Source organism: Carcharhinus amblyrhynchos, unplaced genomic scaffold (genome assembly GCF_965287045.1).
Source record: "Carcharhinus amblyrhynchos unplaced genomic scaffold, sCarAmb.v2.hapA scaffold_48, whole genome shotgun sequence".
NCBI lineage: Eukaryota > Metazoa > Chordata > Chondrichthyes > Carcharhiniformes > Carcharhinidae > Carcharhinus > Carcharhinus amblyrhynchos.
In genome coordinates this window covers 1,056,527-1,200,705 of record NW_027649789.1, presented here as the reverse complement: position 1 = coordinate 1,200,705, position 144,179 = coordinate 1,056,527, and the positions used below count along the sequence as shown (strand labels likewise).

General features: G+C 46.5%; 1 protein-coding gene and 1 pseudogene across 4 annotated transcripts; both read left to right on the top strand.

Annotated features, from left to right (window-relative positions):
• Positions 1-15,294: 15,294 nt before the first annotated feature.
• LOC145337406 (putative G-protein coupled receptor 139) lies at positions 15,295-18,857 on the top strand (annotated as a pseudogene).
• Positions 18,858-29,296: 10,439 nt separating this feature from the next.
• On the top strand, positions 29,297-127,067 carry LOC145337430 (NACHT, LRR and PYD domains-containing protein 3-like). Of its 4 annotated transcripts, XM_080182202.1 has the most exons (13): positions 29,297-29,458; positions 35,306-35,470; positions 45,238-45,333; positions 50,068-50,234; positions 63,076-63,247; positions 63,351-63,416; positions 70,714-72,451; positions 79,210-79,296; positions 88,920-89,090; positions 98,646-98,816; positions 112,581-112,751; positions 124,922-125,089; positions 126,447-127,067. In XM_080182202.1, the coding sequence occupies exons 3-13, from the start codon at positions 45,270-45,272 to the stop codon at positions 126,532-126,534; spliced, it is 3,063 nt and encodes a 1,020-aa protein (XP_080038328.1). In that variant the 5' UTR covers positions 29,297-29,458; positions 35,306-35,470; positions 45,238-45,269; the 3' UTR covers positions 126,535-127,067. The 4 variants fall into 4 exon arrangements, with proteins under 4 accessions (XP_080038328.1, XP_080038329.1, XP_080038330.1 ...); XM_080182203.1 differs by lacking the exon at positions 35,306-35,470; XM_080182204.1 differs by lacking the exon at positions 63,351-63,416.
• Positions 127,068-144,179: the final 17,112 nt, after the last annotated feature.

The window sequence follows — 144,179 nt, the reverse complement described above, 5'->3', positions numbered from 1 at the left end:
CACCACTTACTGCCTCTTCCAAGTCATTTATAGACACTATAAGGACCCCACCCACCACACACCCTCCCCCCCCAGCCCCCACCCGCACCCCGCCGACCCCCACCCCCGGACACTCTCCCATCCACCGTCATCCCTCGGGGAAAGAGGTACAAAAGTCTGAGGTCACGTCCCGACCGACTCAAGAACGGCTCCTTCCCCGCGTTCGATGTCCTACGTTCAAGGGTCACTCTGGGTCACCCCACGGCACGGAGCCATTCAAGATGGCGGCTCACCGCCAAGGTCAAGGGGAGGTGTGGGGGGTGGGGCGTTGGGGGAAGATGGCTCGATTCTCTCGCTCGCCTGGAGACGGTTCTGGGCTCTGCAGAATCAGCTCAGGACGTTGGACCCAACAAGGAGTGACCTTGTGTGTGTGTGTGACTTTGTGTGTGTGTGTGTGTGTATATATGTGTGTCTGTGTAACTGTGTGTGTGTGTGTGTGTGTGTATGTGTGTGTAAGACTGTGTGTGTGTCTGTGTGTGTGTCTGTGTCTGTGTGTGTGTCTGTGTGTGTGTGTCTGTGTGTGTGTGTGTCTGTGTGTGTGTGTGTCTGTGTGTGTGTGTCTGTGTGTGTCTGTGTGACTGTGTGTGTGTGTCTGTGTGTGTGTGTGTGTGTGTGTGTGTGTCTGTGTGTGTGTCTGTGTCTGTGTGTGTGTGTGTCTGGGTCACCGTCCATAGAGCACTCCAGCACAAACAGGCCCTTCGGCCCACAAGTTGCGCCGATCACATCAACACCTACCAATCTATAGACCTATCTATAACCCCCAATCCCATTAAATCCCATATACTCATCCAGAAGTCTTTTAAAAGATCCCAGCGAGTTAGCCTCCACCACCACTGACGGCAGCCGATTCCATTCACTCACCACCCTCTGAGTGAAAAGCTTACCCCTAACATCACTTCTGTACTTGCCTCCCCGCACCTTAAATCTGTGTCCTCTCGTAGCGACCATTTCAATCCGGGGAAATAGCCTCTGAGAATCCACCCTATCTATTCCTCTCAACATTTTATAAACTTCTATCAGGTCGCCTCTCAACCTTCGTCTCTCCAGGGAAAAGAGTCCCAGCTCACTCAACCTAACTTCATAAGGCATGCCTCCCAGTCCAGGCAACATCCTTGTAAATCTCCTCTGCACCCTCTCAATAGCTTCTACGTCTTTCTTATAGTGAGGCGACCAGAACTGCGCACAGTACTCCAAGTGAGGTCTGACAAGGGTCTTATAAAGTTGCAGCATTACCTCCCGACTCCTAAACTCAATCCCTCGATTAATGAAGGTCAGTACACCATACGCCTTCTTGACCACATCCTCCACCTGCGAGGCCGATTTAAGAGTCCTGTGGACCCGGACCCCAAGACCCTTCTGCTCTTCAATACTGCTAAGACTCCTGCCCTTGATAGTGTACTCATTCATCCCATTGGTCCTGCCAAAATGGACCACTACACGTTTATCCGCGTTGAAGTCCATCTGCCACTTCTCCGCCCAGTCTTGCATCCTATTTATGTCCTGCTGCAACTTCTGACATCCTTCCAGACCATCCACAACACCACCGACCTGCGTGTCATCGGCGAACTTACTAACCTATCCCTCCACTTCCTCATCCAGGACATTTATGAAAATGACAAACAGCAAGGGTCCTAGAACAGCTCCCTGGGGCACTCCACTGGTGACCGACCTCCATGCAGAAAAAGACCCATCCACAACCACTCTCTGCCTTCTGCACGCAAGCCAGTTCTGGATCCACAAGGCCAATGCCCCTTGGATCCCATGCCCTCTCACCTTCTCAAGAAGTCTTGCATGGGGGCCCTTATCAAACACCTTGCTGAAGTCCATGTAAACCACATCCACCGTTCTTCCTTCGTCAATGTGTTCAGTCACATTTTCGAAGAACTCGACTAGGTTCGTAAGGCACGACCTGCCCTTGACAAAACCATGACTATTCCTGATCATGTCAATCCTCTCCAAATGCTCAGAAATCTTGTCCCTCAGAAGCCTCTCCATCAGCTTACCAACCACTGAGGTCAGACTCACCGGTCGGTAATTTCCCGGGCTATCCCTGTTCCCTTTCTTGAAAATAGGAACCACATCCGCAATCCTCCAATCCTCCGGAACCTCTCCTGTCTCCATTGACGACGCAAAGATCATCGCCAGGGGCTCTGCAATCACTTCCCTCGCCTCCCACAGTAACCTGGGGTACATCCCATCTGGTCCCGGCGACTTATCCATCTTGATAGAATTCAAAAGTTCTAACACATCCTCCACCTTAATATCCACATACTCAATCTTTTCCATCTGCTGCAAATCTGTAGCAAAATCTCCCAGATCAGTTTCCACCGTGAATACTGAGGCAAAGTACTCATTAAGCACCTCTGCCATTTCTTCCTGTTCCGCACAGACCTTTCCCCCTTCACCTTTTATAGGTCCTATCCCTTCTCTTCTCATCCTTTTACATTTCACATATTTATAGAAGGCCTTGGGATTCTCCTTAATCTTACCCGCCAAGGCCTTCTCATGACCCCTTCTGGCTCTCCTCATTTCCCTTTTAAGCTCCTTTCTACAATCCTTATACTCCTCAAGATCCTTACCATCTCCAAGCTCCCTGAACCTTTTATACACCTTCCTTTTCCTCCTGACCAGGTTCACCACAGCCGTGGTGCACCACGGTTCCCGCGACCTACCAAAACCTCCTTGTCTCATCGGAACATTGTCGTGCAGAGCTCCAGACAAACATTCCTTGAATATCCGCCACCTTCCTTCGGTACTTTTCCCCAAGAACGCCTCCTTCCAGTTTATTTGTCCAATTATCTGCCTGATGTCATCATATTTCCCCTTACTCCAGACAAACACCTTCCTAGCCTGCCTGATCCTATCTCATTCCAATGCTATCGTGAAGGAGATAGAATTATGATCTCCATCCCCGAGATGCTCTCCTACCGAGAGATCCGTCACCCGTCCTGGTTCATTCGCCAGTACCAGGTCAAGTACAGCCTCTCCTCTCGTAGGCTTATCCACGTGCTGTGTCAGGAAACCTTCCTGAACACACCTAACAAACCCCTCCCCATCCAAACCCCTTACCCTTGGGATATTCCAGTCGATGTTTGGGAAATTGAAGTCCCCCATCACGTCAACTCTGTCATTACTCCATCTCTCTCGAGGATCTGTTTCCCTATCTGCACCTCAACTTCCCTGTCACTATTGGGCAGCCTATAGAATACACCCAGCAAAGTTATCGACCCTTTGCTGTTCATAACTCCCACCCACAGAGACTCTGTAGACAGTCCCTCCACAGCATCCTCCTTCTCTGCAGCCATGACACTGTCCCTGATCAACAGTGCCACTCCACCACCTCTTTTGCCTCCCTCCCTGTCCTTCCTGAAGCATCTGAAACCTGGCACCTGAAGTACCCAGTCCTGTCCCTGAGACATCCAAGTCTCCGTAATGGCCCCCACATCACATTCCCAAGCAGCAATCCACGCCCTAAGCTCATCTACCTTATTCACTACACTCCTGGCGTTAAAATAGACACACCTCAACCCCTCAGTCTGGACATTTCCCTTCTCCACCCCCTGTCTAACCTCCCTCTCATACTGCCTGCAGTCCTCCCCTACCTGGGAGCTAACCTCCTCGGTCCCAGTCTCCCCATCACTATTCCCTCCCCCCATCCCTTCTAGTTTAAAGCCCCCCACCACAGTAGCCCTAGCCAGTCTTCCCACCAAGATATTGGTCCCCCTGGGATTCAAGTGCCACCTGTCTTTACTGTACAGGTCACACCTGCCCCTAAAGAGGTCCCAGTGATCCAGGAACCCGGAATCCCTGCCCCCCCTGCTCCAGTCCCTCAGCCACGCATTCACCCTCCACCTCATTCCATTCCTGCCCTCATTCTCCCGTGGCACAGGCAGCAATCCTGAGATTACTACCTTCGCTTCCCTCTTCCTCAGCTGCCTACCCAGTTCCCTATAGTCCCTTTTCATGACTGCCTCCCTCTTCTTGCCTACGTCAGTAGTACCTATATGCACTACAACCTCCAGTTCCTCACCCTCCCCTTTCAGGATGTCTGGGACACGCCCAGAGACATCCTGGATCCCAGCCCCAGGGAGACAAACCACCATCCGCGACTCACGCCTACGTCCGCACAAACGCCTGTCCGCCCCCCCCCCCCCCCCCCCCCCCACCTCACTGTGGAGTCCCCTATTAATACTACCTTTCTGCTCTCTTTTTTCAGTTTTTTGACATACCGGCTCAGCTCCAGAGAGCTGGCCACTGCTGCCTCCCTCGGATGAGCTGTCCCCCCCCCCCCCACCACCCCAGTAGTACTCAGGCAGGAGTACTTATTTTGAAGGGGGGACATCCACCGGCGTGCTCTCCACCACCTGAGCTTTCCCCTTCCTCATGATTACCCACATGCCTTCTTCCCGTTGCCCTGGTGTGACCACTTGCTGATAGCTCCCGTCAATTATCCCCTCGTTCTCTCTCTAATGAGCCGAGGGTCCTCGAGCTGCCTTCGCAGCTCCTTAACCTGGTTCCGTAGGGACTGGAACTCCACACACCGAGCACAGGTGTGGGTGTCTGGTGGACCAGGAGCTTCCAAGACCTCCCACATGTTGCACTGACAACAACACACTGCCTCACACCCATACTTGCCCCTTTTCAGTAACCCAGAGGAAAAAGTAAAAAAAAAACTGATACCTTAGCTTGCCTCAGCCTGATCTCTGTGGCCCTGTGAGCCAAAGCCCTTACAGCACACTCCAAAACAAAAACAAACTTCCCTGCTCTCAGTCAGAGCCCCTCTCTCTCTCTCTTTTTGAGGTTAGAGGAGGGGGGAGGGTGGGACACTCTACCTATGTAGAGTACCGGGATTCCTCACCGCTCTAATTTATAGTAAGGTTAAAAAAAAAACTCTACCCGAGTGCCTTAGCAACTGCTTCCCGATTTTACAGATTCATCTGTCGATACTGAACTGTTTGCCTCTGGTGAGTTCAGTGGGGGAAGGTTCGGAAGATAAGGGATGGCAGATGCGGGAAGGGGAGGGCTGGAGACGGAAAAGAGAGTGGAGGAGGGCGGCGGGGGGGGTGGGGTGGAGACTGGCCAGTCGCTGACTCTGCAGTCACTAACTCAATGGAAAGTTCCAGATCTGGGCAGTGCGGAGGGGACACAAGAGAGAGAGAGGGTGAAAAGCGGCGGGATCTGTGCAGAGAGAGCAATTGCAAAGCACCAAGCCCAGCGGACACCCGTCTCCTCCAAGAACAGCTCCGATTGCCCACGGACGCCCAGACACAGTCTTAACATGGGGTGAGAACCCCGGGCAAGGGGAGATTTACTCTGTATCTAACCCCGTGCTGTACCTGTCCTGGGAGTGTTTGATGGGGGACAGTGTAGAGGGAGCTTTACACTGTATCAAACCCTGTGCTGTACCTGTCCTGGGAGTGTTTGATGGGGGGACAGTGTAGAGGGAGATTTGCACTCGTGTTAACCCCGTGCTGTACCTGTCCTGGGAGTGTTTGATGAGGGACAGTGTAGAGGGAGCTTTACTCTGTATCTGACCCCGTGCTGTACCTGTCCTGGGAGTGTTTGATGGGGACAGCAGAGAGGGAGCTTTACTCTGTATCTAACCCCGTGCTGTACCTGTCCTGGGAGTGTTTGATGGGACAGTATTCCTTCTTCGCAAAGACATCGTTTATTTGGGAATAGATATTTTCTGTGTTTTATTCCTGCAGGATTTTCCGGTTCCGTTTGATGTTGCTCTGTTTGATTGGAGCATTATCACACCTCAATCCATGTGTGGGTGAGTGGCACTGTGGGAGGGTCAGTGCTGAGGGAGCGCCGCACTGCGGTAGGGTCATTGCTGAGGGAGCACCGCACTGTGGGAGGGTCAGTGCTGAGGGAGCGCCGCACTGTGGGAGGGTCGTTGCTGAGGGAGCACTGCACTGTGGGAGCGTCAGTGCTGAAGGAGCGGCCCGCTGTGGGAGGGTTGTTCCTGAGGTGGCTCTGCACTGTGGGAGGGTCAGTGATGAGGGAGCGCCACACTGTGGGAGGGTCGGTGCTGAGGCAGCGCCATACTATGGGAGGGTCAGTGCTGAGGGAGCGCCGCACTGTGGGAGGGTCAGTGCTGAGGGAGCGCCGCACTGCGGGAGGGTCAGTGCTGAGGGAGCGCCGCACTGTGGGAGGGTCAGTGCTGAGGGAGCACCGCACTGTGGGAGGGTCAGTGCTGAGGGAGCGCCGCACTGTGGGAGGGTCGTTGCTGAGGGAGCACTGCACTGTGGGAGCGTCAGTGCTGAGGGAGCGCCGCACTGTGGGAGGGTCAGTGCTGAGGGAGCGCCGCACTGTGGGGGTTCAGTGCTGAGGGAGCGCCGCACTGTGGGAGGGTCGTTGCTGAGGGAGCACTGCACTGTGGGAGCGTCAGTGCTGAGGGAGCGGCCCGCTGTGGGAGGGTTGTTCCTGAGGGGACTCTGCACTGTGGGAGGGTCGGTGCTGAGGGAGCGCTGCACTGTGGGAGGGTCAGTGCTGAGGGAGTACCGCACTATGGAAGGGTGAGTGCTGAGTGGGTGATGGGCTCTGCGGGGGAGTGTGGGGGGGATACCGGGAGATATATCAGTTTGCCGTGCTGCACTCTAACCCCTGTTGTGCTGTCGAGGTGTTTATGTCTGTACGATCGAAGGGAAATGGAGAAACACTGACCTTGATTTCGAAATCCCTGCATGCGAGCCAGGTACAGAATCATATTTACTCTGTCTGCCTTCCATCAGGGACCCCTGTTACACAGGGAGACTCTCTCTGTCTCTGCGTGTCTCTCTGTCTCTCTCTCTGTCTCTCTCTCTCTCTCCAACTCTATCTCTCTCTCTGTGTCTCTCTCTATCTCTGTTTCTGTCTCCGTCTCTCTCTCTCTCTGTCTCTCTCTCTCTATCTCTCCGTCTGTCTGTCTCTCTCTCTCCCCCTCTCTCTCTGTCTGTCTCTCTCTCTCTGTCACTCTCTCTCTCTGTGTCTCTCTCTCTCTCTGTGTGTCTCTCTCTCTCTCTGTTTCTCTGTCTCTGTCTCTGTCTCTCTCTCTCTCTGTCTCTGTCTCTGTCTCTCTCTCTCTCTGTTTCTCTCTGTGTCTCTCTCTCTCTCTCTCTCTCTCTCTCTCTGTCTCTCTCTCTCTCTGTCTCTCTCGGTGAGGGATCAGTCTGATGTTCTCTCCCTCTCTCTCTCTCTCTCTAGTTCTCTGTGGCCGTCCCGTGGTCCATTTGGAGACCCACCAGCGGGTGGTGGGGGGCCGGATGGTGGTGAACGGAGCCTCTCCTTGGAGCATGCTGCTGCGGGGGGCCGATGGGGAGATCATCGACGGGGCACTGATTGCCCACCAGTGGATGCTGACCAGCGCCCACGCCTTCCAGGGAGAGGGGCGCTCGGAGGCAGAGATCAAGGCCAATTTCCATGCCTACGTGGGCATCGAGGATGCCCGGGAAATGGACAGCGCCCACGAGGTCCACATCGACAAGATCTTCACCCACCCAAAAACCAAGGATGCCATGGTCTACAGCGACGACCTGGCCCTGGTCAAACTCAAGGAGAACATCACCTACTCCAATCATATCATGCCCATCTGCCTGCCCGCGCACGACCTGGCTGCCCCGGGCAAGGTGGGCCACCTGGCGGGCTGGGGGATGGGCGTGGAGCTGAAGCCCGCCACCCACCTGCTGTACGTGAAGCTGGGGATGGCCAACGCCAGCCAGTGGCTGCACCAGCTGGCCCAGAAGCAGCCCGGCCTCTTCGCCGAGGACGCCCCTGACCTGTTCTGCACCCAGCGCTCGGCGCTGGAGGAGAACGTGTGCCGGGGGGACCGGGGCACCCCCTTCGTGGTGGAGGAGGGGGGCATGGAGTACGCCGCCGGCATCCTCTCCTACGACGAGGCCTGTCGGGCCTACACATACGCCGTTTACACCAATATCTCCAACCACCTCGACTGGCTCAAGGAGATCATGGCCAACCATTGAGTTTGCGGCTAAAAATCAGAGCTGGGGGTGTGGGGGTGTGGGGAGGGGGGGTGTGGGGGTGGGGTGGGCACTTCCCTGGCCCCCACTCCCGGTTCCCCAATCACACCCCCCCACCAAAACCTCCAATCCTTCCATTCCCAAGAGCCCCCTTTATCCAAACCCCACCCAACCCAATCTCTGGCCCACACTGTACGGGACTGGCTAACTCGCGAAACTCTCAGTAGCCCCCCCACCCCCACCACCGACGCCCTCACTTGTCTCCCCCAACCACCCCCCCCCCACCAAACCACCTTCTTCCCTTCTCCCTCCCAAGAAACTGTGGGGGACCCCCCCCCCCACGCCGCCGACTTCCAATCACTCACCCCCTTCCGAATCCCCGTCCCTCCCAAGAAAGCGTGGGCACCCCCCCTCCCCACCCACTTCCTACTCCCCTCTCCCTCCCGGGAAAAACCCTGCGGGGAGGGGGGAGGGGGAGGACACCCCCTCGCCCAGAAACCGGTGCGTCCGAGTGGTTTTCCATCGGGGCTGGGGAATTCTGGCCGTGTCCTCCAGACCTGACGGAGGGGGGGAAGGTAGCGGGGTGGAGGGGGGTGTGGGGGAAGTGCCAGACCCCGAGGGAATGTGGTGTTGGGAGCTTGCCGCCTGGTAGGGAAGGGGAGGGGAGGGTTGTGGGGTTGGAGAGATGACGGTAACGAGAGGCGGGGTCGGGGGCTGGGGTGGGGGACACAGAGTGGACAAGCGGATGGGCAGAGAGTTGTCCGTTTGTGATCGGTGCTGACTCCAACTTCCAGCAAAATTTTCAATAAAAATCCTTGTTGCAAAATATTCCGTCTCTCTCTTTCTCTCTGGCGATGACTAGGTGGGGAGTTGTGGGGGGGGGGGTAGGATTAGTAAGTTTGACACAGAGAGAGATGGGCCGAGTGGCCAGCAGCGAGGTTAAACACTGAAACCTTCTCCATTGAGCCGCTGACATTGACACGGCAATGAAGTGCGGGTTACACAGGAAATAGCTTCCCACTGTTGACTCTATCGATACCCTTCATAATCTTATACACCTCCATTAGATCCCCCCTCAGTCGCCGTCTTTCAAGGGAAAACAGCCCCAATTTGCCCAATCTCTCCTCATAACCCAGTCCTTCCACACCAGGGCAACATCCTGGTAAACCTCCTCTGCACTCTCTCCAGAGTCTCCACGTCCTTCCGGTAGTAAGGCCACCAGAACTGGACGCAGGACTCCAAATGCGGTCTAACCAACGTTCTGTACAACTGCGACATTAGACTCCAGCTCTTATATTCTATCCCCCTTCCTATAAAGGCTAACATCCCATAGGCTTTCTTCACCACCTTCTCCACTTGTACTGCCACCTTCAAAGACTTGTGCACTTGCACCCCCAGGTTCTGGGCTCTGCGGAGTCAGCTCAGGACGTTGGACCCAACAAGGAGTGACCTTGTGTGTGTGTGTATGTGTGTGTGTGTCTGTGTGTGTCTGGGTCGCCGTCCAGCTCCCGATTTTACAGATTCATCTGTCGATACTGAACTGTTTGCCTCTGGTGAGTTCAGTGGGGGAAGGTTCGGGAGATAAGGGATGGCAGATGCGGGAAGGGGAGGGCTGCAGACGGGAAAGAGCGTGGAGGAGGGCGGAGGGGGGTGGGGTGGAGACTGGCCAGTCACTGACTCTGCAGTCACTAACTCAATGGAAAGTTCCAGATCTGGGCAGTGGGGAGGGGACACAAGAGAGAGAGAGGGTGAAAAGCAGCGGGATCTGCGCAGAGAGAGCAATTGCAAAGCACCGAGCCCAGCAGACACCCGTCTCCTCCAAGAACAGCTCCCATTGCCCGCGGACGCCCAGGCACAGTCTCAACATGGGGTGAGAACCCCGGGCAAGGGGAGATTTACTCTGTATCTAACCCCGTGCTGTACCTGTCCTGGGAGTGTTTGATGGGGGGACAGTGTAGAGGGAGATTTACTCTGTATCTAACCCCGTGCTATACCTGTCCTGGGAGTGTTTGATGGGGGACAGTGTAGAGGGAGCTTTATTCTGTATCTAACCCCGTGCTGTACCTGTCCTGGGAGTGTTTGATGGGGGACAGTGTAGAGGGAGCTTTACTCTGTATCTAACCCTGTGCTGTCCCTCTCCTGGGAGTGTTTGATGGGGGGGACAGTGTAGAGAGCTTTACTCTGTATCTAACCCCGTGCTGTACCTGTCCTGGGAGTGTTTGATGGGGGGACAGTGTAGAGGGAGATTTACACTCTAGTTAACCCCGTGCTGTACCTGTCGTGGGAGTGTTTGATGGGGGGACAGTGCAGAGGGAGCTTTACTCTGTATCTAACCCCATGCTGTACCTATCCTGGGAGTGTTTGATGGGGGGACAGTGTAGAGGGAGCTTTACTCTGTATCTAACCCCATGCTAGACCTGTCCTGGGAGTGTTTGATGGGGGGACAGTGTAGAGGGAGCTTTACTCTGTATCTAACCCCGTTCTGTACCTGTCCTAGGAGTGTTTGATGGGACAGTGTTCCTTCTTCGCAAAGACATTGTTTATTTGGGAATAGATATTTTCTGTGTTTTATTCCTGCAGGATTTTCCGGTTCTGTTTGATGTTGCTCTGTTTGGTTGGAGCATTATCACACCTCAATCCATGTGTGGGTGAGTGGCACTGTGGGAGGGTCAGTGCTGAGGGAGCGCCGCACTGTGGCAGTTTGTCTCCAGGATTTGGTCATACCTGGCACAGGTTCTCACAATGTTTTATTTCAATCTTTGGTTTTAAACAGCTTTTCACGTTCAGCCCAGGGGGCACCATGACGGTGAGTGTTTTTGCAATATTTATTGCTCTGGGCTCTATGGAGATCCTGTTGTGCATCTGAATAAGGGTGGTTTATATTGGATTGGCAGTGCTGAGGGAGCACCACACTGTGGGAGGGTCAGTGCTGAGGGAGTGCCGCACTGTGGGACGGTCAGTGCTGAGGGAGCGCCGCACTGTGGGAGGGTCAGTGCTGAGGGAGCACCGCACTGTGGGAGGGTCAGTGCTGAGGGAGCACCGCACTGTGGGAGGGTCAGTGCTGAGGGAGCGCCGCACTGTGGGAGGGTCAGTGCTGAGGGAGCGCCGCACTGTGGGAGGGTCAGTGCTGAGGGAGCGCCGCACTGTGGGAGGGTCAGTGCTGAGGGAGCGCCGCACTGTGGGACGGTCAGTGCTGAGGGAGCGCCGCACTGTGGGAGGGTCAGTGCTGAGGGAGCGCCGCACTGTGGGAGGGTCAGTGCTGAGGGAGCACTGCACTGTGGGAGGGTCAGTGCTGAGGGAGCGCCGCACTGTGGGAGGGTCAGTGCCGAGGGAGTGTCACACTGTGGGAAGGTCGGTGCTGAGGGAGCTGACCAATCACCTGCTGCACCTGCAGAATGGGTTTTTGTGTCCCTCTGTACCATAGCATGCTGCAGCTTTTCGCCTTTTAAATAATAATCCCTCCTACTATTATTTCTGCCAAAGTGGATAACCTCACAGTTGCTAACATTATACTCCATCCGCCAGGTCCTCGTCCACTTGCTCAGCCTATCCAGATCTCTCTGCAGACTTTCCACACCCTCCGCACAATTTGCTTTTCCACTTATCTTCGTGTCATCAGCAACTTTCGTTACCCTACACTCAGCCCCCTCCTCCAGATCATCTAAATTAATGGTAAATAGCTGAGGCCCCAGCACCGATCCCTGTGGCACTCCACTAGTCACCAAGCGCCAACCAGAATAGCACCCATTGATACCAACTCTCTGCTTCCTATTAGACAGCCAATCCTCTATCCACGCTAACACCTTACCCCCAACTCCTTGCCCCTAACCTTCTGTAACAACCTTTTGTGAGGCACCTTATCAAACGCCTTTTGGAAATCGGAAAACACCACATCCACCGGTTCCCCTCTGTCTACCGCACTAGTCACATCCTCATAGAAATCCAATAAATTCATCAAACATGACTTCCCGTTAATGAATCCGTGCTGTGTCTGCTCGATCAAACCATTCCTTTCTAGGTACCTCGCTATTTCTTCTTTGATGACAGATTCTAACATTTTTCCAACTACAGACGTTAAACTAACCGGCCTATAATTCCCTGCATTTTGTCTGCTACCTTTTTTGAACAGTCAAATAATCATTGGCAGATTATCCAGTGATACTCTGTTAAAACAGTATTTTTAGGGTAAATATAGGGTGTCAGATCATAGGGAAAATGAAGTCTATCAAATCCTTAACCAAAAGTCAAAGGCTTCTGGATAGGTCAAAGTGTTCATCAGGCGACTGAGACCCCACATGCCATCAGCATGGTTACATTTTCCTTGTCATATCGCGGAATATTAAGAGCAAGAAAAAATCATTGCCTGCACTCTGCTTATTGGGTGTCATATTCTGTGCTGATATCATAGACTTAATTTCACAAAGAGAGACACTTTATATTCATTCCTGAAGAGAATTACATGCCTTGATGTTGAAGTTTGTCCATAGGGAAGAAAATAAAATATTTTAACTCCTCATTGTCCGAAAGTAATAATTCCACCGAAGCCAGTTTTCCATCACCAATACCCTCTATTTACACAGTGAATGGGTTTCTGCATTTGCAGCTCCAGTTTACTATTCAAATCGCAGAATCCAACACTGTGAGGCTCTTGCAGAGACAGCAGTTATTAAACTGCTGCTGCTCCATCCCTATTGGGGAGTCCCTGCTTGCTCAGTAGGGGAACCCGTACACCAAGGGGCCCACACGGAGAACTATGACCATTCCTCATATCCACACTGGACATCATAACACCACCATATCATCAGCATATTCTTGGAAAGCAGCAAATGCTGCTTCATGTTTCTAAAACAAAAGCTAGAACGACTGAAAGAACTAAACGACAGTCAGTCAATCTCAGTGATGGAATAATTTGAACAAACATATAAGAAACATTGAGAACATCGGAGCAGAACAAAAATGCAAGAAGCTACTTAAGAGGGAAATCAGGAGGACTGAAAGAAGACATGAGGTTGCTTTGGCAGACTGAGTGAAGGAAAATCCAAAGAGTTTCTATAGGTATGTTAGGAACAAAAGGATAGTGAGGGATAAAATTGGTCCTCTTGAAGACCAGAGTGATAGACTGTGTATGGAATCAAAAGAGATGGGGGAGATACTAAATGGGATTTTTCGTAGCCGTATTTACTGAGGAAACGGGCGTGGGGTCTACGAAAATAGGGCAAACAGGTAGGGAGGTCATACAAACTTTACAGATTAAAGAGGAGGAGGTGCTGGCTGTCATGAGGCAAATCAGAGTGGATAAATCCCCCGGACCGCACAGGGTATTGCCACGGACCCTGAGGGAGGCTCGTGTTGAACTTGCAGGGGCCCTGGCAGACATATTTAAAATGTCAGTATTCACGGGGGGAGGTGCCGGATGATTGGAGGGTGGCTCATGTTGTTCCGTTCTTTAAAAAAGAATCCAAAAGAAATCGGGGAAATTACAGACCAGTAAGTTTGACATCAGTGGTTGGCAATTTATTGGAGTTAAGGGATAGGATATACAAATATTTGGATAGACAGGGACAGGTTGACGAAGGTCGAGCCGTTGATGTCATCTATATGGATTTCAGTAAGGCGTTTGACAAAGTCCCTCATGGTAGGTTGGTACAGAAGATTAAAGCTCATGGGATACAAGGCCAGGTATCTAGATGGGTAGAGAACTGGCTTGCAAAGAGGAGACAGAGAGTAGTAGTGGAGGGGTCCTTTTCTAGCTGGAGGTCTGTCACTAGTGGTGTGCCGCAGGGCTCAGTACTGGGACCTCTTCTCTTTGTAGTGTATATAAATGATTTGGAAGAGGGAGTAGGTGGTGTGATCAGCAAATTTGCTGATGACACCAAGATGGCTGGATTGGTGGGCAGTGAGGAGCAGTGTCTGGCAATACAGTGGGATATTGATAGGCTGGTATATTGGGCAGATACATGGCAAATGGAGTTTAATCCGGATAAATGTGAGGTGATGCATTTTGGCCAGAATAATGTAGGGGGGAGTTATATGATAAAGGGTAAGCCCGTAAGGAGTATAGAATCGCAGCGAGACCTGGGGGTGCAAGTGCACAAGTCTTTGAAGGTGGCAGTGCAAGTGGAGAGTGTGGTGAAGAAAGCCTATGGTATGTTAGCCTTTATAGGAAGGGGTATAGAATATAAGAGCCGGAGTCTAATGTTGCAGTTGTACAGAATGTTGGTTAGGCTGCATTTGGAGTACTGCGTCCAGTTCTGGTCGCCTTACTACCGGAAGGACGTGGAGACTCTGGAGAGAGTGCAGAGGAGGTTTACCAGGATGTTGCCTGGTATGGAAGGACTGGGGTATGAGGAAAGATTGAAGAAATTGGGGCTCTTTTCCCTTGAAAGACGCTGACTGAGGGGGGATCTAATAAAGGTATATAAGATTATGAAGGGTATAGATAGGGTAAACAGAGGTAAGCTATTTCCTATGATAGAGACACGTAGGACAAGGGGCCATGGACTTAAGGTGAGGGGGGAGCGGTACAACACAGATATTAGAGGGAGGTTTTTCACACAGAGGGTAGTGGGGGTATGGAATGCTCTGCCAAGTAAGGTGGTGGAGGCAAACACACTAGAGTCCTTTAAGAGTAACTTAGACAGGCACATGACTGAGTTGAAGATGGGTGGATATAGGAGATTGTTTTAAATAAGGGTCATTAGCATTGGGGCGTCCCTGGTAATGTAAATGGGTATACTATGATAATAATGTTTTTTCTCTTTTCATTCACAGGTTTTAAGTCGGTCCACCTCGTGTCCAATGAGGGGCATACACGCGATGGGTCGTACTGGGGCTGCTCTTGGTTGTTCGAGATTGGCCTAGTGCTTCATGTCGTTAGTGTGTGCCTAAACTGGACCAGATACTGGGCAAGACGACAGCTCAGTGACTATCACTGATTGCTGTGCAGACACATGGATTTCGGCCAGTGTCTGTGGGAGTTTGTGCATTCTCCCCGTGCTTGCGTGGGTTTTCTCCGGGTGCTCCGGTTTCCTCCCACACCCCAAAGATGTGCTATTAGGCTGATTGGCAGGAATAAATTGTCCCTAAATCAGTTTCCCTCAATCTGGATGGCCATAAAACATTAGACAGGGGTCATGGGTGGAGAGGTGGACTGGTGGTGTTGAGATGGCGGCGCGGGCTCGTTGGGGCGAAGGGCCTGTTTCCCGGGCTGATTTTGTTCTTTGTTCTTTGTATACAGAAAAAAAAATCTGGACATTTCTATGATTTATAGCAAACTGAGCCAACAAAATCAGACATGAACTTGTTCCTGATCGATCCAGGAGAACAGGAAGGTGAGGATAAAGGAATGGGGAACATCTCTTGCCTAAAGTATCAGGCAAGTAGCCTTATTAAAACACCAGTTCCTGATACTTTGACAACAGTCTGACATTATACAATCCGGGCAGTGCTGATTCTTCTGAACAGAAAAGACAGCTCAGATGCTTGGTTTGGATGTTTATTATTTCTGGAGAAAATCGATGCTGGTTTAAATGATTAATGGCACCGTTCTATGGAGGGCCCATTCTGACTGGTTTGTTTCCGAGTAGTTTGGGACCCTGTGTTTCGATCCAAATGAAGCTCCCAAAGCTTTGTTCTGGTGAAATGAGGTCACCATTTATTAGTCTACTCTGCAAGTCTATTAATGATTATTCCCATGATTGTGTGCAGATATTGTGTTGCATTATCCCTCTCAATTCTATCAACTTCTTTTTTCTTTCAAATTGTCTTTCTACTTGCTGATTACATTTTTTACCTAACTGATGAAGACCAGTGATCCCAGTGCTGATCCTTGCATCATTCACTGACTACAGTCTCCAAATCTTTTAAATCCCTGCACTTTGGTTTCTGTTTTGGAACCGGGCTGTGTTCCATTCTGCTGACAGTAGCCTCACTGCACAGGATCTGATTTTAGACATGCTTTGTTGTAACTTACCGAATCATTAAGAAAATCAGCATTGTGGGCATCAATTTTGAAACACCAATTCCTGATAACTTCTAACGTAATTTCATAAAGCATAGCCTTGTTTTTATGGGCACTGTTAGTACTCTGTGTTTACTCTGCGTTTGGATGCATTGTTCTTCTTAATACTGACCTTGTGTTGACGGGTTCTATAGTTACCTTCATTACTTTCTCTCTTCCAGTAACAGTAACGTGCATTTCAAGCAATCGATGAAGATAAAACATTTTGGATCGATAACACTGTCTGTGTTGTCACTCCCCATTGTTTATATTAAGTTATTTGGATGCATTCCATCCAAACCAAAGGTTTACCTTCTCCTTAATTTAATAAATGTTTGGTGAAAACACGCTACTATCTGAATTCTCATATTGCTATTTGACAATATAATGCCATCGATCTGGATGATTTTCCTTTCTATATGTTCTGAATCCTCACCCACTGCTTCAGCCTGCCTGGAGTGTCCTGTCAAATGGGTTTGTCCTGTGAACAGAGCTATGCCCCAGGAGAAAGAAAAATAATTTTCTCAGTGTCAGTCTATCTAACAGATCCTGAATAGAGTGCCCCCATATCCAGTTGTGTGGGACTTGTCTGACCGACAACAGGGGAACTGCCTTGAAGGCAGCGTATCCCCACAATCTCCCACTCAGACATTGAAAGAAGACAATGTTTCGTTTTGTTTTGTTGATTACTGATTCTCTTTGGAATTGGTTTCATGCTCACCAGTGCTGATATGGGAATATAAATATTTGCAATTTCATCACATTCTGTTCTGATATTCTGCTGTAAAGTGTGTACGGGTGTAAACTTTCACATTCAGATTCCCCTACTGAAAAATCCGGAACCAGCACAAACTGTGCTGTAGTTGTGCAGAAGACATGTATTTATGAACCTTGTGATTAACATGATGCATGTTCCAATTCTTTATTGGTTCATAATACATTATGCTGCTAGCTGTGCTGCCTTTAGGCAGGAGGTGTACCCCATTCTTTTATCCTCAGCTTCCTGGTCTCCTGGATGATTATAAGAGTGTCAGGCTGTAACATGTAGTACCAGATATCGATCAATCTGCTCATCACGTTAGCTTCACCAGCCAATGAGATCATGACTCATAGTGAAAATAAATCACTCCACTTTTCCACATTGCCCCTATAACCAATGTTTTCATGAAAAAACTCTGTCTCTGCATTGAACATACTTAATCCTATCTCTACAACAATGTGGAAAATAATTCCTGAGTTTGACTAGTCTCTGAGAAAATAAATTCTGCATTTCTGTGTTTTAACCTGGCCACATCTTATTCCAAGATTGTATCCCTCAATTCCTAGACTATCTCATAAGTGGGAACACTTGTCGTTCATCTATCTTGTCCAGCTCTCTGTGAATCGCATTCATCTCCACAGGGTTCCCTCTCATTCTTCTAAAATCCAACGGATGCAGTTTCAACCATCTCATCTTTTCCTCGTGTGAATTTCTCCCCATATATGGAATCAATCTATTCAAATGATTATCCCCGACACCATGATACACTTCCTCAGAAACTGGGACCCAAACTGTTCACATTCTTGTCATTGTGATCGAACTGGAATCTAGCAATAACTCATTTTTTTTACACAATTATTTTGGAAATAAAGTTCAGTTGCCCTCCACAATTATCAGTTGAATGTACATGCTGGCTTTTAGTGACTTACACACAAGGACACCCCACACCTCACCAAAAGCATTGAATTAACAATCAGCCTACTCCTGTCAGCTTGATCTCCACAGCTATATTAACCCTTTAGTTGGTTTAGAATGGATGTTCATTGGGTCGTGGTTGAGATTTTCACAAAATAAATGCCGACTGAGGCCTAATTCATCAAATGTTTGGCCCAATACAGCTTTCCTTAGTGCCTGATTGTATTATCAATAATACTGTGTATTATTTCCCTGTCTCTGTCTTACAGCTAATTTAATGGGCATTCTGGTTTTGTCCCGAAGAAATTGTGGTCTCTCCATTTGTACAACTCGTTACCTCCTCACAATGGCAACAGCAGATCTACTCGTCATTATCATTGTGGTCATACTGACCATCATCAATGAATATTATTTTCCTGGAAGCTTCCTGTACATCACACCTGTGTGTAGTGTTAAGACTGTCCTCATGGCTGCAACCACAGAATGTTCTGTTTGGTTCACCATCATGTTTTCTTTCGATCGATTTGTGGCCATTCGTTTCCAGAAGTTGAAAACAAAATACTGCACCGGGAAAACTGCAGATGTGGTTCTTGTAACAACTGGCATTCTGTTCCTTTTAAAAAATATCCCCTTCTACTTTAAAGAGGAACCTATATTCATATATAAAAATGTACCATGGGGCTGTCAAACAAAGGTAAGCTCTTTTACTGATCCTGTTTGGGTTAGATTTCAATGGTTTGATAAGATTGTAACTCCATTGCTCCCGTTTGGTTTAATTCTATTGATTAATGCTCTGACTGTCTGACATATTATAATAACAAGCAGAGTCTGTAAGGTACTGAAGGCTCAGCGCCCGGATGGAAATAACAGCGATCCAGAGATGGAGAACAGAAGGAAATCTATGATTTTACTCTTCACAATATCCGGCACATTCATTCTTCTGTGGACTGTCAATGTCATACAATTTGTATGTGTTAAGATAATAGGATTATTTTCCATCAGTGATTCTGCATATACATTACAAGCTATAGGAGGTACGATGCTTAGCCTAAATTGCTGCACAAACACATTTATTTATGTGGTCACTCTTTCCCAGTTTAGAGAACAAATGTATTCGATGTTGACATATCCTCTCAAAGCAATTCCGCAGAGACTCAGCGGATTAAGGAAGTGTTCCCAATGATAGGTAGTTGAATCAGTGGATGTGTATTTTTGTATGTTCACCACCATCCGCTGTCCCCAAACACAGGCTTCTTCCCTTCAATATGTTAACCTTCAGTCATTCAGATAAGTTCATTCAGTGTGCACTGCCAGCTCAGCACACAATGGAGCATGGCGACGTGATCTGCTGTTGTATTAGTCAATTCTATACTCGAAGCAGATCAGTGGCCACATTCACAGATCATTGACAGATGAGTTTGTCCAACGTGTCAGAGACACGGAAGAAATGCAGCATGAGGCCATTGATTTGGAGTTCACTATGACACACAATCTTTGTGACTTAGTTGGAAGCTTTTCTCATTTAGTCAATTGATAAGAAATCCTGTGTTTGATCCCCACCAGGGCAGTGAATAAGTAAAGTGGGAGGAAGGGTTACCAAACAGTTGAAGTCAGTTGTGAACCCCAGAATTCTCCTTTGTTGTGATCAGTCAGAACCTGGAGTCAGGTAAATGTGCCCGATGTGATTCCAGTGTGTGGCCACAATAATGAATGGTAATACACGCCAACAACTTCCAGGGAAAGGGGGTAAGGCAGCAGCGTATAGGCGTGACCATGAAAGGGTCTGTAATCACATAAGATTAAAAATCACACAAGCTGCTGTGGGAGAAACCATGACTGAAGCACACATAGATCCGTCTCAAGGACCATATTGTTCCCAGTTACAAGAGAGGCATTAATCACCCGGTCTGAACACAAAACTACTGGAATGGTGTGCAGCTGCAGCCCATGTGTGTCCATTACTACAAGAGGAGCAATGGAAATGGGAGGAACACTGTAGGTCGCTGTCCAATTAGTCAGATATGATGTTCTCCAGTCCCAGCCTCGTGTTTGTCACCGGCGGGAGGTTTTCCAGTAGCAGCATCCTCCGATCTCCCACGGTCACTGGGAATTCCTATGGGTAACTCCTCACTCTGTGGGGAAAGATCACTGCCGGGAGTGTGTTGACGGTAGGACTGGAGGATCCCACTGTCACAAACGATTGGAGAATCCCGGTGAGAGTTCTTGTTTACTGAAGATATTGGGATTGAATATCCAGGTTCACGGTGCTGCTGGAGGAGACCAGTGGGAGATATCAGCGGGAGGAGGAGGGGGGCGGTAGTGGGATTCAGGACCAGCACCAGGGTGATCGCCAGTCTCTGGGGGCAATCCTTCCTCATACAATCAGCCCTGTGCCAGGAATTGATGTGGGAATGATTATAATGTTGGAATCACTGTTCCAATATCATTAGCGAGTCTAGGACGGTCTTCTCCGGGCTTGCTAGTGTAGCCCCTCATCCCAGACACCCCCTCCACCCCTCCCAGTCCCCGGCTGGGAGAGAGTCCCATCAACAGGGACCGTGTGTGATCACCATGAGAGTGGACACAGAGGCCATTGAGGTCAGGGTGTGCCGCTCAGACAGCGCCTGGCCTGCCCTGCCAACCTGACAACCAGGCATTGCCAACCTGGCACACTGGCACTTCCCCCAGGCACAATGTTACTGCCCGCCAGGCACCAACCACTCGAGGGGTGGGGGAGAGGGGGCTGGGGGGGGGTGGAAGTAAGGTGCTGTGGCCTACTGTGTGAATGGCCTAGTGAGGGGCCAGTTGGTGATGCTGGGGGGAGGTGCTGCGTTCTCTCCAATTAGTTCGGTGGGAGAGAGAGGGAGGGGGGGACCCCCGGTGTATATTTGGTGGATTGTGTGTACTGCGGGGGATTGGGGTTGGCCACGGTGGGGGGAGGGATGGGGGTAAACCAGCAATTGGGAGTGGGGGATGCCTCTTATCTGTGGAGCACGTTTGGGGAATAATCGGCAGGATAACATGTGGGACACTGAAGGTGGGGGCTAAGGCGTATGTGTGGATCTCCACACTGACAGATCCTTGTATATAAATTGGGAGGCTCTCCTAATGGACAGGGGGGGACACTCCTAATGGACAGGGGGGGACACTCCTAATGGACAGGGGGGGACACTCCTAATGGACAGGGGGGGACACTCCTAATGGACAGGGGGGGGACACTCCTAATGGACAGGGGGGACTCCTAATGGACAGGGGGGACACTCCTAATGGACAGGGGGGGACACTCCTAATGGACAGGGGGGGGACACTCCTAATGGACAGGGGGGGACACTCCTAATGGACAGGGGGACACTCCTAATGGACAGGGGGGGACACTCCTAATGGACAGGGGGGGGACACTCCTAATGGACAGGGGGGGACACTCCTAATGGACAGGGGGGGACACTCCTAATGGACAGGGGGGACTCCTAATGGACAGGGGGGGCACTCCTAATGGACAGGGGGGGGACACTCCTAATGGACAGGGGGGGACACTCCTAATGGACAGGGGGGGGCACTCCTAATGGACAGGGGGGGGCACTCCTAATGGACAGGGGGGGACACTCCTAATGGACAGGGGGGGACACTCCTAATGGACAGGGGGGGACACTCCTAATGGACAGGGGGGGCACTCCTAATGGACAGGGGGGGGACACTCCTAATGGACAGGGGGGGACACTCCTAATGGACAGGGGGGACACTCCTAATGGACAGGGGGGGACACTCCTAATGGACAGGGGGGGACACTCCTAATGGACAGGGGGGACACTCCTAATGGACAGGGGGGGACACTCCTAATGGACAGGGGGGGACACTCCTAATGGACAGGGGGGGACACTCCTAATGGACGGGGGGGGGGACACTCCTAATGGACAGGGGGGACACTCCTAATGGACAGGGGGCACTCCTAATGGACAGGGGGGGACACTCCTAATGGACAGGGGGGACACTCCTAATGGACAGGGGGGGACACTCCTAATGGACAGGGGGGGACACTCCTAATGGACAGGGGGCACTCCTAATGGACAGGGGGGGACACTCCTAATGGACAGGGGGGACACTCCTAATGGACAGGGGGGGACACTCCTAATGGACAGGGGGGGACACTCCTAATGGACAGAGGGGAACACTCCTAATGGACAGGGGGGGACACTCCTAATGGACAGGGGGGGACACTCCTAATGGACAGGGCGACACTCCTAATGGACAGGGGGGACACTCCTAATGGACAGGGGGACACTCCTAATTGACAGGGGACATTCCTAATTGACAGGGGCACTCATATTTGACAGGGGGTCACGTCTGAATGACAGGGGGCACTCCTGAATGACGGAGCACTCCTAATTGACATCGGCATCCTAGTTGAGATGTGGGCACTCGTAACAGTAACAGTTGCTGCTCCAAATCCAAATAGGGGGCACCCCAATTGAGATAGTAAGCTCCATTAGTAGTGATAGGGAATGCTCCATATTGACAATTCATATTGAGGAAAGGGACACTCCTAATTGAGACAGCCACCACACCTAATGGGAGCACTCCAAATCTAGAACTGGGGCACTCCAATTTGAGATAGGGGGCACTCTAAATTGAGATGGAGGAGACTCCCAATCTGGATAGGGGTACACCAAGTCCAGATAAGGTACATTCCAAATCGGGATAGGGCACTTCATACGGGTACTCCAAACTGAGGTAGGGTACAAGAGACCCCCCTACTCAATTAGGAGTGCACCCTGTCATTTAGGAGTGCCTGTGGCAATTTTTAGCATCCCCTGTCAATTAAGAGCACCCCCCCCGTCTCGATTTGCAAATGTCTGAAATACATTATCAAAATGCATTTTGATAATGTATATAAATAAAGTTCCACTATCACCTAACCAGGTAGAAAAAATCACCCGGAAAGATCCGGTTATGAGGCAGATGGTGGAGCTTGTCCTGAGAGGGTGGACGGGTAGACAGCACCCAGAGTTATGGTGATAAGTGTACAGAAGCTGGGTGTTGACAGTGTTGTTGGATGTTTATTCTGGGCTCTGGGAGCCCCATTCCCCTATAATTAAGAGGGAAGGTGCTGGAACGGGAGCACCAAGAGCACCCAGGGGTGCTGCCAATGGAAGAAATAACAAGAAGCTGCTTGAGGTGCTACCCAAATGGAAGAGAAAGTGGGACGGTGCGAATGTTGCCTCTGGGGACAGAGGGCACTGCCCTTGGGGACAGAGAGTGCTGCCCTTGGGGACAGAGGGCACTGCCCTTGGGGACAGAGAGTGCTGCCCTTGGGGGCAGAGGGCACTGCCCTTGGGGACAGAGAGTGCTGCCCTTGGGGACAGAGGGCACTGCCCTTGGGGACAGAGAGTGCTGCCCTTGGGGACAGAGAGTGCTGCCCTTGGGGACAGAGGGCACTGCCCTTGGGGACAGAGAGCGCTGCCCTTGGGGACAGAGGGCACTGCCCTTGGGGACAGAGAGGGCTGCCCTTGGGGACAGAGAGTGCTGCCCTTGGGGACAGAGGGCACTGCCCTTGGGGACAGAGGGCACTGCCCTTGGGGACAGAGAGTGCTGCCCTTGGGGACAGAGGGCACTGCCCTTGGGGACAGAGAATGCTGCCCTTGGGGACAGAGGGCACTGCCCTTGGGGACAGAGGGCACTGCCCTTGGGGACAGAGAGCGCTGCCCTTGGGGACAGAGGGCACTGCCCTTGGGGACAGAGAGCGCTGCCCTTGGGGACAGAGGGCACTGCCCTTGGGGACAGAGGGCACTGCCCTTGGGGACAGAGAGTGCTGCCCTTGGGGACAGAGGGCACTGCCCTTGGGGACAGAGGGCGCTGCCCTTGGGGACAGAGAGTGCTGCCCTTGGGGACAGAGGGCACTGCCCTTGGGGACAGAGAGTGCTGCCCTTGGGGACAGAGGGCACTGCCATGGGGACAGAGAGTGCTGCCCTTGGGGACAGAGAGTGCTGCCCTTGGGGACAGAGGGCACTGCCCTTGGGGACAGAGGGTGCTGCCCTTGGGGACAGAGAGTGCTGCCCTTGGGGACAGAGGGCACTGCCCTTGGGGACAGAGGGCGCTGCCCTTGGGGACAGAGGGTGCTGCCCTTGCCACCTCTTCCAGGCTGGGATTATCCAATCTGCAGCGAGAAACTGCTTCATCACCATGTGCCCGAGTGAACCCACACTGGCTGTCAATCATTCTGCTGGAGTGGGTTCCTCTTGGCTGTGTTCATCTGATAGATTGTGCAATTAATCAATAGGGCATTTGACAAGGTACCACATGCTAGGTTGTTGCATAAAGTTAAATCTCACGGGATCCAGGGTGATGTAATTAAATGGATAAAAAACTGACTTGATGACAGAAGCCAGAGAGTGGTTGTAGAGGGTTGTTTTTCAAACTGGAAGTCTGTGACCAGTGGTGTGCCTCAGGGATTCATGCTGGGCCCACTGTGATTTGCCATTTACATTCATGATTTGGATGAGAACATAGGATGCATGGTTAGTAAATTTGCAGATAACACAAAGATTGGTGGCATAGTGGACAGTGAAGAAAGTTATCTTGGATTGGAACGGGATCTAGATCAACTGGGCCAGTGGGATGACAAATGACAGATGGAGTCTAATTTAGACAAATGCCAGTTAGATGCATTTTGGTAGACTGAACCAGGGCAGGACTTATTCAGTTAATGGTAGGGCACTGGGGAGAGTTACAGAACAAAGAGATCCTGGGGTACATGTTCACAACTCCTTGAACGTGGAGTCACAGGTGGACAGAGTGGTGAAGAAGGCATTCGGCATGTTTGGTTTCATTGGTCAAAACATTGAATACTGGAGTTGGGACGTCTTGTTGAAGTTATACAATATTTTGGTAAGGCCACACTTGGTCACCCTATTATAGAGAGGATATTATTAAACTAGAAAGATTTACTAGGATGATATCGGGAGTTGATGGATTGAGTTAGAAGGAGAGACTGGGACTTTTTTTTCTCTCTGGAGTGTAGGAAGCTATAGAGGTCAATAAAATAATGAGGGACACAGATCAGCTAGATAGTCAATATATGTTCCCAAAGGTTGGGGAGTCTAAAATTAGGGGGTGTAGATTTAATGTGAGAGGGAAGAGATATAAAAGTGTCCAGAGGGACATTTTTTTCCCCACCCAGGCTGGAGAGATCCTGGAACAAGCTGCCAGAGGCAGTAGTAGTATAGGTGGGTACAATTTTATATTTTAGAAAACATTTAGTTACATGGCTACAATGAGAATCGAGGGATGTGGGCTAAATATGGGATTAACTTTGGGGTTTATAAAAAGGGGCAGCATGGACAAGTTGGGCTGAAGGATCTGTTTCCGGGCTGGAAGCCTCTATGACACAATGAATGATGACGCACAGAGGTCCCGCCTACTCAGTGACGTTCGGGACGCGGCCGTTAAACGGTTTCCGCGCGCGGCTGGAGGGGGCGGGGGAAGTTCTGACATCACTGCCCACGCACAGCACGTGTCCTGGATCTGGCCAATAGGCGAAATTCAGCAGCCCCCGCCTCTAGGCGCCGTGCCGCATCTAACTGCGCATGTGAGACTTTCCCAGTGGCGGGAAGACCGACTATTTGAAAAACGGTAATGAATGAAATGAGGAAAAAGTCTCAACTTTAACGGCGCCGCCTCTTGCTGGCTGGGATTGTCCCCAATGCAGCGGATCCATGGCGAGTCGCTGCTTCATCACAATCTGTCCGGGTCTACCCACACTGCCTGTCAATCACTCTGCTGGAGCGGCTTCCTATTGACTGTGTTCGTTTGACGGACAGCAGAATACACCAATGAGAGTGCAGTGAGGTCCGGCCTACTGAGTGAAACCGGGGCGCGGACGTTAAACAGTTTCTGCGCGCGGCTGGAGAGGGAGTCTGACGTGTATCCCGCTCATTACACGTCACCGGGATCTGACCAATCGGCGAGCCCGAAACCAGCGGCCGCCGCCAGGAGTGCGCGTGCGCGGATTTCACTCCGAGAGTGTGTTCGCAGGCGCAGTGCCATTTGTCAGTGCGCGGATTTGTGAATAACGGTAAGGAATTAACGGCCCAGAAAAAGTTTCAACATTCAGCTTCAGGATTAAAATGGTGATTTACTGTGTAAATACAGCGTGTCTCTGTATAATATTAACAGAGCCGGGGGGATGGTCAGTTACACTGTGAGGCGGCACGGTGGGGGCTCAGTGGTTGGTGCTGCGCTCTCACAGCGTCAGGGAGGCCCCGGCTTCAATTGGCGGCCTTGGGCTCAGTGTCTGTGTGGAGTCTGTACATTGTCCCCGTGTCTGCGGGGGGAGCCTTTCCTCACACTCTCCAAACATCAGCAGCATAGGGAGACTGGGCAGGATCAGGGGGATAGGATCTGTCTGGATGGACTGAATGGCCTTCTGTACTGCAGCAATTGGATGATTCTGTGTTTCATAGAAAGATCCCAGTTATTACAATCCAGGCCTTGTAGGATCAGCAGCATAAGGACACTGGCCATAATAAAAACAAATTACTGCGGAGGCTGGAATCTGAAACCAGAACAGGAAATGCTGGAAAATCCCTGGCAGCGTCTGTAAGGTGGGAGAAGGGCTTAACGGTCGAGCTGAGATGCCTCTGTGTCAAAGCTAAAACAGTAAGATGTCTCTCAACACCAGGTTACAGCCCAACAGGTTTATTTGGCAGCACGAGCTTTCGGAGTGTGGCTCCTTCTTCAGGTGAGCGGGAGATGTGTTCACAAACAGGGTGTATATAGGCACAGACTCCATTTACGAGATAATGGTGGGTCTTTCCAAGTGTTAAAGGTGCAGACAGTGAGAGTGGAGAGAGGGCTGAGCACAGCTTACTGAGATGTGTATCGTCTCCAGACGGCAGATGAGATACCTAAAGAAGGAGCGACACTCCAAAAGCTTGTGCTGCCAAATAAACCTGTTGGACTGTAACCTGGTGTTATGAGACTTTTTATTGTGCCCACCCCAGTCCAACACCGGCATCTCCACATCAAAACTAAAAGACATAGAAAGTGGGAGATGTCTATACTGCAGGGGAAGGGAATGAAAGATCATAGTTACAAAACCAAGAGGAAAGGGCTGCCGATGGCCATCCACAGAGAGAGTAAAGAGTGTGAATGGCCAAACGGCAGAGAAGCTGAAAGCAGAGGATAAGCCGTGACAGATGAAGATGTGGGAGCAAAGGGGGGAGGGAATAGGTAGGGCAGAGTAAATTAAGAACAGTGATTGGCTGTACTAAATTGCTCCTTAGGTTGGATGATTACGTGGATATGACCTGGATGGGATTGTGTTCAGTAGAGACTTGATGGACCAAATGGCCGCCTCGTGCACTGTGGTGATTGTATGATTCTATATTTCATAGATCTCAGTGATTACAAGCTAGGCCTTGTATGTTTAAACACTGTACAGCACCATCTAAATTATTACAATCTAGTGTTTGTATGAGTGAACACAGTAACAGATCTCTGTTTCAGTCTGGGCCCTGTATGACCATTTGCAGAACAAACAAAACTAAATTGCTTTTAAGTTGCCGCACATTCAGCAAATGTAAAAAAACTGACTGAGAGCTTGATTGAAAACAAGGTTATGTGCACAACTACAGTGCAACACATGTATTGTCACAACAGCCCCAAATCCCAAACTCTATCTTTAGAGAGAGAGAGAACCCACAGTTTATGCCTCATGGAAGTCCCCTCCCCACTCTTTTGCCCGTCTGGGCTTCCACTGCGTAACTTTCACCTCCCTGACTTTGCAAGTGTTGGCTCATTGTCTGTGTGGAGTCTGCACGTTCTCCAAAGATGAGCAGGATAGGTGCATTGGCCATGCTAAGTTGCTCCTCAGTGTCAGGGGGATTAGCAGGGTAAACATGGGGATAGGGTCTAGGTGGGATTGTGGTCGGTGTAGGACCAAATAGCCGCCTCCTGCAATGCTGGAATTGTATGATTCTATTTTTCATGGAAAGATCCCTGTTATTACAATCCAGACCTTGTGTGTGTAAACACTGTGCTATACCATCTAAGTGACTACAATCAAGCGCTTGTTTGAGTAAACAGAGCACCAGATCTCTCTCCATTATTTCAGTCTGGGCCCTGTACGAGTATTTAACAAGGTGATGTAGAATAGGACGGTGCATCACGGTAAAGCTCATGGAATTGGAGGAAGTGTGTTAGCACGGATTGAAAACTGTCACACAGAAATCAGAGTTGGAATAAATGTCTCCTTTTCAGACTGGAAAGGTATAACTAGTGCAGCACCGAAGGGGTCAGTTCTTGGCTGACAATTGTTTTGTGACCTGGCAGAAGGAACAGAATGTAAGGTTTCCAAATTTCATTCTGGCTAAGATGGAGTCAGCGCGATGACAGTGTGGAACCCGGGGAGGATGGAGTCAGCGCGATCAGACAGTGTGGAACCCGGGGAGGATGGAGTCAGCGCGATCAGACAGTGTGGAACCCGGGGAGGATGGAGTCAGCGCGATCAGACAGTGTGGAACCCGGGGAGGATGGAGTCAGCGCGATCAGACAGTGTGGAACCCGGGGAGGATGGAGTCAGCGAGATCAGACAGTGTGGAACCCGGGGAGGATGGAGTCAGCGCGATCAGACAGTGTGGAACCCGGGGAGGATGGAGTCAGCGCGATCAGACAGTGTGGAACCCGGGGAGGATGGAGTCAGCGCGATCAGACAGTGTGGAACCCGGGGAGGATGGAGTCAGCGCGATCAGACAGTGTGGAACCCGGGGAGGATGGAGTCAGCGCGATCAGACAGTGTGGAACCCGGGGAGGATGGAGTCAGCGCGATCAGACAGTGTGGAACCCGGGGAGGATGGAGTCAGCGCGATCAGACAGTGTGGAACCCGGGGAGGATGGAGTCAGCGCGATCAGACAGTGTGGAACCCGGGGAGGATGGAGTCAGCGAGATCAGACAGCGTGTAACCCGGGGAGGATGGAGTCAGTGAGATCAGACAGTGTGGAACCCGGGGAGGATGGAGTCAGCGCGATAAGACAGTGTGGAACCCGGGGAGGATGGAGTCAGCGAGATCAGACAGTGTGGAACCCGGGGAGGATGGAGTCAGCGAGATCAGACAGTGTGGAACCCGGGGAGGATGGAGTCAGCGCGATCAGACAGTGTGGAACCCGGGGAGGATGGAGTCAGCGCGATCAGACAGTGTGGAACCCGGGGAGGATGGAGTCAGCGAGATCAGACAGTGTGGAACCCGGGGAGGATGGAGTCAGCGAGATCAGACAGTGTGGAACCCGGGGAGGATGGAGTCAGCGAGATCAGACAGTGTGGAACCCGGGGAGGATGGAGTCAGCGAGATCAGACAGTGTGGAACCCGGGGAGGATGGAGTCAGCGAGATCAGACAGTGTGGAACCCGGGGAGGATGGAGTCAGCGAGATCAGACAGTGTAACACGAGAGGGATGGAGCCTATGAGATCAGATAGTTTGTGAACTTGGTTAGTATGTCGAATGGTAATACTGTAATTGAACCATTTCCAACACTCCTGCTTCCCCTTCAGCGTCGTTTGATGTCCAGTATGTGGGCTAAATTGTCATTTTGACACTGGCAGTATTTGACTCTCTTTCTGTCTTGGCATAATCAGATCTCCATGGAAACGCTGGATTAATTGAGAAAATCCACAGTTGCAATTGAGCAGAGATTGTGGCCTGCAAGAGGTGATCCAGCACAGTATTGTGAGAGCTCCAGCCAGAGAGAACCCTTCACATTCAAACAGCTTCCATATATTTTCTGGAGAGGAAGGTAAGAGGAAGTTCCATTTACTCTGGTCCTGTAGCAAGTACAAAAAGATTATAATGTGAGGTGGGAAATGCTGAGTGAGACATGGAGAGTCTGAGCACAATTATCCAGTGTAAGGCTGTGTGATGTACAATGAAGTTGGAGCAGTTTGTGTCTCAGGAAACACCGGGCCTGAATTTCACAAACCCCCTAAAGTGTCACGTTTTGATACTTCAAACGTGCAATATTGGAATTGTAGTTTCGTTGTTAAACAGAAAACTGGTTTGACTGTTCTGGGTTAATCTTCCTCTTAACTGAACTGAAGGTGTGATGGTGGTTTTGTTATTTCCGTTTTCAGTTATTTTTGCTGAGCAGGGTCCTCTGTTGCCAGGGTAACAATCTGATCTCAGTATCAGAGGCAGAGCTGTGAACACCAACCGGTGGAGAGAATCTGGTTGGGTGGGGGGGCCAGGCGAAGGGGATTAGTACGTGTGAGGCAGATTCTGGAGATTGACAGAGGCAATCAGATATGTTAATCAGAAAGGAGAGAGGGGCCAGGGCGAACCGACACTGAGACAGACAGTGGTAAGGGAGAAGAGGAAAAACAGTGAGCTGGAGAGAGACACGTTACTGCAGACACGGGGAAATAGAAATGCAGATATGAAGTGAGGAAGCAGCAATGATAAAAAACAGGCAGCCAGTGGTGGGGGCAATTTGTGTATATTAGAGAGGGCATTAGTAGTGTCGTGAGAGATGAGCCTTAGTTCTTGAAGATGAAAGTGTAAAATCAGTTGGGTGACCCTGAGTAACAGCCAGGGACAGAAACCATTGGAGTGAATTATTTGTGCTCCCAATTTCCTTCCAACAAGCGCACGGGTGAAGACATCCTATTGGCAAACCAAATAAATCAGCTAAACTGAGGGACAAAATAAAAGCAGAGGCCCCTTAAAAAGACGGGAGTCGCCCCAAACAGAATGAAGCAAAATGTAAAGAAAACTTAAAACATCAAATCAAAATGTGATTAAAGGGATTGATAATGGATGCCAGCCCCTGCTCCCTCTCCAGGGACACCCTGCCGTGTATGTAGCTGCAGTAGAGAGACAGAGTCGGGTGGGATTATCCTCTTGGTTGTCCTCTGCCTGGATCTGCTTATGGTAAATCTATCCAGGCCCAGGAACAGGTTCACAAGGAGGTCCCTCTGCCTTCCCCACTCCCACCCCCCTGAACCAGGTGTCTGTAAATCAGGAATGTGGGACTGAAGTGCAAACAGAGCATCAATGAAAGTTATTTGGGGTAACCAAAAGGGAGTGCAGCCTAAGACATTGAATGTAGACGTGGCCTACGAACTCCAAAAGGTCACAAGAAGGGCAGGTTTCTTGTGAGCCGGTGAATCAGTACAATTTTCTGTTGCACGGTGCTGCTGTGTGCACCAGCTTCCACCCCAGGTTCCCAATGTATTGGAAGAGGATCCTTTTGGAGGGGGATCTCCACTGGGAACCTCCACCGCCATACAGTAACAAGGCGTACCTCAATGTAAAGAGCAGGTACTCTGAGACGGGCTCCCATCACACAGTGGCGCCTCCTCACAGAAACCACCAATGAGGAGTGTTCACAGAGTGAGGTCCCTGCCCACTCGGTGACATGGTGTGAAGGGGCCGTTAAACTGTTTCTGTGCACGGTGGGGGGGGGAGGGTGTCAGCCGTCTGATGTCACGTGACTGGGATTTGAAAATGGGCGGGCCTGAAACCAGCGGCTGTCGCCCCGAGAGCGCGGACTTCACTCCGGGAGGGTGCGCGCAGGCACAGTGCCATTTGTCAGTGCGGGGATTTGTGGGTTTGTGAATAACGGTAAGGAATTAACGGCCGAGAAAAAGTTTCAACTTCAACATTCAGGATTAAAATGGTGATTTACTGTGTAAATACAGCGTGTCTCTGTATAATATTAACAGAGCCGGGGGGATGGTCAGTTACACTGTGAGGCGGCACGGTGGGGGCTCAGTGGTTGGTGCTGCGCTCTCACAGTGTCAGGGAGGTCCCGGCTTCAATTGGCGGCCTTGGGCTCAGTGTCTGTGTGGAGTCTGTACATTGTCCCCGTGTCTGCGGGGGGAGTCTTTCCTCACACTCTCCAAACATCAGCAGCATAGGGACACTGGGCAGGATCAGTTACTGCTCAGTGTCAGGGGGAGGGTAAACACTGGGATAGGGTGTGGCTGGGATTGTGGTCAGTACAGACTGGATGGACCAAATAGCCTCCTCCTGCACTGCAGCAATTGGATGATTCTCTGTTTCATAGAAAGATCCCAGTTATTACAATCCAGGCCTTGTATCTGTAAACATCATCTAAATTTTATGAGTAAAGACCGCAACCTGAGTTATGTCAGTCTGGGCCCAGTATGAACATTTGCAGAACAGGAAACTAAATTACTTTTACAGCTGCACATTCGGCAAATGGAACGAAACTGACTGAGAGCTTGATTAAGTACGAGGATATGTGCACTTTCATAGTGCAACACGTGTATTGTCACAGCAGCCCCAAATCCCAAACTCTATCTCTAAAGACAGAAGGAGAGACGGACTGACACCCACAATGTCTATGCCTCATGGAAATCCCCTCCCCACCATCCTGCCCTTTCTGGGCTTCAGTTGTGCAAATTTCTCCTGGCCTTTGTCCGCAGTCTGGACACACCCTGACTTGCCTTGTTGCTGTCTGTCGGCTATGGTCCCCAGTAGATGGCCATTCATGCGTGAGTCCTCCCCCTTTATCATCAGGAGCGAGGGTGGAGGGTTTTGCATTCAGCAACAGCGTATAATCACAGGTTGAATTGGTTCATAGACCAAAAATACACCTGTAACTTTTGCAACTTCGGGGAGTCGATAGACAACATATCTGTGAGTTGTCAAAGGCTAACTTCATTTTTAGTTTCCTGAGAAATCTGTAACTTTATTTTTTGATGGGACTTCCACTCCAAGCGCCGATCTTTGGGCACCCGTTATGGAGGGGGACGGGAAAGGAGGAGAAGCTTCTCATGTGCCTGTTCCTGGGCTTGGCCAAGCTGGCCATTAATCGGTCCGAGCTGAGTGGGCCATCCGTCCCGACTGTTTACCCGTCTACTGCCAGGTGAAAGGGAGCGTGCGATCTCTGCTGGCAACATAGAGATTTTCCTTACGTGGGGGCATTGCAGGAATTGGACTATGTTTTTAACCCCTTTTATCACTTTTTTTTAAGTTTACTTTGAGATTCAGTTCATTTTTATGATGCGGTATTTTAACTGATGCCTCAATTTGTTGATTTGGTTTATTTGGTTAAGATGTTGACTGTAAGATGTAAAATGTCACTGGCATCTCAATCTCTGAACCTTTCCCTCTGATGCCAACAGTCAGTCACATTGCAGAGTTGCCCCTCAACCATTTTAGCAAAGAGCAGAGGGCTTTCCTGTTGCTGCTCCCCTGGGAAGGGTGAGTGATGGAGGGAGAAGGGACGGGTTTGGGGTTGGGGGAAGAACAAGGGGGAGGTTGAGATGGAGTGAGAGGTGGAGGGAGAATGAATTGTAGTTTGGAGTGTTTAGACAAAAACATTTGTACAAATTTACAGTTTTTGAAATTTGTAATAATTTTGAGCAAACTAAGCTGTGGATGTTCAGTGAATTGTCAGTCTGGTAGATTGTGTTCAGTAACAGATGAACAATAATCTCATTGAGTGAAAGTACAAACATTCAGGAGTGTTCAGTTAACTCCTGTTCCTGTCAGTTTGTAAATACCTGGTGTGGTTCCTTGATGGGTGAGGTTCCTCAATTAACTCCTGCTGATGTTGGAACAGAGTCTGATGGATGAAAAGTAATCTTGTCCCACACGTGGATCAAAACAGTGGAGAATAGGAAAAGTGACTGGGGAAGATTGAAGTGACAGGGAGAGAGAGTCAGTCACAAGGTGTTTGGAAGAAAGGAAAGAACTCTCTCTCCCTGAACCATTTTCTTTATGGTTTTAATCCTCTCTCCCTCTGTTTCCATGCTGTGTTTCTTTTGCTCTGTTTTTCTCTCCAATATTTCCTGGATTTAATTCAGTGTCCAATGAGAATTATTAGATCTGAGCCTCATTGGATAAGGGAGAATGATTGACATCTGGATCCACCAATGAGGAGATGGAAAGCATCGAATCTCCGGTCTTAGTGACGCAGAATGTCACAGCCGGCAATGTGCATGTACCAGCCTGTTCACTGTGTGTGAGAGAGAACAGTGTTAGAATAGAAACAGCATCAACACTGACTATATCGGGGGGATTCTACACTGAATAGACACAGCGTTATAATACTGGGTATATCTGGGATTGTACACTGAATAGACAACATTATAACAGAGTATATCTGGGTGATTCTACACTGAATAAACACAGCATTATAACACTGGGTATATCTGGGTGATTCTACACTGAATAGAGACAGCATTATAACACTGGGTATATCTGGGTGATGCTAGTCTGAATACAGCCAGCATTACAACACTGAGTATATCTGGGTGATTCTAGTCTGAATACAGAACATATCATTGAATCATAGAATTCCTGCATTGCAGAAGGAGGCCATTCGGCCCATTGAGTCTGCACTGAGCACAATTCCATTAGGCCCTATTACCTGTGACCCCACATATTTACCTTGCTAATCTCCCTAACACTAGGGTCAATTTAGGATGGCTGACTAACCTAACCCGCACGTCTTTGGACTGTGCGAAGATATCGGAGCACCCGGAGGAAACCCACGCAGACACGGGGAGAATGTACACACTCAAAACAGACAGTGACCCAAGGCTGGTAATTGAACCCAGGTCCCTGGCGCTGAGAGGTAGCAGTGCTACCCATTGTGCCACCGTGCTGCCCATAGACCTGGGTGATCAAGCCTGAATACAGAGACAGCATTAGAACAGTGTATCTGGGTGATTCTAGGCTGAATAGAGAAAATTAACCAGACGGTCAACACTCTCTCCACTCACATTGCCCGTACCTTTAAGACTTGATTACCTGTAAAGTATTGCATTCCAACCGTAATTTTGTAAATTGAGTTTGTGTCTTTATATGTCCTGTTTGTGAACAGAACTCCCACTTACCTGACAAAGGAGCAGCGCTCTGAAAGCTATTGGTTTTTGCTACCAAATAAACCTGTTGGACTTTAACCTGGTGTGTCAGACTTTTACTGTGTTTACATCATGACTACTATCGATGTCTCACACGCCAGGGACCCGGGTTCAATTCTGTCCTAGGGTCACTGTCTATGTGAGGTTTGCACATTCTCTCCGTACCTGTAAAGGAATTAAGGGTTATGGTGAGTGGGTAGGTGAGTGGAGACAAGTCCATGAGAAGATCACCCATGATATTATTGAAGGCGGAGTAGACTTGAAAGGCCAGATGGCCTACTCCTGCTCCTAGTTCTTATGTCTGTGTGGGTTTCCTCCTACAGTCCAAAGGTGTGCGGGTTAGATTGATTGGTCATGCTAAATTGATTAGCAGAGTAAATATGTGGGGTTACCGGAATAGGGTCTGGGCAGGATTGTCAGTGTAGAGTCGATCGGCCAAATGAGCCACTTCTTCACTCTCGGGATTCTATGAAACCCCAGATTGAAAATTAGGATAGTCTGCTGAGACATTTTGTAACCTTTATTAATGTGTCCAATGAAAATACATTAATTCAAACATTTCCAACATTCCTATTGAAATTCCCTGTTTGCTTCACTGGATGGACTGTCCCAGGATTGAGGAAATTGTCATTCTAATTGAAACATTCCCAACAATCTTTCGGTCTGGTTTATGGGCTGACCTAGGAGTGAGAGTGTCATTCTTGTTCACCTGGCACTATTTCTCACTTTTTTTCCTCTCCTTTAATCAGATCTCCGGTGAATGCTAGATTAGTTTAGAAAATCCACAGCTGGAAGTAAGCAGGGAGTGTGGACTGCGGGACTGTAAGAGGTGAACCAGCACAGGATTGTGAGAGTGCCAACCAGAGAGAGACCTTGAGATTGAAAGAACTTCCATATATTTTCTGGAGAGGAAGGTGAGAGAAAGTTGCATTTATTGTGGCCCTGTAGACAGTACACAAAGGTAATCAGGTGAAATCAGAAATGCTAAGTGAGAGATATGGAGGGTCTGAGCACTGAGTCCAATTATCTAGGATAAAGTGTTATTTACTGTCAAGCGGATTAGTTTTTGTCTCCTTAAACTTTAATTTAATAAAACCGCAGTGTTTGGTCTTGTTATATCAGTTGCACCATCTTGAAATCACAGCTTCAGAGTTAATTTGAAAGAAACAGTTTGTCTGTTTTGGGTTAATCTTTCTCTTAACTGAGAGTGTGATGGTGGTCTTGTTATTTCCATTTTCAGTAATATTTGCTGACGGATTTCCTCTGTTGCCAGGGTAACAATCTGACTGATCTCAGTATGAGAGGCAGAGGTATGGACACATACATAGAGAGGAATTGGATGGGTGGGGGCCAGGCAGGGGAATCACCATATGAGGGGTGGGATTTTGGAGAAAGACAAAAGCAATCAGATATGCAAGGCAGCAGGAGAGGGAGACCAGGGCAAACAGACAGGAGTGAAGGAGAAAAGGAAAAGCATAGAGCTGGAGAGAGACTAATGCAGACAGGCAGGGAAGTTTGAAACTGAGATGGCAAGTGACAAATCAGCAAGGCTAAACATGGGGCAATAATCTTAATTAAAGAGGGCATTAGTCATATAGTCAGAGATGACCTTTAGTTCTCGAAGGTCAAAGTATAAAATCAGTTGGGCGAACCTAAGAAACAGCCGGGGGCAAAAACCATTGGTGTGAAGTGTTTGTGGGTCACCAAGCAGCAGACGGAATGTGAATTTCAGGTATATCAGGAAGTTTGAGGTGTGTTTAAGAAGGGTAATGTATCTACATACAGACTCAGTGAAACCTAATTAGTACTAATGTGTGGAGAATGAATTATTTGAAAGAATACTGAGCCATTCCCAGAAAGGAGTGTGTTCTAATAATGGCTAATGGATTGTGTCGGATCTAAGGAAACAGCACATACAGTTGATCTGGATTTATGGTTTAGGAGTAGGTTGAGTATCCAAACAGGAATGTCTTTCATCCACTCCAAAAGCAGAGTCCATTGGCATTCTTTGCCTCAGCAGTATTTTCTCCTTTTGGTTGGCATAGAAACGTAGAACAGTACAGCACAGTAGAGGTCCGTCAGCCCTCGATGTTATCTCAAGCTATGTCAAAACCCAAGGTCAAGCTACCCCACTCCCTATCATTCTGCCACATTAGTACAGAAAAGGATAGCAAGAGTTTTTATAAATATATAAAAAGGAAGAGGCTGGCTAGGGTGAACGTTGGTCCTTTAGAGGATGAGAAAGGGGACCTAGTGGTAGGGGATGGGGATATGGCTAAGGTCTTGAATAACTTTTTTGTTTCTGTCTTCACGGAGGAGGATGTGAATAATTTGCCGGGTGTTAGCGGTGGAAAGGTGGTAGGACTGGAGGGTCTTAATGACATTACTGTTACTAGAGAGGCGGTGCTCGACAGACTGGAGGGGCTGATTGTGGACAAGTCCCCAGGACCGGATGGAATGCAGCCGAGGGTTCTGAAAGAAATGGCGGAGATGATAGTGGATGCCTTGGTGGTTATTTTCCAGACGTCGCTGGATTCCGGGGAAGTGCCGGAAGATTAGAAAACGGCTAATGTTATGCCATTGTTTAAGAAGGGTGCCAGGCAAAAGGCGGGGAATTATAGGCCGGTTAGTTTAACGTCTGTGGTAGGTAAAATGTTAGAATCTGTCATTAAGGAGGAAATTGCAAGGCATCTTGAGGGGAATTGTTTGATAGAGCAGACGCAGCACGGTTTCATTAAGGGGAAGTCGTGTCTGACAAATTTACTGGAGTTCTATGAGGATGTGTCTAGGGCAGTGGATAGAGGAGAGCCGGTGGATGTGGTCTTTCTGGATTTTCAGAAGGCGTTTGACAAAGTACCTCAAGAGGTTATTGCAGAAGGTTGGGGGACATGGAGTTGGGGGTAGGGTGTTAGCGTGGATAGAGGATTGGTTGTCAAATAGGAGGCAGAGAGTGGGGGTCAACGGGTGCTATTCAGATTGGCGGATGGTGACTAGTGGAGTGCTCCACGGGTCGGTGCTGAGGCCTCAGCTTTTTACCATTTATATAGATGATCTGGAGGAGGGAACCGAGTGTAGGGTGTCGAAATTTGCTGATGACACCAAGATTGGGGGAATGGCAAATTGTGCGGAGGGTGTGGAGAGTCTGCAGAAGGATCTAGATAGGCTGGGCGAATGGGCCAGGAAATGGCAAATGGAATTTAATGTTGGCAAGTGCGAGGTGGTCCACTTTGGTAGGAAGGATTATTACTTACGTGGTGAAAAACTGCAGCAGGCGATGGTGCAGAGGGACCTCGGGGTCCTTGTGCATGAGTCGCAAAAACCCAGCTTGCAGGTGCAGCAGGTGGTCAGGAAGGCGAATGGGATGCTGGCCTTCATAGTGAGGGGGATTGAATATAAAAGTAGGGAGGTCTTGCTGCAGCTGTATAGGGCATTGGTGAGGCCGCAGCTGGAGTACTGTGTGCAGTTTTGGGCGCCGCACCTGCGCAAAGATATTTTGGCCTTGGAGTGCAGAGGAGGTTCACTAAGCTGATACCGGAGTTGAGGGGGTTGAGCTATGAGGAGAGGCTGAATAAACTAGGCTTGTACTCGTTAGAGTTTAGAAGAATGAGGGGAGATCTCATTGAGACGTATAAGATGATGAATGGGATGGATAGGATAGAGGTGGAGAGACTGTTCCCACTCAAAAAAGACGGTAAGACTAGGGGGCACAGCCTCAAGATAAAGGGGGGGTGGTTTAGAACAGTTGAGGAGGAACTTCTTCACTCAAAGGGTGGTGAATCTCTGGAATTCTCTGCCCATTGAAGTGGTGGAGGCTGCCTCGCTAAATATTTTTAAGATGCGGGTTGATAGGTTTTTGATGAGAGGGGATTAAGGGTTATGGGGAGAGGGCGGGAATGTGGAACTGAGCTATGACAGATCAGCCATGATCTTATTGAATGGTGGGGCAGGCTCGAAGGGCTGGATGGCCTACTCCTGCTCCTATTTCTTATGTAAAACTACATGTGTCTGTGTTTACATTGTCCTTCCCTGCCAGCCTTGTGCACGATGTTCTACTGGTTAGATGACAGTGTGAGAGCCCAGTGCTGTATTCTCACTGAGGCTATGGCAGGAATGCACTTGGATTCACTGAAAAGACTCATCAGTGGCTTTTGGTCTGTGCACATGGTGAATGAAAGACCATAAAGATACTGATGGAAATGTTTCACAGTGAAATTGATGGCTACACCTTCCTTGTCTAACTGAGACTGTACCTTGTCAGCTTCTGTCAGCATATGAGATGTGAATCCAATGTCCTCCTTCAGATGAGGGAGTATTACCCCAACACCATAGGATGAGACATTGCAGGGTAGTGAGTTCCTGTCTTGTTCAGCGATTGAGCAGATTAACTAATTGCAGCAGAGCCTTCATATCCTTGAAAACTTTCTTTTATACTGACCCCCCATGTTCATTTGGTTTCTTTGTGAAGTAGTATATACAGTGGTCCCAACACTGCTGTAAGGCCTGGCAAAAACTTCCTGTAATAGTGAACCAAACCCAAAATTGACCTGAACTCAGACACATTCTTGAACTTTTTTTTCCAACACCATTTAATTCCCATGCTGTGCTGTAGATGCAATGCTGCCTCTGAAGACTAACACTTGATTCAGGGTTGCTGAGGTGCTTCTCCTCAGTTTTCCCTGTAATTAGATGTCATAAAAATGAACTCCTCCAGGAGGAAAACCTTGCCACAGATTATCCATTGTTCCCAGCACAGTTTGAAAACAAACTCCAGGTAATCATGTGTACGCATAGTATCATTTTTAATAACAGGGATATTTGATGCTCCCCAACTGAATGGATTCATCGAGTGGCTGCAAAGACTGGAATCAAACTCCTCCTCCTCCACTTTACCATTCATCCCAGTTCTACTGAATTTTACTGAGTCAGCCATGTCCTATAGATAAGGCTCCTTCCCTTTTACCACAAGGACATGTGTTCTTTTCTATTGTATGTAATGCCCATTTCTAACACCTGAAACAATGATATGGGCTCTCCAGCGTACATCTGAAGTTTGATCACTGACTGAGTAAGGATTGGTGCCTTGTCAGGATCCCAAGTTATCTTGCTGGTCCTTTCACTGATTACAGAGTCAGACGCTCCCATGTCCACCACAATTTTGGTTTATTTTCCACCGACCTCCACTATTGCATAGAATGTAGAACATTACAGCACAGTCCAGGCCCTTCAGCCCTCGATATTGCATCAACCTGTGAAACCAATCTAAAGCCCTATTAACCTACCCTATTCCAATATCATCCATAGATAGGTTTAAACATGTTGTAAGAGTGCTTCAAGAGCAAAGAAAAATACAACACAAGAACAAGCCCTTCAACCCTCCAAGCCTGTGCCGATTATGATGCACTAACTGAACTAAAAAGCCCTTCTGCCTCACTCGGTCTGTATCCCTCTATTTATTCCCTATTCATGTACCCATCCAGATGCCCCTTAAGTGTTACGAATGTGCCTGCATCAACCATCTCCTTAGGCAGCATATTCCAGGCACCAACCATTCTGTGTGGATAAACTTCCCCTGCACATTTCTCTTAAAGTTACCCCCTCACATTGAAGCCTTTTATTGACACTTGCACATTGGGAAACAGTTTCTAATTATGCACCATATCTATACATCTCAATTTTCCAAACCTCTATCAGGTCTCCACTCAGCCTCCGCCTGCCAGTGAAAGCAATTCTCGTTTATTCAACCTCTCACCATAGCCAACACCCTTGAGACCAGGCAACATCCTGGTGAACCTTATTTCCGCTTTCTAAAGCTTCCATATTCTTCTGGTCTTGTGATGACCAGAACTGCGTGCCATATTTCAAATGCAGCCTAACCAAGGTTTTATTTGCCAATGCTTTTGCTCAATGCCCTGGGCAAATGGCTTAATCACCATGGCCACCCGTGTTGCCACCTTTTAGGGAACTGTGGACCTGCACACCCAGATCCTTGTGTCTTAATGTTCCAAAAGGTTCTGCCATTTACAGTACAATTCACACGTAAACTTGGTCCTCTAAAATGCACCACCTCTCATTTGTCCAGATTAATTTTAATTTGCCATTTCTGTGCCCAAGTCTATCTATATCCTGTTATAAACTCAGCACTATCACCCTCTCCACCAGTCTTCATGTCACCCGCAAACTTAGTAATCAAGACATCCACGTTTTCCTACAAACAAAATAGGTCCCATCACTGGCCTCTGCAGAACACTATCACCTACAGATCAACATTTTGAAGAAAAAATACCCTTGCTCTGCTGCTTTCTGGGACAAATTTTCCCGTTCCGCCCACCATGGGAATCAAAGCCGAGGAGGGGTGGATCATGGAAAGGAACGTTGATCTTGGGTTGGATTTTACTGTCCATATAAACAACGTAATAACATAACATAAGAAATAGGAGCAGGAGTAGGCCATCTAGCCCTTCGAGCCTGCCCCGCCATTCAATAAGATCATGGCTGATCTGTCGTGGCTCAGTTCCACATTCCCGCCCCCTCTCCATAACCCTTAATCCCCTCTCTTATCAAAAACCCATCAACCCGCGTCTTAAAAATATTTAGCGAGGCAGCCTCCACCACTTCAACGGGCAGAGAATTCCAGAGATTCACCACCCTTTGAGTGAAGAAGTTCTTCCTCAACTCCGTTCTAAACCGCACCCCCCTTTATCTTGAGGCTGTGCCCCATAGTCCTACTGTCCTCTGAGCGGGAAGAGTCTCTCCACCTCTATCCTATCCATCCCATTCATCATCTTATATGTCTCAACGAGATCTCCCCTCATTCTTCTAAACTCTAACGAGTACAAGCCTAGTTTATTCAGCCTCTCCTCATAGTTCAACCCCCTCAACTCCGGTATCAGCCTCCACAGCCCTTCCCTCATCAATTATCTTTGTCACTTCTTCGAAAACCTCGATCAATTTGGTGAGACATGACTTTCCCCTTACAAACCGTGCTGCCTGACACAAGTTCGTCAACTTCTTCCAAATGTGCACGTATCCTGTCTTTCAGTATTTTCAGCAAATGTTTCACCACCACAGATATTAGCCTCACAAACCTTTGATTTCCTGGAATATGCCTTTCTTTCTGAAACAAGGGATCAACAATGGCTATTCTCCAGCCCTCTGGAATCTCGCCTGTGGTTAGAGAGGATGTGAAGATTTTTTTTACTCTCCTATTTCTTTCCTCCCACAGTAAACTGGGGTCGATCCCATCTGGCCGTGGGGACTTGTCTACCTTAGTGCAATTTAGGAGAGCTGCCTCTTCCTCCTTCGATATATTGACATTCCTTCGAGTGGCCTCACCATTCTTCATGCACAACTCCTTGATGAATACAGATACAAAGTACTCATTAAGGATCTCACTGCCTTCCTTTGGTCCACACAACTTCTCTCCATTGCCCATGAGTGGGCCTATTCTTTCTTGGGCTACCCTCTTGCTCCGAATACAGGCATAAAAGACCTGGGATTCTCCTTCACCCTGTTTGCTGAAAACATTTTATGGCCCCTTTTTAGCTCCCCTAATTCGGCCTTAAAGTTCCTTCCTTTTTTCTCTATACTCCTCAGGGGCTTTGTCAGTTTTTTAGTTGCTGAGACCTATTGTATGTTTTCTTTTTGACTAAGCTTACAATTTTCCTGGTCATCCATAGTTTCTGAATTCTGGTATTTCTTTCCTTCATTTTTCCGGTTCAGGCATGCCCTGCATTTCAATCAATTGGCCTTTAAAAGCTTCCCACATGAGAGAGGTGGATTTGTCTTCAAAGAGCTGCTCCCAATCCACATTCCCCTGTTCCTGTCTAATTTGGATGTATTTGGCCCTTGTCCAATTGAACCGAGGGTCACTCTTGTCCTTATCTATTACTATCTGAAGTCTTTTGGAATTATATGGAATCCTTTGCTCCTGTATCTTCTTTGAGCTTTCCCGGTGACGTGCAGCTGACTGATGCTTTTTTCAAGTTTGAATTCCTTTGCTCCACCTTCGACTTGCTCTTAGCATCTTTGCAGTTCTTCGATAAATGCCCACTTTTTTTTTGCAGTGATGACAAACAGCATCAAAACATTTGCAATGATTCACATGGTGTGTCCCTCAACACCTGACACATTCCATTGCTTTCACCTTTCTCCTTGCTGCCTCTTTCTTTCGTTGATGCAGTGCCGCCTCCTGCTCACCACCATTGGTCTCCTGGATATCTTTTACATTGCAGCCATTTCCACGCATTGAAAGTCACTGTGGCTTCACCCCATAACTGATGCCGACTCGGTGTGCGTGAGGACGGGTCATTGGGGTTGATGAGGAATAAATCCGGATCTGTTCAGATGACCAGAGCCTCACTGGAATGATATTGTAAATTTAGTGTTAAATTGAAGAGACCCATAAGGGAGAATGAATTTGTGCTTTGGGATTTTTTCTACAAAATCAGACACACTGGAAATATGAGTTGTTGTATGAGATTAAGAATGAAATTAGGTAGCTGCATTTTACATTGTTGGTTTTAAACCTTGGTTGTAAATTATTGCTGTTGAATAACTGAGTTCTCAATTGAAGGAAATAAATGTCTGAATCACTTTTCCGTTTCCATATTGGAGAAAGGAGAGGACATCAGCTGAGTTTGATTAGGGGGTACAGGTATAGGGACACAGACACTGACACATCCACACGAGTGGAGAATATGGAGCATTTGTAAAGCATCTTTAACATAACAAAACATCCCAAGACACTCAACAAGAGGAAAATTCAGTGGGAAAACAAAGACATAAAACTTTGGAAGGAGCAGCTGGGCAGGTGATTAATTTTAGTCAGATTGTTAATCTTTTTAAGGTGAATCTGAGAAGAGGGAAAAGTAAAGCAGCCGAGTGTCTTCGGGAGGGAATTCCAGAGCTCCGGAGTTGGCCTGAATTATGGACAAATTATCTTAAAGATACACAACTTGTCAGATTGGGCAAGGAAGAGATGTCGCTGGCTTCTGGGGCTGCTGTTTGCTACATGAATAGGAAGAGAGGGGCCATGGAGAGATTGAAAAGCTAGCTTAAGCATTTTAAAATTGAGGTGTTGTCAGGCTGTGAGACAGTGTGAGTTGGTGAACACAGGTGAATGAACTGCGATGTGCTGTGAGTTAGTTTAGATTTTGCGAGCAGAGTTTCAGAGTGGTGAGAACATGGAGCTGGATACCAGCAGTTTGCATGTTGAACCTGCTGCCAGGTTACTGAGGGGCAGCATGTTGATGAGAAATAGAAGAGGGCCAATGATAGTGATAATAGTGTGGGGGTGGCAAGAGAAAGCAATGTCACTGATTCTCTGGATGGAAAGTAATAGATAAGAATTGAACCGAGTGCCTTTGCATTTCCACTCAGCTGCACAAGAGGCAGGAGTTGGAGAAGGATGACATGGTCAGCACATTAAAGGTTACAGACGGGTGAATGAAGATACTTCACTGACTTTTGTCAGAGTCGGATAGGATAGTATTTGTGATTTTTAACAGCAGTGACAGGGTACAAACTTGACTGTGTGGAGCTTCTGCAAAAATGGCCCTGGATTTGGGAGGGAACAACACGTTCAGTGATTTTGGAGAGAACATAAGAACATAAGAAATAGGAGCAGGAGTAGGCCATCTGGCCCTTCGAGCCTGCCCCACCATTCAGTAAGATCATGGCTGATCTGTCGTGGCTCAGTTCCACATTCCTGCCCTCTCCCCATAACTCTTAATCCCCTTGCTTATCAAAAACCCATCAACCCGCGTCTTAAAAATATTTAGTGAGGCAGCCTCCACCACTTCAACGGGCAGAGAATTCCAGAGATTCACCACCCTTTGAGTGAAGAAGCTCTTCCTCAACTCTGTTCTAAACCGCCCCCCCTTTATCTTGAGGCTGTGCCCCCTAGTCCTACTGTCCTTTGAGCGGGAAGAGTCTCTCCACCTCTATCCTATCCATCCCATTCGTCATCTTATACGTCTCAATGAGATCTCCCCTCATTCTTCTAAACTCCAACAAGTACAAGCCTAGTTTATTCAGCCTCTCCTCATAGCTCAACCCCCTCAACTCCGGCATCAGACTAGTAAACTTCTTCTGCACTCCCTCCAAGGCCAAAATATCCTTGCGTAAGTACGGCGCCCAAAACTGCACACAGTACTCCAGCTGCGGCCTCACCAATGCCCTGTACAGTTGCAGCAAGACCTCACTACTTTTATATTCAATCCCCTTCGCTATGAAGGCCAGCATCCCATTCGCCTTCCTGACCACCTGCTGCACCTGCAAGCTGGGTTTTTGCGACTCATGCACAAGGACCCCGAGGTCCCTCTGCACCGTCGCCTGCTGCAGTTTTTCTCCACATAAGTAATAATCCTTCCTTCCATTATTCCTACCAAAGTGGACCATCTCGCACTTGCCAACATTAAATTCCATTTGCCAGTTCCTGGCCCATTCGAGGGAAATGGAAACTGGGAATGGGGCAGAGGATTGCAAGGGTGAAGGGTGGATTTTTCAAGAGACCTGATGAGGCTGACTGGTATTTTGTGAAACAGCTGCCACTAATATCGCGGCAACATGTGTAATTGTAATATTCTGAAATATATCTTACATCACAGTGAAGATCTTAACGCTCTGCTTCTGATTTTCATATTTAAACCTGACCCTGACACTGATATTATCCTTATTACAGAGTCTCAGAATCAGGGAACGTCTGTCAATATCATGGCTGAAGGTTCAAACAGGGGAGAATGTTCAACATCTCCAAAAAGAATGAGATTGGACACAGGTAGGATCACAAAAAAATACAGATATAATTTCTGTCTTGTCTGCTGCTCTCACAGGAAGAGGGAACAGGACAGGGACTGAGTAGAAAGTGGGAGTGAGGCACCATCTAGAGCGGGTTTATCCAAAGTTCAGCCCAGGGGCCGGGTGTGATTTGTGAATCTCCTCTGTGTCCCCGGAGGCAGTTTTCAAATTGTTGTCAAACAGCTGAGTTCAAATTCAAGATTGTGCTTGGAGCTGTTCCTCTAATCAGAGGGTATTTCTCTCTGCCGTTGGTGCTGATTGACTGACTAGTGAGTGTGAATGGGAGAAACTATCCATGATTGGTGACACAGTGAACAGCGTGCTGAAGGCTGGTGTGAAAAAGAAGCAAAGGTATCTCTGGGTGGGGAAACTGCAGTGAGGCTGGAGCCTGGTGGGAGGGAACAGGCCTGGCAGGGCCGGGGTGGGTGAAGTCTTGGCAGGTCAGTAGGGTAAAATCCAATCAGGGTCAGAGACAGAACGTTTGTCATTCTCATGAAACTAGTGACTAAAGGGATGTGTGAATGAATGAGGGTGTGTGGGAGGGGATGTTAGGAGAAAGTGTGACTGTATATCTGTGTGGGGTGGAGAGAGTGAGAGAGAAAATTTAGACAGTGTATGTATCTCACTCATCCCCACCCACTCCACATCACTGTCGAGGGCACTGTCTCAGAGGGGAGGAGAGTGGGTGCCATGACTTCCACGTCTATAAGTGAGTTTCATGTTTGTAAAAGGGAGAAAATCTGTGGTGGGTGTCAGCGTCTATGTCTCATTTGTGTTGCTCTGTGTCACTGGGGGTGGGGGGTAGCTCTGCCTCCTTGGCAAGGAATGGGGTCACACTGTCTCAGTGTGGGGAGGGCTCTCTGTGTCTCAGTGGGGTGGGCGTCTGTCTTTTTTTTTTAACATTGGGATGCCAGTATTTTGAGAGCTGGTTCTCTAGGAGCCGTCTCCTGTTTTGTTTTATTAATTGTCAAAAAATCTGACATGAAAATCTGCCAATGCTGCTGGCGTCTACATCCCACTTTTCCAGCTGAGTTAACAGACAAAAATAATCATGACCTTTCACCCATTATCTCTCCAGGATTCGGCCTCTTGAGTGATTAAAAATGCATATCTGACCCTCGAGTTGTAAAGGTGAACAAGCCTGATCTAGAGTGAGATCACATTTACAGGTGGAGGGAGTCCCGACATCCTCAAACTGTCCAGTCGACAACTGGGCATTGTAAGGTTGACAAAGGGTGAAACAAGCAGAGTGTTCCTGAGTAACAGTGTGAGACGTGGGCCACAGAAATAGGAGTGATAGTGGTTGGAGATTCTGTTGTCAGGGGAATAGACAGATTCTTCTACAGCACTGGCACATCACGAATGGTAAGTTACCCCCTCGTACCAGAGGAAAGAATATCCTGGAACTGGTGGGATCTTCTTTGAGAAGGAGGAAAGACCAAAAAAGATCCATGTTTTGAAGTAGTGACACAGATGGAAAGACGTTCATAGAGGAGCTGTTAAAACTGAAGCACTGGAATGAAAAACAAAGCATGAGTTAGTGATATCGGTATTATTCTGTGTTGGGTCAGGTCAGGAGGGAAATAAGAGGCTGGGTCAATGTGAAACTGCAAGGCTGGAACAGGAGTGGGGTTTCTCATTCTCGGCTTCAGAAGGAAGGGCCCCAGCGTCTGTACCATGAACCCATCAAGGACAATGGAAAGATAAGTGGAAAAGGGAGAACAAACAATTCATACGAACATCTGAAATAGGAGCAGGAGGCCATTTGGCCCCTTCATCACTTCTGCTGTTCAATGGGATCATCACTGATCTATTTGTGTTTCAAAATCAACAGCCCTGTGAGAAAACATCTAATTTTTACTGCAGTGAACAGTGTCATTCCCCCTCACTATATTCTTTTGGAACAAAGTGCCCAACTATTTCTCTCTCTGCCTGATGCTGCATAGTGTCTTCAGTTCAGCTTCCGGATCAGTAATCCTGATACGAATTTCCTCCAGCTGCTTATACTTTTCCTGACAAATACATCAGCAAATCGCCTTGTAATCCAAAAGCTCCCACATTTCCACAGCTGCAACATAGCACCAGTGGTGCCGTTGCTACTAAGGTTATTTACTTAAATTGATTGCTCATTTATTTAACTCAGAATAATTCCTATATATACCACACCTCTCTCCCATGCACTGAAATCCCACTTGAAGCTAACTTGCTGCTCTTGGTCACCGTCTTACTCTGGTGTAGTTATGTATCCTTTACACCCCTTTTACACAATACAAAATTAGTGTAGATACTGTTACCTGGAAAGAACAGCAACGAGTGAAAAAATATTTCGACAGCATGAAATGAAACTTGCAAGTGATATTAAATCAAGAGTTTTTTTTGGTTACATTTGGGAACAGATGGTGGTCAGTAATAACAGACCCTGTGAAAACTGATAGTGATATTGTCAGTGAAAATCTGGAAATGGGGATATGTCAAATTTGCATCAGAATTTACAGTAAATTAGAGAACAATATGCCAGACATCTCCAGGAATCTAATGTTGAATCAGAGATAAGGTTCATTCCAGCGTTTTAAACAAAGTCAGTGAGGCATTTTTCTCAGATTCATTAGAGGTTTGAGCCTTGTTGGTAAAACCAGTATTTATTACTCATCTTATCTTTCCTTGAAAGGTGGTGATGAGCTGCTGCTGACTTAAACCTCTGCAGTCCCTGTGGTGCAGTTACACCCACAGTATATAAGGGAGGGAGTCCCGGGATTTTGATGGAAAAGAGTGGGACATAATTCTAAGTCAGGATAGGGAGGAGGAGAACTTTGATGTGGTCATGTTCCCATACCTATGCCACCCTGCTGGTGGATAGAGGTCACGGGCTTGGAAGGTGCTTTAGTGGTTGCCAATCAAACATGTTGTTTTGTCATTAATAATGTTGAGTTTATTGCATGTGAATGGAGCTGGTTTCTTCTGGGCAAGAGATGAATATTCCATCACTTTACTGATTGCGCATTTTAAACAGTGAACAGGCTTTGGGGAATTGGGAAATGAGAAATATCTGCTGCAGAATTCCCAGCCTCTTACCTGCCCTTATAGCCACAGAATTTATATTGTTTGTCAAGTTCAGTTTTGTCTCAATGGTAACCCAGGGAATATGGTCAGTGGAAGAGTCAGTGATGGTAATTTTGTTGAATGCCATGGGGAGATGATTAGATTCTCTGCTGTTGGCAATGCTCATTGTGTGGCAGTTGTGTGATGTTAATGTTACCTGCCACATAACTGTCCATGCCTGGATACAGTCTTGTTCCTGTTGTATAGGAACAGATAGCCCAATTGAACAGCACCTCACTCCCATAGCCACCAATGCATAAGAACATAAGAAATAGGAGCAGGAGTAGGCTATCTAGCCCTTCGAGCCTGCCCCACCATTCAGTAAGATCATGGCTGATCTGAAGTGGATCAGTTCCACTTTCCCACTTTCTCCCCATAATCCTTAATTCCCTTGCCTACCAAAAACCTATCTACCTGTGACTTAAATATATTTAACGAGGTAGCCTCCACCACTTCAATGGGCAGAGAATTCCAGAGATTCACTACCTTCTGAGAGAAGTTCCTCCTCAACTCTGTTCTAAACTGATGCCCCCTTCCTTCCTTCCTCTTCCTTTCCCTCCTCCCCCCCCACTTCCTTCCTTTTCCTTTCCCTTCTTCCCCCCCCCTTCCTTTTCCTTTCCCTTCTTCCCCCCCCCTTCCTTCCTTCTCCTTTCCCTCCTCCCCCCCTTCTTTCCTTCCTTCTCCTTTCCCTCCTCCCCCCTTCCTTCCTTCTCCTTTCCCTCCTCCCCCCTTCCTTCCTTCTCCTTTCCCTCCTCCCCCCCTTCCTTCCTTCTCCTTTCCCTCCTCCCCCCCTTCCTTCCTTCTCCTTTCCCTCCTCCCCCCTTCCTTCCTTCTCCTTTCCCTCCCCCCCCCCCCCCTCCAAGCACCCATTTATTCCAACTCTTTACTCCTATTAGAGCCAATCCTCAATCCATGCTAACACTTTACCCCCAACTCGGTGTACCCTAATCTTCTGCAGCAACCTTTTGTGAGGCACCTTATCACACACCTTCTGGAAATCTAAAAACACCACATCCACTGGTTCCCCTCTGTCAACCGCACTAGTCACATCCTCAAAAATCCAGTAAATTCGTCACACAAGACTTCCCCTTCTTGAATCCATGGTGTGTCTGCTTGATCGAACCATTCCCTTCCAGTGCAATATATCCAATGTATGCACAGTGATAGTAATATGCATCATTTACAGGAGGAACTGCGGCAACCCACTAAAGCTCCTTCAACATTTCCCAATCCACAAGCTCTGTCACCCTTGAGGGACAAGGGCAGCAGATATATGGGAAGGCCGCTATCTGCAAATTTCCCTCCGCTGGCAATTTAGGAAAGAAAACAAATTTAGGCCTTACCAGCAACTCCCACATCCAGTGAACAATTAAAAAAAATGTTGGTTTTATATTTGGAATTGATAGCCTCTTTTAACAATGGATCTTCATGGATTTGGGGCTAAGTTTGTTACAGGGGTAAGGTCAGATATACTTTCACTGAATGTTTCTGTGTTCCCAGAAGGTGTTTGATAATACGGTTCACAGGGGGCTTCAGTTGCTTCTTGTAAAGTGAAGTGTAACAACATGGATAGAAACTCATTGACAAGTTTATTTTTCTCCATTTGTGTTCACAGGTCCAAACTCCACAATCCCTGAGTTCCTGACAAACTGTGATGAATATCAACTGTTCAAATTGACAAAATTCTACCAGGACAGACTAGAGCAGGCGATGGAAGGAGGAGTGGATGGAGTCAGCTTATTGTTAAGCAAGGAGAGGATTTTCACTGGACAAGAACTTCAGGTAAGTAAGTGAGAGGAACACAGAATGAATTATTTCAATCAGTGCAAAACTTTCAGGATATATTGACAAATGATGGTAAAAGAGCAGGTTCTGTCCAGATAATCTTCGAGTATACAAGGAATCACAAGCTGCACTGATAATGGAGTTATTGACAAATAATATTCCTCTCTAAGTCTACACCAGACCCAGGTATGAGGAGAGGGAAACCTCAGATTTTGGGAATTTTGGGAGCTGGAGATCCTTCTGGATACTCCACAGCTCGGCTGCACACGCCCCGCCCGGGGACAGCAGCTCGGCTGCGCTCACCCCAAAGCTTATTGGGAGATTACTGGATGTACAAACTGAAGATCTGGTCTCAAAATCCAGAAATCCACTCCCCTTTAAGCATTTTAACTCTTATAACCCCAACTAACTAAGTACTAGGAAAAATCCTGTCATCTGTTGTAAAGTCATTGATACTCTCCAGAGCCCTTAGCTTTCCAGAAAAATTAGCTCCCAACATTAGCATTTACATACATTGAACTAAAAAAACTTTAAATGTTATGGGGTAATCATAGTGTTCACATGTAATCAATATAGGAAAATCACAAAACATATTACTTGTAAAATCTCACATTCAAATGCTTATATCATAAACGGTGAATATGTTTCAATGCATCCCTCTTTGAAACAAAATCCATACAGACTTTTTCCATTATCCTTTATTTGTCAAAATTAAACTTATTTACCTCTTTTAGAATTTAAGCAACTTCCTATTTACATGTTGGTTATTTTGTGCACTCAATTTATTCTATCAATTAAATGTCAGAAACTGTAACACTTAAGCGTAACTAACTTGAAAGTTAATAGTGAGAAAATCTGAGCCAAACGCTCCAAGTCTCAGTTATTATCACTAGGTTGTGGTGAACAACAGGTAAAGATGCTGTTAACACATATCTGCACACCATAGAGAAATAGCCTAAAGTCAGGTAGACTGAATATAGTCAGGCACATTGCCAAACCACATTATGGGAACAACTGTGGTTTTAGTCACAAACAGAATATAAAATTCACTGATGCTAACAGAACTATGGTCAAGGACAGTGAAGAAACTACCTACTGTGTAGGGATAACACCAGACGTGCAGTGTGAAGTAAGGCACGTACACCACATCTTGTAGGATTGTGTAAGGTCCAGATTGAGAGAGAAATGGTAAACAAGGTGTGTTGTTTCTGCAACTGAGTATATTTTCTAACTACAGGGGGGATGACGGTCCCTGAGATAGTAGGGACATCAGCAATTAAGTTGGCAGAAGACTGAATACAGCTGGTCTGAACTGGATTTGTGAACAGTTCTTGATAAGACGGATGAGTTCCCATGAGAACTAATCAAGTAAGGATATTGAAACAACCCTACAATATGCACTCTTGCAATAACAGGAAAAGATGGTTAGAGGGGAGCAGCGGGGCTTGGGACATGAGCCAACATACAGCACAACCTGTAACTAGGGGTACCTTAAGCCAATAGGGGAATGACAACACAAATGAGACAGGGACCACCAATTAGGGGAGAACAATGTATTGTGTAATTGATTAACATGCTTGTAGAAATAGTATAAAACCCCTGCTTAAACTCGATGTAAGGTGTGCCTAATTTTTTGGACACCCGGTCTTGCAAGAACGTTAAAAAAATCTTGCTACTTTGGAACTTGACTCGACTAAATTGTTTGACTGCGTTTCTCAGTTGTGATAAACAATCTTGCTCGTCTTGAAGCTGCTGGGTTTGTTATTCATGGGCCATCTATTTAAAACAAAAGATAGATTTGGCTTGGAGCCAAATGAATTAATTTGGTCTCAAAAACTCACATTAAAAAAAAGTAAATTTTACAACTTCCAATGTATATAATTTTGAATTGCCAAATTAGGAACAGAAGATGGTGAAATCTCTGCCAATTAAAAATACATAAGAAATAAAATATTCTGTTGTGGTGATGTCACAGTTTCTTCAAGACAAAGGAAAGAGCACGTGGTTCCCTCCAAGGTTTAAATCCTTTCTTAACAAAATTCAAACTCAGGATTATTCAAAATTCAAATTGGTTATTTCAAACTTAAATTTATGTTCTTTGATTTTGAAATGTCAATTTACTTTCCAAAAACTGTGTTCAAAGTAACATCCCACATATATACATATCATTATGTATTTATACTCTACCTTTTAAGCACAATCGTGGCCATTGATTATACTCAAAAGGCTAAGAAAATTCCAGAAATTTATTTTAATTTAATCCAACCCAATTTCCAATTTGTATTTAAACTCTATCAAACCCACTGTCGTAAAATCACAATTGGGGAGAGCATTAAAACATTAAACAAACAAAACAAAAGCATCAAAACAACCACTTTACCAACACACACACACACACACACACACACACACACACACACACACACACACAGAAGCTTCCAGCATGCATTCCACATTATCTTTCATTCAAATTCAACATTTTAAATTAGGATGAAAATAAAACATTGAAAGAATATAAAGAAAATAGATTAAGACAGTCATTTTCTTTCTTCCAAACTGTAATTAAGCTCAAACAGAAGTAAATTCAAGAAATCTCGTACTTAAATTTTAACAGTTGTAACACTTACTCAGCCCCTTTGAAGTTAAATCAAAGTGTAAGGCATTGCATTTATTGTCCAAACTAAATACTCCACAAAACAGACTTTTCACAACACCTGCTCTTAGTCTAATGCAACAATCACTTACATTTGACAAGCAACCAGACCACATCAACACACAAATACCAAACTACTCAAATTATTAGCTTAACCTTAAATTTTCCCTGATCAATTTCCCATCTTGCCAGTCAATTTATAATATTTCCCTAGTCAGCTTAGAGACCATAATTCCTTTCTCTCAAAATTCTGTTACCCACACTGCACACTCCCTCCTCAAAATAAAGGACCACTTGGGCTTCTTTGTGATGTTAGTGAGGTGTAAGCTCCTTACCCCACATGGTCTGTTTTAATGGGGTTCATAGGCATAACATTTCCTAATAACGCAAGACTATCCATTGATGGGGATGGTTAAGTCTGCATTCAGAACTATATAGAGTGCTGAGATTCTTTAAAACATTCATCCCCTCCCAGTCAACAATATCTCCTGGTAATTTCATGCCTTCCTTGCAACTAATAGTCACAGAATTTATCAGACCAGGGACAAATTCTAAACTCGCTGTGGGATCAAGTGCCTCTGGAAGAAGTGGGGGGTCCCCAGTCAATGCCACAACCCAATCCATAAACACCATCTCCCTCACAGTCAACTGTCCCAAACACAGACAACATCCTTATCTGCATTGACAACTGAGACTTTAATTGATTAATCTCCTGCTGGAACTTGGAGTAATCAGAACTTGGATTCTTTTCACTAACTTGATATACTTTAAACTGACTCAGACAATATACTTTCCTGTTTTGTTCCTGCTTTCTAATTTTCATGATGTGGAGATGCCAGCATTGGACTGGGGTAAGAACATAAGAAATAGGAGCAGGAGCAGGCCATCTAGCCCTTCGAGCCTGCCCCGCCATTCAATAAGATCATGGCTGATCTGTCGTGGCTCAGTTCCACATTCCCACCCTCTCCCCATAACCCTTAATCCCCTCTCTTATCAAAAACCCATCAACCTGCGTCTTAAAAATATTTAGCGAGGCAGCCTCCACCATTTCAACGGGCAGAGAATTCCAGAGATTCACCACCCTTTGAGTGAAGAAGTTCCTCCTCAACTCCATTCTAAACCACCCCCCCTTTATCTTGAGGCTGTGCCCCCTAGTCCTACTGTCCTTTGAGCGGGAAGAGTCTCTCCACCTCTATCCTATCCATCCCATTCTTCATCATATATGTCTCAATGAGATCTCCCCTCATTCTTCTAAACTCTAACGAGTACAAGCCTAGTTTATTCAGCCTCTCCTCATAGTTCAACCCCCTCAACTCCGGCATCAGCCTAGTAAACCTCTGCACTCCCTCCAAGGCCAAAATATCCTTGCGTAAGTAAACACAGTAAAAACTCTGACAACACGAGGTTTAAGTCCAATTGATTTATTTGATAGTAAACTCAATAGCTTTCAAGGTTTCCCTCTTCAGGTAAATGGAGTGTTCTGGCCTCAGACAGAGATTCACATTCTAATCAGTATTCTGTAAACTGCCTGTGCTTTATATGCTCTGTCTGAGGCCAATACTCTCCATTCACCTGAAGAAGAGGGAAATCTCGAAAGCTAGTGAGTTTACTATCAAATAAATCGGTTGGACTTAAACCTGGTGTTGTCAGACTTTTTGCTGTATCTAATTTTCCACAAAAGGACTTATTTTCTTCTCTTAACTTCTCAATTAACTCTCTCAATTTCTGACTCTTAACTTAATTTTCTGACTTCTCACTCTGTAACGCTTCTAAACTAATAATCACAAAAACTTTACTCAGTTTCAACAAACATTTTCCTTTATCTCTGTTTCTCTCATTAAAACATCTGACTCATGGATCCCAGATCCAAAAACTCGCTGTGGTACTCCACCCATTTCTCTAGGCATAGTCCCAGGAGAACAAGTGACTAAAGGTGTAGGGCCTGCTAATTTACCGATCGGTCCCTCTAAGTCAGTTGGTATCATGGGTATGAACACTCCTCTCTACTCCAGAGTTAGGTTTGAACCCTGCCTCATGGTCAACAATAGAGTTCACTCTCCCCCTTGACTGGCCTTACTTCAAAATCTGCCCTAGGGATCCCAGTCCCATCTCAGTATTGGCACAAGATTCTGCCCATAGGGGCCACTTTTTCTTCTTAATATATTCCCTAATTTTTTCCCATATGGGACACTTCTCAGTCTCTGTACTATTTCCTGCCATTCTATATTTAACGAGAAGGGGGTAGGGAGTCGATCGGACAGTGGGTACAGCTTTACGCTATGTTCCGGTCCTAATCCCACTGGGTTCTAATACAAACCTACAGAGTTTACCCTGTGCTCCTTGTTAGTAACAATACATGCACAATAAACAATTTCCTGAAAGCAGTTATTTGTCCAATAAGGACACCTGTCAGCTCTGAGTTTTAAATAACCATTCAATATAAATTCTGCAGAGTTTGATATCAGAGCAACAAAGTTACTTCTTATTGATGCCCCATGTTGGGCACCACTTGCCTGCTGCTCAGTCTGTTTTAATCCTTATACAGTGGACAAATAACTACAAGTAGACGTCTTATTAGTACAACCAATAATTATTTAAACCCACACAATCTATAATCACACCTGACCAACAATAAGTTATCTTACACAAAATACTAGAATTCAAGTCCAATACAAGACCTTGACTTAACTTTGCGTGACTGGCAAGTACGCAAACAGATATTGGCCTTTATCTGTGCACTGGTCTCAGTAGTTGTCTGGTCTAGCATTCTGGCTCTGGTCTTTCTTCCTTCTCGGGTGTGGTGACTGTCTTTGTGCTGGTTGTCACTGGTGATATTCAGCATTGTTGTAGCTCATTTGTGGGGTCAGAGAGAGAGATTCCTGGTTGTGCAGCACCCTTTATATCCCATTTGGTTTCCCACCCCTTTTTGGCCATTGCCAATCAATTGATCAGGACTTAATTCCCCTGATTGATAAGAGTCCAATCAGGTGCTACCACACTGATCTCTGGGTGTGTCCCCAGTGGCCATGTCTGTAGGTACATAGGTCATAAACCTCCCTCCTAAATAAGTGTTCACAAAGCCCTTATGTCTGGCACGCAACTCAGTGTGACCAGAAAGTCTGTTTCATCCTGGAGATGAAACAAGCCAGTGTGACTGTAAAGCCCCTTTCATCCTGGAGATGACCCCTATCCTGTTTATTCACTCATCAGGGTTGCAGCCTGTTTGTCTCTATCTTTAAACTGCAGCCTGTTAGTTTAGTTTCTTGCCCAATTGTCCCAGAGTGCTTTACAAAACTCCATTTTAGCTGGCCCATTTGGCTACAACCCCCTTGGTTACCCCTTCAAAAAAACTCTATCAAATTTGAGAGACATGATTTTCCACTCACACAAAACCATGCTGACTGTCCCCTATTGGTCATTGCATCTCTAATTACCTGTAGATCCTGTCTCTCAAAATACCTTACAACAACTTACCCACTACAAATTGAGGGTCACTGGCCTGTAGTTCCCAGACTTTTCTCTGCAGCCCTTAAGAACATCAGAAATAGGAGCAGGAGTAGGCCATCTAGCCCCTCGAGCCTGCCCTGCCCTTCAATAAGATCATGGCTGGTCTGATAGTGGTTCAGTTCCACTTACCCACCTGCTTCCCATAACCCTTAATTCCCTTATTGGTCAGAAATCAATCTATCTGTGACTAAAACACATTTAATGAGGTAGCCTCCACTGCTTCAATGGGCAGAGAATTCCAGAGATTCACCACCCTCTGGGAAAAGAAGTTCCTCCTCAACTCTGTTCTAAATTGACTCCCCCTTATTTTGAGGCTGTGCCCTCTAGTTCTTGTTTCCTTTCAAAGTGGAAATAATCTCTCTGCTTCTACCCTGTCTAGCCTCTTTATCTTGTATGTCTCGATAAGATCTTTGAGATCTTCTTAAACAAAGGCACAACATTTGCCACCCTTCAATCTTCAGACATCTTACCTGTGAGTTTAGCTGAGGAAACCTGCTGCCCTGACTCAAGCTGGCCTGTATGTGGATCCAGACACATACAAATGTGTTTGACTACTCTGAAATGGACATTGTCCTCTAAAATGGTCTAGAAAAAGAGGCAAAGCAGCTTAATTTCTCCAATAAAGGATGTGTTGACAGCACGATTACTGACTGAACTATCCAGGCTGGACTTGTGGCAGATTCACTTGTTTATGACTGTGTTGGTAAGACTCAGCGCACAGTCTGTGTTAGAGATGAAGAACCCTCTTTAAACTGAGGAGTGGGTGTGGTGTTGTGCGATGCTATGTCCCTGTGAAATGTGATAGATTATCAGGTACAGCATTGCTGATCACCTCAATCTATTCGATAGTAACATCACACATCCATCACTTCACCATTATAATCAAACCAGAGGCCTAACCCTGGCTCAATGAGTTGTGTAGACGAGTGTTATGACGGCCATAAAGGACACGGGAGATGGTCATTAAATCTCCTGTCAGCTTTTTGAAGTACAAACTTCCTGTTTGAGCAGTATCTTTAGCCGGACTGCTGGTTCTGGGATACAGGCTTGCTGTAAGTCGTGATTGCTGCTCTTCCTTCTGATTTTCAATAAACGGTTTCTGGTGATGGGAAAGTGGATTTGGAGGCTTACTGCATTGGCGATGAGGACTCACCTCTGCGGACGACTACATTCATCAAGTAGCTTCTTCAGTAATGAAAAGGAAATATGTATGTTTTTGTGAAACCTGAGCCCTATGATGAGTGTACAGAGAGCATGCATTACTAATTTCATGTTAGCAACATTGAAGGAGATGAAAAACAAATGTAATATTGTTGAGAGCGTGCGAGGCCCTGACATTCAGTATGATTTAAAAAGTTTGACCTTGCTGCGTGTCCCTGACTTAAACTATTGATGAACTAGTAGACCGAGGGAAAAACCTCCATGACCCGAATCCCTCTGTTATACTCCAGAGATACCACTTCAACGTGGCTGAGAAACCTGTAGGGAACCTGTCACCCAATTCCTGTCTGGATGATGAAAATTAGCAGAACATTTGTGAAATCTTGCTGCCTCGAGATGAATTGTGGTGATATAGATTGGTCTGCAGCATCAATAACCTAACTAGACCAAAAGAAGCTGTTGGTATAACTCAGTTGGATTTACAACAAATAATTCCAATAACGTAATGTCAGAATAAAGTAGACGAGGGGCTCAGGAACTACAAGGGGCGTCAGGCAGCAAAGTCATCCAACTGGGGAGAATGTCATTGTGTAAACAGTCTTTAATAGAGAGGGCTTGTGTAAACCAGGTGTTAAAGAACCCTTTGTGAGATCGGAACTTTAAAAGACCATCAACGAAAGGCAGTGATGACCCTAAGAGTGTTGGGGACCATATGCCAGAGAGTTGCGGATGCCAGACAATAAATTATTACAAGTACTGCCAAAGGGTACAGCCGAGGTGAAATTTTAGGAATAGACAAAACGTGTGCTGCCTAGTGAAGAAACCATGGCCAATACCTGACCGTACCATGCTGCTATTCCTTCTTACAGAGTCAGAGATATACAAGGGAATCACATCACCACAACAAAGGCTGCCCTCATCATTATAGAATTACTGGGAAATGGCTAACCCCAAAGAACAAAAACAGGAATAGGCCTTTCGACTCTCCAAGCCTGCCAATTATGCTGTCCGATTGAACTAAAACCCCCTACCCTTCCGGGGACCATATCCCCCCATTCCCATCCAATTCATGTATTTGTCAAGATGTCACTTAAAGTGACTATCTTATCTGCTTCCACTACCTCCCCCGACAGTGAGTTCCAGGCACCCACCACTCTCTGTGTAAAAAAAAATCAGCCACATACATCTCCTTTAAACTTTGCCCCTCACCCCTTAAACAGGCGCTCCCCCTAGTAATTGACTCTTCCACTCTGGGAAAACAGCTTCTGACGATCCACTCTGTCCATGCCTTTCATAATCTTGTAGACTTCTATCAGGTCTCCCCTCAACGTCTGTCGTTCCAGTGAGAACAAACCAAGTTCCTCCAACCTCTCCTCATAGCTATTACCCTCCATACTAGGCAACATCCTGTTTTTTCTCTCTGTAGCCTCTCCAAAGCCTCCACATCCTTCTGGTAGTGTGGCGACCAGAATTGAACACTATATTCCAAGTGCGGCCTAACTAAGGTTCTATAAAGCTGCAACATGGCTTGTCAATTTTAAAACTCAGTGGCCCAGCCAACGAAGGCAAGCCTGCCTTCTTGACTACCTTCTCCACCTGCATTGCCACTTTCAGTGACCTGTGTATCTATACACCCAGATCTCTTTGCCTATTAATACTGTTAAGGGTTCTGCCATTTACTGTATATTTCCTTTCTGTATTAGACCTTCAAAATGAATTACCTCACACTTGTCCCGATTAAACTCTGCCACCTCTCCACCCAAGTCTCCAACCAATCTATATCCTGCTGTATCCTTTAATTGTTCTCATCGCTTTCAGCAAATCCAACAACCTTTATGTCATCCACATATTTACTAATCAAACCAAATCATTTAGCAACGTCCCAGCACTGATCCCGGAGGAACACCACTTGTCACAGCCCTCAGAAATGCACTACTGCTACTCTCTGTCTTCTTTGACCGAGCCAGTTTTGTATCCACCTTACCAGTTCACCTCTGATCCCATGCGACTTCACCTTCTGCACCAGTCTGCCATGGGAAACCTTGCCAAAGGCCTTACTGAAGTCCATGTAAACAACATCCACTGCCCTACCCTCACCAATCATCTTCGTCACTTCCTCGAAAAACTCCATCAAGTTAGTGAGATACGACCTCTGCTTCACAAAACCCACAAGCCTGTCTCCTTTACCAGCATTGCATCAGGCCGTGATGACACTAAATCATTTGCAGAGTTTTCCAGTCTCCACAAGGCAGATTAGAGGCTGGACATAGAAAGAGCAATCTACAGTATTTGATTCTACATGGAGGATTCCAATGGTGACCCTGTGAAGAAATGTAACCTTACCTAGCTAAGAAAGACTAACAGTGGGATGGGATCATTGAGAGTCTCAAGTGTTGTTCCGTCCCCAGGGTGACACCCAATATTAATGGAACTACATAATGGCCACCTTGGGGTATCAAACAGATTGGCGGAAGAGGCAGTGCAAAACTTCAGAAATGGCAGGAAAAAAATCAACTGATGGCAACCATGGATAGCAAACTGGCGTGATATTTGTTTGACTGCAGGATCACACCACATATAACAAATGGAGTTGCCTCTGTGGATCTGTTAATGGGATGGCAGCTTCATATCAGAGACTATTGTTTCCAAACCTGGCAGGGAGGGTGGAGACCCAACGAGAAAATCAGAAGAGAAATAAAGATTCTACAAGGACAGAAAGAACATTTGAAGCAGGTCACCTGATTCACACAGTCAGCTTCAACGCTGGTCCCAGCTGGGACTCTGTGACTGTTATGGAGAAAACAGGACCTGCATCTTAAGCTTAAAGCCTTAAAGAAACATCTCAGATGCAGGTTGTCCACTTCTGAACAGGTCTCATTCCCCATGGAGAAGCCACTTCCAATGTTGACCCTCAACTCGAAGCTGAGTCCGCATTAGCCTCTCCAGATAAAGAAGGCATGGACTCGGAGGTGAAAGCTGAGGAAGTGGGTGTCCAGACTACAACAAAGCCAAAGGAGGAGACTGCATCAGTGAGCCTACGTTGCTCCCTGGAAACAGAGGACCCTATTCACTACACTGCCTGACCCAGGCCCACCTTCAATACACCACAGACCAAACGCTAAGTGATTGACAGTAACTCCTCACGGTGGGAGTGTTGGGGGAGAAACGGACTCGAGGTTGGGGGCGGGGGAGGGGTGGGACGAGTGTTATGAAGGACATGGGGGATTGTTGATAGATCTGTCCATGGGCTTTGTGGAGTACAAAGTCACGTATTAAGCAAAAGGAGACTTGCCCAATGGGAAGATAGCGATGGGAGTTTAAAACCTTTTCCTTTAAGCCACACTGTTGTTGTAGGTCCCAAGTTGACAGACGTGTTTACTGTAACGGATGCAACTCATCTTGTTAGTCCCACTAAAGGGTTTCAGGAGAGAGGAATTTGTCTCTTTCTGAATTACTACAGAGACCATTGCAGGAACAGCAGCAGGGATAGATAAAAACGATGTGCCAATCTGGGGAATCTACAACCCCTCACCCTGCTATAGATAGGCAAGTTGAGCCACAACTGACACAGCATAAAGCTTTTCTACCCTGCCATACCAAGGCATATGATGTTGGACAATTAAACAGCAAACGTGTGGAGGGGATTTCTCAAAGTTTCACATCCAGCTCAGGAGTGCAAAAGACCAGGCTGAAACATTCACAATAATATTCAGTCAGACATGTTACTGAGTTATTAATTTCACCCTCTTCATGGGATCCCCATCATCACAGAAAAACATACTCAATTCCCTCCACATGATCTAAAGTGGCTGACTGAGACCTGGACAGATTATCTGTGACTTCAGTGTTTAGAATCAAGCTGAACTCCCATTTCCTGTATAATTATCAGTGCAGAAATATCCTTATTCCCTGAATGTAACACTACACATTTCTACTCCCACCTCAGCACAGCTCCTGCTGAATCTGAATCTATATTTGTGTTACCCCCTGATTCATCTGTTCCAATGTTCTCCTGTTGGGCCTCCCACATTGTCCTTTATCTTCACATACTCAGATCCTGCTGCCTTTACTGTGTTCCCCTGCAGATAATCAGTTTGTACTCACGATGGCCCCCAGTCCTCAGATGTGTTTGATTTAAAATTCCCATTCTTCTAGTTTACGAGTCAATGAGTTTGAACCATTCCTGTAAACTCCTGAAATACTCCATTAACATGTCTCTGACATCTTGCCCAGCCCCTCCTTCACACCCCACTTGTAACTGTGTTACTATCTCTCAAATCCTATCTAACTCCCGTCTCCTCTTTACCAAGATTTCATACCAGTTATTTGAAAATGAAAAATGTTTTGTTTCTGGAATTTGAGTTACTGAGTGGTAAAGATTACATTAGATTTTTTACCATTGTCAATGGCTCATTCTCCTGACCTAAATTAGCAGTCGGTATTTGGATTAGTCAGTGCCAATTTGTCAGTCAAATTTCATTTTAACATTGCTTCCATTTCAATAACTGAAGGATCAAACTCATTATTTCCCTCTGTCTGAGTTCTGATTCGCCGTTGTTTAGTTTACTTGCACACGGAGAGCAGGAATCCCTACAGTCCATAAGGAGGCCCATCATTCTGCACCAACTCTTTGAAAGAGCAGTTTACCCAGGCCCAGCTTTAGACAATGGAAACAGGAGCACCTGCAGGAAACCCAGACTTACCAAGACACCATCCACCTCTCCGTTCCTACCACCGTTTCAGGAAGAGCGTTTCAAAGACGCTCCACCCTTTCAGAGAGAAAAAAAAACATAGCCACATCTCATCAGGATTTCCTGGAAAATCAGAGCGTGATTTAAGTGTGTGGAAAACGGGGATCATGTTGTCAATCAGTAATCGAATGTCATAGAAACCCTACAGTGCAGAAAGAGGCCATCTGGCCTATCAATTCCGCACTGACCACAATCCCACCCAGGCCCTATCCCCTTATCGCTATGTATGTACCTGCACATCTCAGTACACTAAGGGGCAATTTTAGCATGGCCAATCAATCTAACCCTGACATCTTTGGACTGTGGGAGGAAACTGGAGCACCCGGAGGAAACCCATGCAGACAGAGGAGAATGTGCAAACTCCACACTGACAGTGACCTGAGCCGGGAATCAAACCCAGGTCCCTGGAGCTGTGAAGCAGCAGCGCTAACAGCTGTGCTACCGTGCCACCCCATCATGCTGGACACTGAGGGACAGACAACTATCACATGAAAATATTACAGATTCTCAGTGATTCCACACTAGCTGAAATGTGTTTTTGATTTCTAGTTCAGTTGATTCACTTTTGTTTATTGTTAATGATTGGAATGAGATTTCAAGAGAATTTTCAGTCCGTGTTTATTATGGATCAGGACTCGGCCCAGTGACTGATTTCTGAGCTGAAAACAACTGGGAAATCCCATCACTGAGCAGATCCTTTCCTTCTCATTCTCAGTGTTTATCTTTCACTCTGTGTCTCATTATTCTTCATTATTATTCTTCATAGAAAGTCACTGAGCTCGTGGAGAAGGGAAACCGGGCGGACAGTTCCAAACTTCTCCTCAGTCTGGTGATGGGAAAAGGATCTCGGGCTCGAAGGGTGATGTGGGAATCCTTTGTGAGAATGCGTCACGGAGTCCCAAAGCTGGATAAAATACTGAAAGAAATACAGGAGCTTGGTACGGTAAAATCACAGTGAATTCAATTTCACATTTAAACAATGTCGATATCACTGTAATATTACACAGAGCTGTTTTCATGGAAGTTCATTTATTTAAACAGGTGCTGATTTGTTTGATTATATGGACATCGCACATGGTTTATCTGAATTACCCAGTCAGCTGAAAGGTAAGAGAGGAAATGGAGATAATAAACTATTTCACTTCTGAGAATCTGAATGATTGGAGCCTTTTTAAAGAGATTGTGAAAATCTGGGATAGTGAAAATTAAAGACTGGAAATTGGGTAGAGCATGATTCAGTTTTATCATTAATACTCAACCATACATAGCTTCAAATTACAATTCATATCATCTCTCGTTTTTTTTCCAAGAATGTGTGACCATTGCATCTTTTCACTGAACCCAGCTGTTAATTGCTATTAATTCTGAAGTCTTGTACACACCCGGCTGAAACCCAGTACTGTGTGAATCTCAGTACAGAGTTCCTGTGTGCCGGGGTTTTCTGACGAACAGAAAGCAAAGGAGGGGGGGTTGAGAGGGGTGCGGTAAATGGGTGTTTTTCTTATTGGCGATCAGTGACTAGTGGTGTGCCTCAGGGATCAGTGTTGGGACCGTAATTGCTTATGATTTACATGGAAGATTTGGAGTTGGGGACCAAGTGCAGTGTGCCAAAATTTGCAGATGACACGAAGATGAGTGGCAAAGTGTGCAGAGGACACTGAAAGTCTACAAAGAGATATAGATAATCTAAGTGACTGGGTGAGGGTCTGGCAGATGGAGTACAATGTCAGTAAATGTGAGGTTATCCATTTTGGTAGGATTAACAGCAAAGTGGACTATTATTTAAATGGTAAACAATTGCAGCTTGCTGCTGTGCAGAGGGACCTGAGTGTCCTTGTGCAAGAATTACAGGTTTGTTTGTTTGCAGGTGCAGCAGGGAATTAAGAAGGCAAATGAAAGATAGACGGATGGAGTTTAAAAACAGCGAGGTTATGTTGCAGCTGTATGGGATGCTGGTGAGGCCACACCTGGAGTACTGTGTACAGTTTGGGTCTCCTTACTTGAGAAAGGATATACTGGCACTAGAGGGGGTGCAGAGGAGATTCACTAGGTTGATTCTGGAGTTGAGAGGGTTGGCTTTAGAGGAGAGACTGAGTAGACCGTGAAGATACTCCTTGGAATTCAGAAGAATGAGGGGAGACTTTTAGAAACATATAAGATTATGAAGGGAATAGATAAGATAGAAGCAGGGAAGTTGTTTTCACTGACAGGTGAAACTAGAACTAGGGGGCATGGCCTCAAAATAAGAGGGACCAGATTTAGGACTGAGTTGAGGAGGAACCTCTTCACACAAAGGATTGTGAATCTGTGGAATATCTCTAGTCCCAGACTCCCATTCAGAAAAGCTCCCCTCTACTGCTATCCCGTCTTCTATGGCCAGGCCAGTTCTGTATCCATCTACCCAGCTCTCCTCTGACCCCATACCTTAAACCTATCATTGTCACTGGATCAAAATCCTGGAACTCTCTCTGTGTCAGTATTGTGGGTGTAACTAAACCACGTGGACTGCAGCGGGTCCAGAAGGCAGCTGACGAGCACCTTTTCACGGGAATTAGGGATGGACAATAAATGCTGGCTGAATGGAATGACTCGGGAAACCAGATCGGAAAGGAACATACTTCATTACAGAATGCAAAGCAAAACAACTGTCTGATGTGTATATACACATTAGTCCATGGCAATCAACCTAATCTTTGGACTGTGGGAGGAAACCAAAGTATCCAGAGGAAACCCATGTAGATACGGGGAGAACGTGCAGTCTCCACAAAGAGTCACCCGAACACTGGAATTGAACCCGGGTCCCTGGCACTTTGCTGCCCCCTGTAACTCCAAGCTCACCGCCCCCCCCCTCACTCTGTCTCTGTATTATTCCTGATAAATGATGCCCCTATTCAACACTGCATCAACAACTACATTTGAGGCACATTTATCTTAATCTTTATCTGAAACCTGTTTGTCCATGTGTTTTCTCACTGCATGCAGTCAGATGCATATTTTTTCATATGATTGTTTTCTACTATGTTAATCACCCTATTAATATTTCCATTGGCAAATTTACTGTACACCTAATACTCGACTACTGCTCCGAGCTTGTTCAATCTTGTTCACCTCATGAATGGGACTGGTAAGAGTAATGTGCGTTGGACTAATTCTCAGGGAAGGCCATTCCAAATCCAGACTTTCTCATTTCCACTGAAACAATAACACTGTCTCACAGTGACCTTGTGTGAGGAATCTTATCAGTCTAGAATGACAATGTCCACCGGATTCCCCAATCCACTGGTAGACTCAATTTCACAGTAAACTCCAGCACAATCTATTTATTGTAGAATGTGTATTGTGAATATCTCCTTTTTCACAGTGATCAAAAATAATATCTTATATTTTCCCTTGCACCATCCACCAGACAATATACATCAGACTGATAAATGTGTGGGTTGCTCGCTCTGATTTACCCCACATTGGGCTAAACGCTTGGGTGGGCTGGGAAGGAATATTGAACTTTACCATTTCATGCAACAGAATTTAACGTCAGACAATATTTGATAAATAACGAATAAAGAACAGTACAGCACAGGAACAGGCCCTTCGGCCCTCCAAGTCTTCACAGATCATGTGTTCCTAACTAGACCATTTGTTTGCATCCCCCTATTCCCAGTCTGTTCATGTGGCTGTCTAGATAAGTCTTAAATGATCCAAACAAGTCTGTCTCACCCACCTTGCTTGGTAGTGTATTCCAGACCCCCACCATCCTCTGTGTAAAATACATCCCACCCATATCTGTATTGAACCTCACCCCCCCACCCCCCTTACCTTGAACTTGTGACCTCTTGTGTTTGTCATTTCCAACCTGGGTAAAAGTTTCCAACTGTTCACCCTATGTTTGCCCTTCATAATTTTATAAACTTCTATTAGATCACCCCTTAACCTCTGTCTTTCGAACCATAGTTTACTCAATATCACCTCATAGCTGTGACCCTCCATACCAGGCAACATCCTGGTAAACCTTTTCTGCACTCTCTCCACAGACTCCACGTCCTTCTGCTGGTGTGGCGACCAGAATTGTCAGTCTTCCAAATGTGGCCTAACCAACGTTCTATATAGCTGCAACATCATTTTTTTTTTAACTCTATGCCCCGTCCAATAAAGGCAAGCGTGCTTTATGCCGTCTTTGCCATTTTTCCACCCGTGTTGCCGCCTTTAAGGATCTATGAACTTGCACATCCAGATCCCTCTGTGTGTCTATACTCCTGATGGTTCTGCCATTTATTGTGTAGCTCCCTCCTGCACTCAATCTGCCAAAATGCATCACTTCACATTTATCTGGATTAAATCCCATCTCTGCCCAATTTTCCAGCCTATCTATATCCTGCCGTATTCTCTGACCAGAATGGTAGGGAGTGGGATAGCTTGACGTTGGGTTCGGACATAGCTCGGCACAACATCGAGGGCCGATGGGCCTGTACTGTGCTGTACTGTTCTATGTTCGAATGTTCATCACTATCCACAACTCCAGCAATCTTTGTGTCGTCGCAAACTTACTAATAAGAACATAAGAAATAGGAGCAGGAGTAGGCCATCTGGCCCTTCGAGCTTGCCCCGCCATTCAATAAGATCATGGCTGATCTGTCGTGGCTCAGTTCCACATTCCCGCCCTCTCCCCATAACCCTTAATCCCCTCTCTTATCAAAAACCCATCAACCCGCGTCTTAAAAATATTTAGCGAGGCAGCCTCCACCACTTCAATGGGCAGAGAATTCCAGAGATTCACCACCCTTTGAATGAAGAAGTTCCTCCTCAACTCTGTTCTAAACTGCCCCCCCCCTTTATCTTGAGGCTGTGCCCCCTAGTCCTACTGTCCTTTCTGAGCGGGAAGAGTCTCTCCACCTCTATCCTATCCATCCCATTCATCATCTTATATGTCTCAATGAGATCTCCCCTCATTCTTCTAAACTCTAACGAGTACAAGCCTAGTTTATTCAGCCTCTCCTCATAGCTCAACCCCCTCAACTCCAGAATCAGCCTACTAAACCTCTGCACTCCCTCCAAGGCCAAAATATCCTTGCGTAAGTGTGGCGCCCAAAACTGCACACAGTACTCCAGCTGCGGCCTCACCAATGCTCTATATAGCCGCAGCAAGACCTCCCTGCTTGTGCAGTTTTGGGCGCCGCACCTGCGCAAAGATATTTTGGCCTTGGAGGGAGTGCAGAGGAGGTTCACTAGGCTGATGCCGGAGTTGAGGGGGTTGAGCTATGAGGAGAGGCTGAATAAACTAGGCTTGTACTCGTTAGAGTTTAGAAGAATGAGGGGAGATCTCATTGAGACATATATGATGATGAATGGGATGGATAGGATAGAGGTGGAGAGACTCTTCCCGCTCAGAAAGGACAGTAGGACTAGGGGGCACAGCCTCAAGATAAAGGGGGGGGGGGGCGGTTTAGAACGGAGTTGAGGAGGAACTTCTTCACTCAAAGGGTGGTGAATCTCTGGAATTCTCGGCCCGTTGAAGTGGTGGAGGCTACCTCGCTAAATATTTTTAAGACGTGGGTTGATGGGTTTTTGATAAGAGAGGGGATTAAGGGTTATGGGGAGAGGGCGGGAAAGTGGAATTGAGCCACGACAGATCAGCCATGATCTTATTGAATGGCGGGGCAGGCTCGAAGGGCTAGATGGCCTACTCCTGCTCCTATTTCTTATGTTCTTATATTCAATCCCCCTCACTATGAAGGCCAGCATCCCATTCACCTTCCTGACCACCTACAAGCTGGGTTTTTGCGACTCATGCACAAGGACCCCGAGGTCCCTCTGCACCATCGCCTGCTGCAGTTTTTCGCCCCGTAAGTAATAATCCTTCCTACCATTATTCCTACCGAAGTGGACCACCTCGCACTTGCCAACATTAAATTCCATTTGCCAGTTCCTGGCCCATTCGCCCAGCCTATCTAGATCCTTCTGCAGACTCTCCACACCCTACGCGCAATTTGCCGTTTCACCAATCTTGGTGTCATCAGCAAATTTCGACACCATACACTTGGTTCCCTCCTCCAGATCATCAGACCAGCTACATCATCTTCCACATCATTTATATGGTCCCAGTACAGAGCCCTGCGGAACACCACTAGTCTCCAACCTCCAATCAGAAAAAGACCCCTCCACTGTTACCCTCTGTCTTCTATGGCCAAGTCAGTTCTGTATCCATCTAGCTAGTTCACCTTTGATCCCGTGAGATTTAATCTTCTGCACCAGCCTGCCATGAGGGACCTTATCAAATGCTTCACTGAAATGCATTTAAACGACATCCATGGCCCTTCCTTCCTCAATCACTTTTGTCACCTCCTTTTCTCAGACTAACTGCTGATGTTCACACAATTGAACATTGATCTGAAGCAGAAATCTGAGGAAAAAAAGAATATCTGGGCTTGATGCAAAACTACTGGTTGTTTCTGAATAGCAGTGAAAGACAGCACACTGGTCTACTCAGCAATCCTTTAATTCAGAGGTTATGTTTGAAGTCAGTGTGAGAACTAAGAAAGTGACATTTTCGCATTACAAAGAAACAAGAGACAGAATTAATCAAAACATTAAAATTATTGGTAAACAGTTCAAATGAACTTCAAATGTTTACTGCTTTCATATTACACTTTGTAAAGTGGCTTGTTGTTCTATTTCTTGTTTCTGTCATGGCTCGACTGTTATTAAAGCAGAATTGTTAAATCTGTGTGTACAATCCCTGAAATATAATTAGTGATTACTGACACACGATAAAACAGGAAGGTTATTTTTGAGTTCTCTGTCTAAAGGCAGGTTATATCTCCACCATGGGCAGGGCAACGAGCGAGGTCCTGAATTCACCTTAGAAAGAACAGGGATCGGTCGTCAGGCTGTTGTTCGAACAGAAACCACATCAAGCTTCCATCCAACTGAGCCAAACGGCTCCCAATAACTCACTTAATGCGATAACAGCCTGATAGAATAGCAGAACTTTCCATGTTCAAAACTGTTGCTTTTCTAATACACACAGTATGACAGAGAACCTATTGAAGTTTACATACAGTAACAGTGAGACTCCTGAACAATTACAGTCTCTCCCGCTACCACACAGTGTCTAATATCCCACTTACCATTTCTGCAGCAGATTGGGAGCTCTGACTAGTTCACAAACTATGTTGACTGTTATATAATCAAGATCTACCAGTGAGATGTCCATAATAAGGGCAGGGAGGAAAGTATTAACCATCAGAGTTAAAACATCACCTTTGTAAAATCAATGGGGGTGATTCTCCCAGCTCGCTGTGCTGTTTTGATAGCGCAGGAGACCGGTGCAGAGCCGTTTCACAGGCTCCCCGCTGGGGGCCATCGCCTGCATGTGTCTCCCGCAGCTGGATTTCAGGCACCGTCAGCTCTGTGCCAGAGAGATCGGCGTGGAGCTGTATAAATTATTACAATGCACATTTGAATCTGCTTAAAAGTCGTTAGAGGGCCCAGGACTGAAATTTCCAGGCCCTCTAGCGTCTTGTCCCACCACCTCCTCACATGAGAAGGGGTTTTGTAGAACTTCCCATTTGCAGGGAGCTGGAGACCAGACCCCACTGGAGTGAAGGGGATGACATTGAGGCCCCCAGGTTGGAGGTGGCTGGGGTACCCTGGGCATTGCCAGCCTGGGCCCTCGGCACTGCCAAAGGGACAAAATGCGAATGTCCAGGACACCTTGGAACTGCTGACTGGGTATTGAAGAGTGCCAAGGGTTCGGGGCCTAATGAGGATTGGGCCTGTGGGAGTGAGAGTGGGGAGTCCCGCTTCCACTCTGCATTCAGGCTGAGTGATGGAGGGAGGGAGGACAGCGATTGGGGCTGGCCATCAGGGTGGGGAGGGGGGATCAGCCTGCTGGGGGGTGTCAAGTTTACAGCGGGGTCAGTCTGCTGAGGTGTGGGGGGCGCGTCAGGACGTGTCGGAGGAGGAGAAATGTTGGCCGCCGCCATGGTGGGGCCACTACCCATGCGCCGATCTCTGCGCTGACAGATCATCGCACGCACAGTGGCCACTCAGCACGATGCTGCCGGTCTCTCCAACTGGAATAGGCTCCGTCCACTCTGCTGTGCACAGATTGTGGGAGATTCATTTTGAAACTCCTGCTGAAAAGTCCAGCATGATTTACTCCAGTTTTTACACACATTCGACATTTAGATTCCTGTTTGGGAGAATCACCCTCAGCATGTTATAGAAATATTGGAATTAAGCGATGATCTGAAACTTTAAATGGAAATTAATCATTGTCAAATGAGATTTCCAATAACGCAATTTTATATCCTACTCAAACCTTGACTGACAGTGTAAAATAAATCTCTCAAATCAGTAAAGACAGTGTCTTAATGCAACTAACATTTTCTCTCTGTTCTGATTGAAGATCTCCAACAGAAGCACAAGGAGACACTCCGGGTACAAACTGAAACACTGAGAGTGAACACTATCCTCATAAAGGAGAAGGTTAAGATTTTCCAGCTGGTTGATCGATACGCTGAGCTAACGATTATTTCCAATGTTCGAGATCGGACACTTGTCGAACATGAACTGCTGGCAAGAGGCCGAGACCATGAAAAATGGAGAGAGAAACATCTCCAGAGAGAACTGGAAAAAATCCGAACTGATCAATTGTTCCAGAGCAGCTTTTCCCAGAGAAAATCCAAATCTGGGAATTCAGCAGCAGTGAGCGGAGTCCCGGGAATTGGAAAAACAACAATGGTACAAAAGATTGTTTATGACTGGGCCACTGGGAAAATATACCCACACTTTCAATTTGTCTTCAGTTTTAAATTCCGGGATTTGAACACTATTAACTGTAGAATAAACCTGAGGAATCTGATACTGTTTTTCTATCCTTACTTTGGGAATATTCTGGGAGAGCTCTGGAAGAACCCAGAGGGATTGCTGTTTATATTCGATGGTTTGGATGAATTCAAGGACAGGATTGATTTTGCCGACAATCGGAGAAATACAGAACCTCAGTCCATGTGCACAGATCCTGAATGCTGGTGTGAAGTGTCTGACATTGTGTACAGTTTAATACAGCACAAGCTGCTCCCAGGATGTTCAGTGCTAGTGACCAGCCGCCCCACTGCATTACATTTATTAGAAAAGGCTGAGATCAGTGTCTGGGCTGAAATCCTGGGATTTGTTGGTGATGAACAGAAGGAATATTTCAACAAGTTTTTTGAAGATCAGACAGTGGCAGTAGCTGTTTTCAAACACGTGGAGGAGAACGAGATCCTGTACACCATGTGTTATAACCCTTCCTACTGCTGGATCCTCGCTCTGTCACTGGGTCCCTTCTTTACACAAAGAGACAGGGAACAGCAGCGAGTTCCCAAGACCATCACCCAACTATATTCCTACTATATTTACAACATTCTGAAAAACCATGGCCGAGAGATTGAAAACCCCCGTGATGTGTTACTGAAGCTTGGTGAGATGGCCTACACAGGAGTCTCCAAGAAGAAGATTGTGTTTAGGGATGGAGATTTGATTGAGTACAATCTACAACCTTCCCAGTTCCTGTCTGGGTTCCTGATGGAACTTTTGGAGAGAGATGATTCTGCCCAGTGTGTGGTTTACACATTCCCACACCTCACCATCCAAGAGTTTGTAGCTGCACTCACACAATTCCTGACTCCAGATCCCGGGGATATCAGGAAACTCCTCAGTGAAGCCCATAGCGAGGAAGATGGGCGATTTGAGATATTTCTCCGTTTTGTTGCTGGTCTCTCCTCCCCACAGTCAGCTCGACCCCTGGAGGAGTTTCTGGGTAAATTTCTTCATCAAACAACCTGCCGAGTAATTGACTGGGTGAAGGAGAAGGTTGAAGGGCAGATTGGAAACACACAGACTGAAACTGGGAAAAGGAACCTCCTGAACACATTCCACTACCTGTTTGAGTCTCAGAATAAAGCACTGGCTCGGAACACAGTGGGATCTGTGAAAACACTTTCATTTAGTGGATTGGGACTGACCCCGATTGACTGTGCAGTCCTGTCTCATATCATTGGATTCTGTGATACAATAAAACACTTCGATCTACAGCGATGCGACATTCAGTGTGAAGGGTTCCAGCGGCTGGGACCCGTTCTGCACAAGTGTCAGGAGTTGAGGTAACTGTTTGTTTGGTCCCGTCCCTGATATTTTCATTGTTCAGAAACCATTTCCTTTGTTCTAATAAAACAGAGACATGTTCAGTTGAGGAAGTCGAGAGGGAAACAATGTCCAATGGTCACAGAGAAAGTGTGGGAGAATGGTGCAGAGTAATAATGTTCATTTCAGAGCAGCTGCAGACATGATGGGCCGATTGGCCTCATTCTGAACCTGTAATAAATCGATGATTCTCTGATAAAACTACAGCAGTTCGAGAATGCAGATTTTCATGGCAAATGGGCAATAAATGTTGGCAGAATCAGTGAATATCACATTCTTCAGTGAATTAGGGCTCCCTACAAAAATTAAAACAGGATATTTCACTCTCCCAACAGAAACATCTGATTATGTATGATACTAGAAAGGATTTTTTTCCTCTTGTGTTTGGTACAGCTTACAGTTTGGGGCTAATTATTATCAGGATTATTTTCCTATATGCTGCCTCTGTTATCGATTATAGTTGGTGTGTGTTATATCGGGACAGTGTCCCTTTATAATTCATGTGATCACCGGTGACATCAGTCAGGGTCGCAGTGGATGTTCAGTCTTGTATCAAACCTTACACTTTGCAGTCTAGAGAAAGAAAAAACCTCAGTTAGGTTATAACACCCCACTAGTGTTCTGTTCCAGCTTTTATTGGTAGAGGGATTGAATTTCGGAGCCATGAGGTCATGTTACAACTGTACAAAACTCTGGTGCGGCCGCACTTGGAGTATTGCGTGCAGTTCTGGTCGCCGCATTATAAGAAAGATGTGGAGGCATTGGAAAGGGTGCAGAGGAGGTTTACCAGGATGTTGCCTGGTATGGTGGGAAGGTCTTATGAGGAGAGGCTGAGGGACTTGAGGTTATTTTCATTGGAGAGAAGAAGGTTACGAGGTGACCTGATTGAGGCATACAAGATGATCAGAGGGTTACATAGGGTGGACAGTGAGAGCCTTTTACCTCGGATGGTGATGGCTAACACGAGGCGACATAGCTTTAAATTAAGGGGTGGTAATTATAGGATGGATGTCAGAGGTAGTCTCTTTACTCAGAGGGTAGTAAGGGCGTGGAATGCCCTGCCTGCAGCAGTTGTGGACTCGCCAACTTTAGGGGTGTTCAAATGGTCAGTGGATAGGCATATGGATAACATTGGAATAGTTTAGGTTAGAGGGTCATTAGATTGGTTCCACTGGTCGGCGCAACATCGAGGGCCGAAGGGCCTGTACTGCGCTGGAATGTTCTATGTTCCACGGTTCTGACTGCAGCCTCATAAAAGGCTCAGTATAAAACAGCCTCCACATCAATTCCAGGCAGTGCATTCCACACCTGTGTTTTTTTAAAAGCTTTTTTCTCACTGTATTTGCATCTTTTGTCGATCAATTTAACTCTTGTTCTTGATCCTTGTACGAACAGCAACATTTTGATTTGCTACCTGTTCTGCCCAGCACCATCACTATTTTGAACATTTCTATCAAATCTTCTCTTATCATTCTTTCTTCCACGGAGAACAACCTCTCCTATTGATCCTCGTAACTGAATTTTCATATCCCTGTACCCAATGCTGTAAGCACTCTCTCCAATGTGTTCTAAACCTTCCTAAAGTATGATGCACTGAAGTGAGATCTTACTAATGTCTTTTACAGGTTCAGCACAGCCTCCTTGCTCTTGTACTCTATGCCGCTGTTGACAATGTTATGATCCCAGCTGACTATTGGACAGTCAGGTCTCAGAGTAAAAATCCGGCTCAGTAAATCATCACTTTTATTTATTTTTTTAATGTAGATGAACAGAATAATAAGGTAGTCGATTTAGTTTTAGCAAAAAGCTAAAATCTTCGTTAAAAAATAATTACAGTGAATCACTACTGCACCCCATCTAACTTCACAGATTTTGCAGATCTGTAAGGATGTCGCAAGTTACAAAATAGACCTTATGCTTTAATGTTCTCATTGAGTACAAAGTCAATGTAAACCAACAAGCCACCTGTGGTCAGATACATCAGTCTCTGAAACTAAGTGACAAATGCCGCCCAAAGTAACTTCAGTGGATTCTTCTTCAAATCCCCCAAATGTTTGTCACACTGTGAAAAAAGTTAATCTCACTGGAACGCTTGCTTCCGCTCTAGAACCTCCACTCTAGAACAAAAAACAGCCTTTGCAATATTTTCCCAAACAATGCTTCCTCTCAGATGCCTTCACCAAGGATCCTCCTCCAATATTTCAATGTTCCCTTTCATTATTCCTCCATAGTCAGCCGTGCCAACAGACCCCAGTGCCTCATAGACTGTATGAAGGTGTCACCAACTTTAGGATGATATCAGGTGTCTGGATTCTCGTGAACAAACTTTACCATGTCCGTACCTAGCAGCTCTGTCTGTAACTGGGAGCCTCTCTCTGCTCCTCTCTTTAACTTTGGGAGCAGTAGCTTGTTCAGATTCAGGTTTTATTGTCACTTTGACTTCTATCTTCCTGACACTCCTCTTTTCCTTCTTGGTTTCTGACGGTGATTTATCTTTTGGGTTCTGCTTTCTGAGTCCCTGCATTGTCCTGCCTCTACTGGAAGCCTCTGTGAACACCGTCTTGTTTCTTGGGTTAACTGGTTACAACTGAAACTCAGTGTTTCTCTCATTCATTGTGGGTCTCTGAATATAAACAACCTTTCAAAAAAATACCTCTAAGTATTACAATGTTGTAACCCTTAAATTGAAATGCAGGGACAGTTTAAAGTGAAACCAGGCAGGCAGCTTTGTTTAACATGAAGTGAAATTAAAGTTTTGGTCCTTTCTGAGCTCACAAGCACAGAAACACAAATTAAACTTAAACTCAGGGATTATTATCTGATGCCCACAAACATAAACTATTTCATAACAGTAAAACCCAAGATTCTGTATTCTTTATTAACTGCTACCTACACTTACCCTGCTAACAGCAATGATCAATGTACATATACGTCCAGTCCCTCTGATCCTGCAATCCGTTCACAATTCTACCGATTATTTTATATTGCTTCCTCATGTACGTTTCCTGAAAGTCTCACCTCACACGTCTCTGCATTGAATTTAATCTGCCACCTATCTGTACACTCCACCATGGTCTGTTTTTCAGTCCCAAGCTCCCCTCCTCACAGTTTCCGATGCTGCAAAGATTTCTGTGATCAACAAATTTTGAAATTTTCCTCAAGACTAAACACCGAGATCATTCATATATATCAGGGAAAAGCAGGGATCCCAAGACTGACCGCTAGGGTTCTCCACTACAGACATCCTCCAGCCTGGGAAATATCCATTACTCATCGTTCACCTAATTTTGTATTGACGTTGCAACTTTCCCATTTATTTAATAAGCTTATGCGACAAGTCTGTTGTGTCACTACATCAGATGATTTTTGAATATCCGTGTTCACCACATCAACAGCAGAACCGTCATTGACCCTTACAGTTGCTTCCTCCAATTATGATGTGGAGATGCCGGCGTTGGACTGGGGTAAACACAATAAGACGTCTCACAACACCAGAACTCTCCACTCACCTGACGAAGGAACAGTGTTCCGAAAGCGTTTACTATCAAATAAACCTGTTGGACTTTAACCTGGTGTTGTGAGACTTCTTACTGTCCTTCCTCCAATCCAAAGCAATATAAAGCCAATGGCAATCTGCATTTTTTTTTTCCAACCAATGAATTTTGTTTTCCTGTGTCACCATTATATTCACCATTTCCCTTTTGAACTCAGTGTGGGCTGGCTCAGTGTAGTTAAATGATCAACTGGCCCTCCAACACTCGTCTAAGTTTAAGACTAGTGTTCCAGGCTGAAGCCACAGACGTGACTAAATTGTATTGACCCACTCTTTTAGGTTGTTGCTTTTGGCTCAACATCCACTCCAACAAAATGAGATAGCTTGGAATTAAACCCATATCAACTGATTGGAAAGCATCTATGCTCACAATGATATCAGCATCATTGTATTTAGGGACTCCTGTAGTGTAGGTGCAACGACAATGCTGTGGGAAAGAGAGTCCCAGGATTTTTGATCAGTCACTGTGAAAGAACGGTGACATATTTCCAAATCAGGATGACGTGTATCTTGGAAGGAAATATCCAGGTGGTGATGTCTCCGTTTGTCTGATGATCTTATCCTTCTAGGGATAGAAATCACAAGTTTGTAATGGGCCATTGGGAATTGTTGCATTGAATCTTGTAGATGGTACACACTGCTCGCTCTGTATCTCTGTGGTGGATGGAATGAATGTTGAAGGTGCTGGGTGATGTACCAGTCAACAAGCAGAGTTATTCCGGATGGTGGCGAACTTCCCGTATCTTGAGCTGCACTCATGCAAACAAGTGAATTCAATCAAATTCTTGACATTGTCTTGTAGATGGTGGAAATGTATTTGGAAGTCAGGAGATGAGTTACTCTGTGCAGAAATCCTGGCCTTTAATCTTCTCACAGCCACAGTATTGATATGGCTAATCTGTTTCTGACCTGATGATGGATGAAGTGTAATTGATGAAGCAGCTGAAGACGGTTGTGCCTCGGGCACTCTCCTGAGAAATTCCTGCTGTGATTTCCTGGAGATGAGATGACCCTCACCTCACCCACTCCAACAAACAGAGAAAGCTGGGAATTAAACCCGTATCAACTGCTTGGAAAGCAACGATGCTCACAATTATATCACCGGCATTGCACTTAGGGATCCTGTGATGTAGGTGCACCCACAAAGCTGTGAGATAGCGAGTCCCAGGATGCTGACCCAGTCATTGAGAAGGAATATATTTCCAAGTCAGGATGGTGTGTATGTTGGAAGGGAACTTCCAGGTGGTGATGTTTCCATTCATCTGCTGCCCTTGTCCATCCAGTGATAGAAATCCCCAGTTTGGAAGGTGCTGTGTAACGGGCCATGGTGAGTTGCTGCACTGCATCTTGTAGATGGTCCAAGAATAAATATCTTCTTTTTGCTGGTATTACTCCAACTGGTAGAGAGGTCTTTTTCTCTTTTTCAATTGATTTCAGTTTATCCCTGGCTCCTTTTGCTACATGTGGTCATATTCTGCCTTGGTGACAAGGGCAGTCACTCACATCTCACATCCTGAGTTCAGCTCTGTTGTCTGTGTTTGCATCAAGGCTGTAATGAGGTTGGGGACTGAGCGACCCTAAGTAAGCACCAGCTCAGAGTCAGCGAGCGGATCATTGCTAATTAAGTGCTGCTTGTTAGTCTCGATGATGCCTTCCATTACTGTGCTGATGATCGAGAGTAGACTGATGGGGTGGTAAATGGTCAGATTGGATTTGTTCTCTCTTTGTTTACTGTCATATCTGGGCAATTTCCCACCATTTTGGGTAAATATCAGTGTTGTAGCTCTAATGGAACAGCTTGGCTAGGAACAGAACAACTTCTGGAGCAGTAATCTTCAGTACTGGAATATTGTCAGGATCTGTGGTCTTTCTCGTATCCGTTACCTTTTAGCTATTTCTTCATATCATATGGAGTGAATCGAATTAGCTGATGACATATCTGTGATGCTGGGGACCTCTGGATGGTTCAGCCACTGAAGTTAGTTACTAATATTTGAGCCATATCTTTTGCACTGATGTGTGAGTCATCTCCGTCATGAGGATGGGATATTTGTGGATCCTCCTCCTTCTGTTATTTCATCATCCACTACCATTCACAGTTAAATGTGGCAGGACTGTAGAGCTTAGATCTGAGCCGAGGAAACCAGCATTTCCTGAATGAGGAAAATCTCCAGTCAAACTGTCAGTGATATGAAACAGGATTTTCGGATAATCCTTTTCCTATGTGAGGATCTACCGGGAAGAGGAAACTCCCGGTAATTCCCGGAGATAGAACACTAGCCATACCTGCAGAAAATGTAGAGCCTGTTTATTGTGGAATGTAACGGGAGACACCCCTCCCCTATAAACTAATCAAACAGAAATATATCAACTTTCTAACGGGAGAATAATCTTTCCTTTTTGTATAAAATCTAGGGGATGGATCTTAAAGCAACAGTTAGCACAGTTTAACTCAGCCTGAGGTATAATGTAAAATGACAATAGATGTTAAGCACAGAGAATACTGAGAGATCCACTCTCACAGATTTATCATTTAACTCTCAGTAAAATGTACAATTCTCATAAAACCCTGGATTTATGTAACGGCAGAAATGATTTGAATTTCTGGAAATGTAGCAGGGTCAGTGAGATTCAGGAGGGTAATTCTGATGATCAGGAAATGAGACCAGAATGTGGGACATGTTTAAAATTACTTTCTTGTTCACAGGATATGGGCATCACCTCCTCTAGGGGCCATTAGCAGTGGGAAATAAATGCTGGTCTCGCCATCGACATATCCCATGGACAATTAAACAAAATATACATTTTGAGAGATGTAAAAGTGGTTTCCCCCAGTAGGCAAACCAGTGAGAGTGAATTGTTCATCATTTTCCAATGCTGACTATTGCTTTTTCCATTCAACAGAAAAGGTTTGATATTATTTGATTTATTATTGTCACATTTATTAGTGCGAAAGCTTACCGTACATAGGGAAGGAAAGGAAAGAGTCCAGAATGCAGTGTCACAGTCACAGCTAGGGTTTAGAGAAAAATCAACTTGGGTGAGGTATAGTAACTTAAATCAATTCACCACTGCAGCTAAACTTCTTATACAAAAACAGACCCAGCTATTTCTCCTGCTGAATATTAATGTGAATTTAATGTGTTTCTCACTTTCTCCATTTAGTCTGGGTGATAATAAAGTGGGAGATTCAGGAGTGAAACTATTGTCTGCGGCTCTGAGGAATCCAGAATGTAAAATACAGAAACTGGAGTAAGTATCAGACTGTGTGAGATTGTGTTAATAATCAGTGAATGTCTAACACTGTAAATTATAATCAGTGTCAGTAATAGTGTCATTAATAACCATTCCACATCATTCCTGTCAGTATTCGTGTTAAACACCACGGATTCACTCTGATTCCTGAAATCTTTCTCTCTCTGATGTCCAGTTTGGAGAGTAACAGCCTCAGATATTCTCACCTCTGCTCTCAGTACAAACCAGTCAGTGATGTGTCTGAACCTCAGTTACAATAAACTGTGAGATTCAGGAGTGAAAGATTTAACTAATCATTTATAATTATTCTCAAAACCATTCATGTGAATAAAAAAGATGGACAAAACAATTAAATGTTTATAGAATTACCAGATATGGCAGGTCACATGTTTAATTTAGTTTAATTTGTCATTCAGATTATAGATGTTTCTGTCTGTCGGCTTCTCAGTTTGATTAAACATAGAAAACTGCTGTATATTGGTAAGGCAGATTACAAACTACATGGAATTCTGATGAGTTTTATCCCGAGGGATCCACTCTCAAATTTATATTAAACGGAGCTTAAGGAGCATCTTAAAAGAGAATGCAGAGATGGAGGTGGGGAGGGTTATGAAGAGAATTCCAGAGCTTACAGCTCAGCAGTTCAAGGCACAGCTCAGCTGGCAATGGCAATAATCACAGTGCAGAATAGTCTGAATCATATCCCTATTAATAATGGACATTGTTTTTAAGAACACAAATAATGATACTAAATATACCATTACTATCAGTATTCATGTTATTAAAAACACTATCCGCTATTAGTAAACACATAATAAGCTGAGGATCAAAGTTGGAGACCCTGAAATAAAAGAGACAAAGGCAGCCTGAAAAGAGACAAAGGCAGTGACAGGAAACAGGCAGGAGAGGTGAACTGTACCTTTTCATTGATAGGAAGCTGACAGTGGGCTTCCCCCGGCAACCAGTACTGTGTTACTGTGACTAATTTTCTTTACATATATCAACAAATGAGACTTGGGTTTATCTAAAAATGAGATGTGAACCTGGTGAAGTTCCAGCACACAGCCACCAGACCACAGAGGGGAAGCAGCATATAGAACATTACAGTGCAGTACAGGCTCTTCAGCCCTCGATGTTGCGCCGACCAGTGGAACCAATCTAATGACCCTCTAACCTAAACTATTCCAATGTTATCCATATGCCTATCCACTGACCATTTGAACACCCTTAAAGTTGGCGAGTCCACAACTGCTGCAGGCAGGGCATTCCATGCTCTTACTACCCTCTGAGTAAAGAACCTACCTCTGACATCCGTCCTATAATTACCATCCCTTAATTTAAAGCTATGTCCCCTTGTGTTCATCATCACCATCCGAGGTAAAAGGCTTTCACTGTCCACCCTATCTAACCCTCTGATCATCTTGTATGCCTCAATTAGGTCACCTTATAACCTTCTTCTCTCGAATGAAAATAACCTCAAGTCCCTCAGCCTCTCCTCATAAGACAAAAGAACAAAAACAGACCGGGAAACAGGCCCTTCGGCCCAACGAGCCCGCGCTGCCGTCTGAACACCACCAGTCCACCTCCCTACCCACGACCCCTGTCTAATGTTTTATGGCCATCCAGATTGAGGGAAACTGATTTAAGGACAATTTATTCCTGCCAATCAGCCTAACAGCACATCTTTGGGGTGTGGGAGGAAACCGGAGCACCCGGAGAAAACCCACGCAAGCACGGGGAGAATGCGCAAACTCCCACAGACACCGGCCCAAATCCATGTGTCTGCAGAGCAATCAGTGATAGTCACTGAGCTGTCGTCTTGCCCAGTATCTGGTCCAGTTTAGGCACACACTAACGACGTGAAGCACTAGGCCAATCTCAAACAACCAAGAGCAGCCCCAGTACGACCCATCGCGTGTATGCCCCTCGTTGGACAACAAGGCGGACCGACTTAAAACCTGTGAATGAAAAGGGGAAAAAAAACACTATTATTGTACCATATCCATTTACCTTACCAGGGACGCCCCAATGCTAATGACCCTTATTTAAAACAATCTCCTATATCCACCCATCTCCAACCCAGTCATGTGCCTGTCTAAGTTACTCTTAAATGACTCGTGTGTTTGCCTCCACCACCTTACTTGGCAGAGCATTCCATACCCCCACTACCCTCTGTGTGAAAAACCTCCCTCTAATATCTGTGTTATACTTCTCCCCTACTCCCCTTAAGTCCATGGCCCGTTGTCCCCGTTGTGCCCTCAAGAACTTCTTCACTCAAAGGGTGGTGAATCTCTGGAATTCTCTGCCCGTTGAAGTGGTGGAGGCTGCCTCGCTAAATATATTTAAGTCACGGGTTGATAGGTTTTTGATAGGCAAGGGAATTAAGGGTTATGGGGAGAGGGCGGGAATGTGGAACTGAGACACGACAGATCAGCCATGATCTTATTGAATGGCGGGGCAGGCTCGAGGGGCTAGATGGCCTACTCCTGCTCCTATTATGTTCCTATTTCTTATGTGTCTCTATCATAGGAAATAGCTTACCTCTGTTTACTCTATACCTATACCCTTCATAATCTTATATACCTCTATTAGATCCCCCCCTCAGTCAGCGTCTTTCAAGGGAAAAGAGCCCCAATTTCTTCAATCTTTCCTCATATCCCAGTCCTTCCAAACCAGGCAACATCCTGGTAAACCTCCTCTGCACTCTGTCCAGAGTCTCCACGTCCTTCCGGTAGTAAGGCGACCAGAACTGGATGCAGTGCTCTAAATGCGGTCTAACCAACGTTCTGTACAACTGCAACATTAGACTCCAGCTCTTATATTCTATACCTCTTCCTATAAAGGCTAACATACCATAGGCTTTCTTCACCACACTCTCCACTTGCACTGCCACCATCAAAGACCTGTGCACTTGCACCCCCAGGTCTTGTTGCGATTCTATACTCCTTATGGGCTTACCCTTTATCATATAACTCCCCCCTACATTATTCCAGCCAAAATGCATCACCTCACATCTATCCGGATTAAACTCCATTTGCCATATATCTGCCCAATATACCAGCCTATCAATATCCTACTGTATTGCCAGACACTGCTCCTCACTGCCTGCCAATCCAGCCATCTTGGTGTCATCAGCAAATTTGCTGATCACACCACTTACTCCCTCTTCCAAGTCATTTATATACACTACAAAGAGAAGAGGTCCCAGTACCGAGCCCTGCGGCACACCACTAGTGACAGACCTCCAGCTAGAAAAAGACCCCTCCACTACTACTCTGACTCCTCTTTGCAAGCCAGTTCTCTACCCATCGAGATACCTGACCACATGTCCCATGAGCTTTAATCTTCTGCACCAACCTACCATGAGGGACTTTGTCAAACGCCTTACTGAAATCCATATAGACGACATCAACGGCTCGTCCTTCGTCGACTGTTTTTGTCACCTCCTCAAAGAATTCTACCAGATTCGTAAGGCAAGACTTCCCCTTGACAAAGCCATGCTGCATATCCTTAGTCAGATCGCACTGCTCTAAGTGCTCATACATCCTATCCCTAAGAATCTTCTCCATCAACTTGCCTACCACTGATGTTAAACTCACCGGCCTATAGTTACCCGGGCTATCCCTCCTACCCTTTTTAAACAACGGTACCACGTTCGCTATCCTCCAGTCCTCTGGGACCTCACCTGTGTCCAAAGAAGAGACAAAGATTCGCGTCAGAGGCCCAGCAATCTCATCCCTCGCCTCCCTAAGCAGCCTAGGATAAATGCAATCGGGCCCCGGAGATTTATCGGTTTTAATGCCAGCTAAAAACCCTAACACTTCTTCCCTTGTAATCGATAGATCTTTCAATTGGTCTACTGCTCCCTCAATGACCGTACCAGACATCAAGCCCCTCTCCTTCGTGAATACCGACGCAAAGTATTCATTCAGGATCTCCCCCATTCCCTCTGCCTCTAAGCACAATTCCCCACGTCTGTCCCTAACAGGACCGATTTTACCCCTAACCACCCTTTTGTCCTTAAGATAGGAGGAAAACGCCTTTGGATTCTCCTTAACCCTACCTGCCAAAGCCATCTCATGCCCCCTCTTTGCTCTCTTAACTCCCCGTTTGAGATCCCTCCTACTCTCTCTCTATTCCTCCAACGCTCTCTCCGTTCCCAGCTGCTTAGACCTGACATGCGCCTCTTGTTTCTTCCTAACCAGGTCTTCTATATCTCTGGTAATCCACGGCTCTCTAATCCTACCTTTCCCATCCTTTCTCCTAACCGGCACATGCCTTTCCTGCACCCATTGCAGTTTTCCCTTGAACCTTCCCACCATACCAGGCAACATCCCGGTAAACCTCCTCTGCACCCTTTCCAATGCCCCCGCATCTTTCTTATAATACGGTGACCAGAACTGTACGCAATACTCCAAGTGCGGCCGCACCAGAGTTTTGTACAGTTGTAACGTGACCTCGCGGCTCCGAAATTCAATCCCTCTACCAATAAAAGCTAACACACTGTACGCCTTCTTAACAGCCTTATCAGCCTGGGTGCCAACTTTCAGGGATCTATGCACATGTACCCCGAGATCTCTCTGCTCGTCAACACTACCAAGAGTCCTTCCATTAGCCCTATATTCTGTACTCCTGTTACTCTTACCAAAGTGAATCACCTCACACTTTTCCGTATTAAAATCCATCTGCCACCTCTCAGCCCAGCTCTGCAGCTTATCTATGTCCCTCTGCAAACTGTAACATCCATCCTCACTGTCTACAACTCCTCTGACTTTGGTGTCATCAGCAAATTTACTAATCCATCCTTCTACACCCTCATCCAGGTCATTTATGAAAATGACAAACAGCAGTGGCCCCAAAACAGATCCCTGAGGTACACCACTTGTAACTGAACTCCAGGTTGAATATTTTCCATCAACCACCACCCTCTGTCTTCTATCAGCTAGCCAATTCCTGATCCAAACTGCTAAATCACCCTCAATCCCATGCATCTGCATTTTCTGCAGTAGCCTACCATGGGGAACTTTATCAAACACTTTGCTAAAATCCATATTCACCACGTCAACTGCCTTACCCTTATCCACCTCTTTGGTCACCTTTTCAAAAAACTCGATAAGGTTTGTGAGGCACAACCTACCCTTCACAAAACCGTGTTGACTCTCCCTAGGCTGATGCCGGAGTTGAGGGGGTTGAGCTATGAGGAGAGGCTGAATAAACTAGGCTTGTACGCGTTAGAGTTTAGAAGAATGAGGGGAGATCTCATTGAGACGTATAAGATGATGAATGGGATGGATAGGATAGAGGTGGAGAGACTCTTCCCGCTCAGAAAGGACAGTAGGACTAGGGGGCACAGCCTCAAGATAAAGGGGGGACGGTTTAGAATGGAGTTGAGGAAGAACTTCTTCACTCAAAGGGTGGTGAATCTCTGGAATTCTCTGCCCGTTGAAGTGGTGGAGGCTACCTCGCTAAATATTTTTAAGATGCGGGTTGATGGGTTTTTGATAAGCGAGGGGATTAAGGGTTGTGGGGAGAGGGCGGGAATGTGGAACTGAGCCACGACAGATCAGCCATGATCTTATTGAATGGCGGGGCAGGCTCGAAGGGCCAGATGGCCTACTCTTGCTCCTATTTCTTATGTTCTTATGTAATCAATTTATTTCCCTCTAGATGATTATAAATCCTATCCCTTATAATTCTTTCCAAAACTTTGCCCACAACAGAAGTAAGGCTCACTGGTCTGTAATTCCCAAGATGGTCTCTACTCCCCTTCTTGAACAAGGGGACAACATTTGCTATCCTCCAGTCTTCCAGCACTATACCTGAAGCCAATGACGACATGAAGATCAAAGCCAAAGGCTCTGCAATCTCCTCCCTAGCCTCCCAAAGAATCCTAGGGTAAATCCCATCCGGCCCAGGGGACTTATCTATTTTCATACTCTCAAGAATTGCCAACACCACCTCCTTATGTACCTCAATCCCGTCTAGTCTACTACCTGGTATCGCAGTATTCTCCTCGACTACACTGACTTTTTCCTGCATGAAAACTGACGAAAAATACTCATTCAGTGCCTCTCCTATCTCTTCAGGCTCCACGCACTGCTGTGCAGAATTTAAGATGATGGCTCACCACCTCCTTCTCAAGGGCAATTGGGGATGGGCTGCAAGTGTTTGCATTGCCCGTGATACCATCATCCCCTGAAATAATTAATAAAGACAAGCTCTACCCACTGAAGGGATGGGTAATTATGCCTGTGTGTAACCCAAACACTGTCACAGAGGAGAGAGAAAACAGCTGCTACAGGACAAATTGTGTGACCATTGCACAGGCCAGAGGAATTCTAAAGATAGATCTGGTGGAACTATTCAATATACCCAGCGAGGGTCTCAATGTCCTGGTGTTGTGCTGTGTTCTCTACAACCTGGAGTTAGAGTGGAGAAGCTTTGAACAAAGTGTGATGCAATACAGTGTTGACCAGATGCTTCATGATGAGGAACCCCATGGACCACAGGCTAGGGACATGGGATATGTGTCAGGGAGGATGGAGATTCAGTAATACAGACATGTTCTCCATGGACCTTAACTCTCACAGCCATTCAGTGTAATAAATCTCCCACCATCTCCAGCACTGTTACTGTTTCTGTGAATGTTTTATAATTTCCCTGGAGCCGTCACTACATGAAACAAAGGCATTGGAATTGTATTGAGCTCATTCAGTGCTGTATTTCCCATCTCACATTCCCAGTGAACTGTTAAAGACCCAGTAATATGGTGAAGGATTTATTTAGTGGTGTTCCGTCTCTGAATTTACTGAAAATACAAACATAACAAAGTGACTGGTAACAACAAAGTATAACCCTGTGAAACCCAAGGCAGCAACCCCACCATGACAACCACCCCCATCCCTGCACTTTCCCCTGAGCTACAGGCAGGATCTTTACCTCTCTCCTCTGGGAATTTCAATGACTGTGGTCTTTGTCCTCAGATTTCCTGAGTCCTGGAAGGAGCTGACTGACTGTGAATCCTCTGCACAGATACTGGAGTTGTCTCTGTCATCATAGTTTCGTAAGGTGTTTCTGTTACAGTCGGAGCAGAAGAGGACCCACTGCCCACACCAGGGGCATCCTGAGAGGAGCTCCCAAATGCTGCAGGCAGCCGCTCCTCTATCCATTCAGGGCAAACTGGACCCTCCCTGTTCAGCTGGGAAGTCCCGACAGTGACTCCAGGCACATTTTCCAATCCCTCCCACAGCCCGTGTTCCCCAGAGCTCCTAGAGGTGGTGAGAACAAGCAGCTCATGTGTATTTGCTGTGGGTGATAGGCTGGATGTGACTCTCCATGAAGGTCACCAATCTCTCTGTGGAAGATGTTATTTGTGCTCATACCTGAGACATGGTAACACTGCTGGCCTGGATTGACTCCTCCGTCCTTTGTGTATGGATACACACAGCCTTTGGAAACTCCACCGGATGTTAAAATACCCGTCTCCCGCTCACCACAGCTGTTGATCTGTGAGAGAGTGAAGATTGTTAGAGGGTAATGCACATTCCAACATGTCCTGGAGACTGTTCCTAACCCAGAGCTCCATCTGACCAATGGTGAACACACAAGCACCAGGTTTTGGACTCAGCAGCAGAGCCTCTCCTGTGCCCATCACTCACTCACTCACTCTCTCTGGATCCACAACCCATCTCACCATCAGTGATTGCCCACCCAGTCTCCAGGTCTCCCAGCTCCAGCACTTCATCTTCCATTGGCATAAGGATGACACAATCCAGACACTGTCACTCTTGGCTCCTTCTCTGACGCTCTGTGCCCTTTTCTACAAGCACATAAATTTCCATTGTTACTCACCCATCAAAGACACACACAAGCCTATGGTGCTGCCAGACTGCCCATCATGGGCCCACCAGGATGGTCACTCAGTGTGGGCAGTACAGCAGTCATCTCTGACTGACCAGAACCCTTCACAGAGAGGCTGACATGTTCCTGAAGATTAATGCTGCTGTTTGGACATTGCCAGTGTCTGGGTGGAGATGTTCTTTCCACAATTTTTCTTCCATCCTTATTCACATATCAGCCTGTAAGTTTAACACTCACCTTGTCAGAACATATCAGGTTATTGATCCTTTTGCCTCACTGCAGCCACGTGCTGCCTGCTCTGGCCCTCGGCAGTTTCTATCCAGACTTGCTTGTGTTGATGTGACAGGTCTCCTCCTCCAGTCCTGAGGGAACAGAACCTCCCTCCAAACCGATATAGCCTTGAGAATTTCCAGGGAAGTGTCAGTGAATTGGGTTTAATCTTCCTTCTGCCATTTCAGCCCTTTGTTCATTAACCAGGGCTCCCTCACTGCTCCCTTCAGAGCCTTTAAAAGTGCTGCTGGCTGCCTTTAAACCTGGTGCCAGCTTTGCCTGAATGGGATCTTCCCCTGCAGCCAGTGGTTAAGCTCTGGAATACACAGGGTTTTGGGAGAAGGTGGGGGAATGACACTCAGTGAGTTGCTCATTCGGAGAGTCAGTGCAGATACAATGGGCCGAGTGGCCTCCTTCTGCTCTGTAACAATTCTGTGATTCTGCCTGTGCTGCCTGAGTGGACGGATTCCCCTAACCTGTCAGATATTAATGTGCCCGTTCTGGTTCTGTGTGGAGTTGGTTAGTTCAGTTGGTTTGGTGTCTGGAGTGTGATGTGGAATGATGCTAATGTTGAGGGTTTGGTCCTTGTACCGGCTGTGGGGGTTCATGGAGTCCCATCTCCTCCCAGTGCCCCATATTTAATAAGTTTTATCCCTGAAGTGACATGTAACAAATTGTCTCTCTCTATTGGAGAGAAATATTAATATTTCATTGGGGACTATGGTTACTAACACTGTCCACACGGCAACATCACCAACTTCCAGCTGAAATGTAGATACGGTTACGGTTCACAATGAGGCCATTTGGCCCATCATGTCTGTACTAGCTCACCAAATTAGCATTAGGAATGTGTGTCATTCTCCAGCCTTTTTCTCGTATCCTCGCTCATTGTTTATATTGAAATAATCATCTAATTCCTTTCTGACAGCTTTGATACAGCCTCCCTCCACCACACTTCCCGGCTGTAATTCCAGACCTGAACCACTGGCAGTGTGAAAAAGGTTTCTCTCTCATCATCTTCAACCCCACCACACACTCCATTCCTGAGCCACTGACCATCCCATGTCCCTCCCTGTGACTCAGGGTAAGGACATGGGAATCCTGAGCTCTTCCCTTTCACCATCATCCTTTTTGTCATTTAATCACTCCGGCACTTCCATTTTGTTCTTTCCTTGTCACCCGCCCATCCTCAGCTCCCTGTCACTTAAAACAATTTAATTCACTGCTACTTCCAAGTTTTAATTTTAACTAACTGAACTGAAACTAAATCTGTTTCTCCCTTCACAGATATTGCCTGACCTGATGAGAGTTTCCAACATATCTATTCATATTTCAGATTTACAGCATTAATATAATTTTGCCTTCTGTGTGAACTGAAGTTGTGTTTCTTGAATGTCCCGTGCTGTACATTATTATTGTTAATGATCTTATTCTTAAAAACGCTGTGGATTTGCCCTGATTCCTGTTATTTTTCTCTCTCTGATCTCCAGTCTGAATGGTAATGCTCTCACCGATTCTTGTGCCGAGGACCTGGCCTCTGCTCTCAGTACAAACCGCTCACTGATAGATCTGAATCTGGATGACAATAAACTGGGAGATTCAGGAGTGAAACGGCTGTCTGTGGCTCTGAGGAATCCGGACTGTAAAATACAGAAACTGCGGTAAGTAGCAGACTGTGAGAGATTGTGTTTATAATAACTGAATATTCAACAATATAATTTCACCACTGGTAGTTGTATAAAAACACTGCCCATTATTATTGGTGTCAGTTATGAATAAGGAAAATTGCTTTTCCTCTGAACAAAGAACAAAATCAGCCCGGGAAACAGGCCCTTCGGCCCAACGAGCCCGCGCTGCCATCTCAACACCACCAGTCCTCCCCTCCACCCACGACCCCTGTCTAATGTTTTATGGCCATCCAGATTGAGGGAAACTGATTTAGGGACAATTTATTCCTGCCAATCAGCCTAACAGCACATCTTTGGGGTGTGGGAGGAAACCGGAGCACCCGGAGAAAACCCACGCAAGCACGGGGAGAATGTGCAAACTCCCACCAACACTGGCCCAAATCCATGTGTCTGCACAGCAATCAGCGATAGTCACTGAGCTGTCGTCTTGCCCAGTGTCTGGTCCAGTTTAGGTACACACTAACGACATGAAGCACTAGGCCAACCTCGAACAACCAAGAGCAGCCCCAGTACGACCCATCGCGTGTATGCCCCTCGTTGGACACGAGGTGGACCGACTTAAAACCTGTGAATGAAAAGAGAAAAAACATTATTATCATACCACACCCATTTACATTACCAGGGACGCCCCAATGCTAATGACCTTTATTTAAAACAATCTCCTATATCCACCCATCTCCAACCCACTCATGTGCCTATCTAAGTTACTCTTAAAGGACTCTAGTGTGTTTGCCTCCACCACCTTACTTGGCAGAGCATTCCATACCCCCACTACCCTCTGTGTGAAAAACCTCCCTCTAATATCTGTGTTGTACCTCTCCCCCCTCACCTTAAGTCCATGGCCCCTTGTCCTACGTGTCTCTATTATAGGAAATAGCTTACCACAGTTTACTCTATCTATATCCTTCATAATCATATATACCTCTATTAGATCCCCCCTCAGTTGGCGTCTTTCAAGGGAAAAGAGCCCCAATTTCTTCAATCTTTCCTCATACCCCAGTTCTTCCATACCAGGCAACATCCTGGTAAACCTCCTCTGCACTCTCTCCAGAGTCTCCACGTCCTCCCGGTAGTAAGGCGACCAGAACTGGATGCAGTACTCCAAATGCGGCCTAACCAACGTTCTGTACAACTGCAACATTAGACTCCAGCTCTTATATTCTATACCCCTTCCTATAAAGGCTAACATACCATAGGCTTTCTTCACCACACTCTCCACCTGTATTGCCACCTTCAAAGACTTGTGCACTTGCACCCCCAGGTCTCGCTGTGACTCTATACTCCTTACGGGCTTACCCTTTATCATATAACTCCCCCCCTACATTATTCCGGCCAAAATGCATCACCTCACATTTATCTGGATTAAACTCCATTTGCCACGTATCTGCCCAATATACCAGCCTATCAATATCCTGCTGTATTGCCAGACACTGCTCCTCACTGCCCGCCAATCCAGCCATCTTGGTGTCATCAGCAAATTTGCTGATGACACCACCTACTCCCTCTTCCAAATCATTTATATACACTACAAAGAGAAGAGGCCCCAGTACCGAGCCCTGTGGCACACCACTAGTGACAGACCTCCAGCTGGAAAAAGACCCCTCCACAACTACTGTCTGACTCCTCTTTGCAAGCCAGTTCTCTACCCATCTAGATACGTGACCCTGTCGCTTCTCTCTCTGACTCCTGTCGCTTCTCTCTCTAATCCCTGAGCAATGGGATGTCAGTCCCACAGATCCTTATGTTGAGGGTGTGGGGGAATAATGTTATGGTGCACCCTCTGAGGTTCTCTCCTCCTCCTCAGATGTGTACAGCTCTCCCCGGACACAGCATCCATTGATTTGTGAAAGGGGGGAGAGTGAATAGATGACAGTAAATGGAGGACAGGACATGGTGGTGGAGTCTCGCTGTTAGTAACAGATGACAGTACAGCAGCGAGAGGTGAACTTAGTTCCAATGATCAAGATGCAGAATCAGTTTGGGTAGAGATAAAAATTAACAAAGTTAAAAGATCACTTGTGGGAATCATTTAATCGCTCCTAACAATATTCAGAATCTCTGACACGATACACAGGAAAAATAATGGGGTCTTGTAAAAACAAACTGCAATAATCACGGGTGATTTTAACATTCATGTACAAAAATGAATGAAGAGCCATACAGCACAGTAACAGGCCCTTCGGCCCATCAAGCCTGTGGCAGCAACTCATTCTTATTCAGATCCAGTACTTGTTGCTCATTCGCAGTTTCTATTCCTCTGTTCATCTCCTGTTCATGTTTCTATCGAGATAAACCTTGAACGTTGGTTTCATAGAACATAACAGCACAAACAGGCCCTTTGGCCCACAAGTTGCGCTGATCATATCCCTACCTACCAGCCCTATCTGTAACACTCAATCCCATGAAATCCCATGTACTAGTCCAGAAGTCTTTTAAAAGATCCCAGCAAGTTCGCCTCTGCCACCACCGACGGCAGCCGATTCCACTCACTCACCACCCTCTGAGTGAAAAACTTACCCCTGACATCTCCTCTGTACCTGCTTCCCTGCACCTTAAATCTGTGTCCTCTCGGAGCGACCATTCAGCCCTGGGAAATAGCCTCTGAGAATCCACCCTATCTATTCCTCTCAACATCTTATAAACCTCTATCTGGTCGCCTCTCAACCTCCGTCTTTCCAGGGAGAAGAGACCTAGCTCCCTCAACCTATCTTCATAAGGCATGCCTCCCAATCCAGGCAACATCCTTGTAAATCTCCTCTGCACCCATTCAATCGCTCCCACATCCTTCCTATAGTGAGGCGACCAGAACTGCGCACAGTACTTCAAGTGGGGTCTGACAAGGATCCTATAAAGTTGCAGCATTACCTCCCGACTCCTAAACTCAATTCTTCGATTAATGAAGGCCAGTACACCATACGCCTTCTTGACCACATCCTCCACCTGCGAGGCCGATTTAAGAGTCTTATGGACCCGGACCCCAAGGTTCTTCTGCTCCTCTACACTGCTCAGAGTCTTACCCTTGATATTGTACTCCTTAATCCCATTGGTCCTGCCAAAATGGACCACTACAAATTTATCTGCGTTGAAGTCCATCTGCCACTTCTCCGCCCAGTCTTGCATCCTATCAATGTCACGCTGCAACTTCTGACATCCCTCCAGACTATCCACAACACCACCGACCTTCGTGTCATCAGCGAACTTACGAACCCATCCCTCCACTTCCTCATCTAGGTCATTTATGAAAATGACAAACAGCGAGGGTCCTAGAACAGATCCCTGGGGCACTCTACTGACCTCCATGCAGAAAAGGTGATGCGGCGGCACGGGCTCGTTGGGCCGAAGGGCCTGTTTCCCGTGCTGGGTTGTTCTTTGTAAAAAGACCCATCCACAACCACTCTCTGCCTTCTGCAGGCAAGCCAGTTCTGGATCCACAAGGCCAAAGCCCCCTGGATCCCATGCCCTCTCACTTTCTCAAGAAGTCTTGCATGGGGGACCTTATCAAACACCTTGCTGAAGTCCATATAAACCACATCCACTACTCTTCCTTTGTCAATGTGTTCAGTCACATTTTCAAAGAACTCAACTAGGCTTGTAAGGTACAACCTGCCCTTCACAAAGCCATGCTGACTATTTCTGATCATACTAAACTTCTCTAAATGCTCATAAATCTTGTCCCTCAGGATCCTGTCCATCAACTTACCAACCACTGAGGTCAGACTCAGCGGTCGGTAATTTCCCGGGCTATCCCTGTTCCCTTTCTTGAAAATAGGAACCATATCCGCAATCCTCCAATCCTCCGGAACCTCTCCTGTCTCCATCGACGATGCAAAGATCATCACCAGGGGCTCTGCAATCACTTCCCTCACCTCCCACAGTAACCTGGAGTACATCCCATCCGGTCCTGGCGACTTGTCTATCTTGATAGAATTTAAAAGTTCTAACACATCCTGTTTCTTCATGTCCACATACTCAATCTTTTCAGTCCGCTACAAACCTGCAGTACAACGACCCAGATTATTTTCCACCGTGAATACCGAGGTAAAGTGTTCATTAAGCACCTCTGCCATTTCTACTGGTTCCACACAAACCTTTCCCCCTTCACCTTTTTTAGGTCCTATTCCATCACATCCCATCCTTTTACTCTTTCGTGCCTGCTTCCGTCAACTTCACTGGCTGTGCATTCGAGGCACCCACCACCCTCTGTGAAAACTTTCCCTGCACGTCTCCTCTAAACTTTCCCCCTCTTGCCTTCAGACTGTCCCATCTTCTGGTTGACCTTCTAACCCTGGGGAAAAGACTCCAACTATCAACCATATATCTGCCTCTATCAGGTCACCCCTCAGCCTCTGTCTTTCCAGTGAAAACAATCCGAGTTTATTCAACTTCTCTTCATACCTTAACCAGACCAGGCAACATCCTTGTAAACCTTCTTTGCACTTTCTCCAAAACATCCACATCCTTCTGGTTGTCTGGCGATCAGAACTGCACTCAATATTCCAGATTGGGCCTAACTAAAGTTTAATACAGCTGTAACTTGCCAACTTTTATACTCGATGCCCCGGTCAGTGAAGCGAGCATGCTGCATGCCTTGTTGATCAGGTTATCCACCTGTGTTACCACTTTCAGGGATCAGTGGACAAGTACGCACAGATCCCTCTGTATGTCAATGCTCCTGGTGTTTTACTCAGACAGGGAAGGCTGGGGGACAACCATGTGGAGTTCTATCAAATTATAGAAAGAAATCTTTCTCTTTCGTTTGAGGGGGCAGTAACCAGTTGTATTGATTTAAGGCATTGAACAGAAGTGCCAGAGGAGAATTGAAGATGACACAGTGGTTAGCATTGCTGCCTCACAACATCAGGGACCTTTGTTTAATTCCAGCCTCTGGTGACTGCCTGTGGAGTTTGCACGATCTCCCCGTGTGTGCGGGTTTCTGTCAGGTACTCTGGTTTCTCCCACAGTCCAAACTAGTGTAGGTTAGGTGGATCGACCATGCTAAATTATCCCTTAGTGTCCTAAGATGTGTAGTTTTGGTGGATTTGCCATGGTAAATGTCCAGTGATAAGCAGTTGTGTGGGCCTGGTTAAGATGCATCTTCGGAGAGTCAGTGTAGAGTGGATGGGGCGATTGGGAGCCTTCTGCACAGTGGGGATTCTCTGGTTCTGTGGAAATGTTTTTTCACCCAGAGGGTAGTGGGAATCTGGATCTCACTGTCTGAAAGGGTGGTGGAGTCAGGAACACTCAGCATTTAAGAAGCATTCAGACAAGCACTTGAAATGCTGCAGCGTACAAGGCTATGGAGCAAGTGCTGGTAATGGATTAGAATAGATTGGTGCTTGATGGCTGACACAGACACGGTGGGCCGAAGGGCCTCTTTCTGTGCTGAAAACCTCTATAAAGGCCCAGGGATTGGAAGTTATGAATCAGAACCTGAATTTTCACGAATCCCTGTTATTTCTCTCTCTGATCCCAATGCAATGGAATGTCAATCACATTGATTTTTGTGCCGTGGGTGAAGGGGAATAATGTAACGGTGACTCCATGAGGACCCGTTCACACGCTTACAGGGGGACAGGTGTCACTCAGTCACACAGCACTTGGTTTATGAGGAAGAAGAAAGAGCGAATGGAGGCAATTGTTAAGACGCAGGCCAGAAAATCCAAGGTGTTTTGTGAAGTTAGCCTGGACCTTTGGTTTTACATTTGATTTTGGTATTGATGAGCATGAGGTGTTTCACTCCAGGTATGAATCAAGTGACCCACTAGGATACTTTTATCAAACACAGTTTATTTAAGAATGCAGTTAGAATATAACAACAAGAATCAGCATAACCTTTACCAATTGCAAAACATAAAGATGACACTGTATAACTCATAACAGCTAGCTATCTCTGTTGTTCCACTATAAAGCAATACCCACAGACATATACCCTTCTCCAACATTAGTTAGCACAAAAACAAGTATGCTCACGTGTTGCCGATTTCCAGCTTTTTAACACTTCCAGACAGCCAACCGACAATTGTTTTCAGAGAAGGATTTAGCCTCTGAACAGCCCAATCGCAGAGAGGTAACCCCAGTCTCTGACAGCTTCCAACACAGCAACACTTCAACAGCAAAAACTCCAACTTCAGAGAGGGAAACAGCACTGCTGTTTGTCTTGACTCCAAGCAGCTTCTGAAAGCAGAATAAAAACTAGAATGCTCTCTGAAAAATAGCTGTCCCTCAGTCACATGACATAACCTGTCAATCACCCACAATCAAGCTCTACTCTGCCATCCCAGGGGAACACTGAAACAACAGAACACTGCATTAGTTCAGATTAAAATCAATATGATGTCAATTATACTGCTTCAGTAACAATAAAGGAAACTGGTTACAGATAGCACGGTGTGGACAGTATAACCTGCATAGAAACATGATTAAAATAGAAACTAGAAGCAGGAATCGGCCATTTGGCCCTTCGAGCCTGCTCCTCCATTCATTTTGTTCATGACTGGTCATCGAATTCAATATCCTTCAATATTCAGTATATTTCTTAAGGGTATAGTTCGTACAAAATGTACATTCCAACACATCCTTCAGCTGGTTCCATGTTACCAGTGATGGGCAAACAGGTGGATTTACCCTGATTCAACCTCACGTGCTATAAAATGATTCACCACCTTGTCAGAACAAAGCAAGTTATTCATCCTTTTGCCTCGTGTAACCGTATAACCCACACCTGCCCAGGTGTTGCAGGTACCAGAGAGTCGCCTGTGCCCATCCATTCAACCGCTCGCTCTCAGCTCCACAACAAATATCACAATCAGTGATTTCCCACCCTGTCTGCTGTTTACACAGTTCCAGCGCTGTGAATTCTAGGTGTAAGGATGGCAAGATCGGGATGCTGTCACCATTTTTAATTCATTTCCTAATATTTAATCCGCCCTTCTACATGAAGTTCCATTGTTACTCTCCCATCAAAGACAGAAGCCTATGCTAGTGACAACCTGTCTGACCATCATGTCTACACAGGGAAAGCCGGTGACCATCCCATTCTCACAGTTCAAGAGTTATCTGACTAACAAGAACGCTGCAGAGAGAGACTGACATGTCTCTGACAATCGATGCTGCTCTCTGGGCATTTCCAGTGTCTGTGTGGAGATGACCTTTCTATCATTTCACTTTCATTCTCATTCGACCCCATATGACTCAGTTTACATCCTATAAGATGCTTTACCAACTTGTCAGAACATAGCAAGTTATTATCCTTTTGCCTCGTACAGCCATATAACCCACGCCTGCTCAGGTCTCTGGCAATCTCCACCCCGTTATACTTGGATTGATGTGACAGATACTCCAGTCCTGAGAGAACAGAAATTTGCTCCAAACTCACGCAGCCTTGGGGAACACGACCAAGTGTTGCCAAGTACATCATTGAATTGAGTTTAATCTTCCTCCTCCTATTTCAGCCCTGTGTTCAGTAACCAGGCCTTCCTCACTGCTCTCTCCAGAGCTGCTGCCTATGAAATTGCTGCTGGTGTCAGCATTGCCTGAACCGGGACATCCCCTGCAGCGAGTGGTTAATGGCTGGAATTCACTGTCCGAGAGTGTGGTGGAGACACGTTCAGTTGAAAATTTCCAAAAGGAACTGGGTTATTATCTGAAAAGGAAGAATGTGCAGCAATATGGGGAGAATTTGGGGGAATGACACTGAGTAAATTGCTGATTCAGAGAGTCAGTGCAGACAGCGTGGGCCGAATGGTCTCCTTCTGCTCTGTAACAATTCTGAGATTCTACCTGAGAGAGATACCAATGGCCCTTAGTGGACACTGGCTAAATTATCTAACCCTGTTAACACTGCAACATCACCAGCTTCCAGTTAAAATATCGATACATTTCCAATCATTATCTTCACAGAATTATTACAGAGCACCACGAGGTGAAATGTGTCTGCCCCGGCTCACCAAACTAGTATTAGGAATTTGTCTCATTCTACTGCCTTCTCCTTGTGTCTTTGAACATTGTTTCATTTGAATCTTCATCGACTGCCTTCTGTGATGCCTCGAACATAACATAAGAACATAAGAAATATGAGCAGGAGTAGGCCATCTAGCCCTTCGAGCCTGCCCTGCCATTCAATAAGATCATGGCTGATCTGTCGTGGCTCAGTTCCACTTTCCCGCCCTCTCCCCATAACCCTTAATCCCCTTGCCTACCAAAAACCTATCTGCCCGCGTCTTAAAAATATTTAGCGAGGTAGCCTCCACCACTTCAATGGGCAGAGAATTCCAGAGATTCACCACCCTTTGAGTGAAGAAGTTCCTCCTCAACTCTGTTCTAAACCGCACCCCTTTATCTTGAGGCTGTGCCCTCTAGTCCTGTTGTCCTTTCTGAGCGGGAAGAACCTCTCCACCTCTACCCTATCCATCCCTTTCATCATCTTAAATGTCTCAATAAGATCCCCCCTCATCCTTCTAAACTCTAACAAGTACAAGCCCAGTCTATTCAGCCTCTCCTCATAGCTCAACCCCCTCAACTCCGGTATCAGCCTAGTAAACCTCCTCTGCACTCCGTCCAAGGCCAAAAATATCCTTGCGCAGGTGCGGCGCCCAAAACTGCACACAGTACTCCAGCTGCGGCCTCACCAATGCCCTATACAGCTGCAGCAAGACCTCCCTACTTTTATATTCAATCCCCCTCGCTATGAAGACCAGCATCCCATTCACCTTCCTGACCACCTGCTGCACCTGCAAGCTGGGTTTTTGCGACTCATGCACAAGGACCCCGAGGTCCCTCTGCACCGTCGCCTGCTGCAGTTTTTCACCACGTAAGTAATAGTCCTTCCTACTATTATTCCTACCAAAGTGGATAACCTCACACTTGCCAACATTGTATTCCATCTGCCAGCTCCTTGCCCACTCGCTCAGCCGATCTAGATCCCTCTGCAGACTCTCCACACCCTCCGCACAATTTGCTGTTCCACTTATTGAAACCTGCCTCCCTCCACCACACTTCCCGGCTGTAATTCCAGACCCGAACGACTGGCAGTGTGAAAAAGGTTTCTCTCTCATTATCTTCAACCCCACCACACACTCCATTCCTGAGCCACTGACCATCCCATGTCCCTCCCTGTGACTCAGGGTAAGGACATGGGAATCCTGAGCTCTTCCCTTTCACCATCATCCTTTTTGTCATTTAATCACTCCGGCACTTCCATTTTGTTCTTTCCTTGTCACCCGCCCATCCCCAGCTCCCTGTCACTTCAAACAATTTAATTCACTGCTACTTCCAATTTCTAATTTTAACTAATTAAACTGAAACTAAATCTGTTTCTCTCTTCACAGATATTGTCTGACCTGATGAGAGTTTCCAACATATTTATTCATATTTCAGATTTACGGCATTAATATAATTTTGCCTTCTGTATGAACTGAAGTTGTGTTTCTTGAATGTCCCGCACTGTACATTATTATTGTTAATGATCTTATTCTGAAAAAACATTGTGAATTTACCCTGATTCCTGTTACTTTTCTCTCTGATCTCCAGTCTGAATGCTGTTGGTCTCACCGAATCTTGTGCCGAGGACCTGGCCTCTGCTCTCAGTACAAACCGCTCACTGATAGATCTGAATCTGGGTAACAATAAACTGGGAGATTCAGGAGTGAAACAGCTGTCTGTGGCTCTGAGGAATCCGGACTGTAAAATACAGAAACTGCGGTAAGTAGCAGACTGTGTGAGATTGTGTTTATAATAACTGAATATTCAACAATATAATTTCACCACTGGTATTTGTATAAAAACACTGCCCATTACTATTGGTGTCAGTTATGAATAAGGAAAATTGCTTTTCCTCTGACTCCTGTTGCTTCTCTCTCTGATCCCTGAGCAATGGGATGTCAGTCCCACAGATCCTTATGATGAGGGTGTGGGGGAATAATGTTATGGTGCACCCTCTGAGGTTCTCTCCTCCTCCTCAGATGTGCACAGCTCTCCCCGGACACAGCATCCATTGATTTGTGAAAGTGGGAGAGTGAATAGATGACAGTAAATGGAGGACAGGACATGGTGGTGGAGTCTCGCTGTTAGTAACAGATGACAGTACAGCAGCGAGAGGTGAACTTAGTTCCAATGATCAAGATGCAGAATCAGTTTGATTAGAGATAAGAATTAACAAAGTTAAAAAGATCACTTGTGGAATCATTTATATTCAAAATCTCTGACACTACACAATACTGGGGTCTTGTAAAAACAAACTACAATAATCACGGGCAATTTTAATCTTCATATACAAAGAAGAACAAAGAAGCATACAACACAGTGACAGGACTTTCGGCTCACCAAGCCAGTGGCGATTCTTAATCCTTATTCAGATCCAATACTTACTGCACAGTTTCCACTCCTCTCTTCATGTCCTGTTCATGTATCTATAAAGATGTATGTTGGACATTGGTAACATGCCTGATTCCATCACCTCCATTGACAGTGCATTCAAGGCACCCACCACCCTCTGTGTGAAAAGTTTTCCATAATTGTGTATACCTCCATCAGGTCATCCCTCAGCCTCCCTTTTTGTAATGAAAACAAGCCGTGTTTATCCACCCTCTCCTCATACCTTAACCCTCCTTGACCAGGCCATATTCAGGTGAACCTTCTTTACACCCTCTCCAAAGCATCCACATCCTTCTGATAGTGTGGCGAACAGAACTGCAAGCAATATTCAAATGTGGCCAGCTAAAGTTTTGTACAGCTGTAACATAACTTGCGAACTTTTATACTCGATGCCCCAGTCGATGAAGACAAGCATGCTGTCTGCCGTCTTGACCACCTCATCCACCTGTGTTACCATTTTAGGGATCTGTAGACTTGTACACACAGATCCCTCTGTAGGTCAATGTTCCTATGGGTTCTTCCACTTACTGTATAAATTGCTCAGATTGTCAAAAGTTGAATAGAAGATTAGTTCACAGAATGTATTCAAGCAATTTCTTGGGGAAGGACGTTCCAGTGCCAATCACAAAACAAGTTGTTTTGAGACATGATGCGTAAATGTGTGGCGTTTTCAACAAAAATATATTCCTTTCTCTTGAAAAACAGCAGCAGAAGTGTTCCAGCTGTTACTAATTCAAGGATTGTATTAGATTAAGTGAAGATGTGGCACCGGGGTTGGCACTGCTGCCTCACAGCGTCAGGGACCTGGATTCATTCCAGCCTTGGACGACTGTCTGTGGAGTTTTCATGTTCTCCCCGTGTCTGTGTGGGTTTCCTCCGGCTGCTCCTGTTGCCTCCCACAGTCCAAAAAATGTGCAGGTTGGGTGGATTGGCCATGCTAAATTGCCCGTTAGTGTCCAAGATGTGTAAGTTCAGGGGATTAGCAACGTAAATATGTGAGGTTACGGAAAACCGGGCAACTGTTAGTTTGACGCTGATAGTTTGGAAAATCCTATAATAACCTATAATAAAGGAAGTAATAAAGGAAGTAATAACAGAACACTTAAAAATTAATGGCAGGATTAGACAGGGCCAACATGGATTTATGAAAGACTGGCACGGTGATACAGTGGTTAGCATTCTTACACCACTGCCATGGGCCCGGGTTCAACTCCAGCCTAGAGTGACTGTGTGGAGTTTCTACATTCTCCCAGTGTCTGTGTATGTTTCCTCTGGGTGCTCCGGTTTCCTCCCACACTCCAAAGATATGCATGGTAGATGAATTGCCATGATAAAATTGTCTTTGGTGAACCAAGGTGTGTAAATTAGGTGGATTTGCCCTTGTAAATTTGTGAGGTTATGGGGAGCGGACCTTGGTAAGATACTCCGTCAGAGTGTCTTGATAGGTGGAATGACGACCTCCCACACTCGGGATTCTATAGTTGGATGATTCACTCACAAGAGGTTATTAAAGAAAATTAGAGCACATGGGATTGGGAGCAATATACCAGCATGGATTGAGAACTGGTTAGTGGACATTGTTCTCCGGAGCATTGAACCTGGTGGCTGTGGCTGTGGTGAGTGACTGATTTAAAGTGAAAACCGCTTTTTTCCTGTACTTCCGGTTCTCGGGGCTTGTTAGAGTGTAGTTTACTTCCGTACCGGAAGTTAGGCCAGGGGATTGTCGTTAAGGGGGAGCGGGGGGTATAAATCGGATACTCACCCGGGGACCCACCTCATTGTTCTCCGGAGCATTGAACCTGGTGGCTGTGGCTGTGGTGAGTGACTGATTTAAAGTGAAAACCGCTTTTTTCCTGTACTTCCGGTTCTCGGGGCTTGTTAGAGTGTAGTTTACTTCCGTACTGGAAGTTAGGCCAGGGGATTGTCGTTAAGGGGGGAGCTGGGGGGTATAAAAAAGGAGTAGCAGCATAGAGCGGGCAGCGTCGGGAGCGGGCAGCGGAGTGAGTGGGAACTGAGTGAGAAGGGCTTTGGCTTGCTGGGCTTAGGCGAGTGCAGGCTTAGAGAAGGTGAGAGTCAGATTCCTACCTTGGGCACTTACAGGAGGTTGGGACATGGTAGGGAATATAGGGAGGAATGTAAGTTGCGTCCGGTGCCACATGTGGGAGTTCCTGGTGGTGTCACGGGTCCCCAAGGTACACATCTGCAGTAAATGTTTAGAACTGCAGCGATTGAGGGCCCGGATCAGGCAACTCGAGGGGCGACTGGAAGATGCGTTTCTAGTTAGGGAGAATGAGGAGATAATGGCTGGGAAACATGAGCAGGAGGAGGTCTCAAGGGCGGAAGAGAAGGGAGGATGGACGACTGTTAGGAGGGGAAAGAGGAAGAAGAAGAGTAGTCAGGGTCCCCCGGCCTCCCCGGAGGCCCCCCAAGGTTCGTCGGCAGGGGCACAGAAAAATAGGAAGGAAGGGGAGACTGATTTAGAGGGACGGAAAGGGTCTGGTAAGGTGATAGTGGTAGGGGATGGGAGGGTCCGAGGGATTGATAGGAGGTTCTGTGGGCAAGGGCGCGACTCCAGGATGGTGGTCTGCCTCCCTGGAGCAGGGGTAAAAGATATAATGGAAAGGGTAGAGGGAATTTTGAAAGGGGAGGGGACCCAGGCAGAGGTCATAGTACACGTAGGGGAGGGGGATATAGGAAGGAGGAGTAGGGGAGAGGTCCGTAGGCAATTTAGGGAGTTGGGGGCCAAACTAAAGGGCAGGACCTCTAGGGTGGCACTGTCTGGGTTGCTGCCCAGTATGAGCAGGGCTAAGAATGACGAGATCATGCAGTTGAATGCATGGTTGAGGGACTGGTGTAGGGTAGAGGGGTTTACTTATGTAGATCATTGGGAGGTGTTTAGGAGAGAAAGGCAACTGTACAGGAGGGGTGGGGAGGATTTGAACGGGAGGGGGACTAGTGTCTTAGCAGGGAGGTTAGCTGGGGTGTTCAGGAATGATTTAAACTAATAGGGAGGGGGGGAGGGGAGGTGGCTGGGAGAGAGACGGGTGAAAGGAAAATTATAAGGGAGAAGGTGGTTCCGAGGGACATTTGTGGGTTGAACTGTGTCTGTTTCAATGCTAGGAGTGTGGCAGGGAAAACGGATGAGCTTAGGGCCTTGATGTTTGTGAGGCAGTTGGATGTGGTGGCTGTAACGGAGACGTGGTTACGGGAAGGGCAGGACTGGCAGCTGAATGTTCCTGGGTACAGGTGTTTTAGGTGTGACAGAGGAGGGTTGAAGAGAGGTGGAGGGGTGGCACTGTTAGTCAAGGAAAACATCACAGTAGTGCAGAGGGAGGGCGATATGGAAGAGATAGGGATTGAGTCGCTGTGGGTGGAGTTGAGGAATAAAAAGGGAGAGATCACACTGCTAGGGGTGTACTATAGGCCACCCAACAGCCCAAAGTCAGTGGAGGAGGGAATTTGCAGGGGCATTTTGGACAGGTGCAGAAAGAATAGAGTGGTTGTAGTGGGTGATTTTAATTTTCCCGGAGTGAATTGGAGGGGGCCTAGAGCTGGGGGTACGGAGGGAGAGGAGTTTGTGAAATGTGTTATGGAAGGGTCGCTAGAACAGTATGTAACTTGCCCGACTAGGGGAGGGGCTATACTGGATTTAGTGTTGGGAAACGAGCCAGGGCAGGTGGGTGAGGTAGAGGTAGGCGAACATGTGGCGAACAGTGACCACAAGTCCGTCTACTTTAGGATAAAAATGGAAAGGGACGAGTGCCGTCCAAGCGGGAGTGTGCTGAACTGGGGAAAGGCGAGCTATGGCAGGATTAGGAGGGAGCTGCAGCAAACTGACTGGGAGGGACTGTTAGCTGGCAAGTCCACGGTTGGCAAGTGGGAGGCTTTTAGGGACAAAATGAAATGGTTGCAGGGGAGGTTTGTTCCGGTTAAGCGAAAGGATGGGAAAGGTAGGATTAGAGAGCCGTGGATTACGGGGGATATTGAAGACTTGGTTAGGAAGAAGAGGGAGGCGTATGATAGGTCAAAACAAATGGGTACGGAGTGTGCGCTGGAGGAATATAGAGAGAGTAGGAGGGAGCTAAAAAGGGGAATTAGAAGGGCGAAGAGAGGGCATGAGATGGCTTTGGCCGGTAGGATTAAGGATAATCCTAAGGCATTTTATTCCTATATTAGAGGCAAGAGAGTAGTTAGAGGGAAAATTGGTCCTCTTAGGGACAAGAGTGGAGAGTTGTGTATTGAGTCGGAGGGAATGGGGGAGCTCCTGAATGAATACTTTGCGTCGGTATTCACGAAGGAGAGGGGTTCGGAATCGTGCGGTCTCTTGGAGGGAGCGGAGGTTCAGTTGCAGGATATAGTTATTACGAGAGAGGAAGTGCTAGGGCTTTTAGGTAGCGTAAGGATGGATAAAGCTCCGGGGCCTGATGGTATTTATCCCAGGCTGCTTAGGGAGGCGAAAGATGAAATTGCTGGGCCTCTGGCACACATCTTTGTCTCTTCTTTGGACACAGGTGAGGTCCCAGAAGACTGGAGGGTAGCAAATGTGGTCCCGTTGTTCAAAAAAGGTAGTAGGGATAACCCTGGGAATTATAGGCCAGTGAGTTTGACGTCGGTGGTAGGGAAGTTAATGGAAAAAATACTTAGGGGTAGGATGTATGAGCATTTGGAGCGTTGCGATCTGATTAGGGATACGCAACATGGCTTTGTTAGAGGGAGGTCTTGCCTTACGAATCTGGTGGAATTCTTTGAGGAGGTGACAAAAACGGTTGACGATGGGAGAGCCGTTGATGTCATCTACATGGATTTCAGTAAGGCGTTTGACAAAGTCCCTCACGGTAGGCTGGTAGAAAAGGTTAAGGCGCATGGGATACGAGGCCAGGTAGTTAGGTGGATTGAGAACTGGCTGGGAAATAGGAGACAGAGGGTAGTTGTGGAGGGTACCTTGTCGGGCTGGAGGCCAGTGACCAGTGGTGTGCCGCAGGGCTCAGTACTGGGACCTCTCCTCTTTGTAGTCTACATAAATGACTTAGAAGAGGGAGTAGGTGGTGTGATCAGCAAGTTTGCTGATGACACCAAGATGGCAGGGTTGGCGGGTACAGAACTGGATTGTCAGGTGATACAACAGGATATAGATAGGTTGGTGCAGTGGGCAGATAGGTGGCAGATGGCATTTAATCCTGACAAATGCGAGGTGATGCATTTTGGAAGGAATAATGCAGAGAGGAGTTATGTGATAAAAGGTAGGCCGATTAGGAGTATAGATGTACAGAGAGACCTGGGAGTGCAGGTCCACAAATCCATGAAGGTTGTGTCACAAGTGGAGAACGTTGTTAGGAAGGCTTATGGGATGTTAGCCTTTATAGGAAGGGGCTTAGAGTATAAAAGCTGCCGTCTAATGCTTCAGTTATACAGAACGTTGGTTAGACCGCATTTGGAGTACTGCGTCCAGTTCTGGTCACCTTATTACCGGAAGGACGTGGAGTCTCTGGAAAGGGTGCAGAGGAGGTTTACCAGGATGTTGCCTGGCATGGGGGGACTAGGTTACGAGGAGAGGTTGAAGAAACTGGGACTATTCTCCTTGGAAAGAAGGAGATTGAGAGGGGACATGATAGAAGTATATAAGATACTGAAGGGAATAGATAGAGTTAATAGTGAGAGACTGCTCCCTAGACTGGGTACGAACACAAGAGGTCATCAATTAAGGGTGAGGGGGGGGAGGTATAATTTGGAGGTAAGAGGAAGGTTCTTTACACAGAGAGTTGTGGGGGTCTGGAATGCGCTACCGAGTAGGGTGGTGGAGGCAGGAACGTTGGACTCGTTTAAGATGCAGTTAGATAGGCATATGAGTGAAACGGGAATGGAGGGATATGGTAGGGGCTATTAAATAGGGTAAACCTCGGGAGACACCGGAAGGGCAGGCTGTATAACTAATATGTTTTGTCTTTATTCCACAGGTGGAGGTCCACCTCGTGTCAAGCGAGGGGCATGCACACGGCGGGTCGTGCGTGGGCTGCTCTTGGAAGTCCAGGAGTGGCCTAGTACTTCATGTCGGTGTGTGTGCTTGATCCTGGACCGATAGACGGGCTCCACAACAGCTCAGTGACTAGCACTGCTAGCTGTGCAGATACATGGATTTGGGCCTGTGTCTGTGGGAGTTTGCGCATTCTCCCTGTGGTTGCGTGGGTTTCCTCCGGGCGCTCCGGTTTCCTCCCACACCCCAAAGATGTGCTCTTAGGCTAATTGGTTTCCACCAAATTGACACTATTTCTTCCCTGAATCTGACTGAGTAGGGTCCCATTCGTAGACATGCAGGGTAGAATAGGTGTAGGGCGATGCGGCGGCGCGGGCTCGTTGGGCCGAAGGGCCTGTTTCCCGTGCTGGGTTGTTCTTTGTTCTTTGTTCTTTAGAAACAAGGAGTTGGAATAAATAGGTTATTTTTGGGTTATGATGTGGAGATGCCAGCGTTGGACTGGGACAAACACAGTAAGAAGTGTCACAACACCAGGTTAAAGTCCAACAGGTTTATTTGGTAGCAAGTTAGTGGCGTTTGCTTCCAAATAAACCTGATGGACTTTAACCTGGTGCTGTGAGAGAATTACCTGTTTCTGGGTTGACGACCTCGAACTAGTGGAGTACAGCAGCTAATCAGAATCTATATCAATGATATGGATGTGGGGATCAAATGTAATATTTCTGAATTTGCAAATAATAGAAAATCATGTGGAAATCTGAATTGTGAGAAGGATGCAGTGATGTTTGAAGGGGATGTGGAGAGGCTCAGGGAGTGGACAAATGTTTTCCAGCTAGACTACAAGGTGGAAAAATGTAAAGTTATCTAATTGTGTAGGAAAAACAGACATGAAGACATCTCCAAAGATATGTTGATGTCCTTGTTCATGAGGCACTGAAAGCTGAGAGCAGTTAAGATAACAAATGGTATGTTAGACATTATGCTAAGAGGATTTGAGTTGAAGAAAAAGATGTCTTCCTGTAATTCTATGCAGCCTTGCTGAGACCAACCTGGAGAACTGTGGACAGTTTTGGTCTCCTGACTGAAGCAAAGATGTACTTGGCATGTAAAGAAGGTTCACTAAAATAGGTCCAGGGACAGGTGGGTTGTCCTCTGAGGAACAAAAACACTTTATTCTCAGGCCTTTAGAAGAATGATAGCTGAACTTATTCAAACCTACACTATTTTACAGGGTACAATAGGCCAGATGCAGAAAGGATGTTTCCCCTTGCTGGAGGGTCTGAAACCTGGGACACAGTCTGAGAATAAGGGGCAGTTATTTAGGCTGAGATGAGGGGTATTTGATTCCCATTAGAATGCTGGTGAATCAAGGAATGCAGGGATAATGTTGGAAATGGTGTTGAAGCAGAGGATCAGCCATGGTCACATTGAATGATGGAGTGGATTTGAAGGACAGAATGGATGACTCCTCCTCCTGTTTCTTAACGTTCTTATTGCAATAGGAATGGAAGGTAAGAGTAAGAAGGTTTTGCTGCAGCTTTACACGACCTTCATTAGAACACAACTGGAATATTGTGTGTAGTGCTTTATTTAAAAAAAAGGATAGAATTGTATTAGAACCAGTTGAGAGAAAGTTCACTCGGCTGATTCCTGGGATGAAGAGGTTTATTTTACGAGGAAAATTTGAGCAGATTGGAGCAAAATCTGGGTAAGTTCAGAAGATTAAAAGGTGATTGTATTGAGGGGATGAGACAGGGTGGTTGCTGAGAGGCTGTTTCTTCTTGTCCAGAACAAGAGGATAGATTTTAAAATGTAATTATCAGTCCCTTCTGACTGAGATGAGGAGAAATTTATTTTTTAGATGGTCGCTGGTCAGTGGAATTCTCTTCCCTGGAGACGAGTGGTGGCAGAGTCATTGAATATATTCAAGGCTGAGTTAATAAGAATATAAGAACATAGGAAATAGGGGCAGGAGTAGGCCATCTAGCCCCTCGAGCCTGCCCCGCCATTCAATAAGATCATGGCTGATCTGTCGTGTCTCAGTTCCACATTCCCGCCCTCTCCCCATAACCCTTAATCCCCTTGCCTATCAAAAACCCATCAACCCGCGTCTTAAATATATTTAGCGAGGCAGCCTCCACCACTTCAACGGACAGAGAATTCCAGAGATTCACCACCCATTGAGTGAAGAAGTTCCTCCTCAACTCCGTTCTAAACCACCCTCCCTTTATCTTGAGGCTGTGCCCTCTAGTCCTACTGACCTTTCTGAGCGGGAAGAGCCTCTCCACCTCTATCCTATCCATCCCATTCATCATCTTATACGTCTCAATGAGATCTCCCCTCATTCTTCTAAACTCTAACGAGTACAAGCCTAGTTTATTCAGCCTCTCTTCATAGTTCAACCCCCTCAACTCCGGTATCAGCCTAGTAAACCTCCTCTGCACTCCCTCCAAGGCCAAAATATCCTTGCGTAAGTGCGGCGCCCAAAACTGCACACAGTACTCCAGCTGCGGCCTCACCAGTGCCCTATACAGCTGCAGCAAGACCTCCCTACTTTTATATTCAATCCCCCTCACTATGAAGGCCAGCATCCCACTCGCCTTCCTGACCACCTGCTGCACCTGTAGGCTGGGTTTTTGCAACTCATGCACAAGGACCCCGAGGTCCCTCTGCACCGTCGCATGCTGCAGTTTTTCGCCCCGTAAGTAATAGTCCTTCCTACCATTATTCCTACCAAAGTGGACAACCACACATTTGCCAACATTAAATTCCATTTGCCAGTTCCTGGCCCATTTGCCCAGCTTATCTAGATCCTTCTGCAGACTCTCCACACCATCCGCACAATTTGCCGTTCCCCCAATCTTGGTGTCGTCTTGGTGGTAGATTGTGAGGAAGGGTGTCATAGTTTGCAGGGAGACTTAGGTTGCAGAGCTGGGCCGAGAGGTGGCGGATGCAGTTTAATGCGGAGAAGTGTGAGGTAATTCACTTTGGTAGGAATAACAGATGTGTCGAGTATAGGGCTAATGGGAGGACTTTGAATAGTGTGGATGAACGGAGGGATCTAGGTGTATGTGTACATAGATCCCTGAAAGTTGGGAATCAACTGGATAAGGTTGTTAAGAAGGCGTACGGTGTCTTGGCGTTTATTGGAAGGGGGATTGAATTTAGGAGTCGCAGCGTCATGTTGCAACTGTACACAACTCTGGTGCGGCCGCACTTGGAGTACTGTGTGCAGTTCTGGTCCCCACATTACAGGAAGGATGTGGAGGCTTTGGAGAGGGTGCAGAGGAGGTTTACCAGGATGTTGCCTGGTATGGAGGGGAGGTCCTATGAGGAGAGACTGAGGGATTTGGGGTTGTTTTCGCTAGAAAGAAGGCGGCTAAGAGGGGATCTTATTGAAACATATAAGATGATTAGAGGTTTAGATAGGGTGGATAGTGATAGCCTTTTTCCTCTGATGGAGAAAGCTAGCACGAGGGGGCATGGCTTTAAATTAAGGGGGGGTTATAGGACGGATGTCAGGGGTAGGTTCTTTACCCAGAGGGTGGTGAGGGATTGGAATGCCCTGCCTGCTGCAGTTGTAAATGCGCCTAGTTTGGGGGCGTTTAAGAGATCCGTGGATAGGTTTATGGACAAAAAGGGATTGGTTTAGGTTAGTGGGTCATTGTTTTTTAACTGGTCGGCGCAACATCGTGGGCTGAAGGGCCTGTTCTGCGCTGTTATGTTCTATGTTCTATCAGCAAATTTCGCCACCATAAACTCGGTTCCCTCCTCCAGATCATCTATATAAATGGTAAATAGCTGAGGCCCCAGCACCGACCCCTGGGGCACTCCACTAGTCACCAACCGCCAATCTGAATAGCACCCATTGACCCCCACTCTCTGCCTCCTATTTGACAGCCAATCCCCTATCCACGCTAACACCCTACCCCCAACTCCATGCCCCCTGACCTTCTGTAATAACCTCTTGTGAGGCACCTTGCCAAACGCCTTCTGAAAATCAAGAAAGACCACATCCACCGCCTAGACACATCCTCATAGAACTCCAATAAATTTGTCAGACACGACTTCCTCTTAATGAAACCGTGCTGTGTCTGCTCTATCAAACAATTCTCCTCAAGATGCCTCAGTATTTTCTCCTTGATCACGGATTCTAACATTTTACCTACAACAGACGTTAAACTAACCAGCCGATAATTCCCTGCCTTTTGCCTGGCACCCTTCTTAAACAACGGCGTAACATTAGCCGCTTTCCAATCTTCCGGCACTTCCCCGGAATCCAGCGACGTTTGGAAAATAATCACCAAGGCATCCACTATCACCTCCACCATTTCTTTCGGAACCCTCGGATGCATTCCATCCGGTCCTGGGGACTTGTCCACAATCAGCCCCTCCTGTCTGTCGACCATTTGGCCCATCGTGTCTGTACTAGCTCACCAAATTAGCATTAGGAATGTGTGTCATTCTCCAGCCTTTTTCTCGTATCCTCCCTCATTGTTTCTATTCAAATAATCATCTAATTCCTTTCTGACTGCTTTGATACAGCCTCCCTCCACCACACTTCCCGACTGTAATTCCAGACCTGATCCACTGGCAGTGTGAAAAAGGTTTCTCTCTCATCATCTTCAACCCCACCACACACTCCATTCCTGAGCCACTGACCATCCCACGTCCCTCCCTGTGACTCAGGGTAAGGATGTGGATGTGCCAGCGTTGGACTGGGGTAAACACAGTAAAAACCCTGACAACACCAGGTTTAAGTCCAACCGATTTATTTGATAGTAAACTCACAAGCTTTCAAGGTTAAGCTCTTCTTCAGGTGAATGGAGAGTTCTGGCCTCAGACAGAGCATATAAAGCACAGACAGTTTACAGATTACTGATTAGAATGTGAATCTTTACACCTAACCTGCTGTTCAAGTCTTAAAGTGGCCAACAATGTGAGCAGAAGGAGCACTGATCACAGGTTAAAGAGATGTGTATTGTCTCCAGACAGTGGCATTTAGAGTACTGCGTCCAGTTCTGGTCGCCTTACTACCGGAAGGATGTGGAGACTCTGGAGAGAGTGCAGAGGAGGTTTACCAGGATGTTGCCTGGTATGGAAGGATTGGGGTATGAGGAAAGATTGAAGAAATTGGGGCTCTTTTCCCTTGAAAGACGCCAACTGAGGGGGGGATCTAATAGAGGTATATAAGATTATGAAGGGTATAGATAGAGTAAACAGAGGTAAGCTATTTCCTATAATAGAGACACGTAGGACAAGGGGCCATGGACTGAAGGTGAGGGGGGAGAGGTACAACACAGATATTAGAGGGAGGCTTTTCACACAGAGGGTAGTGGGGGTATGGAATGCTCTGCCAAGTAAGGTGGTGGAGGCAAACACGCTAGAGTCCTTTAAGAGTAACTTCGGCACATGAGTGGGTTGGGGATGGGTGGATATAGGAGATTGTTTTAAATAAGGTTCATTAGCATTGGGGCATCCCTGGTAATGTAAATGGATCTGGTATGATAATTTTTTTTTTCTCTTTTTCATTCACAGGTTTTAAGTCGGTCCACCTCGTGTCCAACGAGGGGCATACAGGCGATGGGTCGTACTGGGGCTGCTCTTGGTTGTTCGAGATTGGCCTAGTACTTCATGTCGTTAGTGTGTGCCTAAACTGGACCAGATACTGGGCAAGACGACAGCTCAGTGACTATCACTGTTTGCTGTGCAGACACATGGATTTGGGCCGGTGTCTGTGGGAGTTTGCGCATTCTCCCCGTGCTTGCGTGGGTTTTCTCCGGGTGCTCCGGTTTCCTCCCACACCCCAAAGATGTGCTGTTAGGCTGATTGGCAGGAACAAATTGTCCCTAAATCAGTTTTCCCTCAATCTGGATGGCCATAAAACATTAGACAGGGGTCGTGGGTGGAGGTGGGAACTGGTGGTGTTGAGATGGCGGCGCGGGCTCGTTGGGCCGAAGGGCCTGTTTCCCGGGCTGATTTTGTTTTTTGTCTGTGCTTTATATGCTCTGTCTGAGGCCTTAACACTCCATTCGCCTGAAGAAGAGCTTAACCTCGAAAGCTTGAGTTTACTATCAAATAAATCGGTTGGACTTAAACCTGGTAAACATAAGAAATAGGAGCAGGAGTAGGCCATCTGGCCCTTCGAGCCTGCCCCGCCATTCAATAAGATCATGGCTGATCTGTCGTGGCTCAGTTCCACATTCCCACCCTCTCCCCATAACCCTTAATCCCCTCTCTTATCAAAAACCCATCAACCCGTGTCTTAAAAATATTTAGTGAGGCAGCCTCCACCACTTCAACGGGCAGAGAATTCCAGAGATTCACCACCCTTTGAGTGAAGAAGTTTCTCCTCAACTCCGTTCTAAACCGCCTCCCCTTTATCTTGAGGCTGTGCCCCCGAGTCCTACTGTCCTTTCTGAGCGGGAAGAGTCTCTCCACCTCTATCCTATCCATCCCATTCATCATCTTATACGTCTCAATGAGATCTCCCCTCATTCTTCTAAACTCTAATGAGTACAAGCCTAGTTTATTCAGCCTCTCCTCATAGCTCAACCCCCTCAACTCCGGTATCAGCCTAGTAAACCTCCTCTGCACTCCCTCCAAGGCCAAAATATCTTTGCGCAGGTGCGGCGCCCAAAACTGCACACAGTACTCCAGCTGCGGCCTCACCAGTGCCCTATACAGCTGCAGCAAGACCAGACTTTTTACTCGGGGTAAGGACATGGGAATCCTGTGCTCTTCCCTTTCTCCATCATCCTTTTTGTCATTTAATCACTCCGGCACTTCCATTTTGTTCTTTCCTTGTCACCCGCCCATCCCCAGCTCCCTGTCACTTAAAACAATTTAATTCACTGCTACTTCCAATTTCTAATTTTAACTAATTAAACTGAAACTAAATCTGTTTCTCTCTTCACAGATATTGCCTGACCTGATGAGAGTTTCCAACATATTTATTCATATTTCAGATTTACAGCATTAATATAATTTTGCCTTCTGTATGAACTGAAGTTGTGTTTCTTGAATGTCCCGCACTGTACATTATTATTGTTAATGATCTTATTCTTAAAAACACTGTGGATTTACCCTGATTCCTGTTATTTTCTCTCTCTGATCTCCAGTCTCTGGGATAATGGTCTCACTGATTCTTGTGCCGAGGACCTGGCCTCTGCTCTCAGTACAAACCGCTCACTGATAGATCTGGATCTGGGTCACAATAAACTGGGAGATTCAGGAGTGAAACGGCTGTCTGTGGCTCTGAGGAATCCGGACTGTAAAATACAGAAACTGCGGTAAGTAGCAGACTGTGTGAGATTGTGTTTATAATAACTGAATATTCAACAATATAATTTCACCACTGGTATTTGTATAAAAACACTGCCCATTACTATTGGTGTCAGTTATGAATAAGGAAAATTGCTTTTCCTCTGACTCCTGTTGCTTCTCTCTCTGATCCCTGAGCAATGGGAAGTCAGTCCCACAGATCCTTATGTTGAGGGTGTGGGGGAATAATGTTATGTTGCACCCTCTGAGGCTCTCTCCTCCTCCTCAGATGTGCACAGCTCTCCACAGACACAGGCCCTTCGGACCATCAAGCCTGTGGCAGCGACTCATTCTTATTCAGACCCAGTACTTGTTGCTCATTCGCAGTTTCTATTCCTCTGTTCGTCTCCCGTTCATGTTTCTATCGAGATAAACCTTGAACATTGGGAACGTGCCTGCTTCTGTCAACTTCACTGGCTGTGCATTAGAGGCACCCACCACCCTCTGTGAAAACTTTCCCTGTACATCTCCTCTAAGCTTTCCCCATCTTGCCTTCAACCTGTCCCGTCCTGTAGTTGACCTTTCCACCCTGGGGAAAAGGCTCCAACTATCAACCATATATCTGCCTCTATCAGGTCACCCCTCAGCCTCTGTCTTTCCGGTGGAAACAATCCGAGTTTATTCAACTTCTCTTCATACCTTAACCAGACCAGGCAACATCCTTGTAAACCTTCTTTGGTTCTGAATATTGTTAGGGGCCTATAAATGATTCCCACAAGTGATCTTTTAACTGTGTTAATTCTTATCTGTACCCAAGCTGATTCTGCATCTTGATCATTGGAACTAAGTTCAACTCTCTCTACTTACATCATCTGTTACTAACAGCGAGACTCCACCACCATGTCCTGTCCTCCATTTATTGTCATCTATTCACTCTCCCCTTCTCCAAAGCATCCACATCCTTCTGGTTGTCTGGCGATCAGCACTGCACTCAATATTCCATATTGGGCCTAACTAAAGTTTAATACAGCTGGAACATAACTTGCCAACTTTTATACTCGATGTCCCAGCCAATGAAGCGAGCATGCTGCATGTCTTATTGACCAAGTTATCCACCTGTGTTACCACTTTCAGGGATCAGTGGACAAGTACGCACAGATCCCTCTGTATGTCAATGCTCCTGGTGTTTTACTCAGACAGGGAAGGCTGGGGGACAACCATGTGGAGTTCTATCAAATTACAGAAAGAAACCTTTCTCCTTCGTTTTTGGGGGCAGTAACCAGTTGTATTGATTTAAGGCATTGAACAGAAGTTCCAGAGGAGAATTGAAGATGGCTCAGTGGTTAGCATTGCTGCCTCACAACATCAGGGACCTTTGTTTAATTCCAGCCTCTGGTGACTGCCTGTGGAGTTTGCACGATCTCCCCGTGTGTGCGGGTTTCTGTCAGGTACTCTGGTTTCTCCCACAGTCCAAACTAGTGTAGGTTAGGTGGATCGACCATGCTAAATTATCCCTTAGTGTCCTAAGATGTGTAGTTTTGGTGGATTTGCCATGGTAAATGTCCAGTGATAAGCAGTTGTGTGGGCCTGGTTAAGATGCATCTTCGGAGAGTCAGTGTAGAGCGGATGGGGCGATTGGGAGCCTTCTGCACAGTGGGGATTCTCTGGTTCTGTGGAAATGTTTTTTCACCCAGAGGGTAGTGGGAATCTGGATCTCACTGTCTGAAAGGGTGGTGGAGTCAGGAACACTCTCAACATTTAAGAAGCATTCAGACAAACACTTGAAATGCCGCAGCGTACAAGGCTATGGAGCAAGTGCTGGTAATGGATTAGAATCGATTGGTGCTTGATGGCTGACACAGACACGGTGGGCCGAAGGGCCTCTTTCTGTGCTGAAAACCTCTATAAAGGCCCAGGGATTGGAAGTTATGAACCAGAACCTGAATTTTCACTAATCCCTGTTATTTCTCTCTCTGATCCCAATGCAATGGAATGTCAATCACATTGATTTTTGTGCCCTGGGTGTAGGGGAATAATGTAACGGTGACCCCATGAGGAACCATTCACATGCTTACAGGGGGACAGGTGTCACCCAGTCTCTCAATCCTCCTTTTGTGAGGGAGAAAAGCGTGAATGGAGGCAATTGTTAAGACTTAGGCCAGAAAATCCAAGGTGTTTTGTGAAGTTAGCCTGGACCTTTGGTTTTACATTTGATTTTGGTATTGATGAGCATGAGGTGTTTCACTCCAGGTATGAATCAAGTGACCCAATAGGATACTTTTATCAAACACAGTTTATTTAAGAATGCAGTTAGAATCTAACAACAAAAATTAGCATAACCTTTACCAATTGCAAGACATAAAGATGACACAGTATAACTCATAACAACTAGCTATCTCTGTTGTTCCTGTATAAAGCAATACCCACATTGTTCTCTGGAGCAGTGTATCTGGTGGCTGTGGCTGTGGTGAGTGCCTGATTTACCTTGGAATCGCTTTGTGGCTGTACTTCCGGTTCACGGGGTTTGTCAGAGTGTAGTTTACTTCCGTAGTGGAAGTTAGGCGAGGGGATTGTCGGGAAGGGGGAGCGGGGGGTGTAAAAAAGGAAGTAGCAGCATACAGCGGGCAGCGTTGGGAGCGGGCAGCGGAGTGAGTGGGAGCTGAGTGAGAAGGGCTTTGGCTCGCTGGGCTTAGGCAAGAGCAGGCTTAGAGAAGGGAGTTGCAGTTTTCTAACTTTTGCCACATACAGGAGGTTGGGACATGGCAGGGGCTACAGGGAGGAACATAAGCTGTGTTAGGTGCCGCATGTGGGAGATCTTGGTGGCGTCATGTCTCCCCAAGGTACACATCTGTGCTAAATGTTTAGAGTTGCAGCGCTCGAGGGCCCGGGTCAGGCAACTCGAGGGGCGTTTGGAGGATGTGTTTCTGGTCAGGGAAAACGAAGAGATAATGGCTAGGAACCATGAGCAGGAAGAGGTCCCAAGGGCTGAAGAGCAGGAAGGGTGGACGACTGTTAGGCGGAAAAAGAGGAAGAAGAAGAGTAGTCAGGGTCCCCCGGCCTCCCCAGTGGCCCCCCAAGGTTCGTCGACAGGGGCACAGAAAGATAGGCAGGAGGGCCAGAATGACTTAGGGGGACAGAAGGGGGCTGGCAAGGTGATAGTGGTAGGGGATGGGAGGGTCCGAGGTACTGATAGGAGGTTCTGTGGGCAGAGGTGTGACTCCAGGATGGTGGTCTGCCTCCCTGGAGCAGGGGTACAGGACGTAACAGAAAGGGTAGAGGGAATTTTGAAAGGGGAGGGGACCCAGGCAGAGGTAATAATACACATAGGGGAGGGGGACATAGGAAGGAGGAGTAGGGTAGAGGTCCGTAGGCAATTTAGGGAGTTGGGGTCCAAACTAAAGAGCAGGACCTTCAGGGTGCCATTCTCTGGGTTGCTGCCTAGTGCCAGCAGGGCAAAGAATGACGAGATCATGCAGCTGAATGCATGGTTGAGGGATTGGTGTAGGGTAGAGGGCTTTACTTTTGTAGACCACTGGGAAGTATTTATGAGAGAAGGGCAACTGTACAGGAGGGGTGGGGAGAATTTGAATGGGAGGGGAACTAGTGTCTTAGCGGGGAAGTTAGTTGGGGTGTTTAGGAATGGTTTAAACTAATATGGCGGGGGGGGGAGGATGTGGCTGGGAGAGAGTTGGGTGAAAGGAAAAGTATCAGGGAGAAGGAGGTTCCGAGGGACACTCGTGGGTTGGACTGTGTTTGTTTCAATGCGAGGAGTGTGATGGGTAAAACAGATGAGCTTAGGGCCTTGATGTTTGTGAGGCAGTTAGATGTGGTGGCTGTAACGGAGACATGGTTAAGGGAAGGGCAGGACTGGCAGCTGAATGTTCCTGGGTACAAGTGTTTTAGGTGTGACAGAGGAGGGTTGAAGAGAGGTGGAGGGGTGGCACTGTTAGTCAAGGAGAACATCACAGCAGTGCAGAGGGAGGACAATATGGAGGAGTTAGGGATTGAGTCACTGTGGGTGGAGTTGAGGAATAAAAAGGGAGAGATTACGATGCTCGGGTATACTATTGGCCACCCAACAGCCCGAGGTCAGTGGAGGAAGGCATGTGCAGGGGCATTTTGGATAGGCGCAGGAAGAATAGGGTGGTTGTAGTGGGTGACTTTAATCTTCCTGGAGTGGATTGGAGGGGACCTAGAGCTGGGGTTACGGAGGGGGAGGAGTTTGTAAAATGTGTTTTGGAAGGGTCTCTAGAGCAGTATGTAACTAGTCCGACTAGGGGAGGGGCTATACTGGATTTAGTGTTGGGTAATGAGCCGGGGCAGGTGGGTGAGGTAGAGGTAGGCGAACATGTGGCTGACAGTGACCACAAGTCCGTCTACTTTAGGATAAAAATGGAACAGGACAAGTGCTGGCCAAATGGGAGAGTGCTGAACTGGGGAAAGGCGAGCTATAGCCGGATTAGGAGGGAGCTGAAGGACGCTGATTGGGAGGGACTGTTAGCTGGCAAGTCCACAGTTGGCAAGTGGGAGGCTTTTAAGGGCAAACTGATAATGTTGCAGAAAAGGTATGTGCCGGTTAAGCGGAAGGATGGGAAAGGTAGGATTAGAGAGCTGTGGATTGCAGGGGGTATCGAAGACTTGGTCAGGAAGAAGAGGGAGGCGTATGTTAGGTCAAAACAACTGGGTACAGAGAGTGCGCTGGAGGAATATAGAGAGAGTAGGAGGGAGCTAAAAAGGGGAGTTAGAAGGGCGAAAAGAGGGCATGAAATGGCTTTGGCTGGTAGGATTAAGGAAAATCCAAAGGCATTTTATTCCTATATTAGGAGCAAGAGAGTAGTTAGAGGGAAAATTGGTCCTCTTAGGGACAAAAGTGGGGAGTTATGTATTGAGTCGGAGGGAATGGGGGAGATCCTGAATGAATACTTTGCGTCGGTATTCACGAAGGAGAGGGGTTTGGTGTTGTGTAGTGTCTTGGAGGGAGCTGTGGATCAGTGGCAGGAAATATCTATTACGAGGGAGGAAGTGCTAGGGCTTTTAGGTAGCGTAAGGACGGATAAAGCTCCGGGCCTGATGGTATTTATCCCAGGCTGCTTAGGGAGGTGAAAGATGAAATTGCTGGGCCTCTGGCGCAAATCTTTGTCTCTTCTTTGGACACAGGTGAGGTCCCAGAAGACTGGAGGGTAGCAAATGTGGTACTGCTGTTTAAAAAAGGTAGTAGGGATAACCCTGGAAATTATAGACCGGTGAGTTTGACATCGGTGGTAGGGAAATTAATGGAAAAAATACTTAGGGGTAGGATGTATGAGCATTTGGAGCGTTGCGATCTGATTAGGGATACGCAACATGGCTTTGTTAGAGGGAGGTCTTGCCTTACGAATCTGGTAGAATTCTTTGAGGAGGTGACAAAAACGGTTGACGATGGGAGAGGCGTTGATGTCATCTATATGGATTTCAGTAAGGCGTTTGACAAAGTCCCTCATGGTAGGCTGGTAGAAAAGGTTAAGGCGCATGGGATACGAGGTCAGGTAGCTAGGTGGATTGAGAACTGGCTGGGTAATAGGAGACAGAGGGTAGTTGTTGAGGGGACCTTTTCGGGCTGGAGGCCAGTGACCAGTGGTGTGCCACAGGGCTCAGTACTGGGACCTCCTCTTTGTAGTATACATAAATGACTTGGAAGAGGGCGTAGGTGGTGTGATCAGCAAGTTTGCGGATGACACCAAGATGGCAGGGTTGGCGGGTACTGAAGTGGATTGTGAGGTGATACAACAGGATATAGATAGGTTGGTACATTGGGCAGATAGGCGGCAGATGGAATTTAATCCTGACAAATGCGAGGTGATGCATTTTGGAAGGAATAATGCAGAGAGGAGCTACGTGATAAAAGGTAGACCGATTAGGAGTATAGAAATACAGAGGGACCTGGGAGTGCAGGTTCACAAGTCTATGAAGGTTGTGACACAAGTGGAGAAGGTTGTTAGGAAGGCTTATGGATTGCTAGCCTTTATAGGAAGGGGTATCGAGTATAGGAGCTGCCGTCTAATGCTTCAGTTGTACAGAACGTTGGTTAGACCGCATTTGGAGTACTGCATCCAGTTCTGGTTGCCTTACTACCGGAAGGACGCGGAGACCCTGGAGAGAGTGCAGAGGAGGTTTACCAGGATGTTGCCTGGCATGGAAAGACTGTGTTACGAGGAAAGGTTGGAGAAACTGGGACTCTTCTTAGAAAGACGGAGATTGAGGGGAGACATGATAGAGGTAGATAAGATACTGAAGGGAATAGATAGAGTCAATAGTGAGAGACTGCTCCCTAGATTGGGTACAATTACGAGAGGTCATGATCTAAGGGTGAGGGGGGAGAGGTATAATTTGGATGTGAGAGGAAGGTTCTTCACGCAGAGGGTCGTGGGGGTATGGAACGCACTACCAAGTAAGGTGGTGGAGGCAGGCACGTTGGACTTGTTTAAGGTTTACTTAGACAGACACATGAGCGAAACAAGGATGGAGGGTTATAGTAGGGGGTATTAAATAGGGTCAGAGCCTCAGGAGACACCGGAAATGCAGACTTATATGTTAACGTTTTTGTCTTTTTATTCTGCAGGTGGAGGTCCACCTTGTTGTCAAACAAGGGGCATGCACACGGTGGGTCGTGCGTGGGCTGCTCTTGGAGGTTCCGGGAGTGGCATAGTACTTCGTGTCGGTGTGTGTGCTTGATCGTGGACCGGTAGATGGGCACCACAACACCTCAGTGACTAGCACTGCTAGCTGTGCAGATACATGGATTTGGGCCTGTGTCTGTGGGAGTTTGTGCATTCTCCCTGTGGTTGCATGGGTTTCCTCCGGGCGCTCCGGTTTCCTCCCACACCCCAAAGATGTGCTCTTAGGCTGATTGGTATATCAAATTGACACTGAATCTGGCTAAGTTAGGGGTTCCACTCGCAGACACGCAGGGCAGGGTCGGTGTAGGAGGATTCGGCGGCGCGGGCTCGTTGGGCCGAAGGGCCTGTTTCCCGTGCTGGGTAGTTCTTTGTTCTTTGTTCACATACACACACCCTTTCAGTTAAAAGGTCACTTGTGGGAATGATTTATAGGCCCCTAACAATACTTAGAATCTCTAACACAGTACACAGGAAAAATAATGGGGTCTTGTAAAAACATACTGCAATAATCACGGGTGATTTTAATCTTATACAAAGAAGAACAAAGAACCACACAACACAGTAACAGGCCCTTCAGCCTACCAAGCCTGCGGCGACTCTTAATCCTTATGCAAACCCAGTACTTACTGCCCAATTTATATTCCTCTGTTTATCTCCTGTTCATGTATCTATAAAGATGCATGTTGGACATTGGTAACATGCCTGCTTCCATCACCTCCATTGGCAGTGCATTCAAGGCACCCACCACCCTCTGTGTGAAAAGTTTTCCATAATTGTGTATACCTCCATCAGGTCATCCCTCAGCCTCCCTTTTTGTAATGAAAACAATCCGTGTTTATCCAACCTCTCCTCAAAACTTAACCCCCCCCTTGACCAGGCAACATTCTGGTGAACCTTCTTTACACCCTCTCCAAAGCATCCCCATGCTTCTGGTAGTGTGGCAAACAGAACTGCAACCAATATTCAAATGTGGCCAACCAAAGTTTCATACAGCTGTAACATAACTTGCCAACTTTTATACTCGATGCCCCAGTCAATGCTGTCTGCCTTCTTGACCACTTCATCCACCTGTGTTGCCATTTTAGGGATCTGTAGACTTGAACACACAGATCCCTCTGTATGTCAATGTTCCTATGGGTTCTTCCACTTACTGTATAAATCGCTCAGATTGTCAAAAGTTGAATAGAAGATTAGTTCACAGAATGTATTCAAGTAATTTCTTGGAGAAGTACGTTCCAGTGCCAATCACAAAACAAGCTGTTTTAGACATGGTGATGTGTAAATATGCGGCGTTTCCAGCAAAAATAGATTCCTTTCATTTGAAAAAACAGCAGCAGAAGTGTTCCAACTGTTACTAATTCAAGGATTGTATTAGTGAAGATGTGGCACTGGGGTTGGCACTGCTGCCTCACAGCGTCAGGGACCCGGATTCATTCCAGTCTGTGGAGTTTTCACGTTCTCCCCGTGTCTGTGTGGGTTCCACCGGCTGCTCCCACAGTCCAAAAAATGTGTAGGTTTGGTGGATTGGCCATGTTAAATTGCCTGTTAGTGTCCAAGATGTGTAGGTGGGGGGATTAGCAACGTAAATATGTGGGGTTACAGGAAACCGGGCAACTGTAGATCTGTTAGTCTGACAGTGAGAGTAGGGAAGATCCTATAATAATCTATAATAAAGGAAGTGAGAAAAGAACACTTCAAAATTAATGGCAGGATTAGACAGGGCCAACATGGATTTATGAAAGGCTGGCACGGTGACACAGTGGTTAACATTATTGTATCACAGCCACGGGCCCGGGTTCAATTCCAGCCTTGGGTGACTGTGTGGAGTTTCTCCATTCTCCCAGTGTCTGTGTGTGTTTCCTCTGGGTGCTCCGGTTTCCTCCCACACTCCAAAGATATGCATGGTAGATGGATTCACCATGATAAAATTGCCCTTACTGTCCCAAGATGTGTAGGTTAGGTGGATTAGCCCCAGTAAATTGTGATGTTGTGGGGAGTGGATCTTGGTAAAATACTCCATCCGAGTGTATCCTACAGTCGGGATTCTACAGTTGGATGATTCACACATAAGAGGTTATTAAAGAAAATTGGAGCACATGGGATTGGGTGAAATATACCAGCATGGATTGAGAACTGGTTAGTGGACAGAAACAAGGAGTTGGAATAAATGGGTTATTTTTGGATTGACAGCCTCTAACTAGTGGAGTACGGCAGGGATCAGTGTTTGGGTCTCAGCTATTCAGAATCTATATCAATGATATGGATGTGGGGATCAAATATAATATTTCCAAATTTGCGATGAATAGAAAACCATGTGGAAATCTGAATTGTGAGGAGGATGCAGTGATGTTTGAAGGGGACGTGGAGAGGCTCAGGGAGTGGCCAAATGTTTGCCAGCTGGATGACAAGGTGGAAAAATATGAGGTTATCTAATTTTGTTAGAAAATAAAACTGACATTAAGACAACTCCAAAGATATACATGGTAGATGGATTCACCATGATAAAGATATTTTGATGTCCTTGTTCATGAGGCACTGAAAGCGAAGATGAGAGCAGTTAAGACAACAAATGGTATGTTAGCCATTATTCTAAGAGGATTTGAGTTGAGGAAAAAGATGTCTTCCTGTAATTCTATGCAGCCTTGCTGAGACCAACCTGGAGTATTGTGGACAGTTTTGGTCTCCTGACTGAAGCAAAGATGTACTTGGCATGTAAAGAAGGTTCACTAAAATAGGTCCAGGGACAGATGGATTGTCCTCTGAGGAACAAAAACACTTTATTCTCAGGCCTTTAGAAGAATGATAGCTGAACTTATTCAAACCTACACTATTTTACAGGGCTCAATAGACCAGATGTAGAAAGGATGTTTCCCCTTGCTGGAGGGTCTGAAACCTGGGACATAGTCTGCGAATAAGGGGCAGTTATTTAGGCTGAGATGAGGGGTATTTGTTTCCCATTAGAATGCTGGTGAATCAAGGAATGCAGGGATAATGTTGGAAATGGTGTTGAAGCAGAGGATCAGCCATGGTCACACTGAATGATGGAGTGGATTTGAAGGACAGAATGGATGACTCCTGCTCCTGTTTCTTAACGTTCTTATTGCAATAGGAATGGAAGGTAAGAGTAAGAAGGTTTTGCTGCAGCTTTACACATCCTTCATTAGAACACAACTGGAGTAATGTGTATAGTGTTGAGTTATTTACTTAAGAAAGGATAGAATTGTATTTGAACCAGTTCAGAGAACATTCACTCGGCTGATTCCTGGGATGGAGAGATTTATTTTATGAGGAAAACTTGAGCAGATTGGAGCAAAATCTGTGTAAGTTCAGAAGATTAAAAGGTGATTGTATTGAGGGGATGAGACAGGATGGTTGCTGAAAGGCTGTTTCCTCTTGTAAGAGAGACCAGAACAAGGGGACAGATTTTCAAATGTAATTGTCAATCCCTTAAGACTGAGAGAAGGAGAAATTTATTTTTTAGATGGTTGTTGGTCAGTGAAATTCTCTTCCCTGGAGACTAGTGGTGGCAGAGTCATTGAATATATTCAAGGCTGGGTTAAGAATGATTTTGGATTCAGAAGTGAATCAAGGGTTACAGAGGAGCGAGTGGGAAAATAATTGTGACTACAATTCGATCAGCCATGAAGGAGACTGCTCGAGGGGCTGAATGGCCTTCTGCTGCTCCTAGTTATTTTGTTCTGACCCCAATACGTCCTTCAGACTGCTCTCTGTGACCAGTGATGGATACACAAGCTCTATGTTTTGTCCTCACCAGACACTCTCCTGTGCCCATTCATTAGGCCACCCACTCAACCCATCTCACCAGCAGTAATTACCCACTCTGCCCCCAGGCCTTCCTGATCCAGCACTTCATCTTCCATTGGTGTAAGGATGGCAAGACGTGGATGTCTCCAATCTTCTTCACTCATTCCCTGATGATGTTTGCTCTCTTTCCAAACACACAAATTGTTCCTCACTCATCAAACACATGCACTAGCCCAGGGTTGTCCAACGTGTGGACCAAGGGGTGAATGTGACCCTTGAAGCCCCTCAATGCGGCCCCCGGAGCGAGTTTCCAGAATCTCAGTCACACAGTTCAGTTTGAATGGAAGAATCTGTATGGAGCTGCTCCTCTAATCACATGCCGTTTCTTTCCCATGTTTGCTGCTGATGGGTTTTTGAGCCAATCTGCAGCAAATGTGGGAGAGAAACAATTTGTGATTGATGAGGATTAAACTCTAATCATCATCTTTATTTATTCCTCATTATTGTGCTCAGCAAGTTGTTTCTTTTCATATCTCAGTTTAGTTTTTAATAGAAATTTCTGCTGTGCCAAACTTGATCATTCTGAAATTTACTCATCGGCCCCTTGAGTGAGAAAAACATTGCCATGTGTTTGCCCAGTGAATATGTTGGTGAACCCTGCTCTAGTCTATGCTGGTGCCAGCCTAACGGACATGTCTCTGACAGTCAATGCTGCTGCCTTTGCATTGCCAGTGTCTGGGTGGAGATGTTCTTTCTACAATTTCACTCTCATCCTTATTCACATATCAGGCTGTGCTGCACTCACCGTGTCAGAACACATCAGGACATTGATCCTTTTCCACACTGTAACCACGTGTCTGAAACCTGCTCACCTCCCAGCAATCTCCATCCAGACTGGCTTGTAATGATGGGATAACCTCCTCCCATCCTGAGGGAACAGGACCTCCCTCCGAGCCTGAGCAGCCAGGAGGAGTCCCTCCAGGGAGGAATTAGTGATTGGGGAGCAACCCTTGCTCTGCTTTCTGTCATTTCAGCCCCTCATTCAGTAAGCAGAGCTCCCTCACTGCTCCCTCCAGAGCTGCTGTGTTTGAAAGTCCTGCTGGCTGCCTTTGGAGATGGTGCCAGCATTGCCTGAACCGGGACTGTACCCTGCCCAGGCTGCCTCAGTGGGCAGCTCCCCCTGCCTGCCAGCCGTTAATTGTCCCCCTCTGACAATATCACCTTCATAACTCTGCCTATCCTGCCCACACAGACACACCACCCATTTCCAATCCCCATGTTGGGAATTCACAGCTTCTGGGAAAATCACAGCCATTATCTTCACCCTCACCACAAACTGCATTCCGAAACCACTGACCATCCCATGTCCCTCCCGAGCCACTCCGAGTAAGGACATGGGGATCCTGTGATTATGGTCCTGTCCCATCATCACTTTTACCGTTTAATCACTCCTGTAATTCCAGTTTGTCCTTTCTTTGTTTCATCCCCAGCCACCCACCGCTGTCCCTTCAAACCTGTCAATTCACTGCCAGTTCCCAGTTCCAATGGAAGCTCAAACTTTACCCCTGTTTCTCTCTTCACAAATATTTCCCTAACCTGCTGAACATTTCCAGTTTATTTATATTTCATTTTCAGCATTGAGTATTTCCTCATTCTACAGAAATGCAAGTTGTGTTTTTGGAATGTCTCCTACAATACATTATTATTGTTATTAACAGTATTATATAAAACACTGGGGATTGAGCCTGATTCCTGTTATTTCTCTCTCTGGTCTCCAGTCTGTATAGTAACGCTTTCAAAGATTCTTGTGCTGAGGATCTCGCCTCCGCTCTCTGTACAAAACAGTCACTGAGGTTTCTGAACCTGGAATTAAACTCCTTCACAGATCAATCTATCCCTGCTCTCCGCCGCCTCATACTGACCTGCAGGAGTCTGGAGAGGATAGAGTGAGTGTTTGTGTTAATTTTTAGTGTAATAATTAAAGTATAAATGGATTTAAAATGTAAATGGGCCAGAATCTTCCAAGCAGCAGCAATGGTAAGCAGATTGCCGGAATGTGTGAAAATTCCCCCAACCTGAAACTGCTGCATATTTCTCCCAGAATCATCAGCACAGTGACCCCGGGGAGCTCCATCAGAGCAGAGTCGGGGAAGAGAGAGCACACACCCTATTTACAGCACAGTGACCCCGGGGAGCTCCATCAGAGCAGAGTCGGGGAAGAGAGAGCACACACCCTATTTACAGCACAGTGACCCCGGGGAGCTCCATCAGAGCAGAGTCGGGGAAGAGAGAGCACACACCCTATTTACAGCACAGTGACCCCAGGGAGCTCTGTGTTAGTTGATGGGGGGAGTGAATGGGTTGGTGTGTAGCTGGATGAATGGTTAGTCAGGGAGCTGGGGAGAGGTTGGAGGATTAGTTCTGGGTGTCGGGGGAGTGGACGAGTTGTATTGTGTTGGGTTGGAGGGTTAATCGGGGGTTTGGATGGTGTCTGGGAGTTGGTCATGTTGTTGGGGTCTAAACAGATGTGGTTGTGTGGTGGGGGGGTTGGGATTGGTTAATAGCTTTGAAGAGGGTAGTGGGGTGGGGTTGGTTCTGGGGGAATGAGTTTAAGTCAGAGATTTAGTCAAGAATGTATTCAGGAGGCAGCTGGATAGAGCACTTGGGGTGAACGGGATCAAAGGTTATGGGGAGAAAGCAGGATGAGGCTATTGAGTTGGACGATCAGCCATGATGGTGATGGATGGTGGAGCAGGTTCGAAGGGCCAAATGGCCTCCTCCCGCTCCGATCTTCTATGTTTCTATGTCAGGTGAGGAGAGGTTGGGTCAGGATGAGGCCAAGTTGGGAGGGTTAGTCTGATTGGTTTAAGGGCTCATGGGAGGTGGCCAGGCTGGAGGGGAGGTAGGGATGAGTGGGTCTAGTCAGATTGTGGGAGGTGGAGTATGGGGGATCAGTGGGAAGTGATTGGGGGACTCGGTTGTGCTATTCAGGTATTAGCCCAGGTGGTGAGCTGTCTAACATTACCTGAGTAACTATCCAGGTAAATTTTGTGGATCTGTCCCAAGTCTCTGACTCTAACTGCAGCAGGGGAATTCCCCAATAGTAGTTACTACCTCTGGGACAATTCCCAGGTAGATCAGTGTGTCAGGACATGCACAGGGTCCCGATGCTCATCTTCAGTTGTGTGTCTGGGTCTCTGGTGATCCAGAGACCAGAAGATTTGTCCCATTAACTCCAGTCTCCTGTTATTTACCCTGTTGTTCAATCTGTTTATTTCCTGTTTCATCTTTAATCTGTTTCAGACTGGGGGGAAATTGGTTCAGTTCAAATGGAAAGAGACAGCTGAAGTTGCTGCAGGGATCCAGATCAGGACTGACAGTGACAGTGTGAACATTTCAATCTGTGAACATTGCTGCTCCACCGGTTACAGTGAAATCCTGAATTGTGAAGATCTCTGACAGCTCCTTCCAAACCCTTCATTCCTGCCCCTCTCCCTCCCTATTCCATCAGCCCCTCCGGCCTGGCAGTGATTTCCCTGCTTACCTGGTTTCCCAGCTGGAAAACTGTTGTAGTTTTAGTCTCCACATTGAAGGAAAGATTGCTGCAAACCATTGTTTAAGCAGCAATGTGTTGTCAGTGTTCTCAGCAACAGAGTCTTCACCCTCCTTTCAAAATGGAGCAGCAGAGATCATTCTCCAGAGAGAGGGAACAGTGTGTGTGATTCTGACAGTACCCAGCAGAGGACAGATTGGTCAATCTTGTCAGAGTTTCCTCTCTGTCTCTGTGAATGAATTAAAGGCTCCACCAGCCTCTCCTCAAAACCTCTTTCACTGTCTGGGGATTAAAGTCACACAATGCCACCATCTGCTGGTGGCTCACACCTACTGCAGGCGCTGCTCTTTGTGAACCTCAGACAAGTTCAGTCAGTCCCATGTCTGCATCTGGGAACCGGTTACTGCAGTGTGAATGTTGAACAATATTGACAGGGATTGGAGTTTACAGCAAGAACCTCAGCTGGTGAATTAACCCTTTTATCACCAGACACTGTACATGAACTCTGTTCCCTCATTGGGAACCGTTGGAATGCTGAAACTAATACGTACACAAGCTAATGAAGAGCAGGGGGACTAGTATAAATACTGTACATAACAGTGAGAGTGAAACTAAAAAGTTATAAGATACAGGAGCAGAATTTAAGGAATGCTGCTCATTCTGCACACAGTAAATTTTTAGGCAAGTATATAGTTTTGAAATTTAATGACTGTAATTTGTGTACTACTGTAAAAATGCTTTTATTCTGCACTGTTTGCAATTTGTAGATGTGTAGGTTTGCAATAGTTTGAGATTTTTATGAATAAAGTATATTTTTGAATAAAAAAAATCTGCTCATTGAGTCTACTCCACCATTTAATCATGGCTCATACGTTTCCAAACCCATTGTCTCATCGTTTCTCTATAACATTTGATCCCCTTACCAATCAGGAACCTATCTATCTCTGTCTTAAATACACTCAATGAACTGGCCATGCACAGCCTTCTATGGCAATGAATTCCACAGATTCACCACCCTCTGGCTGAAGAAAGTCCTCCTCATCTCGGTGCAAAACAGTCGTCCTTTTATTCTGAGGCTGTGCCCTCAGATCATAGTCTCTCCTACAAATGGAAGCATTTTCCTCATGTCCACTCTATCCAGGCTTTTCAGTATTCTGTAAGTTTCAATGAGGACCCCCTCATCTTTCTAAACTCCGAGTACAGACCCAGAGTCCTCAAACTTTTCATTCCCGGGATCATGCTTGTGAACCTCTTCTGGATCTTCTCCAGGGACAGCACATTCTTTCTTTAATACAGGCCCAAATTTGCTCACAATAATCCAAAGGTAGTCTGACCAGAGCCTTATAAAGCTTCAGCAGTACAACCCTGGTTTTGGTGGCACAAATTATTTTAATTTCTAAATGTGGCAAAGACCTTGAGGTTAACAAATAAAACTCAGCTGATAAAGTCATTTAATACATATTAATGGCCCAGATTGGTCTGTCATGGTTAACCTAACAACAGGAGATTCAGATGCAACTTCCAGCCACTTTCTCATCTATTGGGATTTTAGTTGTTGATTTATCTTTTGATTTGATTTATTTGTCACATGTATTAACATAATGTGTAGTTTCTTGTGCGCTAGACAGGCAGAGCATAATGTTCATAGAGAAGGAAAGGAGAGAATACACAATGTAGTGTTACATTCACAGCTCGGGTGTAGCAATGCACTACGGTGTACTATCGCAAGGTAGATTCATTTAAAACTCTGATGGCAGCTGGGAAGAAGCTGTTCTTGGAGCGCGACCTCAGACATAGAGCAGGATCTATACCAAACTGTGAGACAAACAGAAAGAAGGCAGAGCATAACATTCATAGAGAAGGAGAGAGTAGAAAATGTAGTGTTACAGTCACAGCTCGGGTGTAGTAATGCACTACGGGGAACTAATGCAAGAGACGTTCATTTAAACATCTGACAGCTGTTCTTGAGTCGGTTGGAATGAACCTCAGACATAGAGCAGGATCCGTACCAAACTGTGAGACAATCAGAAAGAATGTTTTCTATGGTGCATTTGTAAAAGTTGCTGAGAGTCGTAGTGGGCATGCCAAATTTCCTTCGTCTGTCTGTGATCGCCTTGGGCAAATATTAAATTGGAGAGATGACAATGTTTGAATTGAATATCTAACAGTGTAAAGTATCTGGGAGCAGAGTGGATTTGATAAAGGCTGGAATACAGACTGGGGGAATAAGCGGGAAGATGTTGTGCTGAATGAATGGTTCTTGTTGTAGGAGAGGGATAGATGGAGAGAGGGAAGGAGAGTGAGATGGACAGAGGGAGGGTGAGGGGGACAGAGGGAGGGTGAGGGGGACAGAGGGAGGGTGAGGGGGACACGGGGAGAATTTGAGAAGCTGCAGTTTACATTTGAAGAGGTTCCCAGTGTCTCTGAGCAGCTGAACTGGGGAAGCCTTTGGGTAGAGACGGTGCTGCTGCTGTTTCCCCTCCTGCCCACCAGGGGCCGCTGTAACACTCCTGGCCGGTGCTGCAGCTGCTGCTCCTCCCAGTGTCACCTCCTGCCTCCTCCAGCCCAGCCGCTACTCGTTGGTGGAACATCCGGGGCCTGTGGAGGGGGCGGGGCCTCCGCCATGTTGCCGTGACGTCACGGTGAGGCCCCTCCCACTCCCCCGCCATTTGTTTTTAAATAAAAAGGAAGAAGTGAGTGTTGAGCAATGGGGAAAGTGAGAGAAATTCCAAGCCGGAAACCCCGCCAGGAACCGAATCAAAATTAAATCAAATCCATATTTATATCCAGAGGCCGGGGCGGGTCCGCGCCTGCACGCTGTGTTCTCCCAGACTGCACCGCGCGGATCAGGATTAAAAAAAAATTAAAAAACAAGAAGCGACCTTCCCGAATTGAGCAAGAACAGAAATTCTGCCGGGAGCGGATTAGGAATAAAAAACATCAACATTTAAAAAAAATTAACATCTACCTGCCGGTGCGCATGTGCGGGAGGGGGATTCTCCCAGAGGGCCGTGTGTGCGCCGCCACCGCATTGAAACCCCTGGAAACGGCAAGATGGCGGCGGGCCGTCTCCCCTGGCAACGGCAAGATGGTGGAGGGCCGTCTCCCCTGGCAACGGCAAGATGGCAGCGATGCTGGCGTTGGACTGGGGTGAAACAGAAAGAAATCCCACAACATCCGCTTAAAGTCCAAACAAATTTGTAGCAAAAGCCGCATGCTTTCAGGACAGCCTTTCCCTTCATCAGGTGGCTGGGAATCCTGTTCACAAACTGGGCACAAAGACACAAACTCCATTGAGATGAATAATGATTGGAATGTGAATCTTTCCAGTGAATCAACAGTGAGAGTGGAGAGAGGGTTAAGCACAGGTTAAAGAGATGGGTATCGTCTCCAGACAGCACAGTGAGTGAGAGTTTGTAAACCCAGGCGAATCACCGGGGTTACAGACAGTGCGACATGAACCCAAGATCCCTGTTGAGACCGTCCTCGTGTGTGTGGAACTTGGCTATCAGTCTCTGCTCAGCGACTCTGCGCTGTCGTGTGTCGTGAAGGCCACCTTGGAGAATGTTTACCCGAAGGTCAGAGGAAAGTAAAGACACTTTTAACAGATTTATATTTGCACTGGAATACTGTATTTTGAGTAGTATTATTAATGTCATGTGTTTGTGTCTGGAGAAGAAAGAAATATGCAGTTCTAATGAAGTTGGACAACGTTTTTTGTTTCAGTTTTGGGCTAGACCAAATTCTACTGTGCTCCCGTTGTGCTTAGAGAGGGTTGCAGCTTTAGGAAGACTGATAGACGGGTAGTTTAGCAACTGAAGGTCCTGGAAAGAATAAAAGAGCTTTTGAGTTTTAGCTTTAGAAGGATATATTGTAGTTGGAAATAGGACAGACTATAGTGAACATCTCTAAATACTGTCAAGAGAAGCTGGATCGGCTATGTGAGGCCAACAAAGTGTAAGTTTTCTGAAGAACATATTACATTCAAAGTATCTGAGGAGCAACAACAGAAAGAAGCTTTTAAATGACTCAACTTAACTGAAAAAGCCTAAAAATATGGTTCAGAATAATTCAACGAAAAGTTAGCAATGTTTTATGGAAGAAGGGGATACTTGTAGTCACCAGATTCAAACTGAAACGACAAACCTCAGAGATAACTCAAAAGTGTGATGCTATTTTAATATATTCCGAATGGAGAGTTAATAAAATTGTGATCAGTTTGTGAAGAATCAATAAAAAATAAATCATAACAGTTTGGTTGTAAATCCTGGATTGAACTGATTGTTAAAAGTGGAGCCTTTTTTTTTAAGTGTCCTTTGGTCTTTTCACTGCAAAAGGGTAATTGGAAAGCATTAAAACTGGGGAAGATAACCGTGATCTTGGGGGTGGATTTTGGAAATGCTCAGATGACCATCACTTGAATGGGATGGTGCAGCGGGGGACAGGTTCTGAGGAGAAGTCCACATAGGCCTGGAGAGTAATACATATACTTAACCAGAATCGTCAGATTAAAATATATAAAATATATTGAATGTGGCAATGTTCCACCATCTTAAGATGTGCCTTATAATTCACGTCAATCTCAAACTCTGACTATAATTGTGACGCTTGGGGGAGGTAAATTTCTGCTTCATTTTAATCTCAAAATTACAATCCATTTTCCATGTTTAATGTTTATTTTTAATCTTGCCGTTCTTCCACTTAAAAAGAACCGTAAATGTTCTGGTCAGTTGGTTCAGAGCTCTGTTCTGGGAACATTCAGTTCAGTGAAGATGAACTGTGATGAAACCACAGTCAGTAACCCGAGGAATATCGTTGGTTGTCACATGTGTCAGTCAGCAGGCGGAGCTCATTTATATTTTGAGCCATGTCTTATTGAACAGGCGGAGCAACCTAACTTGTTAAGGCCACTTTCAGTCAGCAGATGAGGGTTCCTTATTAGCTGTGCATGGAAGTATTTGAGATCAAGGGTTGTGCCCCAGGACTAAATGATTCGTCACTGGAAGCTCAGTGATCCGCATCAAAACCTTGTGAGCTGTTTGGTTTATTCATTAATTTAGTCATCATTGTTAGCGGATGAATCACTGCACTCTGGAGTTGTTCTCTAAATTTGGTTTGAGTCTTTCCATAAATAATTGTGTTTGTGCAGCAACATAAATTACGCAGCATCACTCCCACTTGCTGGAATACACATTCAGAATAGGTGACATAAACTAGTACTCTTGCATCAATATAGAAGAATTCAAGAACATTCAACAACCACAACACTATGAAGCTGCTGGATATTGTGAATAGTAAAACCATATATTTCTTTCTGCTCTCCATCTCTGCATCATCCTGATTCTCCAACTTACTCTGAGCCCTCAGTCCCTTACGGACTCGACTGGTCACCAAAATATGTCTGACTATGAGAGCATATATCAACAGTATGGAACCAAATGGTAGCAATGGGGTTACAAACTTATCAAACCACGAGTATCCAAGCCATCTGGGATCAGATAAAGCATCTAGTTTGGTATCACAGTACTATATACATATACTATATATATATATACATATATAGCTGGGCCAAGAGGTGGCGGATGGAGTTTAATGCGGAGAAGTATGAGGTAATTCACTTTGGCAGGAATAACAGATGTGTAGAGTATAGGGCTAACGGGAGGACTCTGAATAGTGTGGATGAGCAGAGGGATCTAGGTGTATGTGTACATAGATCCCTGAAAGTTGGGAATCAAGTAGATAGGGTTGTTAGGAAGGCATACAGTGTCTTGGCGTTTATTGGTAGGGGGAATGAATTTAGGAGTCGCAGCGTCATGTTGCAGCTGTACAAAACTCTGGTGCGGCCGCACTTGGAGTACTGTGTGCAGTTCTGGTCCCCACATTACAGGAAGGACGTGGAGGCTTTGGAGAGGGTGCAGAGGAGGTTTACCAGGATGTTGCCTGGTATGGAGGGGAGGTCCTATGAGGAGAGACTGAGGGATTTGGGGTTGTTTTCATTAGAAAGAAGGCGGCTAAGAGGGGACCTTATTGAAACATATAAGATGATTAGAGGTTTAGACAGCGTGGACAGTGATAGCCTTTTTCCTCGGATGGAGAAAGCTAGCACGAGGGGGCATGGCTTTAAATTAAGGGGTGGTAGTTATAGGACAGATGTCAGGGGTAGGTTCTTTACCCAGAGGGTGGTGAGGGATTGGAATGCCCTGCCTGCTGCAGTTGTAAATGCGCCTAGTTTGGGGGCGTTTAAGAGATCCGTGGATAGGTTTATGGATGGAAAGGGTTTGGTTTAGGTTAGTGGGTCATTGTTTTTTTTTTAACTGGTTGGCGCAACATCGTGGGCCGAAGGGCCTGTTCTGCGCTGTAATGTTCTATGTTCTATGTTCTACTATGGTACATTATTGACTGTTGCTCCAGGTTCAGAAATAAAGTACCATGGGATGTTTTTTAAACAGAGCAGAATGCTCGTTGTAGTTAGAACTACAACTGCAGTTTTCTTGGATCAATATTTTCCTTTCAGTTTTTGACATCGAATGGCAACAAATCGATCAAAGTTGAAGGTGACTGTGAACCAGACAGAACAGTCTGTGGCTAAAATCATCAGATTTAACAGTACACACAGGAGTGATGTCCAAGAAACTTACTGGGGAAGTAATAACCATTGACATAGTTCAGTAAGACATCAGTGATAATGACTAGTAAATCCATAGTTGCCATTGCCACGAGGTAGCACATGGTGCAGTTTGATCGTCTGCAATTTCTTTGAGAGAGGATTACAATCATCAGGGTGTTAACTGTAAGAGAGATAAGGTAATAGATACTCAAAATTACTTGACAACTTTGCTCCATATCTCAGATAGTCAGTAGGGACAGTATTTCAAGCCGCAATTACTTGGGAGGGATTTGGGGCAGAGTTTACATTTTGGGAACCTCAACCTGTCACCAACACAAATTAACTTGCCCACTTCCAGGTTTAGTGGAGTTGGGACAATTATTTGGAACAGATCCACTTTAAGGAGTTATACTTGTTATTGAAGCATTTTATACAAACAGAAAATATTGGATGTAATACATTTTGTAGGAATAATTCTGACTTAACGAATTACAAATCAATCCCAATTCTGTACAAACGGATACCCTGAACTGACAATCTCCACGTGGATGGAATACATTATTGGAATCCCTGTGGATAAGCACCCCCCCATCCAGGAAATGGTCAGTACGCCAGGGGGAGAACAAACACATATTGGGTCACTCTAAGCAACACACTCTTTCCAGGTCAGAACTTTGTACCTGTAGTTGTAGAGAAGTCAATAGCAATTAGGAAAAGTTAATGTTCCTGAGCAAAAGGAGGCCCAACACAAGCACACAGATAATCGAAAAGGTTTTATGCTGTAATCTGGCGGTCATTCGATGAGGAGAATGTTGAAGTTTAATTTTTCCTCCAGCTGGACATACTGGGAGGTTAATGAAAAAAAATGCCAAAGGAACTTGGCGTGTTGTTTCGGACCAGTCAGTCTTGAGTGAGTTGTAGACCTCAAGGGAGATGACGCATTTGCAAGACTATTTGGAGAGGGAACTGGTGGGAAAAGGTACTGATTGTACATGTAAAGGTCCAACACAGTTCTATATACTAAATCAACAATCTGAAACATGTCCTACACTATTAAATCAAAGGGAGAGGGAAAGGGTCAACATTAAAGAGAGAAAGATGTAGGTAGTGAACTAGAATGGAAATATATTTGTGAGAAGCCAAATAACAGAGGCATAAAACCCATGGGTGGCACTGTGACACAGTGGTTGGCTCTGCTGTGTTACAACACCAGGAAAGCACGTTCGATTCCTGGCTTGGTAACTCTCTATGTGGAGCTGCACGTTCCCCCCGTAATTGTGTGGGTTTTTTCCGGGTGCTCCAGTTTCCTCCCACAGTCTGAAAGATGTGCTGGTTAGATGCATTAAATGGAACATACGCCGGAGTGTGGTGACTGGGGAAATTTCACAGTAACTTCGGTGCAATGTAACATAAGCCTTACTTGTGATTAAAAAATAAACTTTACTTCTTATGTTACCCTCTCTAACCCATTGCTATGGGCCCTTTAGCAAGTGATTTTCTGTTGCTAAAGTTGCATCAGAAAGTATGTGGAAAGTGAAATATGAATGTGAGTGGTTGATTCGGGGAGAGGAACATTGGAAGGTGAGATCAAAACTGCTGAGTTGATTTTTTGTCGAGGACATCCATGTGGAATAGTCCATGATGTTTATCTTCAAGAGTGAAGAATCGACACACCGGGTTCTCCTGAAGAATACATTTCAAGTCAGACACTCTCCACAATCGGGAACCCTTGAGAATCAGACTATGCTGGTGGCAAACCTGCTCTCACGTCCCACCCTCGGATGGAGACAAATTAAGATCAGACATCCTCATTATTTGAGAACTCAACAGAATCAGAACACCATCCTTCAGACCAGAGCCCCTTCAAATCAGGAATCCCTGACATCCTAACCCACAAACACATTTCAACCCCAAGGAGATTAGACCAACCTGCGATCGTGTCCCACGATCAGGATTATTCGGCGTGCGTCCTGTCTGAGTGAAGTTCATGAGAGTCCCATCACATCTGCTTAGGGTGGAGTGCGGTACTTCGATTAAAATTAATTCAGCATTTGCCACGATTATTCCCCATGGGTTTTACACTGGCTGTGGACTTTAGAACACATAGATTTTGTCACGTCATCTGTATGAATCTGGAAATATATCTTTTAGCTTGTTACTTTCCAGTGAAGGAGTAGTGTTTCAACGTCAACTCTCCTACACTTCAATTCTTCTTGGTTAATATATGTCTTATTATATTGTTCAATGACAATCATTATGCCCTGAGATTCTGCTTTGTTCTCTGCTCTCAGCTTCTAAACAAATAAAAACAAATATTTAAGATCTATTAAGTCTTTTTCCACTCTGAGATTTGGCCAGTTTAGCAGCAATGCCAACTGGGATTGTAATTCTTTCACAAATAAACACTTCCCGGTGTGGATCTCTCCATGGATGGATGAACAGGATCCTGCCTGCAAAACACCTCGCCGTTGGGCAAGACAAACTTCAGCTTTGGCATTCCCCAGAATTAAACCATTCTGATGATTGGAACTGAACAAGAATGGAACTCAGTCAGGTTTCTGCATTCTGCATGATTGCAAACAATTATTGGATTAGTTTTGAGGTGGAGATACAGCGTTGGACTGGGGTGGGCACAGTGAGAAGTCTCAAAACACTAGATTAAAGTCCAACAGGTTTATTTGTAATTCCGAGCTTTCAGAGTGTTGCTCCTTCATCAGGCGAACCTAGTGTTGTGAGACATCATACTGGGTCTGTTTTGCCAACCTGATTAGAATTGGTGCAGTATTAACATCAACATCGCCTCTATTACTCCTCAAACCACCTTCTGGGATCAGGAAACATTTCGGATCAGATCATCCTGATGGCCAGGACGGCTCCTGCACATCCTGACAACTGACAAGTCTTGGGATAAGACCTCCTCAGAGTTTGATAAGCCAACAGAATAACAGTGCCCTCCCTCAGATCAGAGAAGTTCAGACATAGCTCACATCCAATCTCACAATCGCGTTTGGACCCAAAGAATATTTAGGCTGCATCTGATCCCATCCCACAATCAGAGTTCAAGCACAACAGGAGCAGAACTTTTAATGGTTTGACCCCAGTTTCAGGATTATGCTCCCATCAAACTCAGACACACCTCTTATCTGAGCCCACAGCAGGATTGACCCCCCTCCTTCCTCCCCACACTCCCCTCCTTCCCCTCACCCTTCCTCCCCACACCCCCTCCTTCCCCTCACCCTTCCTCCCCACACCCCCTCCTTCCCCTCACCCTTCCTCCCCACACCCCCTCCTTCCCCTCACCCTTCCTCCCCACACCCCCTCCTTCCCCTCACCCTTCCTCCCCACTCCCCCCTCCTTCCCCCCACCCTTCCACCCCACACCCCCCTCCTTCCCCTCACCCTTCCTCCCCACTCCCCCCTCCTTCCCCTCACCCTTCCACCCCACACCCCCCTCCTTCCCCTCACCCTTCCTCTCCACACCCCCTTTCTTCCTCTCAGCAACCCCTTCCTGTTCCTGGCCCTCAGAGTTAGCCAGTCTCGGGGGTGTGGATCTCTCTTGTACCCCACTATCCAGGTTACACTCCCCCTCCATGATGAGCCTCAGTGTCTGAAACTCAGAGTTCAGCTCATCTACCTTGAGCTGGAGCTCCTCCAGCAACCAGCACTTACTGCAGACATGGTCACTGGGAAGGACCCTGGGGTCCACCAGCTCCCACATCATACAGAAACACATCACATCTCCCTCCATCACAGTCTCCTAGTGTATTCTAAACACAGCAAAGAATTTAAACTTACCTCGCCCTTCTCCTGTGAATTGAAGACATGCAAGACAGCTCAATCATTTCCACGTGACTTGTCTTTGCAGAATATTACACATCCGATGGTAAGACAAAGTACCAGACACTGAAGTTCTCTCCAGAGCAAGTCTACCATCAGTCCACACACTGATGAGAGCGCAGACCCGGTGGGCAGATCATGTCATCCGTATGTCAGACGAGTGCATTCCCAAGCAGCTCCTTTTTGGGGAGCTCTCTGCTGGAAAACGCTCGCATGGAGGGCAGAAAAAAAACGTTTCAAAAACACACTCAAGGCCTCCCTGAAGTCACTTGACATTGACACGACCACCTGGGAAATGCTGGCACAAAACCACCCTACCTGGTGCTGCCTCACTGACGAAGCTTACGAAGCAAGGTGCATTGCTGAAGCACAACGTAAGTGTGAGCTGCCAAAGTCCAGAACCACCAGCGCAACAACTACAAGTCTGTCCGATATGTGCCAGGACATTCCGAGCCCAAACTGGCCCTGATCAGATCATCTTCAAATACACCACAACCAGCCTCAAAATGACTAATGGTGTCGAGGTCCCGCATCGATGACGATGGACAAACAATGTGTGTGTCTGTCAGTCAGTGTCTGTGTGTGTGTCTGTTAGTCTGTGTCTGTGTGTGAGTGTGTGTGTGTGTGTCTGTGTCAGTGTCTGTGTGTGTGTCTGTTAGTCTGTGTATGCGTGCATATCTGTGTGTGTGTCTGTGTGTGTTTCTGTCTGTCTGTCTGTCAGTGTCTCTGTGTGTTTCTGTGTGTGTGTGTGTGTGTGTGTGTCTATCAAGAGTCTGTGTATGTGTCTGTCAGAATCCGTGTGTTTGTGTGTGTGCGTGTGTGTGTGTGTGTCTATCAGTGTCTGTGTGTGTGTCTGTCAGTGCTTTAGAAATTGTTGCGTACATTGTCCCAGTGAAATGTTGTCAATCGGATCAGATTAGATTTGGTAAAAACCTTTCTGCAGCTTTAAGTCGTGCTGTATACTGAGTGAAACAATATTATAGCATTACAAAATCAACTAGATTGGGCTTTGTACTGTCTGAACACACCTGCTGTTAGTCTGTGGTTTTGCAATCTCCTTACAGTCAAAAACATGAATAGATTCTGTATAAATGATTCGAGCTTTTAAAATGAGGTGCACTTTGGATGTCAAAGAGAAGCCGAGGAAGGGAACCTTCTTTTAAATCCTGAATTCTGACAGCCACAGGAAAAAAAGGCACACAATCAGACTCAGAACCACACTCACCCCTAAATAGGGTCATCCCACCAGAGGGAATCAGATCTTTATATGGTCTGTGTCCATCCGCTCCCATTCCCATGCGGTGTGGGCCATGCTTATCAGATATTTTAGACCACTAAACATTCGTGGGCTTTTAAATGCTAGAGAGAGTTTGGGGGACGTACATAGAGAGATAGAGAGAGATCATGAAATTCAAGCTGCAATGTTCACAGGACATCGAGCAAATCTTACACTGTGATGCCAATTTGTCACAAACACAGCGCCAAAACTACCAACAGAATTCCCTATTCCACTGCCTTTGCTGCACAGATATTGGCCATCCAGCGCCTCACAACAGCAGTGGAAGCTTAGAGCCCTAGAATTTGACAGTCAAAAGGAGGCCATTCCGTCCATCAAGACTGTACTGACCACAAACCCACCCAGACCCTATCCCCATAATCCCATGGATTTACACTGGTTAGTCCCTCTGACACTCGGGGATTATTTATCACGGCCGATTGACCTCAAGCACACATCCTTGGAATGTGGAAGGAAACTGGAGCACCAGGAGAAAACCCACACAGACCTGGGGAGAAGGTGGAAACTCCACACAGGCAGTGACTCCAAGCTGGGAGTCGAACCCGGCTCTTGGCGCTGATGTGAGGCAGTAGTGCTGATCACTGTGCTACCCGTTAGACTGAAGGCATTTCGTTCTGCTGGCGGTACCATGAAGCCGAAACATTGCAATCTCAAAAATAATGTGCGGCAAAGTGCAGTCCACATGTTTAAGACACAGGGGCCTTGCAACAATTCTGCTGAATCTACTGTTACAAATCAACAGATATCCACATACACCTATATAACTGCAAAAATAACTACAACTAAATACGTAAGGTAACTGGGAATACGATTCATCAGGGGGTGAAACATTGGCGAGTTTAAAACAAGAATGATAATATTGAAATTGAGGTGGGTACAATTTTGTCTTTTAAAAAGCATTTAGACAGTTGCATGGATGAAGATGGGTTTAGAGGGACATGGGCCAAATGTAGGCAATTGGGATTAGCTTAAGGGTTTAAAAAAAGGGCAGCATGGACAAGTTGGGCCGAAGGGCCTGTTTCCATGCTGTAAACATCCAAGACTCTATAACAAGTTGTCATTTGAGTCTCAACTTCAAGTTTCCAGGTGTCCAGATCACCAACAACCTGTCCTGGTCCCCCCCATGCCGACACCAACACCTCTACTTTCTCAGGAGGAGAAGGAAATTTGGCATGTCCGCTACAACTCTCACCAACTTTTACAGATGCCCCATAGAAAGCATCCTTTCTGGATGTACCACAGCTTGGTCTGGGCTCTTGCTCTGCCCGAGACCGCAAGAAATTACAAAGGGCGGTGAATGTAACCCAATCCATCACGCAAACCAGCCTCCCATCCATTGACTCTGTCTACACTTCCTGCTGCCTTAGAAAAGCAGCCAGCATAATTAAGGACCTCATGTACCCTGGACATTCTCTCTTCCATCTACTTCCATCAGGAAAAAGATACAAAAGCCTGAGAACATGTACCAACCAACTCAAGAACAAGTCCTTCCCTGCTGCCGTCAGACATTTGAATGGACCTACCATATACTAAACTGACCTTTCTCTACAGCCGAGGTATTACTGTAACACAACATTCTGCACTCTCTCCTTCCCTTCTCCCTTACGTACTCTATAAATGGTATGCTTTGTACAGCGTGCAAGGAACAATATTTTTCACTGTATCCCAATACATTTGACAATAATAAATCACATCAAATCAAACCCCTCTCAGCTCTTTTCTCCATCATAGTTTGCTGTATTTTAAGAATACATCCAGGGCCCAGTATTGAGACTCTGGGTATCTGACTGCAGTGAGGCGAGTGATACAGGAGGGTCTCAGTGTCTGAAGGAGATGAGTCTGAGCGGGGGGTGTGTAATCTGACACTCTATGGACAGTTCGAATGGGGCTTTTCCCCTCTCTGTGGGTATTTGATGGGACAGAGCGCAGACACAGAGAACTGATTCCTCCCAGTGTCCACATCATTTCACACCCCCCATCCCATTAAATCTCTGCCCAGCCACCATCAACCCCCAACACTTGATCTACAGAAATCCCAGCCGATCCAATATTTTCCCATCTCGAACATTCTCCAGTCCCGACAATTCCATAGATTCACAACCCTTTGGGTGAAGAAGTTACTTCTCAACTCAATCCTAAATCTCTTCCCCCTTATTTTGAGGCCATGACTCCTAGTTCTAGTTTCACTCGCCAGTGAGAACAACTTTCCTGCTTCTATCCTATCTTCATAATCTTCTAAGTTTCTAGAAGGTCCCCCTCTTATTCCTCTAAATTCCAATGTTGACAGTCCCAGTCTACTTTTTAAAGGCTGTGAGGGAACCCTCCCAGGCAGCACGTTCCAGAGCGTCTCCACCCTCTGGATAAAACTGCCTTTCCTCACATGGCCCTCCCCAAACGTCCTCCCCCTCACCTTCAACTTGTGTCCCCTCGTAACTGACCCTTCAACTCAGGGGAAGAGCTGCTCTCTATCCACACTGTCTGTGCCTCTCATAATCTTCAACACCTCAGTCAGGTCGCCCCCTTAGTCTCCTCTGCTGCAACGAAAGCAAACCCCAAGCCAATCCAGCCTCTTTTCTTAATTGAAATGGGGTGGCACGGTGGTTAGCACTGCTGCTTCACATCTCCAGGGGTCCGGGTTCAATTCCCGCCTTGAAATTTCCTCCCACAGCCCAAAGGTTAGCTTGATTGGCCGTGCTTAATTGCACCCTCGTGTTTGGGATGTGTAGGTCAGAGGGATCAGCGGGGTAAATGTGTGGGGTGTGGGGGTTGTAGGAATAGGACATGGGGTGGGGATTGTGGTTGGCGCAGACTTGGTGGGCCGGGATCCTGCACTGCCGGGATTCTGTGGTTCCATCCCAGGCAGCTTCCTGGTGAATCTCCCCTCCAGTCCATTCACATCCTTCCTATAATGTGGTGACCAGAACTGCACACAGTGCTCCAGCTGTGGCCTCCCAGCGTTTTATACAACTTCAACACAATTTCCCGGCTTTTCTAACCTATGATCAATTCATCTGGAAATTTAGAATCTCAACAGTGCAAGAAGAGGCCATTTGGGATATTAAACTTACACCAACGACAATCCCACCCAGGCCCGATTCCCATAACCCCATGTATTCCCCCTGCTGGTTCCTCTGACACCGAGGAGCAATTTAACACGGCCCATCAACTTAACCTACACATCGTCGGACCGTGGGAGAAGCTCATGAAGGAAACCCACACAAACACGGGGAGAATTTTCTCTGGATCCTCTCTGGTGATGTGGGTATGCCGGTTTTGGACTGGCGTAAACACAGTAAAAAGTCTGACAACACCAGGTTTTAGTCCAACCGATTTATTTGATAATAGACTCACAAGCTTTCGAGGTTTCCCTGGGCCATTCACCTGACAAAGAGGGAAACCTCGAAAGCTTGTGAGTCTATTATTAAATAAATCGGTTGGACTAAAACCTGGTGTTGTCAGACTTTTTACTGTGTCCTCTCTGGTGACCAGAGCTGTACACTCGCCTCTAACTGTGGTTTAACTTGTGTTCAATCCAGCTTGGGCAGAACCTGCCCTGCCCTGGTATTCTATACATCGGCCAGTAAAGAAAAGTATTCCGTCTGCCGATCGAAACCACCTTATTGAGCTGCCCTCTTACCCTCAGGAATCAGTGGACAACTGATTAATACACAGGGAGATCATATTAGAGAGAGAGACAGAGAGAGGAGTGTTATGGGAGATGAAAAGGCCCCAATGTGTCATATGGTCTCAATCTGATGTCTCTCTGCCTCAGAATGATTCAATACTCGGCTCGGAGTGTGTACATCACCAGAATCAAACACACGCCGCTGTTCTTTACATCCAACTCTGTAGCTGGGCCTGGTGTCCCCTTCACCACATCAGGGTGTGGGGGCTGAGTTTGGATCTCTCCATCACATTGGGACTCACCGGCAATGTCCAATTTCAGGATAAATGACTTTTAACCTTGGACTGTGCCATTGTTTCAGTGTAGACAGCGACTCTCACTGAGATTTACCTGAACGTGTCAATAAATATTCCATTGTTTTCTGAATAAATATCCCAACATTTGCACAGTTTCTGCCTCTCGTTGTGTACAGAATCCCTACGTACAGGGGAGGCCATTCAGAGTATCAAGTCTGCACGGACCACAATCCCACCCAGGCCTTATCTCCGTAACCCCACATATTTACCCTGCAAATCCCCAGACACTAAAGCATAGCCAATTAACCTAGCCTGCAGATTATTGGGCAGTGGGAGGAAACCGGACCAGACAGAGGAAACCCACGCAGACACAGGCAGAACATGCAGACTCCACACAGACACCCAAGACCAGAATTGAACCCAGGTCCCTGGCCCTGTGAGGCAGCAGTGCTAACCACTGTACCACCGTGCCACCAGTATCTAGCGTTTGTTCACAGTTGGCGACGGGGCAGTGTTAAATAGAGAGTTTACTCAGATTGGATAACCATTTGCATTTACAGAAGTGTTGCCAGGGTTGGGAAATTGTGGCTGCGAGGAAAGATTGGATTGGTGAGGGTTGTATTCCTGAGAAGACAGGAGGTTGAGAGGTGACCCAACAGTGATGTGTAACATTCTGAGGGGGCAAAGACAGAGTAGGCAGGAAAGGTCTGTTTCACCGCAGCAGAGAGAGCTCACTTACTGGGGGAGTAGGGGGCCACAGACTGAAGGTGATTGCTGGGAGGATTAGAGGGGACATTAGGAAGTAGCTTCTCACTCAGAGGGTGGTGGGTCTCTGGAATTCACTGCTTAAACTGGTGGTTCAGACAGAAACCCATCGGCTCACTCGATTAGCACCCAGACCTGCAGCGGAAATGCCGAAACCTGCAAAAGAGGGAGGTGGGGGGTTGGGGGGGGGCTCGACGCTGGGACTCTGGAAGACGGGATTCAAATGGACGTCTGGTATTTACTTCCCAAGCTGGTGCAGATTTAATGGGCTGAGTGGCCTCTTTCTGAGCCGAAACCTTTTCTCTACTTTCTGTTAGCCCTATTGATGGGCGGAATGGAGGAGTGGGCTGGTTTTTAATAAATAGAAGAGCAGGAAGGGGGCAGAATGTTGAGGTGAAGTTGATATTTTCTGATGCCCCCCCCTCATCAAAGTGAGTTAGAAATCCTGCCTCGTGTCTCTGCCCCCCCCCAATACATTCGACTGAATAATTGGCACAGTGTTTAGCACTGCAGTCTCACAGCGCCAGGGACCCAGGTCCAATTATAGCCTCGGATCACTGTCTGTGTGGTGTTTTGTACGTTCTCCCCATATCGGCATGGGTTTCCTCCCACAGTCTGAAAGATGTCCAGATGAGGTGGGTTGACCAAACTAAATTCTCCTTCAATATCCAAAGATGTGTAGGTTAGGGGGATTAGAGGGTAGTGTGGGGTTATGGGGATAGGGTCAGATGCTCTGTTGATGCAGATTGGATGCACTGTAGGGATTCTCGGATTTTAATTGCGGGTGGGGGGGGAGGTTACTTGGATATATGGGACAGAGAGCGTTGCAGCATACTGGCACAGTGGTTAGCATTGCTGCCTCACAGCGCCGGGGACTTGGGTTCGATTCCCGGCTTGGGTAAGTGTCTGTGTGAGGTTTGCACATTGTCCCTGTGTTTGTGTGAGGGGAACCGATGGATGTGGTGTTTCTAGATTTTCAGAAGGCGTTTGATAAGGTGCTGCACAAAAGGCTGTTACAGAAGGTTAGGGGGCATGGAGTTGGGGGTAGGGTGTTAGC

What these genes read in the sequence shown, in the direction of transcription:
- LOC145337430 (XM_080182203.1), top strand. Translation starts at nt 45,270, where the DNA reads ATGGCTGAAGGTTCAAACAGGGGAGAATGTTCAACATCTCCAAAAAGA. An exon ending in TCACTGGACAAGAACTTCAG is followed by an intron (nt 50,235 to 63,075) that starts GTAAGTAAGTGA and finishes TATTCTTCATAG; the next exon opens with AAAGTCACTGAGCTCGTGGA. An exon ending in GAAAGAAATACAGGAGCTTG is followed by an intron (nt 63,248 to 63,350) that starts GTACGGTAAAAT and finishes TTATTTAAACAG; the next exon opens with GTGCTGATTTGTTTGATTAT.